We start from the raw sequence: 121,549 nt of genomic DNA, 5'->3' as shown, positions 1-121,549 counted from the left end.
GTTCATAATAATGGACTATTCCACCCTGACAGAGTTCCCATTCATTGTTTCATGAGATATGATTGCAAAAGTGATTTTTATTGAAATTTAACTGCAGAAATTAGGCACTTTCAGAGCAGGGCAGAGAAAAGTCATATTTAATCATATTTAATTTTAAGTTAAATTACCTTAGTTAACACATTTCTTTAGTAAAAAGACAGGTGCTTCTGATAATACTGCCATCGTCATTGAGGAAGAGGACATGTATGTGTAGCCATGTATCTGATGATGTCTGGACAAAAATAGAATGGCAGACTGGCCCCTGCCTTTGGCCTCAATCCCTAACTCCATCCCTGGCCGTCCGGGTGGTTTTATGCATTCTGTCATGTCCTTCTTCAATTAGGGTCCCCTGGGAAACAGAAAATAAAACCATGGTTCCCACCCTATATCTAATCTGTCTACTGTAGGCCTACATGCAATCTTAAAGGCTCAACTGAAGAGGCAGTACAGCATTTACTACGATGCAGCCTCTGCAGGGCTTACATACTTCAGGGCTTTCATGCATCTTGCACCTAGCGAAGCAGAGCAGAGCTATTGTGAAAGAAGTTGTCAAGGAAGTGTGTTTGTGTTTATACAGGACGTACCCCCCCCCCCCCCCCCCCCCCCCCCCCCCCCACACCTACCGTCAACCAATCATGTCAATGCGGAGCTATACGTAGCCCTCCGTATTTTTAGAAAATTTGAGAGGTGCACGCGATGCGGTACAGAGCTGATTTGGGCTCTGGAGGCTCCGCAATTGCGTCACACCATTCATATGAAGCCTCCGACCACATTTTCATATCAAGCATAAATTGGCTTTTACTCGTTCCTTCAAATAGCCTTTATTCACACTACTCATAGCCTTACATATAATGAATTGGCTACCATGATCATCAATGGATATTCATTTTTAGCCATATTGCCTGTCTGACCATATAGTGATGACTATCAGCTTCATCATTAGATGATGTGAATACATCTTAACATCCAACTTGTATCTACTTTAAAACAACCTTGTAAAACAACACATTTTACTGCACCATTTTTACGACTTCCACACTAAAGCACACGGGACGGGTCTAAAGATCAACTTCAGAACAGGGCTAGTAGGCCTAAGCAGGGGAATTGATGCCATTTCATTTCCAGCCAGAAGAAACATTTAAAGACTTAGTTGTCAAGTAAATCTCCACACATAAAACCATAGACTGTTGGCTTATATATGTGTAACAGGGTCAGGATTGCCTTGTTACAAGTAGTAACGTTGAGTATTTATATTCTATGTTGAATGTGCTCTGATTGAGTACACATGTGCCCCTCCCTATAAATGAGGAGCACATGGTGTGCTCTGGGCATAAGCCAAGCCAGGTCAGGTAGTCAGTGCTGCACTCCAAGATGCCATGCCTTTCCCTGTCTAGGAGGATTATTTTTTGTTTTTGTTTGATGATCTTGGTAAGGCATTAAAGTAAACCCTCACTAACTTTTAAAGGTGCACAATTGAGAGCATATTTTTTGCCTTCCCGTGACATCGGGTGTTGTAGGTGTCCTGGAGGGCAGGTAGTTTGCCCCTGGTGATGTGGTGTGCAGACCGCACCACCTTCTGGAGAGCCCTGCGGTTGTGGGCGGTACAGTTACCGTACCAGGCGGTTGTGGGCGGTACAGTTGCCGTACCAGGCGGTGATACAGGCTGTATCACCGCCTGGTACGGCAACTGTACCGCCCACAACCGCAGGGCTCTCCAGAAGGTGGTGCGGTCTGCACACCACATCACCAGGGGCAAACTACCTGCCCTCCAGGACCTACAACACCCGATGTCACGGGAAGGCAAAAAAGATCATCAAAGACAATAACCAACGGAGCCACTGCCTGTTCCCCCCGCTACCATCCCGAAGGCGAGGTCAGCACAGGTGCATCAAAGCTGGGACAGAGAGATTGAAAAACACCTTCTATCTCAAGGCCATCAGATTGTTAAACAGCCACCACTAGCACAGAGAGGCGGCTGCCTACCTACAGACTTGATATCATTGGCCACTTTAATAAATGGAACACTAGTCACTTTAATAATGCCACTCTAAGAATGTTTACATATCTTGCATTACTCATCTCATATGTATATACTGTATACTGTGTCCTTCACTATCTATTCTTTACTATCTATTACATCTTAACTGCTTTGTCACTGCTCATCCATATATTTTATACTTATAAATTCTCATTCCTTTAATAGATTGTGTGTATTAGTTTTTGTTGTGGAATTTTTTTGATATTAGGTTTTGTTGTGGAATTGTTAGATATTACCTGATAGATATTGCTGCACTGTCGGATCTAGAAGCATAAGCATTTCGCTACACTCGCAGTAACATCTGATAACCATGTGTATGTGACCAATAAAATGTGATTTTAAGTATATAGTTTGTTTCTAGGTGTGGCACCGTGTAGCTCATTCAGGTAAAGCACTACTTTCTTGAACATTGTTTTTATTTACATCATTGTGTGTTTTAAAGGGGAAGGACTACATTTTTATAATTAGCCTTGAGCATCAGCCATTTAGTAGTTAACTTGCTCTGTGTGGCTTCATTCACTGTGTGCTGTGCTTTGATGTGCCTCTTCACTAGAACCTAATTTGAGTGCTGGGGATTTACGCGTGCTGTGACATATTCACGTAACTTCTGTGGATGAACTGCTATTACCTGCACTTTAAGAACGCTACTACTTAGTATCTGTTTAGCTCCAGTACTCAAGAATTTGAGAACAAATGCTTTTCATCGTACCCTGAGTTTTACCAACAAACGAATAACATGGTAATAACTAATAAACAACTTATTTGTATTTTTGTCTTGATCCACCACTACCCAGAGAGCTCCGGGACTGGCTGTCCTCTTAAAACTATTTTTGTTAGACAGCTGAGGCAAGTCGAGTTATGAATTAATGGTCGCTTTTGCATGTTAATTACCACTAGTGTGTTAACCATCCTACCGTGTTCCTACCGTGTTTTATTTTTTGTGCTATCTTCCAGCTGAATGTAATTTATATAACATTATATCTTGCCCTGCTGCCCAACTCTAATAAATATTGGCACTTTGGTAAACACTGTTTGTAATTTATTTGACAGACTTCAACCTGTCCCGAGGACCTCCTCTCGTGTGTAAAAAAGCACAGATAGAAAACAATGAGACAGATATTTCACTGGATGTATTGTGAAGCATCGGCTTGGCGTTTCCATTCACTACCAAATATGGTATTGAGAGGAAGCCCAATTGCGGGCAGTGGGAGAAGATGTTGGCCGAAATTCTGCAAATTTTCACATCGATGAAACATTTGACGTCAATACAGTTTTCTGTTCCCAAAACTTACATTTGTTACCAACAGAGTGGACTAAAGTTTGTAGACTTTACCTTTGCAAAAATCGCGTTGTTAAAAGGAGCACAAAGGCAAATTGAGTCACGCGCGCTTCACAGACTAGGGGTTTTCTCACGGAAATATGCAGATATTGCTAGAGCGCGCCAATAGGACCTCGTTAGCTCGTGCTTGGCTCTGCCCCTTGTTGTATGTTCTGCCCAGCATGGCTCATTTGTTCCCATAGGAAACGATGTTGTATATCTTGGTTTACTTATAAAATTATTTTAAAAACTGGCCCAATACAGTTTAAGGGGGGAAGAGGGAAATGACGTTTGTGGGCAGCTTTTTCGGGAAGAGTAGTTTACCGCTACCATTGATTCGCTTTGAAAGCATAGATCATACCAGAAAGGACTACATATTCCAAAAAACCTTTTATCCTTAACCGGTGCAGTGTTTTCAAAATAGCCTGAGTTAGTCCATAGGGGATTTTTATCTGAAAAAATTGTTGGCTAGTTAACTGTTCCAGTGCTTATTAAACGTAAGTAAATTTGAGTTCAAAGCCGTGTGCCATTCAAGTAACTTGAGATGTAACGTTAGCTAACCCCTAATCGATAGAATGACTAATTTCTTACGTTTGACATTAACTAGCTATGAGTTGACATTTGTTGATAGCTAGCTAACCTTCAGTCTGCAGCAACTGCTCGATCTTGACGGCTAGCTAGCTAAGAGTCATTAGCTCAGTGGCAGCCAGCTTGTTCGTAGCTCCTGCTTCAAAACTTGCTGCCATCGCCACCAAAATATCAAGTGCCAGGTTCAACCATACTGCAGTTGTATAACTACCCGGTAACAAACTCTGGAGTCGCTGACATTACAATGTATGAAGATCATAAACTGGTTCGTTGTAAATGATTGACTGTGCTAGCTAAATATGTTGTCAATGTTGTAATTGTGCGGTCTGTCTCGGCAGCACAGTAATCATGAGGATGAGGAACCTCTGGACCAAAGCAGGTGTTCTGGGCTCGGTATCCATGGCGTTTGGATCCATGTTCTGGTCTCAGAAGAAGACGGAAACGACTCAGACGGGTTCGACCACCGCATGCACGGAACCACCTTCTCCTTATGAGCTCAAACTCGTGCAAGTCCTGTTCCGCCACGGAGCCCGAACTCCGCTGAAGTCTATACCGGATGTCATGGAGGTGAGGGACCATTTGTGTCAAATATCTTAAATAAATAATACATTAAGATGTCCCACTCATGCCTTTTTTTATGAGTTCCGGTCTGCTTAACGGGGTGGCTCTCCCATAGGCACCAATGCATTAGCAGCTGGGTGTGAATGATCTACTTAATGTATTCACCTAATTCATTAACCAGAACAAATGAGGAGTGGGATGTCTTGTTTCCTTTTCCATCTCTGCCTGTGTTCTGCCCCTGAACAAGGCAGTTAACCCACTGTTCTTAGGCCGTCATTGAAAATAAGAATTTGTTCTTAACTGACTTGCCTAGTTAAATAAAGGTTTAAAAAATAATAATATATATATTTTTTAAACGTTTAGCCTCATTGACAAGACAATGCATGCTGAAGGTATGGTCACCAGTATCTGAAAAGCTAAAATACTTCCTTGTCCTGTCTCTCAGGCCCAGTGGGTGCCTAACCTCCTGGAACCCCCAGCACACACACATATCAACTATGTGGTGACAGACCTGGAAGGAGGTCCACAGCCCTCCTCACCGGTGGAGGACAGCTACCGGGCCAACATACTGAGTGTGAGTGTGTGTGTGTGTGTGTGTGTGTGTGTGAGCAGAGGAAGTTGTACCTAGAGAGATAGGGTCAGGGCGAGGAGTAGGCGCTTTGATAAGTATGGTTAGGGCTGTTACGGTGACCGTATTACTGCCACACCGGCTGTCACGAGTCATGAAGGCAGTCAAATTCCACGGGACTGTGTAGTCACAGTAATTAGGCTTCTCCAAGCTCTGATGCTGCTGATGGTCAATAGTAGTCTGCCAAACTTGCTAACTGCCTGGTGCTCAGCACGCTATTGTTCTTCTAATCACTCTGACATCAATGCAAATGTAATCGAAAAACTTATCAAACACTTCATGAGAGCCCATGAGCTCATGGAGCAACATTTCTACAGGCTATGCAATTGCGTGAGAATGTGATGGCCTCTATTTAAAAAGAGGCATATCCCATCAGTTTCTATAGGCTAGACCTACTACATTTATTTCTCAACTTTCCTAATATTAAGCACATTTATTTCCTTTACAACAGGAGTATAGCCTAACTGGCTGGCATGAAAATGAACCACAGGAAAAGCGTCCTCCATTCGCTTTTTAAGTGCATAAATGACGTGTATTTTTCCCCCCTGCCCCAGTATCCAGACAGATGCATGATAATGGTCCATTCTAAATCAAAACAAATGTCACACACATATTATTTAGTATATGTAAAGACAATATTAAATCAAGAACAGTCTGATAGTCTAATATTTTCACCTATTACTTGGGAATTACAGTACCAGTCAAAAGTTTGGACACATCTACTTATTCCAGGGTTTTTCTTTATTTTTACTACTTTCTACATTGTAGAAAAATAGTGAAGACATCACAACTATGAAATAGCACATATGGAATCATGTAGTAACCAAAAGTGTTAAACAAATCCAAATATATTTTCTGTTTGAGATTCTTCAAAGTAGCCAACCTTTGCCTTGATGACAGCTTTGCACACTCTTTGCATTCTCTCAACCAGCTTCATGAGGTAGTAACCTGGAATGCATTTTAATTGACAGGTGTGCCTTGTCAAAAGTTATTTTGTGAAATTTCTTTCCTTCTTAATGCGTTTGAGCCAATCAGTTGTGTTGTGACAAGGTAGGGCTGGTATATATAGTGTATTATTGATTGGATGTTTGTTTATTCCATGTGTGTTGTTGTATGTGTCGAACTGCTTTGCTTTATCTTGGCCAGGTCGCAGTTGCAAATGAGAACTTGTTCTCAACTAGCTTACCTGGTTAAATAAAGGTGAAATAAATACAAATAAAAAATACAGAAGCCCTATTTAATAAAAGACCAAGTCCATATTATGGCAAGAACAGCTCAAATAAGCAAAGAGAAACGACAGTCCATCTTTAAAGTTTCTTCAAGTGCAGTCGCAAAAACCATCAAGCGCTATGATGAAACTAGCTCTCATGAGGACCTCCACAGGAAAGGAAGAACTAGAGTCACTGCTGCAGAGGAAAATTTCATTAGAGTTACTAGCATTAGAGTTAATGCTTCACAGAATTTGAGTAACAGACACCTCTCAACATCAACTGTTCAGAGGAGACTGTTTGAATCAGGCCTTCATGGTAGAATTGCTGCAAATAAACCACTACTAAAGGACACCAATAATAAAAAGAGACTTGCTTGGGCCAAGAAACGTGAGCAATGGAGATTAGAATGGTGAAAATCTGTCCTTTGGTCTGTTGAGTCCAGATTTGAGATGTTTGGTTAGACAGACTGGTGAACAGATTATCTCCGCATGTGTGGTTCCCACCGTGAAGCATGGAGGAGGAAGTGTGATGGTGTGGGGGTGCTTTGCTGGTGACACTGTCAGTGAATTATTTAGAATTTAAGGCACACTTAACCAGCATGGCTACCACAGCATTCTGCAGCAATAATCCATACCATCTGGTTTGGGTTTAGTGGGACTATCATTTATTTTTCAACGGGACAATGACTAACACAGCCTGGAGGTTAAGGGCTATTTGACCAAGAAGGAGAGTGATGTAGTGCTGCATCAGATGACCTGGCCTCCACAATCACCCGGCCTCAATCCAATTGAGATGGTTTGGGATGAGTTGGACAGCAGAGTGAAGGAAAAGCAGCCAACAAGTGCGCAGCATATGTGGGAACGCCTTCAAGACTGTTGGAAAAGCATTCCCCATGAAGCTGGTTGAGAGAATGTCAAGAGTGTGCAAAGCTGTCATCAAGGCAAAGGGTGGTTACTTTGAAGAATCTCAAATATAAAATACATTTCTTTAACACTTTTTTTGTTTTCTACATGATTCCATGTGTGTTATTTCATAGCTTATTCTACAATGTAGAAAATAGTAAAAATAAAGAAAACCCCTTGAATGAGTAGGTGTCCAAACTTTTGACTGATACTGTATATATTATCACTTGTGAATGAAGCATATATAAAATAAGTAAATGCCCAGCTTGTGTGCAGTAAGGCAAGAAACGGTGCATGCCTTTTTTTCAAATCATAGTTGATCACCCCATGTAACGTAGCCAATATGTTTTGATACGGTTTGTATCACAACTAACGTGGCCAAATGGCTTCTTAAAATGAAGCACATTAATCCACTTTACAACGGCTGTAAAGTCTAATTGGCATACATAAGCAGCGCGTGAGTTTCAAGTTTTGGGAAGATAATTTTCACCATAAAAATGCACCTTTAAAATAAAATTACATGCATAATCGTATTTGCGGTCACTTTTGAAAATTGTGTTTTCCTTTTAATTGATTGCATTTTGGATCATTCGCGCTTATAGCCTACTGCCATGTGCGCATTGATGTGCTTATAATGTAAAGAAATAGCCTAATAGTTTATCAACATTTGAAGCAAAACGTTCTGATCTGTTGCATCAGTCCTCATTGCTTAAAAATGCCAGTGGTTGTATTCATTTGGGATCTATCGCAACCCACAACTGTCCAAGACTATGTTCAAAATATTTATTTCTCGCACAGAATAGAATAGGTCAACCTTTGTACCATGGGGGGTGGTAGATTGACATAGGCTAGTGCTTTTGCTGTTCGTTAGGCCTACTCATCTTGTTGGCTGCCATAAAGTAAATGTGGACAGTTCTTCCAATATCTTCAATATTATGCTTGGAATTAGATAAGGACGTGCGCAGTTGCATCCCAGATGTGTCTTTCACTTGTAGCATTTGAGAAAGACCCGATCACCTGACGGGCATTGGCTAATAAGAATTGAGCTATTTGAGAGAGCCATGTGAGTGAGAGGTGCTTCAGAGCACCCAGCCGGGAGAAGGGAATTATCATTTGTATATTCAGCCCAATGGCACAATGTACACTGGCTGCAAAAGGCATGGATTTTTTTATGGGGCATTAAGGCCACACAAACGGGATGCTGCCGGGAATTTTGAGGCATTATCATGCTTGTCAAATTGTGAATGAGAGACTGATAAAGTGTGTACAGCCTGTGCAAATAACAAAGCAGAGCTCATAACTTTCATGCAACTGTTTTCAAATCATCATTAGAGTCACATCATCCAGCCTTAGAATGTATTAATAATCCAAACAAATAGCCCAACATTTGTATCGCAACTAAAGTTGCATAAATAACTAAATTAGGCATATAGGATGACCTGTTTATTTCCTAACCGCAATACACAGAATTGTGACATGTGCTCACTCCCTCAAATCGTTTGGAGAAAATATCCTTTCTATTTTATTCAGCTATGTTCAATTGTTTTCTTCATAATATAAGAAAATGCCATGGAATTCTAAGCAAATCTTGTCAGCTATATGAACTAGTGTAGCCCACAGCCATATGGCATAGCCAGATCCGGGCAGAACATAAGGACAACTTATGTTCTTCTGAAATGGACTACATTTTCTTCATATCATGTTTCTTTATATCTGTCTTTAAAAAAAATATTTATTGTGATGGTGTAGGCTATATTAAATGGATTTATTTTATTATTATTTTTAAATGTAAAAATTTTTTTTTTTAATTATTTTATTTTTTGTGGATCAGCTTAATATTGCGGAAAGAATGTTGCTTCCATCAATGTAATTGTCTGCATCATTTCCAATCCCCCATATATTTTTGGGTGTAAATATATACAGTATATCACAAGTGAGTACACCCCTCACATCTTTGTAAATATTTGAATATATCTTTTCATGTGACAACACTGAAGATATTATACTTTGCTACAATGTAAAGTAGTGAGTGTACAGCTTGTATAACAGTGTAAATTTGCTGTCCCCTCAAAATAACTCAACACACAGCCATTAATGTCTAAACCGCTGGCAACAAAAGTGAGTACACCCCTAAGTGAAAATGTCCAAATTAGGCCCAATTAGCCATTATCCCTCCCCGGTGTCATGTGACTCGTTAGTGTTACAAGGTCTCAGGTGTGAATAGGGAGTAGGTGTGTTAAATTTGGTGTCATCACTCTCACACTCCCTCATACTGACTGGTCACTGGAAGTTCAACATGGCACCTCATGGCAAAGAACTCTCTGAGGATCTGAAAAAAAGAATTGTTGCTCTACATAAAGATGGCCTGGGCTATAAGAAGATTGCCAAGACCCTGAAACTGAGCTGCAGCACGGTGGCCAAGACCATACAGCGGTTTAACTGGACAGGTTCCACTCAGAACAGACCTCGCCATAGTCGACCAAAGAAGTTGAGTGCACGTTGTGACGGCCCTGAATTATTCTGAACCGTCTCAGTGCTTCTCCTTCCAATAGGGTGCTTTCCCTTTAATTCCCAATTAAATAGCCAGCATCAGCTGCGCAAAAGTGGGGTTTGTGATGGAGACGTGACTGAGGATGTGTTCCCGAAGCTTCTCTATTCCGGTTGTTTTGTTGCTGTTAAACGTGTGTTTTGTAGCCTGAGAGAGTTTACCCAGGATCGGATCCACTCTTTGCGTCCGTGGACTACACCTCTCCATTCTTCGTGGCCTTTCTCCGCTGGAGATCTATTGGCGGATTGTCTGACTGACCGACTGACTACCACCTTTTTTGTATACGGTATTTCATTTGTTTTGATATGATGTATACGGTGATGATTTATGTAGTTAGATGTAGTTGAGGACTTAGTAAGAGCTGATACGCTTTAAAGTTCTGTGGTAAAATTGTTATATTGATTGTATGATTTAATACTGGGTTTACGCTACACGGAATGAACGGACAAACATTGCGTGACAAAAGTCACTTGAGTTCACTGAACTCCTTTACCGGGCTGGACTCTTTTTAGGCCCGAGGTACAGGACATTTCTGGAGGAACCAGAACTCATTGTGTTATATTATTATGTGTGTGTAATCCATTGATGTTGCTAATACAACCCACGCAAAAGAATACAGTTGTTTTTGAAGTTCTTTTCAATGTTTTAAGGGTTTATGAAAAGTTGATTTCCCTCCTGACGTTTACATAAGTCCTTTGTATTGGTGTAGACTTGACGGACCAGATGGGACTCATTCCCTCCCAAACTAAAAGGAGAAACCAATGTTTTCTCTGGTAGGCACAACCTACCTGGCACCCCTATAAATAATAACCTCAAGTCAAAACCGTTACATAAAAAATGGCATCCCAGATGGGACAGCTCAACATTGAGAACTAACCATAGCAAATCTTTTGTGTGGAATTAAAACAATGGATTCACCCCAAGATAATGTGCTCATCCATTTCATACCTGTCAATGGGAATACACAGGGCCATTCTGACCATCAAGCTGACAACACAAATCATAATGGGAATGGAGATAATGGAGTTGATTTGGGCCAGAGCCCTGGGAATCTGAATGTTCGGTCTGGACCACAGGCCACAGGAGGTCTAACCAGTTACTCACTTATTGACATGGATCTGTGTGGAAGTACTGAGCCAGCCCTCCATCTGACACCCAACCTTCCTCCATTGTCTGGTTTATCTCCAGAGGTTGTAGTTTTACAACTTCAAGGTGACATCCTTGATATTCGTCGGACTCAACAACATCTCCAAACTCTTATCCACCATAAATTCAAATGTCTGAGGGAAGAGCAACAACAGAGTGCCATGGAATTCAGAAACTCACTGAGCACTCTAACCCACATGCTGACAGAGCTCAGTGAGAGTGGAAGACGGGAAATTACTGGTGCCATGGACAGGCAGTTTGACTACCAACGAAACCAACTCACTGCCACTCTCCAATGGCGCCTGCAACATCACCACACTGAGGTCCTCAAGGACGTTAATTCTGTTTTTTCTCCCATGGTTAACACTGTAGACCACTTGCAAACAGAGCTCTCTAATTGTGTTAAAATGTTGGATGACGTGTCTGTGGACATGGCCTCCATTAGGCACAACTCCTTACACAGAGTTTCTCTGGTGTCCACTTCTGTTCAGACCACTGAGGGCCAAGCTGGCACCTCTGAACAGCCAAGACAAGGCCATGCTACAGCCACCCCTTGCAGGATGCAATCCACCATGCATCCTGGTGTTCATTTTCATTGTCCGATAACGCCCTCCCCCTCTACTTCCTCAATCCCTCCTAGCTCGTTTGTTCATGGTGATTTGAGTAGACGTCATGTGGGGGCGATGCCCATTAAATTGCAATTTCCCACCTTTGGGAAAAAAGATGACAGTCCTGATCCGCTAATGTACCTAGAAAGATGTCGTGACTTTCTTGCCCTCAATCCCCTGGCTGACGAAGAACTCCTTGCCACATTGAGGAATGTGTTGCATGGGACAGCTCGAGACTGGTGGGATGTGGCACGTCTCACCACTACCTCCTGGGCTGACTTTGAGGCCAAGTTTTCCTCTGCATTTCTGTCTGAGGACTACACAGATGAGCTGGCAGACAGAGTCAGGAATCGAGTGCAAAGCGAGAAAGAGGGTATCCGTGACTTTGCATATGGTTACCACTCCCTGTGCAGAAGGTGGAAACCTGGCATTGAGGAGGAAGAGGTCATTAAATTGATCTTGAAGAACATCAACCCACTAATAGCCAGTCAACTCCGAGAACGAGTCACCACTGTCGATGGACTGGTTCGCTTGGGACAGCAGTTTGAGAAGGACAGAGAATGCCAACAGCAATATGACCAAAGAAAGAAACAGACACCCAAACAGTTACCCAAGACAGATCATCAACAACAGCTAGAGTCTCCTGCCAAGACCCCTCTCATGTTCTGTTGGAGATGTAGCCAAAAGGGACATTCTTCAGCTACATGTCCAAGACCGTATCAAGAAAACCCTTCCAGAAACCACAAATCACAACAGGCCAACACACCTAACTCTCTTCGCAGGAATGACCATCCTCTGGGTGCTTTAACCAGAGCTGAAATCCCAAGAGTCACTGCCTACGCCTCCCCATCGACATCCCCTTCCTTTCAGTTCATACCGCACCAACTGGTGTTACCCCTGTCCATAGGCCCATGGACAGGAAGAGCCATCCTGGACACCGGGTCATCCTACACACTGCTCAATGAGAAACTGTGGAAGGAGGTTAAAGGTCCGCAATACAACTTGAAGCCGTGGACAGAAGGTCCACTCTATCTGGCTGATGGTGAGGCTAAACGACCACTTGGATGGAGTGAGGTAGAGTTCCGCCTGTGTAACCGCTCCTATATGATTCCTTCGGTTATCCTACAAACCAAGAACCTTGCTTTTCCTGTCGTGTTGGGAATTGATTTCATGTACTTCAGTGGTGTCCAGATTGATATCGCACACAATTGCTACTGGTTTCCATACAATCCGAGCAAGAAGCATTTCTTCCAATCAGAAGCTACGAAGTTACATGATTGGGGTTCAAATGTGGCAGTCTTCTCTGCCGTTGCTCCGTTACCACTAACCCTTGATAATCCTTCTGACAATCTCCTTTTACAGGCTGTAAGAAGAGCCCAGCTGGAACATCCAGAGGAGTTGAGGCTGTTGGAACAGCTGCAGAATAATGCTGATATATGTACTTCAAAGCTAGGACGCACCGGGCTCCTGAAGCACAAAATATTCCTTACACAGGAAATGCCGATCAAGCAAAAGCCATATCGTTTGTCCCCAGCGAAGCTAATCATCCAAAAGGGACTCATTAATGATATGTTAACACAAGATATAATAGAACGTTCCTCCTCTCCTTGGGCTGCTCCTGTTGTCCTCATCCCAAAAAGGACTGGTGGTCTTAGATTTTGTGTGGACTATAGGAAGACCAACAATGTTTCCCAGACTGATGCCTATCCTCTTCCTACCATCCACGAGATCCTGGAGTCATTGTCTGGCGCTGTTGTGTTCACTACCCTTGACCTCAATAGTGGTTATTGGCAAGTTGAGATGGACCAGGAAAGCAAGGACAAGACTGCTTTTGTCTGTGCTGAGGGCTTGTTTTCCTTTAAGGTGATGCCTTTTGGATTAAAGAATGCACCTGCCACTTTCCAAAGACTGATGGAGATTACGTTAGGTGAGCTCAAAGGGAAGATCTGTTTCGTCTACCTGGACGATATAATTATCTACTCCCAGAACAGAGAACAACACTTTCAAGATCTTCAAGCAGTGTTGGACAAGCTAAGAGAAGCTGGTCTGACCGTGAATATGAAGAAGAGCAACTTCTGCCAAACTTCCCTGAAGTTCCTTGGCCATATTGTGTCTTTCGACGGCATTCATGTGGATCCTGAAAAGACCAAGGCGGTACAAGATTTTCCTGTGCCAACCACACTCAAGGCCCTTCAACGGTTCCTTGGAATGGCTGGATGGTACCATCGGTTTGTGTCGAACTTCTCCCAGGTGGCAGAACCCCTCAACGCGTTGAAGCGAAAAGGAGTGAAATTCCTATGGACGGCAGAGTGCCAGACCTCCTTTGAAACCCTGAAACGACACCTCGTCACACCTCCCATTTTAGGTCATCCCAACTTTGATTCCCCTTTTGTTGTTTACACTGATGCAAGTGATGTTGGACTTGGTGCTGTCCTAGTCCAACAGACTGGACTTGGCACTGAAGAAGTGCTAGCGTTCGCCAGTCGGACATTGAATGGAGCAGAACGGAACTACTCCACAACCGAGCAAGAGTGCCTTGCAGTTGTCTGGGCTTTGGAAAAGTGGAGGTACTACCTGGAGGGAAGACACTTCACTGTGGTCACTGACCATTCCTCCCTTGTGTGGGTGTTCAAGACCAACAAACCAAGCACCAGACTCATAAGATGGGCTCTACGGTTGCAAGAGTTCACCTTTGCAGTAGAATACAGGAAAGGAAAATACAACACTGTTCCAGATGCCTTATCCAGGGCTCCTGCTTGTGATAACGGTGGCCCTCATTTTACATGTGCTACTGTCCTGTCAAGCAGTCGAGACTCGCCCAAAACAGACTTTCCCATCTCTGATGAGACCATATGGAAAGCCCAACAGGATGATCCAGAAGTACAGGCTTTGTACCAGACTATCCTGGAAGATGGAGAAAAGATGGTCAATCCTACCACAAAGCTGACCATCATGGAAGACAAAGTCTACCGTGTTGTACAACTACCTCACAGAACCCTCTACCAATTGTACATACCTGAAACTCTACGCCTACAACTGCTTCAACATTTCCATGAAGACCCATTAGCTGGTCATTTGGGCAGGTTCAAAACCTACAAGCGGTTGCAAGCGTTACTGTACTGGCCACATCTGAGCATGGATGTGAAGTCACACATCCGAAACTGTCAGGTTTGTCAAATGTACAAACCAGAAGGTAGAAAGCCTGCTGGCAAGTTGCAGCAAACGGTGGTTACCCGACCTTGGGAAATGCTAGGAGTGGATTTGATGGGTCCATTTCCTAGAAGCTCCAATCAGAATGTGTACATGCTTGTGTTTGTTGATTATTATTCAAAGTGGGTGGAACTCTTTTCCCTGCGTCAGGCCACAGCAAGGACCGTCTCTAACATCCTTACGAAAGAGATCCTGACTCGCTGGGGAGTGCCTGATTACATCCTGTCTGATCGAGGTTCCCAATTTGTCTCTGATCTCTTTGAGGAGACCTGCCAAAGATGGAACCTGAGACAGAAGTTGACCACGGCCTATCACCCACAGACCAATCTCACTGAGAGAGTAAATCGAACCTTGAAGACAATGATTGCTTCCTATGTAGGGACCCAGCACAAACACTGGGACAAGCACCTTCACGAGTTTCGATTTGCCCTGAATTCTGCTGTGCAAGAGTCCACTGGAGTCACACCTGCAGAGCTGAACCTAAGTCGTCCCCTCAGAGGACCCTTGGATATGGTGCTACAGCCCCAGCAGCTTACTCCAGACGCTGCTTGCTATGACCAGGTAGTCCATCTCCATGACTTGAGAGCTCTTGTCTCAAAGAACATGATCCAGGCTCGACTCAAGCAGAAGAGAAATTATGATAAGAACAGACGAGACATGCAGTTCCAGCTTCGTGATCGGGTGTGGCTTCGCTCTCATCCTTACTCGAAAGCTGAACAATTCTTCTCTGCCAAGCTCGCTCCTAAATGGCAAGGACCATATAGGATTGTGGAGCAGATGGGCCCTTTGAACTACCGAGTGGTGAAAGAGGACACAGGTGAAGATATGCGCGTTGTCCATGTCTCACGCCTTAAGGCCTGTTACCCCTCAGCTGAGGAGCGTGAGCTCCAAAAAGTAATGAACATTTTTGTAGAGGAAAGTGATGAGGAGACCTTTCTCGGTTTCCCCGAACAAGATGTGCCTTCCAGGGCAATGGTCGGCTTTTTCCAGGGGAGGGGGTGTGTGACGGCCCTGAATTATTCTGAACCGTCTCAGTGCTTCTCCTTCCAATAGGGTGCTTTCCCTTTAATTCCCAATTAAATAGCCAGCATCAGCTGCGCAAAAGTGGGGTTTGTGATGGAGACGTGACTGAGGATGTGTTCCCGAAGCTTCTCTATTCCGGTTGTTTTGTTGCTGTTAAACGTGTGTTTTGTAGCCTGAGAGAGTTTACCCAGGATCGGATCCACTCTTTGCGTCCGTGGACTACACCTCTCCATTCTTCGTGGCCTTTCTCCGCTGGAGATCTATTGGCGGATTGTCTGACTGACCGACTGACTACCACCTTTTTTGTATACGGTATTTCATTTGTTTTGATATGATGTATACGGTGATGATTTATGTAGTTAGATGTAGTTGAGGACTTAGTAAGAGCTGATACGCTTTAAAGTTCTGTGGTAAAATTGTTATATTGATTGTATGATTTAATACTGGGTTTACGCTACACGGAATGAACGGACAAACATTGCGTGACAAAAGTCACTTGAGTTCACTGAACTCCTTTACCGGGCTGGACTCTTTTTAGGCCCGAGGTACAGGACATTTCTGGAGGAACCAGAACTCATTGTGTTATATTATTATGTGTGTGTAATCCATTGATGTTGCTAATACAACCCACGCAAAAGAATACAGTTGTTTTTGAAGTTCTTTTCAATGTTTTAAGGGTTTATGAAAAGTTGATTTCCCTCCTGACGTTTACATAAGTCCTTTGTATTGGTGTAGACTTGACGGACCAGATGGGACTCATTCCCTCCCAAACTAAAAGGAGAAACCAATGTTTTCTCTGGTAGGCACAACCTACCTGGCACCCCTATAAATAATAACCTCAAGTCAAAACCGTTACAACGTGCTCAGCATCATATTCAGAGGTTGTCTTTGGGAAATAGACGTATGAGTGCTGCCAGCATTGCTGCAGAGGTTGAAGGGGTGGGGGGTTAGCCTGTCATTGCTCAGACCATACGCCGTACACTGCATCAAATTGGTCTGCATGGCTGTCGTCCCAGAAGGAAGCCTCTTCTAAAGATGATGCACAAGAAAGCCCGCAAACAGTTTGCTGAAGACAAGCAGACTAAGGACATGGATTACTGGAACCATGTCCTGTGGTCTGATGAGACCAAGAAACGTATTTGGTTCAGATGGTGTCAAGCGGCAACCAGGTGAGTAGTACAAAGACAAGTGTGTCTTGCTGTTCCTAGGCCGTCATTGAAAATAAGAATTTGTTCTTAACTGACTTGCCTAGTTAAATAAAAAATAAATACAAAAAATGCTCTGCTTCAGTATGTCACAGTACATGTTGGCATTCATGGTTCCCTCAATGAACTACAGCTCCCCAGTGCCGGCAGCACTCATGCAGCCCCAGACCATGACACTCCCACCACTATGCTTGACTGTAGAGTCAAGAGAGGACAACACTATATATAACAACAACAAACAGTATATAACAGCAATATATACAACAAAAATATATATAACAAGAATATATATAACAACAATATCCAGTATATAACAACAATATAGATAACAACAGTATATTTATTTAACTAGGCAAGTCAGTTGAAGAACAAATTCTTATTTTCAATGACGGCCTAGGAACAGTGGGTTAACTGCCTGTTCAGGGGCAGAACGACAGATTTGTACCTTGTCAGCTCGGGGATTTGAACTTGCAACCTTCCGGTTACCGGCCGTCCCTCACCCCCCTCCCTTCGGAGACTGGGCCGCAGGGCAGTATTCCAACATGATGACGACCACTGCCTTGCTAAAGAAGCTGAGGGTAAAGGTGATGGACTGGCCAAGCATGTCTCCAGTCCTAAACCCTATTGAGCATCTGTGGGGCATCCTCAAACGGAAGGTGGAGGAGTGCAAGGTCTCTGTGACATCCACCAGCTCCGTGATGTCGTCATGGAGGAGTGGAAGAGGACTCCAGTGGCAACCTGTGAAGCTCTGGTGAACTCCATGCCCAAGAGGGTTAGGCAGTGCTGGAAAAGGATGGTGGCCACACAAAATATTGACACTTTGGGCCCAATTTGGACATTTTCACTTAGGGGTGTACTCACTTTTGTTGCCAGCGGTTTAGACATTAATGGCTGTGTGTTGAGTTATTTTGAGGGGACAGCAAATGTACACTCACTACTTTACATTGTAGCAAAGTGTCATTTCTTCAGTGTTGTCACATGAAAAGATATACTCAAATATTTACAAAAATGTTAGGGGTGTACTCATTTCTGTGATATACTGTATATCCATACGCATGCATACATATACACATATATACATACACATACCTATATAGACATACAGTGCCTTGCGAAAGTATTCGGCCCCCTTGAACTTTGCGACCTTTTGCCACATTTCAGGCTTCAAACATAAAGATATAAAACTGTATTTTTTTGCGAAGAATCAACAACAAGTGGGACACAATCATGAAGTGGAACGACATTTATTGGATATTTCAAACTTTTTTAACAAATCAAAAACTGAAAAATTGGGCGTGCAAAATTATTCAGCCCCCTTAAGTTAATACTTTGTAGCGCCACCTTTTGCTGCGATTACAGCTGTAAGCCGCTTGGGGTATGTCTCTATCAGTTTTGCACATCGAGAGACTGACATTTTTTCACATTCCTCCTTGCAAAACAGCTCGAGCTCAGTGAGGTTGGATGGAGAGCATTTGTGAACAGCAGTTTTCAGTTCTTTCCACAGATTCTCGATTGGATTCAGGTCTGGACTTTGACTTGGCCATTCTAACACCTGGATATGTTTATTTTTGAACCATTCCATTGTAGATTTTGCTTTATGTTTTGGATCATTGTCTTGTTGGAAGACAAATCTCCGTCCCAGTCTCAGGTCTTTTGCAGACTCCATCAGGTTTTCTTCCAGAATGGTCCTGTATTTGGCTCCATCCATCTTCCCATCAATTTGAACCATCTTCCCTGTCCCTGCTGAAGAAAAGCAGGCCCAAACCATGATGCTGCCACCACCATGTTTGACAGTGGGGATGGTGTGTTCAGCTGTGTTGCTTTTACGCCAAACATAACGTTTTGCATTGTTGCCTTCATCTGACCAGAGCACCTTCTTCCACATGTTTGGTGTGTCTCCCAGGTGGCTTGTGGCAAACTTTAAACAACAATTTTATGGATATCTTTAAGAAATGGCTTTCTTCTTGCCACTCTTCCATAAAGGCCAGATTTGTTCAATATACGACTGATTGTTGTCCTATGGACAGAGTCTCCCACCTCAGCTGTAGATCTCTGCAGTTCATCCAGAGTGATCATGGGCCTCTTGGCTGCATCTCTGATCAGTCTTCTCCTTGTATGAGCTGAAAGTTTAGAGGGACGGCCAGGTCTTGGTAGATTTGCAGTGGTCTGATACTCCTTCCATTTCAATATTATCGCTTGCACACAGCTCCTTGGGATGTTTAAAGCTTTGGGAAATCTTTTTGTATCCAAATACGGCTTTAAACTTCTTCACAACAGTATCTCGGACCTGCCTGGTGTGTTCCTTGTTCTTCATAATGCTCTCTGCGCTTTTAACGGACCTCTGAGACTATCACAGTGCAGGTGCATTTATACGGAGACTTGATTACACACAGGTGGATTGTATTTATCATCATTAGTCATTTAGGTCAACATTGGATCATTCAGAGATCCTCACTGAACTTCTGGAGAGAGTTTGCTGCACTGAAAGTAAAGGGGCTGAATAATTTTGCACGCCCAATTTTTCAGTTTTTGATTTGTTAAAAAAGTTTGAAATATCCAATAAATGTCGTGCCACTTCATGATTGTGTCCCACTTGTTGTTGATTCTTCACAAAAAAATACAGTTTTATATCTTTATGTTTGAAGCCTGAAATGTGGCAAAAGGTCGCAAAGTTCAAGGGGGCCGAATACTTTCGCAAGGCACTGTACATACCCATATAGACATACATACTTTTTTAAAGAATATACCTTTATTATTATCCCTTAATTGGATTAAACTAATAAACACTTCGGCTTTTACCTTTAGTTAGATCTTATACACATTCTACAGACACAGTCTACTTTACAATAGTTCTCTCTTGTTTGTTCTTAGTCCTTCCTCTATTTCTGATGTCCATCCAGTTTGATTTCTATTTGTAACTGTGCTATTTCACAAAAGTTCTGAACCTATATACATTTTACAGATCCCGTATGCTTTACATTGTTTATCTTGTTATTAGTCCCACCCTTCAGCACCATTCAACCCTTCCCATCTATCTCTCAACATCAGCCATTTCGGATTTCTATTTGCCATATATTTTTCAACTGTGCTGTGATGCTTCACAAAATAATTGAACCTTTCTATTCTCATAGCTTCTACAGATTGTAAATAAAAAATAAACGTTTTTGCTAAAATAATTATTATATTATTGATTGACTATGGCTTTTCAAATCACTCATTATTGCTATTTGTAGCGTTAGTTCTAGGCAAATGTTGCAATTCTTCAGCCAGTCCTGGACCTGTGACCATAAACGAGCTACATATGGACAATACCTAAACAAATGATCTAATGACTCTGCCTCCTCACAGCAGAATCTGCAGAGCTGGGAAGATTGTATCCCCCATATATATAACATTCTATTAGTTGCAAGAATTTTGCATAGTAATTTAAATTGAAAAATTATTTTTGCGTATCAATTCATAAACCATGTGCCATGGAATGGGTACATCGAAAATCTCTTCCCAACTATTTTGCAATTTATATGGCACAGCTGTCAGTTTTTTTGTCCTTAAATGAAATTGGTATATGTTTTTATTTATCACACTTTTCTTTAACCATTTATGTTCTTTAATACAGGGCCGACATACAAGTTCCTTACTTTTTTCCCCTTCTACTTACCTCTTCCAGTTTTGTGGTAATGCTGCAATTAATTGGTTGTAATTTTGGGTAGAGCAGACATTTCCATATGTCTGTGTTAGCTGCATGTGTGACATACCAGTCCTATTTATGGTATCATTCACTAAAATACCTTTTTTAAACATTTATTTGAAAAATACAGTTTTATCAATTAGTATATTTGAACTTAACCACAATATTTGTTGTACTATTTGTTCCGTCCTTTCAGGTGGATTAAACTGAAATTGCAACCAACTTTCTAAGGCTTGTTTAAAAAATAAAGATATTTTGGAGATTATTTCCTTTTCAAACAACCAAAAGTGAGCAGGTGTAATCTGAATAAAGGGGAAAGGCCCTTCCTGAATATAGGGTGAGACATTCGTACCAATTGACTAGAGAACCAGTTTGGTTGACTAGAGAACCAGTTTGGACCAAGTATAACTTTTGTATGACTGATGCCTTTAGTGAGAGGTCTAATGCTTTAATATTTAATCATTTCTGCCCTCCGAATTCATATTCGTTATATAAATAGGCCCTTTTTATTTGGCTTGCCGTTCCAAATAAAATGGAATAATTTTTGTTCATATAATTTAAAAAACAGGTCACTAGGTGTAGGCAAAACCATAAGCAAATAGGTCAACTGTGATATGACTAAAGAGTTAATCAGGGTGATTTTTTTTCCACAAATAGACAGGTATTTTCCTTTCCATGGTAGCAAGATCTTGTCTATTTTTGCTAACTTTCTATAAAAAATATTGCCGTGAGATCATGTCTTTCTTTTGGGATTTGTATACCGAGTATGTCCACTGCTCCGTCAGACCAAATGGATTTAAATGGATTTATTAGACTTGTTACAGGTCTGTGAGAGCCAGAAATCTTGCTTGTTTGTAGGTGACCAAATACTTATTTTCCACCATAATTTGCAAATAAATTCATTAAAAATCCTATAAGGTGATTTTCTGGATTTTTTTTCTCTCATTTTATCTGTCATAGTTGAAGTGTACCTATGATGAAAATTACAGGCCTCTCTCATCTTTAAGTGGGAGAACTTGCACAATTGGTGGCTGACTAAATACTTTTTTGCCCCACTGTAATCAAAATGTTTTATTTTATACTGAGTATGTCATGTACAATTATAATTCAAATGCTTTTAACTGATTGAACAAATATATATATATATATTTGTGGTGTGGTTTTCATGTCAGCCCTTTTGGGCTTCCAGCCTCACTTGCACACTGTTTTTTCCAGTTTTTTTTATCTGTACTGTTTTGTCTTTCACTTATTTTCTTTGGTGTGAATAAATAAAACCTAACCTTTGACCCCTGTCCTTTTCCCCTGAAGGGGGGTACATACCCAGGTCAGTTGACCACGGTGGGCATGCAACAGCTGTATGAGCTGGGAGAGAGGCTGAGGAAGAGGTACATCAAGGACACGGCCTTCCTCAACCCCACCTTCAGCCCTACAGAGGTCTAGTAAGTAATGCAGCCTTCCTCAACCCCCACCTTCAGCCCTACAGAGGTCTAGTAAGTACCATAGCCTTTCTCAACCCCCACCTTCAGCCCTACAGAGGTCTAGTAAGTACTGTAGCCTTCCTCAACCCACACCTTCAGCCCTACAGAGGTTTAGTAAGTACTGTAGCCTTCCTCAACCCCACCTTCAGCCCTACAGAGGTCTAGTAAGTACTGCAGCTTTCCTCAACCCACACCTTCAGCCCTACAGAGGTTTAGTGAGTACTGCAGCCTTCCTCAACCCCCACCTTCAGCCCTACAGAGGTCTAGTAAGTACCATAGCCTTTCTCAACCCCCACCTTCAGCCCTACAGAGGTCTGATATGTACCACAGCCACATGTGCTCTTGTCAATAGCCTGGTAGTCACGTTCTGTAGCCAACTCAGATCCGCATCTAGGTAACATGAAGGTAACTTAAGTAACATCAGCCTAGCTAATGTATAGGTCACCTAGGTAACGAGAATGGCTTACTCAGAAAAACTTCCAAACGGACTAATTCGAGGGAAAAAAGGAGTTGGAGCACTCAACAAAAAAAGACAGAGGTTGATTTTGTCATTGTTGTTGAGCACCCCTCCTTTCCTTTTTTGCTGAAGCGTAAAGGCCCACCTGAGCTGTCACCTAGGTAACATCAGGCTAGGTAACATAAAGATTGAAGACATAATACCACAGTACATGTACAAGACATTGATATATTCTTCTAATATATATGCTGTTTCGTCTCTCTCCCAGTGTGCGTTCCACTAACATTGTAAGGACCATAGAGTCTGCCAAGTGCCTGGTGGCAGGGCTGTTCCAGCAAAGCCAGAGTGGTAGGTGTCACTCACTGTATGTTTGTTTATGTGCGTATGAGGCATGTGTGTCAAAGACCAGTATTTCCGATCTCCTAATGTTGCTCCCCCTCTCTTCTTCTGAAGACATGGTTTCCATTCTGACGACTGAGGCAGAGTCAGAGATCCTGTACCCTAACTACCACGGGTGCAGACTGCTCAAACACCTCAGCGGGTTAGTGAGTGACTGGCTGGGTCCCTTTCCTATACATTTTTCATCTCTCACTCTTTAATGTTTGTGACTGGTTGTTTCTATCTTGTTGTGATTGGCTGTGTCTGTGTGTGCTGTAGTCATCGCTGGGCGGAGTCGTCCACTCTGCCAGACATCGCTGCGGACTTGAGGAGCATCCAGAGTGCTCTGGGCATCGCTGCCCACCAACGGGTTGACTTCATCCTCATCAGGGATGACATGGTGGCCAGAGAGGTGACACAATGCAACAAATATATATATTCTTAATTTCAAACCTTTTCTTGACAAAATGTATTATGAGATCCAAAGGTATAAATAGTGATACTGTCATTGTCACGACTTCCGCCGAAGTCGGTTCCTCTCCTTGTTCGGGCGGCGCCCGGTGTCACCGGTCTTCTAGCCATCATCGATCCATTTTTCATTTTCCATTTGTTTTGTCGTGTCTTCTCACACACCTGGTCTCAGTATCCCTCATTACATGTTGTGTATTTTACCCTCTGTTCCCCCCCATGTCTTTGTGCAGAATTGTTTATTGTAAGTGCATGTGCACGTTTTCTCTGGTGCGCGACGGGTTTTGTACCCATTTGTTTATTGTTCTGGTTTCCAGGAGTTTTATGAATATAACCACTCCGTTGAATACCCAGTTTTGCTCTCCTGCGCCTTACTTCCCTTCTGCTAGTTACAGCAAAATGACTTAGTCATGGAGATGTTAACATGACAAAGTGTGTGTGTGTGTTATATCAGACACACGGACTGCCCTGCCCACCAGTCCTGGACTCCTGGAGGAACACAGTGGAGCAGAGAGCTGTGGAGATGATCTGTCACATCTACGAACCCAGCAAGAGGTCAGGGGTCAAAGGGTAGTGGGATGTAAATACAGATGGGCCCGTGTAGAGGGCCGGGTAGTAGAACAGACAATATAGTAGTTCCCTGTTTCATGAGCATAAGCTGCTTCCTTATTCCACATTCAGAAATAAATTCCCCCAAGACAGTTGTTGTTTCCTTCATCTTGTCTGAGGTTTGCTTGTTGTGATCAGGGAGAACCTGCAGCTGTGTGTGGGTCCCCTCTTCCACACCCTGATGGGCAACATTGAAGACCATCTACAGGGCACAACCTCAGAGTCCAACAGGTGAGTTACTCTTACTTTGATTGCATTCATTTTGAATGGGGCTGTGAACCGGAGCTGCCTCCTGGCCGTGAACCGGGTGCCCCGCTCTGGCCAATGACGAAGTGACCTAGATTTTAGCATTTGGATTAATCAACAACAAAAAATAATAATAATCAAATGTATTTATATAGCCCTTCGTACATCAGCTGATATCTCAAAGTGCTGTACAGAAACACAGCCTAAAACCCCAAACAGCAAGCAATGCAGGTGTAGAAGCACGGTGGCTAGGAAAAATCTCCCTAGAAAGGCCAAAACCTAGGAAGAAACCTAGAGAGGAACCAGGCTATGAGGGGTGGCCAGTCCTCTTCTGGCTGTGCCGGGTGGAGATTATAACAGAACATGGCCAAGATGTTCATAAATGACCAGCATGGTCCAATAATAATAATCACAGTAGTTGTCGAGGGTGCAACAAGTCAGCACCTCAGGAGTAAATGTCAGTTGGCTTTTCTTTGCCGATCATTGAGAGTATCTCTACCGCTCCTGCTGTCTCTAGAGAGTTGAAAACAGCAGGTCTGGGACAGGTAGCACGTCCAGTGCTACCTGTCCAAGATGAGTAAGATTCAGTGTTTTCACATGCAAAAGTGATTGCTTTTGATTTATCTGCCTTCGCAATGAAAACAAATTTGAACATATACAGTGGGGCAAAAAAGTATTTAGTCAGCCACCAATTGTGCAAGTTCTCCCACTTAAAAAGATGAGAGAGGCCTGTCATTTTTATCATAGGTACACTTCAACTATGACAGACAAAATGAGGGGAAAAAATCCAGAAAATCACATTGTAGGATTTTTCATTAATTTATTTGCAAATTATGGTGGAAAATAAGTATTTGGTCAATAACAAAATGTTATCTCAATACTTTGTCATTGCCAACAAAGGGTATATAACAGAGGTCAAACATTTTCTGTAAGTCTTCACAAGGTTTTGAAGTGTACCTATGATGAAAATTACAGGCCTCTCATATTTTTAAGTGGGAGAACTTGCACAATTGGTGGCTGACTAAATACTTTTTTGCCCCACTGTATTTTATGGAAAAGAGATGCATGTTTCTGAACGATGCATCATGCTGCCTTGGTGACAACATGAATGAGTGGTGCAGATTACGGTTTGATTTGAGAAGGGAGTGCCTGCAAGGAATTGATGATTCGTTGACATGGGGGGGGGGGTACTAGAGGACTGCAATATAAAACACAGCCAATAAGAGATTTATTGAGCTGCAGATCTCAACCCAACCACTTGATGGTAGCAAATGTGATTTTGTAAATGGCACATTCTTAGTTTTTCGTTCCCTACCCCTACTTGTTACTGAACATCAGACATTTTCTGAGGGCATTTTCACATATGTGTTTTTTCTCTCAGGAAGCTGTTCCTGTACTCTGCCCACGACACCACTCTGATGCCCTGTCTCATGGCTCTGGGGGTTTTTGACATGCAATGGCCACCGTACGCCGCTGACATCACCCTGGAGCTGCATCAACACAGGCAAACCAAAGAGGCCTTTGTCAAAGTGTCCTACATTGGCAAGGTATGGTCTAGGGCAGGGTTTCCGTTAGCTGGCAATTGCCGGATTTTGGCCCAAATTAAATAAATGAAAAGCCGATAAATTAAACTGTTGCCACCCAGAAAAAAATTCCATTGCAAAATAATGCTTTTTATTCATTGATGGAAATACCAGTTGATGGAAATACATTTGACCATCATGCTTATAGGTCTGTAGCACAGGAGGTTGGTGGCATCTTAATTGGGGGGAACGGCTTGTGGTAATGACTGGAGTGGAATCAGTTGAATGGTATCAAACACATGGAAACTATGTGTTTGATTCCATTCACTCCGTTTCAGACATTATTAGGAGCCTTCCTCCACTGGTCTATAGGTTAACTAGCATCATTTTATGGAATTAAATTGGCCTGTGTGTATCGTGTGTTAAAACAGTTTTGGTGTATGATTAAAAGATCGCCTCCCATTCACCATTCAAGTGCAGTCAAAAAGGCTCAGTGTGTCACCCTCCACTTTACAATGTGAGCTGAAGGCAGTATGCATTTTGAAAACATACTTAATTGTTTGAAACCTGAATGTTTTATTTCATATTATGAGGCCTGTTTTACCTTGCTTCAAAGTAGCCTATATGCTAAATCTGACCATGGAAACGTGTAGGCAATTATTTTATTAAGACTTCATAGGTGGCACATGAGTTTCAAGTTTGGGGAAGCTTACAATTTATCCTGCCATGTCTACCGTTATGCATGCCAGTTATGATTTTCATATAATAATTTTGTGGATTAGTTTTATTTTATCAATAACGTTTTTGTTTCTCAAAATCATTGTCATGTGGTTAATCATAATCTGAATTAAAATGATTTAAATCTAAAAGTTAAAAATCAACTAATGCGAGATCACCAGCCTCTGCCGAATTGGCACACCGTGACCCATTGGTGGCTAAAGAAATTAGTGCATAGAGCTCATAGCCTATAACTGCCCTTGTTCTTACACACCAAGGATTGGTGATTATTGAGGATGAGATTGTTGGAAAGATTTTTGAAATATATAGCACTTTGTGACATCAGCTGGTGTAAAAAGGGCTTTATAAATGTATAAATACATTTGATTGATACATTTGATTGAAATAGCTTACCGTAAAGAACTATAGTTTTAATATGTTATCATTTGCATTGGATGTTAAACACTTTACATTTACTACTGGTGACATGTTCTGGGGAATATTTGTTTTATGTAAGGGCAAACAATTCACACACAATGAATGCACAAGAATTGGCAGGAGACAGCTGAGCCGTTCTGGAGAGACACACATCCCCCCCCTTCTTGTCTCAACATTTTAAAATTATGCTCAAGACACATTATCTTCACACACATTTTAGATGTTTTTCACTGACAGCCGCAATTCAATAATCCGCTAAACCTATTGCCAAGCGTGCTTCCCAAATAGACATCAGACTACGACCGTGTGATTTTTGAAACAATCCACATCATATAGCAACCCATCCTAGTTGTTGCCACTTTAGATTCCCCCTCTTTCTAAGTTTCCAACATAGCTATTCCATATGTGAGAGATGGAAATCTATCAGGTGTGCTGTTTAGAATTGTGTTTTCCCAGCTGTGCTGTTTAGAATGGTGTTTTCCCAGGTGCGCTCTTTTGAATGGTGTTTTCCCGCAAATTGTATTTGCCCTAATGGGTTATACATCCAATGCTTATGGGTCCGGTACATTTCTCAAATGGCAGGTAAATTTAAATCTTCCCGGTCACATTGTCCAGTGCCATATTTTCCGAACTGAGAACTTGGTCTAGGGCGCAAGTGTGCTAGGGAAGAGGCAAGGCTCATATTTAAACACTTTCAGGACCCTCTTTCTCTCTGAGAAAGTTAGTGATCTCTTTTTGTGTGTCTCTTTCTTATGTTCTCTGTTTTTTTGTGTCTGTAGGACCAGTTGATTCCAGGCTGTAGTGGAGTCTACTGCCCCCTGCAGGAATTCAAGCAGGCCTTCTCTAACTACTCACTGACCTCTGAACTCTATGAGTCGCTCTGCAACCGCACAGAGGGCATGGCCGACCCCTGAGGCTTCCACACTCTCACTGTTACCAGCCACCCTGTTTACATCCCACCAAACATCCACTCTCCAACCCTAGCCTAGCATTAGCCCGCATATTAGAGTATTTAGTATGTTAGGATACCTCATTGTTTAAGCCAGGGGTGGGCAAACTTTTTGGCTTGAGGGCCATATCGGGATTTAGAAATTCGATGAAGGGCCGTACAGATTTTTGGGGGCTTATTTTATCTATACATTATTTTTAATCAATTTGCGGGCCAGAAAATAGGTTCATTGTAAATAACCCATTGGGCTCCCTAGTGGCACAGCATCTCAGTGCTAGAGATGTCACTACAGACCCTTGTTCGATTCCAGGCTGAATTACAACTGGCTGCGGTTGGGATAGGCCATCAAATCAAATAGGGGTAGGCCATCAAATCAAATAGGTCCATTATAATGTTCTATCTAGTTTTAGACATTCAAGTGTGGCCTGGAGTGTTTATGTTAACCAAAATTATAATTCCCCCCCACATGTATTTGATTATTTTGTACCTCCCGTGGGCTGGATTGAATGGTCATGTGGGCCAGAGTTTGCCTGTCCCTGGTCTAAATGTACAAAGGTAGCGTCACTGTCAAAGTGGATAACTGGCTTTGAAACCACACCCAGGGCAATAGGCATCCTGTGTGGTACTGCTTCAACTGGTTAAGATAGTCAGTCCTGTGTGGCTCAGTTGGTAGAGCATGGTGCTTGTAACACCAGGTTTCTGGGTTCCATTCCCATGGGGGACCAGTACGAAAATGTATGCACACGCTTTGGATAAGAGCATCTGCTAAATGACTAAGATTAAGACATTTTTACTTTACAAAGTAAATCTTAATAATATTGAAATAATCTGGTGATATTATAATGCCTAAAATGTTACCAATTCTAATCATAAATGTACTTTCTGCGACAGTACTATGCACAGAGCGATGTGCTTTTATGTCTGTAGATACACTGCATTTAGCTGGTTATTACTTTATGCACAGCACTGTAAATGACAGGGCTTATAGATACTGTATATTGACTTTCTGAAATGTTTTGGCTTTGTTTTTTTTGAGAGTGAACCAAAATGCTTCACAGCAAACTGCAATCTTCTCCTCAGGGGAAAACCAAGCACTTCATGTACATAGTGCTCATTAACCAAGGGTACCAAAATGTATGGTGTGTATGAGAGTGTGTGTTTACCCACTCAGAATCATTCATTTTAGAACCTTTTTAAAAAGGGATTTATTATGTTTACGGTATGTTGTGAGTGCCTTCTTTTAGGAATGTGTTGATTATATTGAGTGTATAAATTATATGCATGGACATGTGAGCAAATATACACTACACACGGGAGTGTTTATTGGTTCTAGGTGTCATCATGGGGAGTTGACCTGACTTTGGAGTGGTGGTTATAATAAAGAGTTGGTCAAGGCTTTGTCTGTCTCTAATGTGCAACACCAGTGGTCATATGGTCAGTCAGTGGTTGTCGTAAGGATACCTGACGCACAGTTTTCAGTCATGTTTTAGATCATGTATCATGGATGACTGTATGATGTAAGACAAACCGGCTCCAAGACAATGGGCGCATTTGAGCAGATCAGTCGGTGAAAATGGCTGGTCACCACTTATCAAAGGGGATAAGTCTGACTTGAGCCAATATGTTGACTGCATGAACTTTACAAAAACCATGTGATCCAAGGTCATGACGTTTTGACTGCAGTCGACTACACGTATCTGCAGTTGCTCCAGAGACGGAAGAGGAAGCGAGACATCCCACACCCCGGAAGTTCATTCCTGACTCCATCCGCAGTTCTCGTCCCAGTTCTAGAAGGCGTTCTGCACCCTCATTGGGTCGTTGGCCAGCCTGTCCTCCGGGTTCCAGTCCAACGGCCAGTTGGAGTAAGCCAACCAGGACCTCGAGACTACCCTGCGCTGCCTTGTCTCCATCAACCCCACCACCTGGAGCCAGCAGCTTGTGTGGGTCAAATACGTCCGCAACACCCTTCCCTGCTCTGCCACGGGCCTATCTCCCTTTGAGAGTTCCCTGGGGTATCAGCCCCGGCTCTTCCCTGAGCAGGAAGCGGAGGTCGACATACCTTCTGCCTAGATGTTTTTTTCCGCCGCTGTCATCGTACCTGTAGGAGAGCCCGGTCAAGACCACCTCCAGGTATTGATGACAAGCGGATCACCATCGGATCCCGGCCCCCGGTATCGTCTCGGGCAGAAGGTATGGCTGTCCACCCGAGATCTGCCCCTCGGGGTGGAGTCTCTTAAACTGTCCCCCCATGTTTATCGGCCCTTCCCATCTCCAAGATCATTAGCCCCTCTGCTGTCCGCCTTCTGTTGCCCCGTACCCTTCGTATTCATCCTACATTCCATGTGTACTGCTGCTGTGTCTAGACTGCATCTTGTTTGTGCTACGGCATTATCCATCAAAATAGGCAGATAGCCTTCATATACAAAACATTAGGAACACATTCCTAATATTGATTTACGCACCCTTTTGCCTTCAGAACAGCCTCAATTCATCTGGCCATGGAGCTACAAGATGTTGAAAGCATTCGACTGGGAATGCTGACCCATGTTGACTCCAATGCTTCCCATCGTTGTATCAAGTTGGCTGGAAGTCCTTTGGGGAGTGGACCATTGTTTTATTTAAATGTTTTCCCCCCATTTTTCTCCCCAATTTGTCCCTTCGCTGCAACTCCCATATGGACTCGGGAGAGGCGTGTGTCCTCTGAAACACAACCCCACCAAGCCACACTGCTTCTTGACAGAATGCTTGCTTAACCCAGAATCCAGCCGCACCAATGTGTCAGAGGAAACACCGTATATCTGGCGACCGTGTCAGCGTAGATTGCGCCCAGCCCGCCACAGGAGTCGCTGGAGCGCGATGGTACAAGGACAACCCGGCCGGCCCCTCCCACCGTTTGTAAAGCAGGCCATTGCATTGGCTTTATTAGTCCTGATTCCTGTGACTAATCAATTTGGCTATTTAAACTCTGAATATCAGATAACTCCTAATTAAGCTGGGTATCGCAAGCCTATTTGCAATGTGTTTACACAGCAGGAAATGCATAAGTTTTTTCTTTTTCGCTATGATCAAAAATTGAAGGATACAAACTTGAAACCACTGATCATGACAACGGACAGCAGTTGTGATTGTTCATTCCATACTGTCCATTTTAGTTTGACATGTCCTGTTTTTAGGATATGTTGTTTGTTAACATGACAGAATTGTTTTTGTCTAATTGAGCGCCATTTAGAGAAACCTGCATGATGCAAAAAGTGTTCGTGTCATTACATTGTCATACGTTTTATCTCCATCCTGTAGGCTACAGAAAAGGCCACATTCTCTTTCTACCATATCCTATAGCTGCTACATGATTTACATGATTTATAATTTTTTTGACAGAACGTTGGTGGAGCGCTGCAGAGATGCATCTCTCCAACAGCACCCTGGAGAGGCGAGCTGGGAATGGACAAACAAAATATGTTGCGCCCCCTGCTTTTGACAAATTGGGCACTGCTCACCTAAAAATCTCGTATGCCACTGGTTGAGAAAAATTGTCAGGGTTTTATGTGTTGTTGTTGGACGTGCGTCTTGGTCAGATTAGCTCAGAAAATGCAGCCCTCGTCAATCTGCCGCCATAAACGCCTGCCTAATGAGCGGGCTGGCCGTGGTGTCTGTGCCTCGAACTTGGTTGGGTAAAACTAAACATGGTGGTGTTCACTTTCGCAATCTCACTGGAATAAAGACCTCCATTCCTGTCATTATTGAAAGAGATTGCTAGTTCTAGGTCCCAAGAAACAGAGAGATCTGCTGTTTCATCTGACAGTTAATGTTGATGGTTGTACAGTAGTCTCAAATAATATGTGAAGGATCTCTGTTACGATCTACTAGGTGTGGTGGGTGGAATCAGGCGCAGAGAGCAGGGTTCAGTCGTTTCTTCAGATTTATTCCCCAGTGCAACAAAAACAGTCACGCCAACACACAGGGCGTAAATAAGTTGCCAGTCCAAAACAACAACAGGACTAAACAGTCCGGAGAATAAATACAAGAATAAATCACACCATCAAAACACAGAGTAACAAAAACAAGCCCGCACAAATACCCAGCGGGCCTAGTGCCCCTAAATACCCTACAAACAAACCCTAATACAAAACAGGTGCTCCCAATAAACCAATAACCCAAAACAAACGGAAAGGGAATCGATGGCAGCTAATAGGCCTGCAACGACGACCGCCGAGCACCGCCCGAACAGGAAGAGGCACCATCCTCGGCGAGGTTCGTGACAGTACCCCCCCCCCTGACGCGCGGCTCCCGCAGCGCGCCGACCCCGGCCTCGAGGACGACCCGGAGGACGAGGCGCAGGGCGATCCGGGTGAAGGCGATGGAAATCCCTCAAGAGGGAAGGATCTAAAATGTCCCTCCCCGGTACCCAGCACCTCTCCTCCGGACCGTACCCCTCCCAGTCCACGAGGTACTGCAGGCCCCTCACCCGGCGTCTCGAGTCCAGAATAGCTCGTACTGTGTACGCCGGGGACCCCTCGATGTCCAGAGGGGGTGGAGGGACCTCCGGTACCTCACCGTCTTGTAGGGGACCAGCTACCACCGGCCTGAGGAGAGACACATGAAACGAGGGGTTAATACGAGGGAAGTTGCAATCTATAACACACCTCGTTTATCCTCCTCAGGACTTTAAATGGCCCCACACACTGCGGCCCCAGCTTCCGGCAGGGCAGGCGGAGGGGCAGGTTTCGGGTCGAGAGCCAGACCCTGTCCCCTGGTGCGAACACCGGGGCCTCACTGCGGTGGCGGTCAGCGTCTCTCTTCTGCCGTTCACTGGCCTGCCTGAGAGAATCCTGGACTGCCCGCCAGGTCTCTCTAGAGTGCTGTACCCACTCCTCCACCGCAGGAGCCTCGGTCTGACTCTGATGCCACGGAGCCAGGACCGGCTGGTAGCCCAGTACACATTCGAATGGCGACATATTCGTGGACGAATGCCGAAGATAATTCTGGGCTAACTCTGCCCACGGGACGTACCTCGCCCATTCTCCTGGCCGGTCCTGGCAATACGACCTCAGAAACCTGCCCACTTTACTCTCTCCACCTGCCCATTACTGCCCATTACCCCACCTGCCCATTACTTTCGGGGTGATAACCAGAGGTAAGGCTGACCGAGATCCCCAGACGCTCCATAAACGCCTTCCAAACCCGAGATGTGAACTGGGGACCCCGATCGGAGACGATATCCTCTGGGACCCCATAGTGCCGGAAGACGTGGGTAAAAAGAGCCTCTGCAGTCTGTAGGGCCGTAGGGAGACCAGGCAATGGGAGGAGACGGCAGGATTTAGAGAACCGATCCACAACGACCAGAACGGTAGTGTTCCCCTGAGATGGGGGAAGATCAGTAAGGAAATCTACCGAGAGATGGGACCATGGCCGTTGTGGAACCGGGAGGGGCTGTAACTTCCCTCTAGGAAGATGCCTAGGAGCCTTACTCTGGGCGCATACCGAACAGGAAGAGACATAGAGCCTCACATCCCTAGCTAAGGTGGGCCACCAGTATTTCCCTCTAAGACCCCGCACTGTCCTATCGATCCCCGGATGACCCGCAGACGGTAGTGTGTGAGCCCACCGAATCAACTTATCACGGACACCAAGCGGTACGTAACTTCTACCAGTCGGACACTGTGCAGGCGCAGGTTCAACCCTCAACGCCCGCTCGATGTCCGCGTCCACCTCCCATACCACTGGGGCCACCAGCCGAGAAGCTGGAAGGATGGGAGTGGGTTCGATAGACCGGTCCTCGGTGTCATAGAGACGGGACAGCGCGTCGGCCTTAGTGTTGAGGGAACCTGGTCTGTAAGAGATCGTAAATCTAAAACGTGTAAAGAACATGGCCCACCTAGCCTGGCGCGGATTCAGTCTCCTCGCTGCTCGAATATACTCCAGATTACGGTGATCAGTCCAGATGAGAAAAGGGTGTTTAGCCCCCTCTAGCCAGTGTCTCCACACCTTCAGGGCCTTTACCATAGCTAGTAACTCCCGGTCCCCCACATCATAGTTCCGCTCTGCCGGACCCAGCTTCTTAGAAAAGAAAGCGCAGGGACGGAGCTTCGGTGGCGTACCCGAGCGCTGAGACAGCACGGCTCCAACCCCAGCCTCGGACGCATCCACCTCCACTATGAATGCTAACGAAGGGTCCGGATGCGCCAACACGGGAGCCCCAGTGAACAGTGCCTTCAACTGGTTGAAGGCTCCATCAGCCTCTGCTGACCACCGCAAACGCACCGGCCCCCCCTTCAGCAGTGAGGTAATGGGCGCAGCTACTTGGCCAAAACCCCGGATAAACCTCCGGTAGTAATTGGCAAACCCTAAAAACCGCTGCACCTCCTTTACCGTGGTCGGAGTCGGCCAATTACGCACGGCGTTAACGCGGTCACACTCCATCATCATCCCCGAGCTGGAAATGCGATAACCCAAGAAGGAAACGGCTGGTTTGGAGAACACACATTTCTCAGCCTTGACGTATAGGTCATGCTCCAGCAGTCGCCCAAGAACCTTGCGCACCAGGGAAACATGCGCGGCGCGTGTGGCAGAATAAATCAAGATGTCATCAATATAGACTACCACACCCTGCCCGTGCAAGTCCCTGAGAATCTCATCTACAAAGGATTGAAAGACGGCTGGAGCATTTTTCAACCCATACGGCATGACGAGGTACTCATAGTGGCCTGATGTGGTACTAAACGCTGTTTTCCACTCGTCTCCTCCCCGAATACGCACCAGATTATACGCGCTCCTGAGGTCCAGTTTTGTGAAGAAACGCGCTCCGTGGAATGATTCCACCGCCGTAGCGATGAGAGGTAGCGGATAACTAAAACCCACTGTGATCGAATTGAGACCTCGATAATCAATGCACGGACGCAGACCTCCCTCCTTTTTCCTCACAAAAAAAAAACTTGAGGAGACGGGTGACATGGAGGGCCGAATGTACCCCTGTCTCAGAGCTTCCGTGACATATGTCTCCATAGCCAGCGTCTCCTCCTGTGACAGTGGGTACACATGACTCCGGGGAAGTGCAGCGTTCTCCAGGAGGTTTATCACGCAATCCCACCGTCGATGGGGTGGTAATTTGGTCGCCTTCTTCTTACTAAAAGCGATAGCCAAATCGGGATATTCTGGGGGAATGCGCACGGTGGAAACCTGGTCTGGACTCTCCACCGTCGTGGCACCGATGGAAACTCCTATACACCTCTCTGAACACTCGTCTGACCACCCCTTAAGAGCCCCCTGTTTCCAGGAAATAAGGGGATTGTGAATAGCCAGCCAGGGAACCCCCAACACCACCGGAAACCCAGGTGAATCAATAAGGTAGAAACTGATCCTCTCCCTATGATTCCCCTGCGTTACCATGTCCAGCGGAATCGTGGCCTCCCTGACCAGCCCTGACCCTAGCGGTCGGCTATCTAAGGAGTGCACGGGGACAGGTGGGTCTATCTGCACTAACGGAATACCCAATTTACGGGCGAGTCCACGATCCATAAAACTCACAGCTGCGCCTGAATCGACTAGCGCCTTATGCTGAAGAGAGGGGAAAAATGCAGGGAAAAAAATTAACAAAAACATGTGACCAACAGGGAGCTCTGGGTGAGTTTGGTGCTTACTCACCTGGGGTGGCCGAGGAGCGTTCTGCCGACCATCTCGCCTCCCAGAGGGACTCCTCCAACACCGGTCCGAAGTGTGTCCTCTCCGTCCACAATAGGAGCAGGAGGAGCCCCCTCTGATCCCCCTAGATGCAGCTCCTCCCAACTCCATCGGAGTGGGAGTGGGAGAGCTGGAAGGTGGAATTAACAGGACCCCTTCTGAACGCCCGCGGGCAGCTAGCAGGTTGTCCAATCGAATAGACATGTCTATTAGTTCATCCAGGGAGAGAGTTGTGTCCCTGCAAGCCAGCTCCCGGCGGACGTCCTCCCGGAGACTACTCTGGTAATGGTCCATCAGGGCCCTGTCATTCCACCCAGCACCAGCAGCTAGGGTCCTAAACTCCAACGCGAAGTCCTGCGCGCTCCTCGTCTCCTGTCTGAGGTGGAACAGTCGCTCACCCGCCGCTTTACCCTCTGGTGGATGATCGAACACTGCTCGGAAACGGCGGGTGAACTCCAGGTAGTTGTCCCGAGCCGAGTCTGGACTGTTCCAGACTGCGTTAGCCCAGTCCAGGGCCCTGCCCGTTAAACAGGAGACGAGGAGGCTCACACTCTCCTCACCCGAGGGAGCCGGACGCACGGTAGCCAGGTAGAGCTCCAGCTGGAGCAAAAATCCCTGGCACCCAGCAGCCGCTCCATCGTACTCCCTCGGGGGGGGGGGGAGAGACGTAGCGCGCCGGACCCAGAGGACGACGTAGGTGGAGTAGGTGGTGTCGGCAGTGGGGGAGCTGGGGTAGACGTCGGGAGACCACTCCTCTCCCATCGTTCCATCCTCTCCATCATCTGGTCCATCGCGGTACCTATCCGATGGAGGACAGCTGTGTGGTGATGAACGCGCTCCTCCATAGTGGGGAGAGGAGTGGTCGCTGCTCCTGCTGACTCCATTTCAAAGGTGCGGGCTTCTGTTACGATCTACTAGGTGTGGTGGGTGGAATCAGGCGCAGAGAGCAGGGTTCAGTCATTTCTTCAGATTTATTCCCCAGCGCAACAAAAACAGTCACGCCAACACACAGGGCGTAAATGAGTTGCCAGTCCAAAACAACAACAGGACTAAACAGTCCGGAGAATAAATACAAGAATAAATCACACCATCAAAACACAGAGTAACAAAAACAAGCCCGCACAAATACCCAGCGGGCCTAGTGCCCCTAAATACCCTACAAACAAACCCTAATACAAAACAGGTGCTCCCAATAAACCAATAACCCAAAACAAACGGAAAGGGAATCGATGGCAGCTAATAGGCCGGCGACGACGACCGCCGAGCACCGCCCGAACAGGAAGAGGCACCATCCTCGGCGAGGTTCGTGACAATCTCGGCCTTACTCTGGACTCTCTTTTGGCGAACATATCAAGCAAATTTCAAGAGCCGTCTTTTCCATCTTCGTAACATAGCAACAATCTGAAACTCATTGTCCAAAAATGGTGCAGAAAAACTAATGCTTTTGTCACTTCTAGATTAGACAACTGCAATGCTCTACTCTGGCTACCTGGATACATTACTAAATAAAGTTCAGTAAGTGCTAAATATGGCTGCTAGAATCTTGACTATAACCCCAAAATTGTATCATATTACTCCAGTGCTAGCCTCTCTACACTGTCTTCCTATTAAGGCAAGGGCTGATTTCAAGGTTTTACTGCTACCTTACAAAGCATTACATGGGCTTGCTCCTACCTATCTCTCTGATTTGGTCCTGCCGTACATACCTACACATACGCTATGGTCACAAGACGCAGGCCTCCTAATTGTCCTTAAAATTTCTAGCCAAATCTTTGTGGGCTTTACTCAGCCTAGTCTAAGGTTAGTAAATTGGTGGTCTGTTGATATCCCTCTAGTGGTGTGGGGGCTGTGCTTTGGCAAAGTGGGTGGGGTTATATCTTGCCTGCTTGGCCTTGTCCGGGGGTATCGCCATCTCCGCCTGGGTATCGCCATCTCAGCCTCCAGTATCTATGCTGCAATAGTCTATGTGCCGGGGGGCTAGGGTCAGTCTGTCCTATCTGGTAAAATTCTCCTGTCTTATCTGGTGTGAACTTAAATATACTCTCTCTAATTCTCCTCTCTCTCTCCCCTCCAGGAGAACCTGAGCCCTAGGACCATGCATCAGGACTACCTGGCATAATGACTCCTGGCTGTCCCCAGTCCACCTGGTCATGATGCTGATCCAGTTTCTGCTGTTTTGCCTGTGGCTATGGAACACTGACCTGTTCACAGAACGTGCTACATTGTCCCGGACCTGCTGTTTTCGACCCTCCCTCTCTCTCGCTCTCTCACTCTCTACCACACCTGCTGTCTCGACCTCTGAATGCTCAGCCAACTGACATTTACTCCTGAGGTACTGACCTGTTGCCACTCTACAACTACTGTGATTATTATTTGACCCTGTTGGTCATCTATGAACATCTTGAAGAATGATCTGGCCTTAATGGCCGTGTAATCTTATAATCTCCACCCGGCACAGCCACAGGATGACTTGCCACCCCTCAGAGCCTGGTTCCTCTCTAGGTTACTTACTAGGTTCCTGCATTTCTAGGGAGTTTTTCCTAGCCACCATGCTTCCACATCTGCATTGCTTGATGTGTGAGATTTTAGGCTGGGTTTCTGTACAAGCACTTTGTGACATCTGAAGTTAAAAGGGCTTTAAAAATACATCTGATTTGATAGAGTAAAGTGAGAAGCTTGAAATTCCGTGTAAAATAACACATGGGCAGAATGTGATTTGGATCCTAAGTTTGGTTTCCACTAGTTACCACAGCCACAAATTTGGCAATATCAAAAAGATTCATTAAAACTGTATTCGTAGCCTGACCTTTCAGAAAAGGCATGTTCGCTCCTCCCTCAGGAAGACATTTCCCGTTTTCTAAAACCTTACATTGTGCACATTTTCAAGACAACATAAACATAAGCAGGAGGCCTCATAAAGTGTTTAGTGCGTAAAAGAAACACATGAGCAGAACATTGGGAGTTTTAGAAAACAGGAAAAGGCATCGGGCTGGTGGGACAAAATATCTTCCTCATTTAACCCAACCCCTCTGAGTTAAGCTACTGACCTCTCCGTGCTTATCACAATGACTTGTCTGTTCCTGTTTTAGTTTCCTGCAGAAACAAGGTAACATGAATTACGTATTTTATTGAAAATATAACTCCTACTCAACAATAGATACAAAATGAGACCACGGTGCTTTAGGCAATGCTGATTTGATTGAATTGAGCTCGTAGGTACACTTCTTTGAGCTACTCACCTACACAGCCAGACCATACAACAGATGTTAATGCAGAGAACCACTCCTCCAATAGCAGATGGAATTGTGAAGAGCAATAACCTCCGTAGGTTATATTCAGCATGACCTGTGTTAAGACAGAAACAATTGGGATTTTCAGGAGAGTTGACAAGTCTAAAACAAGTGTTATATTCCTTTGCAATATAGTAACAATATAGTAAACAATTGGGAGATAATAACCAAATAATAGCATTATAACATTCAGTTTTGATGGTTTGCAATAATTATCACAATAATTGATATTTTTGTTAAAGTCAAAATTCTGGATATTTATATCTGGCATTACAGAATACAGTTTCTTCTCCACATGTTACAGTATAAACAGAACATTACTTCCATTACCTGTGAGGTTATTAGTGATGGTCAAATTCCACTCCATTGTCCGTACACCACGTTGATCATCTGTTATTTGACAGCTGTAGCTCCCGGTGTCATTTAACTCTACATTAAAGATAGTCAGCTTTGTAGGTGGATCAACACTCATCCTGTCAGAGGTGAATTTTCTTTGAGATTTATTCAGTGTGCCACTATGAGAGAAAATAAGAACTGTGTCCTTCTTCCAGATATATGATACATTCGTCTCTGAGTTATTGCAAACCAAAGTAACAATTTCTCCCAAAGACGCTGACTTGTTTTTCTGATATTTTGTTGAGTCACCTGCTGGCTCTATTGGGAAGAAAACAACAAAGACAATGTTTTAAGTGCTTTACTTTAAAGGACAGTGTGAGAATGTTTTGATTCCCGAAACATCACACATACCCACTCAGCTTTTTATTACTGAGTGATTTACTGTGTGCTCAGAGTTGGATTTCAAGGTGAATTTCATATCCAAAAGCCCCATTCCCAATCGACGATCCCGTCCCCCAAAACTGTCAGACTGGCCAATAGCTTCTTCCCCTAGACCATCAGGCTGCTGAATAGCCACTAAGCAGCTATCTGCTTCCCCTGTCCGCCACCTGCCACCTGAACTTACCCACACACCAGGGTGTCACCAGTGTTTTATGTTCATGTTATTGTGTCCGCCAAAGCCATGGCCCAGTGAGACACGGGTGCCAGCCCAGGCAGTTGGAAACAGAAAAGTCAGAGCCTTTTGGGTAAACACTGGGGTAAATCCTCAGTGGAAATGCACCAAGAGAGAGTGCAGGAGTCTGGCCTAGTGGAAGCGCTGCCCACTTCATACCACACATCCCCTTGGCAACGGGGATTTGAGCCCTGTCTTGGCCACTCTGTCTGAGCCATAGAAATAGATTATATTAAATGATGTATTATCTAAGGCCCTTCTATCTAACCTCTCTGTATTTCTCACAGTCATTTCATAAAATAAAACACATAAAGTATTGCAACTGTAAGAGGTCTGACACCCCAGAACATACTACATTCTGAACTACCTCAGTGTAGAATGTAGTACATGACATTAAGATCAGTTTCACATTGACTCAATCACATGAAATCACTTGGTGTTTTTCAATGCTTTTGACCATTTAGTTGAGTTTACTTGTCTTTACAATTGGGATGAAATGATCAACTTAAGAGTCTGTCTATATGTTCATGTGATCCATGGGTAACTATACGTTTTGCTATTTTGTTAGTTTATGTGTGTACTGTCCCAAATAACTGTTGACAATTTTATGTTAGTCTAACATACAGAGGTGTGAGACAATCATGCATAAGAGTGGCTGGGGTAGTCAAACTGATACAGGATGTGTTTGTGTGGTCTTAGAGAGAGAGGGGGGTAGAGAGAGAGTGTGAGACTGAGAGAGGGAGAGAGAGAATGTTTTTTTTTCTTTTTTTTTCTTCTTTGAAACAGTGTTATGAGGAAATACCACAGTGTAAATAAAGGGTGTGAGGTTACATTTTGGAACATGCACTCATCAATTCCATTCAGGTGCTGCCTTGACTTTGACAGAGAGGCATCTGTGGAGAGCTAATGGGTTCAGGTCAGAGGAAGTAACTGTTTGTCACTTCCTGAAAACCCTGAGGCTTCACCAGTAAGCTGGGCAGCAGGTAATGCATACTTCATGCACATGGAACAAACAGTAAACGTGTGCACTTAAGTACACTGCTCACACAACCACAGAAACACACGCACACACACACTCACACAATTAAATAACGTTGAAGTATACTATATAAGTTGAGTTATGTCAACTTTCTGTGATTCAAATAAAATTCTCCACCTATGCATCATAGTTCTATCATCACATACAGATACTGGTTTTGACTCTTGCATCAACCATTTTTATCTGCTTTAATGTTGGCTAACCACACACGGCCTACATCGATCTGGCCAAGGCTTTCGACTCTGTCAATCACCGTATTCTTATCGGCAGACTCAACAGCCTTGGTTTCTCAACTGACTGCCTCACCTGGTTCACCAACTACTTCTCAGATAGAGTTCAGTGTGTCAAATCGGAGGGCCTGTTGTCCGGACCTCTGGCAGTCTCTATGGGGGTACCACAGGGTTCAATTCTCGGCCGACTCTTTTCTCTGTATATATCAACGATGTCGCTCTTGCTGCTGGTGATTCCCTGATCCACCTCTACTCAGACAATACTATTCTGTATACATCTGGCCCCTCTTTGGACACTGTGTTAACTAACCTCCAATCGAGCTTCAATGGCATACAACACTCCTTCTGTGGCCTCCAACTGCTCTTAAACACTAGTAAAACTAAATGCATGCTTTTCAACCGATTGCTGGCCACACCCGCCCGCCTGACTAGCATCACTACTCTGGATGGTTCTGACTTAGAATATGTGGACTACAAATACCTAGGTGTCTGACTAGACTGTACACTCTCCTTCCGGACTCATATTAAACATCTCCAATCCAAAATTACATCTAGAATCGGCTTCCTATTTGCAAACAAAGCCTCCTTCACTCACGCTGCCAAACATACCCTTGTAAAATTGACTAGCCTACCGATCCTCGACTTCGACGATGTTATTTACAAAATAGCCTCCAACACTCTACTCAGCAAACTGGATGCAGTCTATCACAGTGGCATCCATTTTGTCACCAAAGCCCCATATACTACCCACCACTGCGACCTGTATGCTCTCGTAGGCTGGCCCTCGCTACATATTTGCCGCCAGACACACTGGCTGCAGGTCATCTATAAGTCTTTGCTAGGTAAAGCTCCGCCTTATCTCACTCACTGGTCACGATAACAACACCCCTCCCCCCCGTAGCACACGCTCCAGCAGGTATATCTCACTGGTCATCCCCAAAGCCAACACCCCCTTTGGCCGCCTTTCCTTCCAGTTGTCTGCTGCCAATGATTGGAACGAATTTCAAAAATGGCTGAAGTTGGAGACTTATATCTCCCAGTATTTCTACTTGCACATCATCATCTGCACATCTATCACTCCAGTGTTAATTTGCTAAACTGTAATTACTTCGCTACTATGGCCTATTTATTGCCTTACCTCCTCACGCCATTTGCACACACTGTATATTGACTTTTTGTATTGTGTTATTGACTGTACGTTTGTTAATTACATGTGTAACTCTGTGTTGTTGTTTGTGCACTCACATGGCAATCATAGACAAAAATACTGAATTAGGGTGTGTGGAATTCTGCCTGTCACTTGTTCTCAACAGGCAGCCAGTCTCAGAAGGGGAACTTGAAGAAGAGGGAGACTGCAAAGTCTAGGCACTGCTGCTCTCTCTGTTCTGAATGTTTGCAGTGCTAGTGTTTTTAGTTAATCTGTGCATCTCACATATTATGTGCCCAGTATGATAGAGCAAGAAACTTTTCTCAGCAGATAATGACAACATGACAACAGCAGTAGCTGTAGATGATGTAATGAAAAGTTGGAGGGTGGTTGGTAATGGAGGACATCCGGTGAATCCACGTCTGGGTGTTGGGCAGAACCCCTAACTCCTGGAGAACAGGAGCAGAGTTTAAAAAACTTCTTCTCGACAACATTCCGCTGAAAAGGCAGAGCTCGAAATTCAATTTTATTTTTTGAAATATGTAACTTTCATACATTCACAAGTGCAATACACCAAATTAAAGATACACTTATTGTTAATCTACCCATCGTATCCAATTTCAAAAAGGTTTCACAGCGAAAGCACACCATATGATTATGTTAGGTCAGAGCCTAGTCACAAAAACACACACAGCCATTTTCCAGCCAAAGAGAGGAGTCACAAAAAGCAGAAATAGAGAACATTAATCACTAACCTTTGATGATCTTCATCAGATGGCACTCATAGGACTTCATGTTACACAATAGATGTATGTTTTGTTCAATAAAGTTCATATTTCTATCCAAGAATCTCAGTATACATTGGCGCTATATGGTCAGTAATGTTGTGCCTCGAAAACATCCAGGGAATTTTCAGAGAGCCACATCAATTTAGAGAAATACTCATAATAAACTTTGATAAAAGATACAACTTTATGCACAGAATTATAGATATACTTCTCCTTAATGCAACCGCTGTGTCAGATTTCAAACAAGCTTTACGGAAAAAGCAAACCATGCAATAATCTGAGTACGGCGCTCAGACACAAAAAGAAGCCTTGCAGATACCCACCATGTTGTGGAGTCAGTAAAAGTCAGAAATAGCGTTATAAACATTCACTTACCTTTGATGATCTTCATCAGAATGCACTCCCAGGAATCCCAATTCCACAATAAATGTTTGTTTTGTTCGATAAATTATGGACTTTATGTCCAAATACCTCCTTTTGTTAGCGCGTTTGGTAAACAAATCCAAACTCACGAGGCGCGGGCAAGTCCAGGCGAAAGTTCAGACAAAGTTCAAAAATATATTTTACAGTTAGTAGAAACATGTCAAACGATGTATAGAATCAATCTTTAGGATGTTTTTAACATAAATCTTCAATAATGTTCCAACCGGAGAATTCCTTTGTCTTTAAAATTGCAATGGAACGCAGGTCGCTTTCACGTGTGCGCACGTGATCAGCTCATGGCACTCTGGCAGGTCTCTGGTTGAATCAGCTCTCATTCGCCCCCACTTCACAGTAGAAGCCTCAAACAATGTTCTAAAGACTGTTGACATCTAGTGCAAGCCGTAGAAAGTGCAATTTGACCCCATAGACACTGTATATTCGATAGGCAATAAGTTGAAAAACTCCAAACCTCAGATTTCCCACTACCTGGTTGGATTTTTCTCAGGTTTTCGCCTACCATATGAGTTCTGTTATAATCACAGACATCATTCAAACAGTTTTAGAGACTTCAGAGTGTTTTCTATCCAATACACTAATAATATGCATATATTAGCTTCTGGGCCTGAGTAGCAGGAAGTTTACTCTGGGCACGCTTTTCATCCGAACGTGAAAATGCTGCCCACTATCCCAAACAGTGGTTAACCCGGGAGGCCAACCTATGCTTTTTCTGATGGGGAATTGTCAAGGAGGTGGACAGCTGGGCAAGTGAAATAAATAACATTTTGTCACTTTTTGCTTAAAGGTCTGAACCCTGTGTAGCCTGCCAGAAGTTTTAGATCACTGAAACCCACCTGATGTGGTGAAAGTTGTCGATCCAGATCAGAACGGCTTCGAGTACTACAGCGCCAGCTGTGCCATCAGAGACCCTGGGTTCGCGCCCAGGCTCTGTCGTAACCGGCCGCGACCGGGAGGATCGGGAGGTCCGTTGGGCGACGCTTGGTCGGTAGGGTGGTCCTTGTCTCATCGCACCAGCGACTCCTGTGGCGGGCCGGGCACAGTGCGCGCTAGCCAAGGTTGCCAGGTGCACGGTGTTTCCTCTACATTGGTGCGGCTGGTTTCCGGGTTGGATGCGCGCTGTGTTAAGAAGCAGTGCGGCTAGGTTAGGTTGTGTATCGGAGGACGCATGACTTTCAACCTTCGTCTCTCCCGAGCCTGTACGGGAGTTGTAGCGATGAGACAAGATAGTAGCTACTGCAACAATTGGACACTACGAAATTGGGGAGAAAAAGGGGTAAAATTAACACAAAAAAAAACCAAAAAAGCATAGGTTGATTTTGGCGTTCATGCGCTTCACCCCGAAATGGCCAGCATGCATCTCGGTCAGCACAGCCTCCTTCTCCTTAATACAAATCACCCTCCTGTGTGGCTGGCCATCCTTCCCTGTAGGTAGATATGATTGCCTAACAAGTTGGAAGAGAAGAGTTGTTGAAATACTCAAGTCTGTCTTTCTCTCTCTCTGTCTGTCTTCCACCCTCTTCCCACCTCTCTCGCTTTCATCCTTTCTTTCTCACCCCCCCCCCCACTCTCTCTGTGCCTGTCTAGCGAAGACACTTAGTTTACACCTATCCATTTGATTGATCAGGTTTAACTTATAGCTAGGCACCTGAATATGACAGACATAACTATATCAGTGGAGGCTGCTGAGGGAAGGACGGCTCATAATAATATCTGGAATGGAGTCAATTGAATGGTATCAACCACATGGAAACCACGTGTTTGATACGATTATATTCACTCCATTCCAGACATTATTATGAGCCATCCTCCCCTCAGCATTCTCCACTGAATTATATGTATAGCTAGCAACTAGCTAATGTTAGATGGAAAATGGTGTTTGAAAAATGTTTGTACATAGCTAAATCCATCCAGTTATCTAATTGAAGTTAACTGCTTAACGTTACCCTGAATTGTGAATTTCTCTGAATGTTGCGCCTCTTGTCGAGATCAGGGGTGTCTTCATAGTACTTCACCTGGAAAGAGAAAAGACAATCTCCTCGAGGGATGCCATTGGAGTGCTAACTACATAAAATCTGAGAGCTGTAATAACAATTACAGTAGCTTGCTTGCTAGCTAACTAGGCAGGCTGAGGTAAAAAAGTACAGTAGCTAGCAACGTCAATCTATAAAAACAGCTTAAAGATGTATTCCTATTTAACAATATGTACGTACTTAAGACAAATACATGGTAAAGAAAGTGTTCTCTTTCCAGTCTTTTCGGTGCTCTGAAGCAGCAGGTTGTCACTGTCAAAACACCGTCCTTGGAGAGCAATTCTGAGGTAATAATTTTGCGCGGACTGAGCAAACATTTATGTGGTGAAATAGAACTCGAACTGCCCGCATCCTCCTACGAGGTAAATTAGAGCCAAGCAACCAGCATAGCAACGGACGCTTTGGTTCATTACGTGATCCGGTCAGAATGTTGCAACAGAAGCTAGAACTCATCGAATCCCATTGTGACGTAGAGGGGGACACTATTTGGCAGAAGGACACTATTTGGCATGACAAGCCCCCAACCTGTGACTGAAAGAGAAAAACAATCACAGGAACCAGACGGTGACGCAGTCATTTGTGTCCATACCTCTTGCCATCCACACAAGGGGGGCATGGTCAGTAATTAGGGTGAACTTACTCCCGAGGAGGTAATACTTGAGGGTGTCCAGCGTCCATTTCATGGCGAGGCACTCCTTCTTGACAATCAAGTACTTATTTTCCCTCAGGAGGAGCTTCCTGCTGACATACATGATGGGGTGCTCTTCACCTTCCTGCTCGTGGGACAAGAGGGCCCTTACCCCTGTGTCAGACGCGTCTGTCTAGGCCAGGAGGTTTTTTGAATAGTCCGGGGTGACGAGTACCGGGTGCGAACATAGAGCTTCCTTCAGGGCCTGGAACGCCGCCTCTGTGTCCTCCGTCCATCGCGTCTGTGAGGGGAGAAGCTATTGTGGCCAGTACCCCTTCGTCAGGTCCAGGGTGCTGATGTATCTTGCCTTCCTCAAGCAGTCGATCAGTTCGTCCACCCTGGGCATGAGGTATCGAATTTACTGACCTCATTCAGGCCCCGGCAGTCGTTGCAGAAGCGGACGGTTCAGTCCGGTTTCGGTACCAGCACTATAGGGCTAGACCACTCACTGTGGAACTCCTCCAGTACCCCCATCTCTAGCATTGGCGTCACTTCCCGCTGGACCACCGCCCTCCGGGCTTCTGGTATCCGGTATGGCCATTTACTGACTTTTTCTTCCGGGCGTTAGTGGATATGATGTTCCACGAAATCCGTACGCTCTGGCACCTCTGAGAACACTGCTGTACTCCACTGGACCAACTCTAGGAGCGATTGTCATTGGCTTGGACTGAGGTCTTCCCCCATGGAAACGTTGACAGAGGGTAGATTCTGCTGTGGCCAGGTCCACTTTGCGCACAGTTGCTCTCGCGCGTGCCACTTCTTCAATAGATTCACATGGTAAAGCTGGAGGGGTTTTCTCTGCCCCGGTTGGCAGACGATGCCGAGCGGTTGTGGGGATCATCCCCACTCTGTTGTGGGGATAAGAACCAAGACCTTCTCACCCAGTAGGAACTCTCATGGTAGGCCCCCCCAGTTGTATACATGCTCCTGGGTGTGTTGTGCCTGCACCTTGTGCTCCCTCACCACTGCCTAAATCGCCTTCATCCTCTCCATCATCTCCTCCACATGTTCCACCACACTGCGAAGGGGTGTCGGTTGGTCCTCCCAGACCTCCTTAGCTAGATCCAGCAATCTGCGGGCTGACGGCCATACAGGAGCTCAAAGGGGGAGAACCCAGTAGACGCTTAGGGTACCTCATGCACCAAGAACATCAAGTGGAGCAGCAGCTGGTCCCAGTTCCTCCCATCTCGCTCGATTACCTTCTTCAACATCTGCTTTAGGGTCTAATTGAAGAGTTGGACTAGCCCGTCCGTTTGTGGATGGTACACACGGGTCCTGACCTGTTTGATTCATAAAAGATCGCAGACATCTTTGATTACACGAGACATGAAAGAGTTGTACTCTTAACTAAACTCAGAAAATTCAATCCATGTGTGTGCATCTTTAAAATAAGCATCTCCAACCCGTGAAAAACCTACTAAAACTAAATGAAATAGAACACTCACAATAAATCCGACATAGCATTTTAAAAACACCAACAAATACTAATTACAAGTGTGTTGTTTGTGGGTGCCTGCAAACCATGTGGCAAAACAAACAAAAATGGCCGTATTTAATTTGGTAGTTGACGGCAGAATTTCACTCACTGCTCTCCCAAGACTATAATACTTTTCTTGCCTCACACCCAAGCTAACTGAAGTTGGCTTAGCTTGCTAGCTAATGCTACTTCCAGACACAAACAAGAAACACCTCTTCACTCTCCATTCTACTCACCTAACAGAGCTGGTTAGGCTTTTTACATATTTATTCAAAACATTGGTGACTAACTGTGCTGCTGGCAATAAATCAAATTACGTTACCTCCCTAACATTTACTGACACCGGCCATATTCAACCGCCATTGAGCATTCATGAATTCATCAGCTATTCTACGCTCTGGAACATTCAAACCAGTGCTCTTAAATCCGAACAAAATAGCCTGAGTGAATTTATCAAGTACCCCATTTAACAATGTCCATACTCAAATTACTTCACAAATAGTACCATTAGTGTGATTATGCTGATAGAACGCTATCATCAATACTCTGGTGTATTGAGGTAATGATTCTTTATATCACTGGCCCGGGTATCCTGGACGGATATTGACCTCATCCTCTCAGCCGAGGATGCCTGGTCGTTCTTTAAATGTAACTTTCTCACCATCTTAAATAAGAATGCCCCTTTCAAAAAATGTAGAACTAAGAACAGATATAGCCCTTGGTTCACTCCAGACCTGACTGCCCTCGACCAGCACAAAAACATCCTGTGGCAGACTGCACTAGCATCTAATAGTCCCCACGATATGCAACTTTTCAGGGAAATCAGGAACCAATACACAACGTCAGTCAGGAAAGCAAAGGTTAGCTTTTTCAAACAGATATTTGCATCCTGTAGCTCGAACTCCAAAATGTTTTGGGACACTGTAAAGTCAATCGATAATAAGAGCACCTCCTCCCAGCTGCCCACTGCACTGAAGCCACCACCACTGCGACCTATATGCTCTAGTCGGCAGGCCCTCACTACATTTTTGTCGCCAGACCCACTGGCTCCAGCTCTCTAAGTCTATGCTGGGTAATGCTCCGCCTTATCTCATCTCACTGGTCACGATAACAACACCCATTCGTAGCACGCGCTCCAGCAGGTATATCTCACTGGTCATCCACAAAGCCAACACCTCCTTTGGCCGCCTTTCCTTCCAGTTCTCTGGTGCTAATGACTGGAACGAATTGCAAAAATTGCTGAAGCTGGAGACTTATATTTCCCTCCCTAACTTTAAACATCAGCTATCTGTGCAGCTAACCGATCGCTGCAACTGTACATAGCCCATCTGTAAATAGCCCACGCAATCTACCTACCTCATCCCCATATTGTTTTCATTTACTTTTCTGCTCTTTTGCACACCAGTATTTTAGTTGCACATCATGATCTGCTCATCTATCACTCCAGTGTTAATTTGCTAAATTGTAATTACTTCGCTACTATGGCCTATTTATTGCCTTACCTCCTCACGCCATTTGCACAAGCTGTATATTGACTTTCTTTTTTTTCTATTGTGTTATTGACTGTACGCTTGTTTATTCCATGTGTAACTCTGTGTTGTTGTTAGTGTCACACTGCTTTGCTTTGCTTTATCTTGGCCACGTCGCAGTTGTAAATGAGAACTTGTTCTCAACTAGCTTACCTGATTAAATAAAGGGGAAATTTAAAAAAATATATATAATAATAATTGTGCAAAGTCACAATTACATCCCTGAATTCTTTTAGATTGGAATTTTCCTTTCAGCAGTTAAATTTTTTATATCACCGAGACATCACTTAATCAGTTGCCTGCCAAAGCTCCATAAACACTCCTCTCAGTTATCAAATCAAATCAAACTTTACTTGCCAAATGCGCCGAATACAACAAATGTAGACTTTACTGTGAAATGCTTACTTACATGCCTTTAACCAACAGTGCAGTTCAAGAAGAAGAAAATATTTACCTAAATTTATATATTTAGGCTAAAATAAAAAGTAATACAATAACAATAACGAGGCTATATACAGGGGGCACCGGTACCGAGTCAGTGTGCAGGGGTACAGGCTATTTGAGGTAATATGTACATGTAGGTGGGAGCAAAGTGACTATGCATAAGTAACAAACAAACAGCGAGTAGCAGCAGTGTACGAGAGGGGAGAGGGGGGATGTAAATCAATGGCGATCCGGGGGCGATTTTTATGAATTGTTCAGCAGTATAATGGATTGGAGGTAGAACCTGTTGAGGAGTCTTTTGGTCCAAGCCTTGGCGCTCTGGTACCGCTTGCCGTGCGGTAGCAGAGAAAACAGTCTATTACTTGGGTGACTGGAGTCTCTGACAATTTTATGGGCTTTCCTCTGACGCCGCCTATTATATAGGACCTGGATGGCAGGAAGCTTGGCACGTTCGCACTACCCTCTGTAGCGTCCTCCAGTCAGATGCTGAGCAGTTGCCATACCAGGCGGTGATGCAACTGGTCAGGATGCTCTCGATGGTGCAGCTGTAGAAACTTTTGAGGATCTGGGGACCCATGCCAAATCTTTTCAGTCTCCTGAGGGGGAAAAGGTTTTGTCGTGCCCTCTTCACGACTGTCTTGGTGTGTTTGGACCATGATAGTTTGTTGGTGATGCAGACACCAAGGAACTTGAAACTCTCGACCCGCTCCACTACAGCCCCGTCAATGTTAATAGGGGCCTGTTCGGCCCGCCTTTTCCTGTAGTCCATGATCAGCTCCTTTGTCTTGCTCACATTGAGGAAGCTCACTCTGACCTCCATTGAGGAAGATCACTCTGATGTGATCAGGCCTACCACTGTTGTGTCGTCAGCAAACTTAATGAGTCGTGTTGGAGTCGTGTTTGGCCACACAGTCGTGGGTGAACAGGGACTACAGGAGGGGACTGTACACACCCCTGAGGGGCCCCAGTGTTAAGGATCAGCGTGGCAGATGTATTGTTGCCTACTCTTACCACTTGGGGGAGTTCCATCAGGAAGTCCAGGATCCAGTTGCAGAGGGAGGTGTTTAGTCCCAGAGTTAACTCGGAAAGGAGAGAGAGTGTCCTAAGAACCTTAGTCTGTTAAATAAAACAACCATTTGGTGCATAAATATAACAATCTTGTAATCTTGCTACCAAAAGGTTTACTAGATAGTTTCTTCCATCTTAGCCAAATTTCCTCATCTGTTTTGGTGCTTCCCTTTTGCACTACACTTTTCCGTGTGCTAACTTTTACTATACCACAGGTCAATATAGTCTTCCAGTCTAACTGTCTATCTATGACAATAGCGGTAGGTGGATTGTGTCCATGAAAGATTGCATGAAAGAACAGTGAAGACATGAGACACACAGCTCAAAAATCTCCCCTATTAATAACGTAGACTAGCCTACAACACCACAATGCAATGAATATATGCATTTATTGTTTTCAAGTGAGTACAAAATTCAACTCTAGGCTGCAGTGAAAATGTAATTTCAATAACGGTGCAAAATCCCTGTGATGTGAATGTTTCTTTACATTTGGATAAGTTGTGAGTCTGCTCTGGACAGTATATAGCGTCTAGAAAGGCACAGTAGCAGACCAGTCTGGCTGTATTTATGCTTCTGGTACTGAGATGCGCTGCCTATTGCAGATCATCAAGTCATCCTGAAATAACGTGGCCACATACGCCCCCTGCAGGCAGAGTTATTCAGCAAAGCTTAAAGACGCAATATTTAACTTTTTGGGCGCCTTAACCAAATTCGCATAGAAATGTGAGTTATAGATCTGTCATTCTCATTGAAAGCGAGTCTATGAAGCAGTAGATCTGTTCTATGTGTTCTAAATTTTGTTTTTGCATTTTTTACTTCCGGATTTGTTCACATCAGCATTTGTGTCTAAACTTTCCAAATGTTGGCAAAATACTCAAGACAAAGTGAAATCTTTTTGTGACGGTAAAATTCATTATGTGAGAATTGGCAGTAGAAATGCCTTTATGCACACATTTTGTTATAATTACCATCATATCAAAGTAAAATTGTAGTCACGCGATGACATGTTGTGTAGTCCTGCCACTACGACCCGGGAAAGCATGTGGTTTATTAGGCTACAGATGAAATAAATTATGATGAACTTCGCAGGGTGTTGAAAATGCAGGGTGATGAGCTTGATGCTCTTTTTCAATAAATATTGAGGGTCTTGATGTTTTGATCGATGCTTGGCTGCAGTTTGACAAATACAAATAATATTGCTCTTTTGTCCATAATAATCTCATGTAGTCTATACTCGCACTCTATCTGTGAGCTGTTGGCTAGAGCACAAGTGCCATGACCAGAATGGGTACATTCGCTATACAGTGCATTCAGAAAGTATTCAGACCCCTTGGCTTTTTCCACATTTTGTTACGCTAGAGCCTTAATCTAAAACTGATTAAATAGTTGTTTTCCCTCATCAATCTACACACAATACCCATAATGACAAAACAAAAACAGGTTCTTAGAAATGTTTGCACATTTATGAAAAGGAAAAAAGGAAAATATCACATTTAAATAAGTATTCAGACCCTTTACTCAGTACTTTGTTGAGTCACTTTTGGCAGCAATTACAGACTCAAGTCTTCTTGGGTATGAAGCTACAAGCTTGGCACACCTGTATTTGGGGAGTTTATCCCATTCTTCTCTGCAGATCCTCTCAAGCTCTGTCAGGTTGGATGGGGAGCATCGCTGCACAACTATTTCCAGGTCTCTCCAGAGATGTTAGATCGGGTTCAAGTCTGGGCTCTGGCTGGGCCACTCAAGGACATTCAGAGACTTGTCCCGAAGCCACTCCTGCGTTTTCTTGGCTATGTGCTTAGGGTCGTTGTCCTCTTTGCCTCAATCCTGACTAGTCTCCCAGTCCCTGCCGCCGAAAATCTTCCCCACAGCATGATGCTGCCACCACCATGTCCTTCAGACGTGACGCTTGGCATTCAGGCCAAAGTGCTCAATCTTGGTTTCATCAGAACAGAGAATCTTGTTTCTCATGGTCTGAGTCCTTTAGGTTGCCTTCGACAAACTCCAAGCGGGCTGTCATGTGCCTTTTACTGAGGAGTGGCTTCTGTCTCACCACTGTACCATAAAGGCCTGATTAGTGGAGTGCTGCAGAGATGGTTGTCCTTCTGGAAGGTTCTCCCATCTCCTCAGAGGAACTCTGGAGCTCTGTCAGAGTGACCATCGAGTTCTTGATCACCTCGCTGACCAAGGCTCTCCTCCCCCGATTGCTCAGTTTGGCTTGGCGGCCAGCTCTAGGAAGAGTTTTGGTGGTTCCAAACTTCTTCCATTTATGAATGATGGAGACCACTGTGTTCTTGGGGACCTTCAATGCTGCAGAAATGTTTTTGGGCACCCTTCTCCAGATCTGTGCCTCGACACAATCCCGTTTCGGAGTTCTACGGACAATTCCTTTGACCTCATGGCTTGGTTTTTGTTCTAGCATGCACTGTCAACTGTGGGACCTTACATAGACAGGTGTGTCGTGTGCCTTTTCAAATCATGTCCAATTAATTGAATTTACCCCAGACTCCATCAAGATGTAGAAACCTCTCAAGGATGATGAATGGAAATAGGATGCACCTGAGCTCAATTTTGAGTCTCATAGCAAAGGGTCTGAATATTTATGTAATATGGTATTTATTTTATATTTTTTTAAATACATGCAAACAAATCAAACTAATGCTTCTACACCTGCATTGCTTGCTGTTTGGGGTTTTAGGCTGGGTTTCTGTACAGCACTTTGTGACATCAGCTGATGTAAAAAGGGCTTTATAAATACATTTGATTGATTGATTGATTGATTGATATCTGAAAACCTGTTTTCACTTCGTCATCATGGGGTATTGTGTGTAGAATGATGAGTACATTTCTTTATGTAGAAAATGTCTGTAATTAACAAAATGTGTTAAAAGTCAATGGGTCTGAATACTTTCCGAATGCACTGTATACTGTAACACCATTTTTAGGGGGGGACAAAACAATCAGTAGAGTTGAAAAGGCAATGGAAACCCATTTAAATTGGTGCATGGGAATGTAACAGGGGCATGGGAATGTAACAGGGGCATGGGAATGTAACGGGTGCATGGGAATGTAACGGGGGCATGGGAATGTAACGGGGGCATGGGAATGTAACGGGGGCATGGGAATGTAACGGGGGCATGGGAATGTAACGGGTGCATGGGAATGTAACGGGGGCATGGGAATGTAACAGGTGCATGGGAATGTAACAGGTGCATGGGAATGTAACAGGACAAGTATGTTATGTGTAATACGTCATCACGCACAGCTTTTTATCCAAAACAAGTCAATTTGATGGAAATAGATCTCTGGAGGGAAAATACACATTGTTTTTATACGGATATTAGAATATTTGCATGAAAATCTGTCTGGAAATGGGTAGAAACCTAGCTAATAACGAGGTTTACATCCAGCCTTATATGTAAGTAAAGTACATGTCATTACATTTTTTTATCTGACATCATTGGAAAGCACACCGTTTACTAGGCTACAGATGAAATACAATGCATTCGGACTTTTTCCACATTGTATTATGTTACAGCCTTATTCTAAAATGGATTAAATAAATGTTTTGTCATCATCAATCTACACACAGTAACCCATAATGACAAAGCGAAAACAGGTTTTTAGAACATAAGAATTCAGACCCATGCACTGTCAACATAAAATAAAAAATAAATACCTTATTTACATAAATATTCAGACCCTTTGCTATGAGACTCGAAATTCAGCTCAGGTGCATCCTGTTTCCATTGATCATCCTTGAGATGTTTCTACAAGTTAATTGGAGTCCACATGTGGCAAATTCAATTGATTGGACATATTGGAAAGGCACACACCTGTCTATATAAGGTCCCACAGTTGACAGTGCATGTCAGAGAAAGAGCCAAGCCATGAGGTTGAAGGAATTGTCCGTAGAGCTCCGATACAGGACTGTGTCGAGGCACAGATCTGGGGACGGGTGCCCCAAAATTTCTGCAGCATTGAAGGTCCCTAAGAACACAGTAGCCAGAGACATGAAGACTCTGGCAGTGTGCTAGGCCAGTGTCACTTTGATTATGCCTGCTCGTCATGGTTCACCAGCAGCCACAAACATCTAAAGAATAAGCTACAGACCAGCCAAAACAAGCTTGGAAGAATTGGACTCAAACTCCCCCCTCGTGCTCATCTGGAAGTTAAGCCTTTTTTTGTCTATATATCTGGAATCTGTCTGTATGTATCTATGTAATTGTATATCTATTTATGTCAGAAAATAGGGAGCACAATGGAATTAAGTCCTCAACTTTGTTGTGCTTTTAAAAAAAATGAGTGTATACGTGGATTTTTTTTCTTCTGACAAATAAAACCAATAAACCAATCCAAACTGTACATCTGTATTTTGATGAATGCAAAGAGACATCTGTTACAAAACACCAAAAAGTTTAATTTAATTCTGAGATTGTCAAGCCAAGCCCTCGATACTGGGTAGGGCTACAAGGTAGAGAGGAATGCATTTTCTGTCCCCTACCTTTCTCTTTTCTCTCTCTCCCTCTTGCACACACAAACACACACAAACTCACTCACGCTCTCTCTGTTTCTACATTTCTCAAGGGCATAAAAACAAACAGGCATGTTTGTTTAACATTTCTGGGAGCCCTTTTATTTTTATTGTCTGGATAGTCCATCTGTACATGGTCATACTATCAACAAACTATCTGTTGATAAGTAACTGCTTGCTAAGGTTACTGTTAGGCTTAGGGTTCAGTTTAGGGTTAGGATAAGGGTTAAGATTAGGGCTAAGGTCAGGGCTAGGAGATACAGCAGTTAGTTGAAATGTTACTTATGTAGATAGTCTGTTGCAGTCTGTAGATAGTCTGCATAGTGTATAGATAGTCTGTAGCACATACACAGACGGACCACCCAAATAAAGTTTTACCAATTTCTGTCCATGGCTGATAAGTGTTTGGTTCAGGTACTGTGTAAACAATGATGAAGGGGAATGAGATGACATCTGCCCATTTGTCCTGCTCCTCTACCTCTGGTCCCTCACCCCTTACGGGGTAGGGAGAGGACCACCTTCCCTATGGTGAATATGAATGTAGGATCATTTTTGTGTGTGTAAGGGACTGTGTGTGTGTGTGTGTGTGTGTAAGGGACTGTGTGTGTGTGTGTGTGTGTGTAAGGGACTGTGTGTGTGTGTGTGTGTGTGTGTGTGTGTGTGTGTGTGTGTGTGTGTGTGTGTGTGTGTGTGTGTGTGTGTGTGTGTGTGTGTGTGTGTGTGTGTAAGGGACTGTGCATGCATGCGTGTGTGTGTGTGTGTGTGTATGTGCATGCATGCGTGTGTGTGTATGTGTGTTTGCATGTGTGTGTGTGTGCATCATTACTGCTCTCTCCCCCGCTGTAGCTCGAGCGGGGGCTTCACATTGTGTCAGGCTCAATGGAGTGGAGCAACGATTAATTGCTGAATTGCATTCTGGATCAGTTCTGTTTGCCACCATTTTACAGTTGTTTCTTTTCACACTGTTCATTAAGATGATATCTCACCCTCAGCCCCTGACGAATAAAATGCTTACAGAAAGGCAAGGTCAGTGTTTCTTACTACAAGCCAGTCACTTAGACCTATCCAACAAAACAAGCCTTGTTGTAGGCAAGCTAGCAGTGTACATTGTGGCTTCATTTCAGTTACATGTTCCAATGCTTTGTCACTGTTTGTCTATCCCCGTTGGATACCAAGACCTTCTAAGCCATTATGTGCTGTAGGTCTACAACGGTTTCTGATCTCACATCCATTTGGAGTGAAAAGCCCTCCCTTGTTTTGGTTTCATATCCCTGCATGCCAGTGAAAGGTCACTCTCTGAATACAGGAGATGGGAGGAAAATGAAAAACAAATACAGACTTCCCTTTGGGGGAGAGATTTCCATTAGTAATGGAAACACATGGAAATGTGATTTTGTCTGATCATATGAAGGTGCTTGTTGTCATGAGGATGTGCACAATGGGCTTCTATGCACTTCAACTAGAGCCATGCAACTCAAAGCACATGTGTAGATCCAAGGGGACCTATTTAAACAGGTATATACACTGAGTATACCAAATATTAGGAACAACTTCCTAATGGACTCTACAAGGTGTCTAAAGCGTTCCACAGGGATACTGGCCCATTTTTACTCCAATGCTTCCCACAGTTGATTCAGGTTGGCTAGATGTCGTTTGGGTGGTAGACCATTCTGAATACACACAGGAAACTATTGAGTGTGAAAAACACAGCAGCGTGGCAGTTCTTTGACATAAACCTTAGCGCCTGGCACCTACTACCATACCTTGTTCAAAGGCATTTACATTTCTTGTATTGCCCATTCACCCTCTGAATTGCACACATATAGTCCATGTCTCAATTGTCTCAAGGCTTAAAAATCCTTCTTTAACAAGCAACCCATCTATACAGCCAACTAATATGACCAGACCCAGCTGCTAATGCATTAGTGCCTATTGGAGAGCCACCCCACTATTAAGCAGACCGGAAATGCCCATTTATTTCATTGGTAAACGACCTAAGTGGAACATAATTTATCAACTGTCTTTGGTTGCATTGCAGTAGGCTCTACTGTCAGCCAGTAATTAGGGTGCTTTTGTTTGACCAATGTGAACATGACCAAAGATGTGACTGACACTGTATACAGTTAAAGTCGGGAATTTACACAGGTTGAAGTCATTAAAACTCGTTTATCAACCACTCCACAAATTCCTTGTTAAAAAACTATTGATTTGGCAAGTCGGTTAGGACATCTACTGTGTGCATGACAAGTCATATTTCCAATAATTGTTTACAGACAGATTATTTCACTTATAATTCACTGCATCACAATTCCAGTGGGTCAGAAGTTTACAAACACTAAATTGACTGTGCCTTTAAACAGATTGGAAAATTCCAGAAAACGATGTCATGGCTTTAGAGCAGGGGTGTCAAAGTCAAATGGACGGAGGGCCAAATAAAAAAATCAGCTACAAGACGAGGGCCGGACTGTTCGAATGTTCATTGAAAATTTTTTAAATGACGCATATAGTCTAGTGAACCTAATTGAACCTACTGAAAACCTAACAAATATATTACAATATGATCAGATAAATAAAGCAATATTTTCTTATGGCTCTGTCAGTAATCTTTAATTTTCAACAGACACAAAAGACAAATTTCCTTTATATAAATATCCCCATAACATGAACATTAAATGAAAGAAACCGGTATTCAAGGCACCATCAGTAGACTATATTTTCTATTTTAGCAAAAGTGGGCTAAATTTACTTCAAAGAAAAAACAATAATAGCAATTTTCTATCATCCACTCAACTGAAATATTTTTAAAATATAATTGGATTGAAATACAAAAAAATAAAGTGCAAAAATCTATTAATCAAAAACAACACTTTGTTTAAGGAGAAGTAACATGCAGTGAAAACAAATATTAAATTTTAACTTTTAAACTTGAACTGAGTAAAAACTCTAAATATGTGATTGCACAGTAATGTTCACTTGTTTGAGGTTGAGGGTGATACTTGGTGGTGTCCCATCTTTTCCACAAGTTCATCAATGTTCGGGGTAAGGCTCTGAGCTGAAGAAATCCTCAGAATTGAGTGGAGGTGTTCAGCAGTAAGTCGACTTCTGTGTGATGTTTTGTTCAGGTTCATCAAAGAAAACAGTTGTTCACACAGGTATGTGCTGCCAAACATAGACAACGTTTGAGCAGCCTGGATGCGCAGCTGGGGCATTGTGCCGGGGAGGAAACGGGCGAACTCCGCAGCACCCACTGCCGCATATTTTGCCCTCAGTGCATCATTGCATTGGAGGTCAATCAACTCCATTTGGAGGTTTGGTGGTGAGCTTTCCACGTCAACAGCAAATGGGTTACCGAGCAGTTCCAACCTGCTTTTTTGTGCTTCAAAGTCAGCAAATCGGCGTCGAAAGTCAGCGGCAAGCATACCTATTTTATCAGCCAACTGTGTGCTCGGGAACGCACTGGTAGAGAGCTTCTCTTTCATGGTCTGGCAGCTGGGAAAGTGGCTCAAATTTTCTTTCCGCATCTGCGTCTCCCACAGAGTCAGTTTGGTTTTAAATGCCTTCACTGTACTGTACATATCAGAGATGACACGATCCCGACCCTGCAGCTGCAAGTTTATTGCATTCAGATGACTCGTAATGTCACACAGAAAAGCCATTTCACACAGAAACATTTCGTCTCGGAGTTGTGTTGTGTCTTTCCCTTTGCTGTCCAAGAACAGACAAATCTCCTCACGAAGCTCGAAACATCTTTGAAGCACCTTTCCCTGGCTTAGCCATCGCACCTCTGTGTGATAAGGCAAATCACCATGCTCCGTTTCTAACTCCGTCAGAAATGCCTTGAACTGGCGGTGATTCAAACCTTTGGCTCTGATAAAGTTAACTGTGCGCGTGATGATGCTCATTACATGCTCCATTTTCAAGGCTTTACCGCACAACGCTTCCTGGTGTATGATACAATGATAAGCTGTCAGCTCACCTGTCGCGTTTTCCTCTTGCATCTTTTCCCGTATCTTCGCCACCAGTCCGCTCCTGTGTCCACACATCGCAGGTGCTCCGTCGGTTGTCAAACCCACGAGTTTTTCCCAAGGCAGCTCCATCTCATTTACACATCTTGACACCTCTTCATACAAATCATGCCCCGTAGTTGTGCCATGCATAGGACGTAAAGCCAAAAACTCCTCTGTCACGCTTAGGTTGGAGTCCACTCCGCGGATGAAAATTGACAACTGGGCAATGTCAGAAATGTCGGTGCTCTCATCCACAGCCAAGGAATATGCAATAAAATCTTTTCCCTTTTTCACAAGCTGCTCTTTTAGATTGATGGACAACTGGTCTACTCTCTCGGCAATGGTGTTTCTGCTCAGACTCACATTTAAAAAGAGTTGCCTTTTTTCTGGGCAAACTTCGTCACAAACTTTAATCATGCAGTTTTTGATGAAATCCCCCTCCGTAAATGGCCGGGCTGATTTAGCGATCTCTTCTGCCAAAATAAAACTGGCCTTGACAGCAGCCTGGCCTTGTGATTTGGCTTTTTTGAACAGAGCCTGTCGAGATTTGAGGCCTCGTTTTAATTCCTCTGCCTTTTGTAGCCTTTGTTCCATGTCCATATTCTTGTTTTTGTCCGCGTGTTTCGTTTCATAATGTCGTCTCAGATTATACTCTTTCAGTACCGCCACACTTTCTCCACACAGAAGACACACAGGTTTTCCAGCTACCTTCGTGAACATATACTCCGACTCCCACCTTGTTTGAAACCCCCGGTTCTCAGTATCCACCTTCCGTTTTGCCATTTTTGATGGGTATCTGAAAGTTAATTTTACTGTGATGCTGACGACTGCTGTGCCAATAAATATTGAAATGAAGCAGCCTACTGCTCGGTGCGTCACCTTTGCATTGTGGGAAATGTAGTATTGGTGCGTGTAAAAGATCTGCGGGCTGCCGGCTTGCTGCGGGCCGGTTCTAATAATAAATCAAGATCATCCCAGGGGCCGTAAAAAACCTTCTTGCGGGCCGGATGTGGCCCGCGGGCCTTGACTCTGACATATGTGCTTTAGAGGCTTCTGATAGGCTAATTGACATCATTTGAGTCAATTGGAGGTGTACCTGTGGATGTATTTCAAGGCCTACCTTCAAACTCAGTGCCTCTTTGCTTGTCATCATGGGAAAATCAAAGGAAATCAGCCAAGACCTCAGAAAAACAATTGTAGACCTCCACAAGTCTGGTTCATCCTTGGTATCAATTTACAAACGCCTAAAGGTACCACGTTCATTTGTACAAGCAATAGTACGCAGCCATCATACCGCTCAGGAAGGAGACGCATTCTGTCTAATAGAGATGAACGTACTTTTGTGCGAAAAGTGCAAATCAATCCCAGAACAACAGCAAAGGACCTTGTGAAGATGCTGGAGGAAACAGGTAAAAAAGTATCTATATCCACAGTAAAACGAGTCCTATATCGACATAACCTGAAAGGCCGCTCAGCAATGAAGAAGCCACTGCTCCAAAACCGCCATAAAAAAGTCAGGCTACGGTTTGCAACTGCACATGTGGACAAAGATTGTACTTTTTGGAGAAATGTCCTCTGATCTGATGAAACAAACATAGAACTGTTTGGCCATAATGACCATGGTTATGTTTGGGGGGAAAAGGGGGAGGCTTGCAAGCCGAAAAACACCATCCCAACCGTGAAGCACGGGGGTGCTTTGTTGCAGGAGGAACTGGTGCACTTAACAAAATATATGCATCATGAGGCCCTGACCTCAATCCCATTGAACATTTGTGGGCAGAACTGAAAAAGCATGTGCGAGCAAGGAGGCCTACAAACCTGACTCAGTTACACCAACTCTGTCAGGATTAATGGGCCAAAATTCACCCATTGTGGGAAGCTTGTGGAAGGTTACCTGAAACATTTCACCCAAGTTAAACAATTTAAAGGCAATGCTACCAAATACTAATTGAGTGTATGTAAACTTCTGACCCACTGGGAATGTGATGAAAGAAACAAAATCTGAAATAAATCATTCTCTATTATTCTGACATTTCACATTCTTGAAATAAAGTGGTGATCCTAACTGACCTAAAACAGGGAATTTTTACTTGGATTAAATGCCAGGAATTGTGTAAAACGGAGTTTAAATTTATTTGGCTAAGGTGTATGTAAACTTCCGACTTCAACTGTGTGTGTATATATATACACACACACACACACACACGAATGTGATAGGAGGCTCTGACTTACCAATTTATAGTACAATGTATACACATTTTAGTTTGTAAGTGTCATTTGGTGGTTAGAAGCATGGCCAGGAAGAACTCTGGTTGGCGTCTGGCTTTCTTGATACACTGGCTCGATTCAATATGTATCGCCGAAGATCAGCACTATAGAGTTCTTGAAATTTGAAAGCAATTTCCTATTGAGCCGACATATACCAGAAAAGAGTAGAACCCTAGCTCACCTGTTATGTCTGGTCCCACTCAGTTAATCTTCTATCAGATTAATGCTGTGGGAATGAAATCCCAAAGTCAACAGAAGACCCAACAGCAACAGGAATCAGAAATGGCACACAAACTGTCTGGTAGAAGAGTTGAAATGGGAGAAAGAAGACACTACAGTTTATCAATGTTTGTGCTTTTTTAATAATACCATTATCTCTATGAGGTCATAGTTTGGTTTGTTATACAATGGATTTAAAGGAAATTAAAAGACAAAAATGAAAATATCCCACCAATGGTAAACAGTACTGTTCTTTAGAGTGGCATCCCTCCCCCAATGAAAAGGTGGGTAAGAGAGCTTAGAGGTCACTGATAGAATTCCTATACATACTTACAACACAAAACACACACCGTCGCAGGCTCGTACCCACACACACACACACACACAGACAGAAATAGTCAAAACGATGGAGCTAGAGAAGATATAATTCCATTCATCTTCACAAAATACGATTTTATTTCACAAAGTCTTTTTATTCCATTTTTAAGTTCCTTATCCTTTGCTGGGAAAATCCGTTGTTGATTTTGTTTACTGATTTGAAAAAGTTGATTTACAGCTAGCTAGCGGTACAGTCCTCCAAGGTGGTTTATCTCATTCCTCTTCGACACTCAAACCTTACAGTCAGAGATTTAACACAAAAAAAACACATGAGGAACAGTTTAATTGTGACATTGAAGCACAACAATCCCATACATTCAGACATTTCTGAAGAGACCAAATTAAATGCTTGTGGCAAAAGACAAGTACTGGGCTATGTAGACCCCACAAGCCATTAACGGCATCACTCCTCTCCAATACATGTTTCATGCCAGAGTACCAATCTCTGTCTGTCATTCCTTACTTTCTATGTTTTAATCCATCTCTCTCTTTTCTGCCGTGACACATTCCATCCAATTCAGTATATGAGCTCACAACATTCGAGGTCCATGGTTCTATGAGTTGTGTGTTAGAACATTCCAGGCCCTGGGCTGAACCCCATGTCCATGCCACGTGGCCTCATCTGCCCCCCCATCATCATCATCGTCGTCTGCTGGGGGGGGACGCCCATGCCTTGCAGAGACATCATCATGTTGGGCGACCCCCCAGGCCCAGGGTGGTTGTAGAGTACCCCCCTCTCCTTTCCCTGCATCATGCCCGCTGGACCCCCCTGTGACATCATCCGGTGCTGAGGTCCCATCATACCCTGACCCATGAACCCTGGGGGCCCATGTGCCCTCATAGGATTATGGGAAGGGTTTCCCATGGGCATATCCTGGGGGCCCATATTGCCTCCCGGCCCCCCGGGCATCCCCCCCAGCCCCTGCATGGGCATGCCCATCCTTGGGGGGCCCTCCCCCATCATCCCCTGCATCATTCCCTGCATGTGTGGAGGTTTCCCCCCTGGGCCGGGGCCATCTCCTCCTCCCCTAGGGAAGTAGGACAGCGTCTGGCTGGGCTTTTCTGATGGGATGATCCTGGACAGGTCAAACTCTGGCATACCGGACGCTCCGGTTCGCATCACCTCATGCAGGTCTACATCACTGAACTCTCCGTGCATGTTGAACTGTGGTCCTCCAGGGTTGTTGGGCCTACCTCCATCGCCTCCACCTCCAGGAGGCATGTTCCCCATCCGACCCCCCATAGGACCCCCTTCTCCCTGGAAGCCCATGGGGTGTCCTGGGAAGCCCTGGGGCACAGGGCCATTGTGGGGGGAGTAGGCGCCCTGCTGGGAGGGGGACTGGGGGAGGGGGTAGCCCTGCCCTCGATGGGGGTAGCCCATGCGCCCCTGGGGCATCATCTGGGGGTTACCCATGCCTTGGTCCTGGGGGTTGGGATGCATCATCATGCCATGAGGCATCATGCCCGGGCCAGGGCCCATGTTGGGGGGGTTTGGGGACGGCATCTGCTGTGGCATGCCGTGGGAGAGAGGCTGTGAACCCACGGGGGTCATACCCAGGGGACTGAGGACAGGCATGGGGCCAGAGGAGCCGGGGCCCATCATACGAGGAGGACCTTGGTGGTGGTTCATTCCCATACCTACAGAAGGCCACAGAGAGAGAGAGGGACATTAGTGCACAGACAGCATGTTATAATTTAATTCCACTTCAATCATGTCAGGTAAACCATAAAGTCAAAGCTCTGGGAAAAGTGTTACAGAATATATACATTAAATCTCAAAATACTTATTTATTTGAAAGAGGTATAACATGACATCTAAGCATGTCTCCGACCACTCACCGTTGTTGTTCATGGAGGGCAGGTTCGGGGAGCGCGCAGGGGGCGAGTCGTCATCTGAGCTCGCCACGGTCTTGATGGCATCATGATAGAGGGGGGTGGAGCTGGGCATGGCGAATTTGGACATGCGTGACATCATGATGGAGAGGGGGTTCTGGGATAGCGTAGGTTCGGGGGGTAGGGAGTAAGGGCTGCCGGTCGGGGCACTGCCTGGACCCCCCTGGAGGGGCATGGAGCCAGACTGGGCTCCTGACGAGGGGGGGGCCGAGAGGGGGCCATTACCACCTGTGGAGAGGTGAGAGATATGAAAGTAAACTCTTTACATGAGTCCTATTCATTAAGTAGCAAAAAATACCCTGGTTTACCCTGGTTACTTGAAAGAAGGGACAATGTGTCAAACCCGTTTCAGATTGACATACAATACATGTCAATTGTAAATAATGACTTTAATGAATTTAGATACAGTGAAGTTACATTGCCACAAGGGGGAGCAATTTACCTGAAATGGGAAAATGTTTTTTGATTAGGGAAAATGTGTTTACATGGATGAGAATGATGCTTTCAATTGACTTATTGACTTATAAATGATTTGATTTGAAGCTGATGGAGACAAATTCTAGCCTGTACTCCCAGATATACAACAGAGGTCTGTTTAGACTGCCTGGACAACAGACAGAGTGCTGCAGGAGGAGGGACGTTACAAAACAGCCCTCTATTCAAGACATGATGTCATCTTCACCCAATCATGCATCTCCATCAGGTAGTAAGTATTTTTTTAAACTCTCAAAATGAATAGTATCTCCGTCTTGAACTCAACATTAGTAATGTTGTTTATCACAGCAGGTAAGAGAAAGATGTGAGAGCGAGAAGAGAGCAGTGGAGGGAGAAAGAGAAAGGAGAGCGAGAAGAGAGCAGTGGAGGGAGAAAGGAGAGCGAGAAGAGAGCAGTGGAGGGAGAAAGAGAAAGGAGAGCGAGAAGAGAGCAGTGGAGGGAGAAAGAGAAAGGAGAGCGAGAAGAGAGCAGTGGAGGGAGAAAGAGAAAGGAGAGCGAGAAGAGAGCAGTGGAGGGAGAAAGAGAAAGGAGAGCGAGAAGAGAGCAGTGGAGGGAGAAAGAGAAAGGAGAGCGAGAAGAGAGCAGTGGAGGGAGAAAGAGAAAGGAGAGCGAGAAGAGAGCAGTGGAGGGAGAAAGAGAAAGGAGAGCGAGAAGAGAGCAGTGGAGGGAGAAAGAGAAAGGAGAGCGAGAAGAGAGCAGTGGAGGGAGAAAGAGAAAGGAGAGTGAGAAGAGAGCAGTGGAGGGAGAAAGAGAAAGGAGAGCGAGAAGAGAGCAGTGGAGGGAGAAAGAAGAGAAAGGAGAGTGAGAAGAGAGCAGTGGAGGGAGAAAGGAGAGTGAGAAGAGAGCAGTTTAGGGAGAAAGGAGAGCGAGAAGAGATCAGTGGAGGGAGAAAGAAGAGAAAGGAGAGTGAGAAGAGAGCAGTGGAGGGAGAAAGAAGAGTGAGAAGAGAGCAGTGGAGGGAGAAAGGAGAGCGAGAAGAGATCAGTGGAGGGAGAAAGAAGAGAAAGGAGAGTGAGAAGAGATCAGTGGAGGGAGAAAGAAGAGAAAGGAGAGTGAGAAGAGAGCAGTGGAGGGAGAAAGAAGAGAAAGGAGAGTGAGAAGAGATCAGTGGAGGGAGAAAGAAGAGAAAGGAGAGTGAGAAGAGATCAGTGGAGGGAGAATAAAGGGAAAGGAGAGTGAGAAGAGAGCAGTGGAGGGAGAAAGAGAAAGGAGAGCGAGAAGAGATCAGTGGAGGGAGAAAGAAGAGAAAGGAGAGCGAGAAGAGAGCAGTGGAGGGAGAAAGGAGAGAAAGGAGAGCGAGAAGAGAGCAGTGGAGGGCGAAAGAAGAGAAAGGAGAGTGAGAAGAGAGCAGTGGAGGGAGAAAGAGAAAGGAGAGCGAGAAGAGAGCAGTGGAGGGAGAAAGAAGAGAAAGGAGAGCAAGAAGAGATCAGTGGAGGGAGAAAGAGAAAGGAGAGCGAGAAGAGATCAGTGGAGGGAGAAAGAAGAGAAAGGAGAGCGCAGTGGAGGGAGAAAGAAGAGCGAGAAGAGAGCAGTGGAGGGAGAAAGGAGAGCGAGAAGAGATCAGTGGAGGGAGAAAGAAGAGAAAGAAGAGAAAGGAGAGAGCAGTGGAGGGAGAAAGAAGAGCGAGAAGAGAGCAGTGGAGGGAGAAAGAAGAGCGAGAAGAGAGCAGTGGAGGGAGAAAGGAGAGCGAGAAGAGATCAGTGGAGGGAGAAAGAAGAGCGAGAAGAGAGCAGTGGAGGGAGAAAGAAGAGCGAGAAGAGAGCAGTGGAGGGAGAAAGGAGAGCGAGAAGAGAGCAGTGGAGGGAGAAAGAAGAGAAAGGAGAGTGAGAAGAGAGCAGTGGAGGGAGAAAGAAGAGCGAGAAGAGAGCAGTGGAGGGAGAAAGGAGAGCGAGAAGAGAGCAGTGGAGGGAGAAAGAAGAGCGAGAAGAGAGCAGTGGAGGGAGAAAGAAGAGCGAGAAGAGAGCAGTGGAGGGAGAAAGAAGAGCGAGAAGAGAGCAGTGGAGGGAGAAAGGAGAGCGAGAAGAGAGCAGTGGAGGGAGAAAGAAGAAAGGAGAGTGAGAAGAGAGCAGTGGAGGGAGAAAGAAGAAAGGAGAGTGAGAAGAGATCAGTGGAGGGAGAAAGAAGAAAGGAGAGTGAGAAGAGATCAGTGGAGGGAGAAAGAAGAAAGGAGAGTGAGAAGAGAGCAGTGGAGGGAGAAAGGAGAGTGAGAAGAGAGCAGTGGAGGGAGAAAGGAGAGTGAGAAGAGAGCAGTGGAGGGAGAAAGGAGAACGAGAAGAGAGCAGTGGAGGGAGAAAGAAGAAAGGAGAGTGAGAAGAGATCAGTGGAGGGAGAAAGGAGAGCGAGAAGAGAGCAGTGGAGGGAGAAAGAAGAGAAAGGAGAGCGAGAAGAGAGCAGTGGAGGGAGAAAGGAGAGAAAGGAGAGCGAGAAGAGAGCAGTGGAGGGAGAAAGGAGAGCGAGAAGAGAGCAGTGGAGGGAGAAAGAAGAGAAAGGAGAGCAAGAAGAGAGCAGTGGAGGGAGAAAGGAGAGCGAGAAGAGAGCAGTGGAGGGAGAAAGAAGAGAAATCCAGAAAAGTACTGTACCTTGCTCCATATTTCCCATCATGTTAGGTGAGGTCATACTGAGGGGGGTTTTACCCCCTTGCTGCTGAGGGATTCCTGGGCTGGGCATGGGGGGTTTTGGGGAAGAGGCCCACCCTGGAGAAGGGTTGGGGAGGGACGGGGACCTCATATTTACAGGGGAGGCACCAGCAGACCCCATCATAGAGTGAGGAGACTTCATGGGAGCCGAGTTGGCAGTGTTAGGGGGGCCATTGGGTCCCGGAGGGCCGGAGAGCATACCAGCCAGCTGGGAGGGGGTCTGGGGGGACTTGAGGTTCCCAGAGGGAGAGCCCATCATGGGGGACTGCACCTGCCTCAAAGGAGGGGACTTGAGGGGGTTAATACTGGGTGAGCTGCCCCCTCCTGGCTGGATGATCAGCTCTGCAGGCTTACGTCCCCTCTGGCCCTGGGGTGGTCCGGCGGAGGGCGGGTGGTGGTTGAGGCGGCCATTGCCCCCCGTAGGGGTGGTCCTGTGCTCTGGACCAGCATAGACCTGCTCTCCATGAGGGCCCCTCATACCGCCAGGACCACCAGGGAAGGGCCGTGCGGGTCCCATGGGGAAGTCCCCTGGCTGGGGCTGGTCTGTGAAGTGCATCTGCCTTCCCTGGGGCCCCATGTTGTCCATTGGATGCCCTCTCATTCTCATCATCTCGTCTGGGCTCATGTTCATAAGCCCCTCTCGTAGCTGGGGGTTCCCATGGGGGCCCATGCCAAACTCAGGGCCCATGTCCCGGCTCCCCATCACAACCAGTCTGGAAGAGGGGCTCATGGGGCCCTCGCCGGGCATCCTGGGAAACATCATCCCGCCCCCGTTGCCCGGCTCCATGCCACCTCTTTGGTGTCCCATCATCCTCTGCATCTCCATCATCATCTGTGGAGGAAGGCCCGGTCCCTTGTCGCCCCCCATGCCCTGGTGAAACATGGCCTCCTGGACTGACTGGGGGTTGGGGAAGCGCTCTCCCCGCACCCCTGGACCTCCGAACATACCCCCTGGCCCTCCTGGGAACCCCCGGCCGTCCCCCATCCTCGGGGGCATGTCTTCAGGCCAGCCCATCCCGGGCCTGGGGGGTCCCTCCATGTCAGGGTTCATCATGCCCTGGGGGAACCCAGGCATCCTCTGCATGTGAGGAGGCATCCCTCTGGGGCCCATGGCCATGCGATCGTGATAGTGCTCTGGTGGCCCTCCTGGCCCCCACACCTCTCCGGGTCCCATCTGGTAGGGTGGTGGGGGCCCTCGCATCATGCCGCGCGGCCCGTGAGGGTGCATCATCATGTCGGGAGGAAGTGGGCGGTGATGCATTTCCTGTTTCCTCTTCTTCTCCTCGTAGAACTCCTGCTGCAGCTTCAGCCAGGCCACCTGCTCTGGGGTCATGTGATCTCCATCCCCACACCCTCCAGGACCCATCATGTGGCCCAGCTCATCTGGGAAAGGGGGCATGTCTCTGGGGTGACCATGTGGGGGGCCAAATGGGGTTCCCTGGGGTCGGGACCCTCCCAAACCCCCTGGTGGACCTAGGCTCTGGGATTGGGCCATCATGGCCTGGAGAGGGCCCTGCTCCGGCCTCCTGGGCCCCCCATCGGGCATGCCGTCGTGGGACTGGGGGAGTCCCCCAATAGGACCGGGTGGCGGTGGGGCATCGCGGTCATCCGGGAAGAGCATGCGCTGGATGTCTCGCAGGGTCTGGAGGGAGCGCTGGCGGTGCTCTAGCTGTTCCTGGGACAGGCCCTCTGTGTTAGCCTCCATGTTGAGAAGTTCCTGGGCCAGTTGCTGCTGTTGCTGCCGGGGGGTCAGACCAGGCTGACCCATCCCTATGGGCCCCAGCCCTCCTCCTTCACCAGGCTGAGGGGGGTTCAGAGGAGGCATGCCCTGCTCAGACTGGGGCTGGCACCCAGGGGTCTGGTCACCTGGACCCATGGTATTACCAGGGCTGCTGCCATGGAGGTTCTTGGGGTCCATGTCTGCTGAGGAGGCCCCATCCTGGGTGAGTGAACCAGGCTTTACCCCCTGGGGAGGGGGCTGGGGTGGCACTTGATCAGTCGGGCCAGGTTTAGACCCTGTCTGGTGGTTCTTGTCTGAGGAATGAGATGAGGACTGCTGGGAGGGCTTGGAGTCTCCTCGGAGGGGTCTTGCCTGATCGTTCTAAAACAGAGAAAGGAAAAAGCGATAGAGGCAGCAGGATAAGAAATTAGGTTTGAGTAAATTAGGGTTTGTAAATCAAGTATTTATCAAAGCTGACTGTATGCCAAGTTACATGTCTAGTCATCACATCATGGCAGTGTGTGTGTTATTACCAGGGGTGGGAGGGGGATCTTGTCCTTGCTGTTGGAGATGTTTCTCATGTGGAAGTTGATGATGTTTTCTGAGTGGCCTGTTAGAACAGCATCAGCAGCCCTGAGGAACAGAGACCAGACAGTCACATTTGTGTCTGTGTCTGTGGCAGCAGAATGAGGGCAGTGTTAGCAGAGGGCATGAAGGAAATGCCGAGGTCGACAGACTAAACAAACAGTTTCACACACATCTTCCACTTTCATCTCCTTTTCCGTTCAGAGGACAGTGTAAATCGGAGACAACTGAAACAAGAACACACTTTCAGGCAAGCACGCTGAAAACAAGGCATAACTGCAGGCTTTCACATGTTAGGAGGAGAGACAGATTTCTGGATTTGATAACTCCACTCCTTTCTCAGGTGTGTGTGGTCTATCCAAACCAAGCTCAGAATAACCTGGTGTGTGGAACACTGAGTTTGCTGAGGGAACACGTCACACACTGCAACTACAATTACTACAGCTCAATCACTAACACATCATGGGCAATTAGGACCATTAACATGGTTTCCATGCGATCTCCCTTACTTGTTGGCCATCTCTGTAGTGAAGACATAAACCACTTTAGACCCAGCCTTCTGACCACCCGACTCCGACGCTGCGCCCTGGCCTAGTGCATTGTGGGAGGGTGTGGAGGAGCGGCTGAGTCCGGCGTTGGGGGGAGGATGGGAGTTGGAGTCCTGGGGCTTCACGTCACTGGAGTTACAGTCTGGGGAGGGACAGAGGATCATATTACTGTAGTTTACAGTAGCAGGTGGAAATGGGGATGACGGAAGGACAGACACTCACTGAAGAATCCTTTGTCGTCCTCATCACTCTCTCCTCCAGAACACCAGTCAGCTCCACTGTAGGGCTGCCTCCTCTCAGCCACACACATCCTCTTCACCCTGTTACTGTCTGTACACACACACAGTCAGTGTGTAACCGGGTGCCGCACTTATACAGTTACAGCTGAGCTCTCTATCAATAATACACAAACACACTCCCTCCCCCTCCTTTATCAGAGCCCAGTCCTGTCCACCAGACTCCCAGGAGGAGAGGAGAGAGAGCAGCATATCAAGTCAGTGTGTGACCATAATGACACGCTTTCAGGGGCCTGCTGATGTTTCTACAGCCACAACACCACATGTTCACACAGACAACATGTACACGTAACATGCCCACGAACTTCAGCAGCCATCGTGTCAGAGGCAAGATGTAAGCACTTAGTTTCATGGAGATGGAAGTTTAGAAAGTGTAAGGTAGGTTAGGATTTGTAAAAAAAAAGTACACTACTTAATACCAATTGACATATTTGATCACTATTTAGAGTGCAGTGTACTACTCACCCTTGTCGTCGCTGGTGGGCGTGGCTATGCCTGGCTGCTGCTCGTTGTAGGACTCCACTGAGGTGCTCCTCTCCCTCTTCACCTTGACCTTTGTCCCCTGTCCCCCAGAGTTCAGGCCCTGGCCATTCTTCAGACCCCCCATACCTCCTGGACCCACCCCTGACATGCCGCCCTGCTGGGAGCCCTTACCACCCACTGTCTTGGGGTCGCAAGGCGAGGCCTGCGATTGGCTGCCGGCGCTTCCTGGTTTGCTCTGATTGGGAAGTTTGGAGTCCATCTGGGCGGCGCCACCGGAGGGGGACATGACTGGAGGGGAGCGCACCATTCCCTCTGGCTTGGGTTTAGGACTGAGAGAGGGAAGAAGTGCTTATCAATGGTGTGTGTGTGTGTGTGTGTGTGTACATATTTAACTATACTTGTGGTGACCAGAAGTCCCCAGAAGAATAGTAAACAAAAAATGTACCACCTGGGGACATTTTGTTAGTAACGACAAGGTCAAATGCTATTTCTAGGGGGGTTAAGGTTAGAATTAGGTTTAGGAGCTAGGGTTGGTTTTCAGGTTAAAGTTAGGGTAAGGGGTTAGGGAAAATAGGATTTTGAATGGGACTGAATTGTGTCCCCACAAGGTTAGTTGTACAAGACTGTGTGTGTGTCACAACAGGTGTGGCTCCCCCAGTAGTACACACAGTCTACTTCCCCACCATGACACAAATGCTACCAGGGACACAGAGGGAACAGGCTGAAGTCTGGGGCTGGAGTTAACGTGTGCCCAGTAAACAGACCCCTGACTAGGGGAGGCTCAGCTGTAAGAGGCCAGAGAGTCAGACAGCTGGCTTGGAGTGAACCAGACTGACCTCTTGTCCCATCAACCCCTCCCAATCTCCCCTCACTCCCCTCTTTCCACTGCCGGGAGGGGAGACTGACAAAATAGTTAAAATCTCACACACACACACACACACACAAATGTGCATGCAGACACACACTCACTCAGCAGCTCTGTTTGTATGGAGGTGCCCAAATATGAACCGACTAAAACAGTGGGCCTACTGTGTCCAGGATTTACGCTGTGGGAAATCCCCCAGCCTACCATGATCCATCATTATAGCTACTAACCACTGTGCTGTACAGTTAGAGTATAGGAGCAGACAGAGGGAAGGAAAACACACGTTTCTCACTGGCCAATACTGCAGTAGGAATAATCCCAGCCAGAGTCTTATATTTGGCTCTGATCCCAAGAGGAGAGGCAGAGCAGGGCGTCTGCTTCTGAATGGCCATGAGTAAAGTACAGTTCAGGAGAACAGGAACCGTCCAACTGGCAGAGATCACTATACCACACCCTAAATGACAGACACATTCAGCCAGAGAGGAGAGAGCGAGACAGGAGAGAGAGAGACAGGAGAGAGAGAGAGAGAGAAGACTGGCAGGGGTTTGGCAGGGCAGAAGCGGGTTTCCATTGGCTCCAGAAACATGAGTCAGCAGAAAGCGCATTCAAACACAGTGTACTCCCTAACTCAAGGACACACATTACTACCACCACCACCACCACTATACACACACACACACACACACACACAGTACACTTGCTCTCACTCACCTCTGTGTGTTGGATGGGGAGTTCTTCAGTCTGTTGTGATGAATGGAGGGGGCTCCCAGCACCACAGAGCAGGGTGGGGTGATGAGCTGGTGGGGGCTGCCTGTGTGTGTGTGAGGGGCTTTCCCTCTGCCGTTTCCTCGGCCACCCGAACCCAGAGCACTGTTCCCGATATTCCCAAGATTCCCCCGGCCGTCCTTGGCCTCCTCTCGTTCTTTCTTTCCTCGCTCTTTCTTGCTGAAATGTGTCGCTGCCGTCCCTCCTGCCGCGGCAGGCCTCTCCTCCTGGACCTCCAACATGCTCTGTGTGCGTGTTTGTTTTAATAAGTGTGTGTGTGTGAGAGAGAGAGTGCTTCTGTATGAGGAAGAGAGTGTGTTTGTGCCTGAAGTTTCCCCAAGGGGCTCTCACAGCCCTTGGGCACTCTGTGGAGAGAAAACAGAAGATAATCATTAGACAGAAATGTTAGAGAAATGTGAGAACACCTTTCCAACAACTTATTGATGTCTCATGGTCATTGGTTCTAACATGTTTGTAAAGAATTCCGTTGTGCTCTCTGGTAGAAGTGGTGGGAGTCCCTGAATGTGGTTGACTGGAGAAACCAACAGAATACTAAAACTGAGCACTCAATTATGACTGGATTCCTACTGACGAGTCCATACAAGTTCTTATACTGTGTGTGTGTGTTCTCTATGTTGCAGCAGTATGTGTTTTCTGCCCCTCTGGTAATGACATGAGAATGGGCAGTGAGCAGCACAGTCAGATCATACTGTCATCCTGAAAATATTTAGGAACTCCTCCAAAAACACTCAAATACTGTAACCGGCTCCAGAGGTCTCCTGAAGGGAGGGAGAAAGAGTGAGAGGGAGCGAGCGATGCTGGGACTGGAACAGACCAACACACTGCTAGCTGCTCCTACACGGGTTAACTAGAAACACTACTGTACAGGCTTGCACACACACGAGTCAGTGTGTAACCAGGGTCAAACCAGTCTCTACTAGGTTGAGCCCCACCGCCCCAGTTTGAGTTGCATGTCCCTAAATAATAAAAAGCAAAAAAGTTAGAACTATTGAGTGACAAGTTGGCTTTTGAGTGACAGAGTGACTGCCAGCACAATGGGGAGGGTGCACATGGAAAGCCCCTGGGCGGTTAGGTATGACTCCTTCGGGTTTCCATAAAAGCAGGGAAAAAATTATTCTCATCGCTGTGGTAGGCTAAGTGAAAAACGTCATACGCCGCCGCCTGTCATATTTTATTTTGATTTATAAGGGTGGGGTCAAGTCTACCGTTGAAGCTGCTTGCTCAACTCTGCCTCGCTCGCGCGCCACAACTACAGAGTTTAGTTAGAGTCTTAGCTAGCTGTAAAAAGTGTTGTTATTAGCCTTAGCTAGCTGTAAAAAGTGTTATTGTTATTATCCTTAGCTAGCTGTAAAAAGTGTTAGTGTTATTAGCCTTAGCTAGCTGTAAAAAGTGTTATTGTTATTAGCCTTAGCTAGCTGTAAAAAAGTGTTATTAGCCTTAGCTAGCTGTGAAAAGTGTTATTGTTATTAGCCTTAACTAGCTGTAAAAAGTGTTATTGTTATTAGCCTTAGCTAGCTGTAAAAAGTGTTATTGTTATTAGCCTTAGCTAGCTGTAAAACAGTGTTATTGTTATTAGCCTTAGCTAGCTGTAAAAAGTGTTAGTGTTATTAGCCTTAGCTAGCTGTAAAAAGTGTTAGTGTTATTAGCCTTAGCTAGCTGTAAAAAGTGTTAGTGTTATTAGCTTTAGCTAGATCTAAAAAGTGTTATTAGCCTTAGCTAGCTCGAACCAGTTAATCTGCCACGATGGATATCAGAAATTGGAGAAAGAGAGCATAGAGCAGAAACATCAAACCACAAAGGCCGCCACCAAGCCCAGCAGCGATAATCAGTGGTGTAACGTACTTAAGTAAAAACACTTAAGTACTAGTTAAGTCTTTTTTTTTTGTTATCTGTACTTTATATATAGTTTACTACATTCCTAAAGAAACAAATGTACTGTTGGGTGAAACATTATTAATGCTTAGCAGGACAGGTCCAATTCACGCACTTATCAAGATCCCTGGTCATCCTCACGGAATCTGATCTGGCGGACTCACTAAACACACATGCTTTGTTTGTAAATGATGTCCGAATGTTGGAGTGTGCCCCTGGCTATTTGTACGTTGAAAAAAAACAAGAAAATGGTGCCATCTTATTTGCTTAATATAAGGAATTTGAAATGATTTCCACTAACTTGATACTTAAGAATATTTTTGCAATTACATTTACTTTTGATATTTAAGTATATTTAAAACCAAATACTTTTAGCCTTTTACTCAAGTATTATTTTACTGGTATCCTTTTACTCAAGTATGACGTTTGGGTACTTTTCCCCTACGTGCAATGATGCTCCCGAGCTCAGCTAGCTCCGTGTGCAGAGCCTACCCACCCTTCCACAAGTGCCGCCAGGATAATGGATCAACCTCCAACTGTTCCTGTTGATCTTGGAATAGAGGAGCCGAGCCAGCCCAGGTTAGCCTAAAATCCTACCCTAGCCGCAGGTTCTGTCCAAAAACGTATGTTGTTTGGATTAGTTGGATCTCCATTGGCCTTATTTACTGTGTTTGTTTACTGTTAATGGAATTAGCCTAAATATAGATTGTGTCATGCCTTTAAATCGATCTGATATTTTGTTTACTAGACCTACTACTGTGTATTCTAAGCCAAACTGCTATTCAGTATTTTTGTTTGCATGCATGAATAAATAACTAGGCTACTACTTTCAGCATTTAATTAGCATTTTGTTGGTCAGACAACCGTGTGTACGGCTGAACTCAAAGGGCAATTCACCTATTACAAACAGCCCATCTTGTGGCCAATATATATACAGTTGAAGTCGGAGGTTTACATACACCTTAGCCAAGTACATTTAAACTCAGTTTTTCACAATTCCTGACATTTAATCCTAGTAAAAATCCCCTGTCTTAGGTCAGTTAGGATCATCAATTTATTTCAAGAATGTGAAATGTCAGAATAATAGTAGAGATAATGATTTATTTCAGCTTTTGTCTTTAATCACATTCCCAGTGGGTCAGCAGTTTACATACACTCAATACATTGGGAGAATGTTGGCCCATTCCTCCTGACAGAGCTGGTGTAACTGAGTCAGGTTTGTAGGCCTCCTTGCTCGCACAATAATTTTCAGTTCTGCCCACAAATTTTCTATGGGATTGAGGTCAGGGCTTTGTGATGGCCACTCCAATACCTTGACCCTGTTGTCCTTAAGCCACTTGGAAGACCCATTTGCGACCAAGCTTTAACTTCCCGATTGATGTCTTGAGATTTTACTTCAATATACCCACATAATTGTCCTTCTTCATGATGCCATCTATTTTGTGAAGTGCACCAGTCCCTCCTGCAGCAAAGCACCCTCACAACATGATGCTGCCACCCCCGTGCTTCACGGTTGGGATGGTGTTCTTCGGCTTGCAAGCCTCCCCCTTTTCCTCCAAACATAACGATGGTCATTACGGCCAAACAGTTCTGTTTTTGTTTCATCAGAGGACATTTCTCCAAAAAGTACGATCTTTGTCCCCATGTGCAGTTGCAAACCGTAGTCTGGCTTTATTATGGTGGTTTTGGAGCAGTGGCTTCTTCCTTGCTGAGTGGCCATTCAGATTATGTCGATATAGGACTCATTTTACTGTGGATATAGATACTTTTGTACCCGTTTCCTCCAGCATCTTCACAAGGTCCTTTGCTGTTGTTCTGGGATTGATTTGCACTTTTTGCACCAAAGTACATTCATCTCTAGGAGACAGAACGTCTCCTTCCTGAGCGGTATGATGGCTGCGTGGTCCCATGGTGTTTATACTTGCGTACTATTGTTTGTACAGATGAAGGTGGTACCTTCAGACATTTGGAAATTGCTCCCAAAAATGAACCAGACTTGTGGAGGTCTAACAAAAATAAATCTGAGGTCTTGGCTGATTTCTTTTGATTTTCCCATGTCAAGCAAATAGGCACTGAGTTTGAAGGTAGGCCTTGAAATACATCCACAGGTACACCTCCAATTGACTCAAATGATGTCAATTAGCCGATCAGAAGCCTCTAAAGCCATGACATAATTTTCTGGAATTTTCCAAGCTGTTTAAAAGGCAGTCAGCTTAGTGTATGTAGACTTCTGACCCACTGGAACTGTGATACAGTGAATTATAAGTTAAATAATCTGTCGGTCAACAATTATTGGAAAATGACTTGTGTCATGACGTTGGCCTGGGGGTAGGTTTATGACAGTCATAAATACCTCTTCCCCCCATATTCCTCTCTCTACTCTACTGATGTGCAATTTGAAAACCCCTTGGTTAACATAGAGATTCTGGGAACATCAGAAGGTGGGGGGAAATGAACTATATTCTGGTAATCCCACCAATTGAACATATGCGGTGGTACTTAATGAATATGATGTCAGTTCGGTTGTCATCTGGGAAATTCTCAGCAATGATAGGATGACATAAACTCTACAGTGGAAAGTCTACACATCAGAGTTATCGGATTCACATGGAATTGTTGTTCTATTTAAATGTTTGAATATAAAATTATTGGTGAAGAGATTAAATGTAATTTTAGCTTCCAAATGAGAGATTTGGGTTTTCATAAGGTTAGGGCTCTGCTCAATCAGTGGCCCGCCCCTGTGAAGAGACATGGGTTATAAAACTTTTCAGACACACCCTTCTCGCTCCACTATATAAAGCCTTGACGAAAATGTAACCTCCTGTTCCGAGGATGTGAGGACGATGGTCCGATGTCAGAATGGTTCAGATGTCAACTACAGAACTAAGCCAACCTCAGAGTGAGCTTTGGTTGCGAATGGTTTGAACTTTGAACTCTTATTCACTACAGAAGTGATACCTCCTAGCCGTTGAGTTAGCAACAGCAGCTGCAAACGTGGGCTAGGAAAGAACAGACAGAGTATCTACCACACAACGACGTTACTACAACATATCCAATTTACCACCAGAGACATTCTTCAAAAGACTCGGTTGGGAAACACGGCCTTCCATCTACCACCAGCCTACCGAAGCGCAGCTCAGAGTAAATATTTATTGCAGTTTCCTTTTCCAAATGGTCGGTAATTTAGAATGCATAAGATACTGTATTTACGATAGCACCGCTTCTCCCTTTGTCCCTCAGTCTTCCCGCTCTTTCACTCAAACTCAGCCCTTTTCTTTTGTGTAACAAGCTGTCATATCTGTTCCGCCCGCTAGGGAAATGTTCCTTTATGACGTAATTTGTAATCAAGATATGATTCAGTATGTGTATGTGTAATTCTGTGTGATTAATGAGGTATTTAGTAAATAAATAATTAAATCAAATTTTGTATTGCTGATTCAACTTGTTAGCCAGGGTTCGTGAAGATAACCAAGAATTTACAACTTTCAGATGTGACTGAATTAAGGTGACGATTAATATTGACTGCTATTGATGTAAAATATTACTAGGTCTTTAAGGGTTTATTCGGAAAATAACAGCTCTATAAATATTATTTTGTGGTGCCCCGACTCTCTAGTTAATTACATTTACATGATTAGCTCAATCAGGTAATATCAATTACGGAGAAAGGATTTTATAGAATAGCATGTGATATCACTTAATCCGGCATAGCCAAAGACACGACACATGCACAAAGTAGATGTCCTAACCGACTTGCCAAAACTATAGTTTGTTAACAAGAAATTTGTGGAGTGGTTGAAAAACTAGTTTTAATGACTCCAACCTAAATGTATGTAAACTTCCGACTTCAACTGTACATTACCAACGACCAATCACATTCACCTGAAGAAAGCTGAACACACACCAAACAAGCCAATGGATGCCGAGCCCACTCTTAGAAAACCCACCTTCCTAGCTTTAATACTGGGGCACGCATTCATTTCCTCACTTCAATACCGTGCATCAGCGAGCCCAAACCCTCTGACGGGCCAAAATATGTTATACCTCATACCCTCCTTCAGGGAACAGTAGTAGTTATATTCATACCTGTACGTCCTCCTTCAGTAGGTCACTCAATATAATATTCTATGGGGAAATACAATCACGCCCCAAGCCGGCTCAGAGGGTTCCAAACTAGGAAGCCCATGGCAACCCAAGCAGACATATGTTCCACCAGCTCCAAAAAGGGCTTACAGAAGCCACCTTTTCCCCTAATACTTACCTGAGAAGCCTGAACTGTCAGAGCCCCATATAGGGAACCAGAACCTGCTGCAAATTGGCTATGCGCATTGACACGATGCCACTGCAGCCCAAGTCCATAGACCCCACGGTTCCAAGAACAATACTTACCTTGCGAGCTTGAAATGTCAGAACTCGTACAAGGAACCGCAAGTCCAAAACAACAGAACACCTGTCGCGGCTTGGTAAAGCACACACGCGTTCTGAATAGCATCGAACAGTCGATGAACCATGGCAGTCCGAGGCTCAAACACACAGGGAACTGTGGCAACCCGGAAAATGCGCGTCCTGCATGCTGCATAACATCCACTCTCAGAACCAGCCACAAGAACACTATGAACCACACTGGGAGCAGTTATATCCAAGCGATAAAACCTCAAAAAGATATGTGGGGAACCCAAACTCGCTGCAGTTCAGATATCCCCAATCATCATACCCAGGAACAATGCCCGAGAAGCCACCACACCCCTAGTGGAATGAGCATTCACACCGTTAGGGAACCCTTGTCCTTTACTGTCATACAGTGCCTTCGGAAAGTTTCAGACCCTTTGAGTTTTTCCACTGTGTTATGTTACATCCTTATTCTAAAATGTATCAAATCATTTCCCCCCTCAATCTACACACAATACCCCATAATGACTAAGCAAAAACAGGATTTAAGACAGTTCTGCTCATTTACAAAAAAAAAAATGGAAATATCACATTTACATCAGTACTTTGTTGAAGCACCGTTGGTTGTGATCACAGCATCTCTTGGGTATAACGCTACAAGCTTGGCACACCTATATTTGCAGAATTTCTCCCATTCTTCTCTGCAGATCCTCTAAAGCTCTGTCAGGTTGGATGGGGAGAGTTGCTGCAGAGCCATTTTCAGGACTCTCCAGAGATGTTAGATCGGGTTCAAGTCTGGGCTCTCGTTGGGCCACTCCAGGACATTATTGTCCTGTTGGTAGGTGAACCTTCTCCCCAGTATGAGGTCCTGAGTGCACTGAAGCAGGTTTTCATCAAAGATCTCTCTGTACTTTGCTCCATTCATCTTTCCCTCGATCCTGACAAGTCTCCCAGTCCCTGCCGCTGAAAAACATCCTCACAGCATGATGCTGCCACCAACATGCTTCACAGTTGGGATGGTGCCAGGTTTCCTCCAGACGTGACACTTGGCATTCAGGCCAACAAGTTCAATCTTGGTTTCATCAGACCAGAGAATCTTGTTTCTCATGGTCAGAGTACTTTAGCTGAAATTTGGCAAACTCCAAGCAGGCTGCCATGTGCCTTTTACTGAGGAGTGGCTTCCGTCTGGCCACTCTACCATAAAGGCCTGATTGGTGGAGTGCTGCAGAGATGGGAGAACCTTCCAGAAGGACAACCATCTCCACACAGGAACTCTTGAGCTCCGTCAGAGTCACCATCGGGCTCTTGGTCACCTCCCTGACCAAAGCCCTTCTCCCCCGATTGCTCAATTTGGCCGGGCGGCTGGCTCTAGGAAGAGTCTTGGTGATTCCAAACATTTTCTATTTAAGAATGATGGAGGCCACTGTGTTCTTGAGGACCTTCAATGCTGCAAAAAAAAAATTATATCCTTCCCCAGATCTGTGCATCGACACAATCCTGTCTCAGAGCTCTACTGACAATTCCTTCGACATGGCTTGCTTTTTGCTCTGACATGCACTGTCAACTGTGGGATCTTATATAGACAGGTGTGTGCCTTTCCAAATCATGTCCAATCAATTGAATTTACCACAGGTGGACTCCAATTAATTTGTAGAAACATCTCAAGGATGATCAATGGAAACAGGATGCACCAGAGCTCAACTTCCAGTCTCACAGCAAAGGGTCTGAATACTTATCTAAATAAGGTATTTATGTTTACTTATGTTTACCTTTGCAAAAATGTCTAACAAACCGTTTTTGATTTGTCATTATGAGGTAGTGTGGAGATTGATGAGGATTTGTTTGTTATTTAATCCATTTTAGATTAAGGCTGTAACGTAACAAAACTCGGAAAATGTCAAGAGGTCTGAATACTTTTAGAACCTGCACAATCCAATAAGACACTACGCCGAGCTGGACTAGCGAAACAGACAAAAATCTGGTCACAAACACAGATATACTTGTCCTATCCATATATATGCATAAAGTGCACACACCACACAGACCATGCAACCTACTTTGTTCACTGGAAACAAACAGAGGAGGTGAGAAAGGGAACAACTCGAAAGCCAGGGGACCTGCAAATGCTGCATTAGGACTTTGGAGTTGCCAGTTGTGAACTCCAAAGAGGAAGGGTGTACTGATAGCGGATGGAGATCTCCAACGCTCTTGGATGACACCAAAGACATGAGCAGGGCAGTCTTGTAGGAAAGAACCTTCAGGTCCACAGACTCCAATGATTCAAACAGAGGTTCACACAGAGCATCCATGACCAAAGCCAGGTCCCATATCAGTGCCATAGGCTTGAACACACATCTCAACCAACGCACGCCTTTCAGGAACAGGACCACCAGAGGGTGAGACCCCGGGGTAGAGCCGTCAATCTCCACTTTTACATACCAGAGGGTTGAGACCCCGGGGTAGGGCCGTCAATCTCCTCTTTTACATACCAGAGGGTTGAGACCCCGGGGTAGACCCGTCAATCTCCTCTTTTACATACCAGAGGGTTGAGACCCCGGGGTAGAACCGTCAATCTCCTCTTTTACATACCAGAGGGTTGAGACCCCGGGGTAGGGCCGTCAATCTCCTCTTTTACATACCAGAGGGTTGAGACCCCGGGGTAGGGCCGTCAATCTCCTCTTTTACATACCAGAGGGTTGAGACCCCGGGGTAGAACCGTCAATCTCCTCTTTTACATACCAGAGGGTTGAGACTCTCCATGGGTGAACAGGGAGTACAGGAGGGGGCTGAGCACGCACACTTGTGGGGTGCCGGTGTTGAGGATCAGCGAAGTGGAGGTGTTGTTCCCTACGTTCACCACCTGGGGGTGGCCCGTCAGGAAGTCCAGGACCCAAGTGCACCGGGCGGGGTTGAGACAAAGGGCCTCCAGCTTAATGATGTGCTTGGAGGGTACTATGGTGCTGAATGCTGACCCAATCAGACCCAATAACTGCAGACACAAGAGAAACGGCATGAGTGCCCCAGCTGAAACCATGCCAGACAAAACCAGAATGTGACTGCCCTTCTATTGGGACAAAAACGCATGATTCAGAACAGAGTCCTGAACGAGACCCAGAAACCGTGCCGCGGAAGAATCTGCTTTCACCACGCTCTTCTTCGACCCAGCACGGCGTCTGTACCAAGATATCCACCGCTGCCCAGATGCACCAAGACAGTCAAAAACCAACCTTGAAGGCTCCCTTTGGCAACCCACCTCTGGCCTGGATCCTTTCCATCACGCCTTGGGAACAGCCCCCGCAAAGGATTTTCATGGGAAAAGGACCCGTAGAGCTGCGTCCTGTTTTTGTTTCTCCTCGAAACAAGCCTATAAGGACTCCATAGCCGAGCCAAAGTAACCTTGTTGACAAAACTGGCTCATCCAAATACATACACCTGTCCCTCTCAGGAAACTGGGGCAACGTCAACCAGAGGTGGCGCTGAGCCACCACCGTCGACCCCATACTTTCCCCCACAGTCAGGATCTCTACAGTGAGATAGAGCTGTAGCACAGATTCCGCCAAGAAGCTCTGAAACCGGCTTCAACAACTCCACGGTCCTCTTCAGCTTCTGCAGCAAATCGATATGATACCTCTGCAGCATTGTGACCACATTCAACAATCAGGCCGCCACACTTGTCCAGCTGATCCCTGGAGAACCGGCACTGTTTATTCAGAAGCACCATGCTAGGATTAGCCCCCTTGTTAGCCTCTGGAGGCTAACTCGCACAGCAATGACAGGAGGTAAACACCTTTCCCCAAATCTGGAGGAACTCCACTGCTTTTGGAGAAGGCAAATCCACCCCCAGGTGATCTGCCACCCTACAACACAGCTCCGTCAAATGGAGCATTAGCCACCAATGGTTCACTCTACCCCGACAAATCCAAGGGTGGGGCTTTAGGCTCCTCCGTATGGATGCCATCTTATTCACACTTAGAAAACCCTCCAGGCCCAACCAGGGGTAGTATATCATCCCCAGAAACTGGACTTTGAACACTGCCAGAGAAACCGTAATGAGCCTCACAACATCTAGGGGGGCGAGTACTCTCCTCTCACTAAGACACTTAAGTCGGAGCCGAATCTAATAGTTGTCGTGTGCTTGAAAAGTTTGTAAATTGCGTGACACGTTCTTCCTTCAGGCAAGCTGAAGAGCAAAGACTTTAGGAAATAAAATGCGAGCCCTGGTATTATTGCCAGGAATGAAGGGCTTCTGAAGGCGGGCTCGGCATTCATTGGGCGTGATACCTGTTTTCAGGAAAATACGATTGGTCGCTGACTCCCCGTAGTACGTTATACCGAGTGACTGATTGAAAGGGAAACTAGTGTATTGAGTCCTTTCCAATCGTGCAGTGTTGGCTGAGAACTAGAATAGCTAAACTCACTCTCTTCACTTTCCCTGGTGTAGCTAGTTATACTGACATCAGTCTTTCACTAGAGCTGCACAGTGCGCACACACACACGCCAACACACACACAGCAGGACCTGTCAATCACAGTCTGCCTACAATCACACACTAACGAGACACTAATTGGGCCTCTCGCTGACACTGCTGTCGTCACAGAACGCACATGCAGCAGCCACCACACACACAGCAGAATCCACACACACAGCAGAATCCAAACACACACACCAGAATCCACACACCAGAATCAACACAAACACACAAGAATCCACACACACACCAGAATCCAAACACACACACACCAGAATCCACAAACACACACACCAGAATCCACACACACACACCATAATCCACACACACACCATAATCCACACACACACCAGAATACACACACACACCAGAATCCACACACACACCAGAATCCACACACACACACCAGAATCCACACACACACACCAGAATCCACACACACACACACCAGAATCCACACACACACACACCAGAATCCACACACACACACACCAGGATCCACACACACACACACCAGGATCCACACACACACACATCAGAATCCACACACACAACAGAATCCACACACACACACAGGAATCCAAACACAAGACAGAATAAACACACACCAGAATCCACACACACCAGAATACACACACACCAGAATCCACACACACACACCAGAATCCACACACACACACCAGAATCCACACACACACACCAGAATCCACACACACACACCAGAATCCACACACACACACCAGAATCCACACACACACACACACACACACACACACACACACACACACCAGAATCCACACACACGCACACCAGAATCCACACACACGCACACCAGAATCCACACACACACACACCAGAATCCACACACACACCAGAATCCACACACACACACACACACCAGAATCCACACACACACACAGGAATCCAAACACAAGACAGAATAAACACACACCAGAATCCACACACACCAGAATCCACACACACCAGAATACACACACACCAGAATCCACACACACACACCAGAATCCACACACACACCAGAATCCACACACACACACCAGAATCCACACACACACCAGAATCCACACACACACACCAGAATCCACACACGCACACCAGAATCCACACACGCACACCAGAATCCACACACACACACCAGAATCCACACACACACACCAGAATCCACACACACACACACACACACCAGAATCCACACACACACACACACACACCAGAATCCACACACACACACACACACACACACACAGGAATCCACACACACACACCAGAATCCACACACACACACCAGAATCCACACACACACACCAGAATCCACACACACACACACACACACACACACACACACACAGGAATCCAAACACAAAACAGAATCCACACACACACCAGAATCCACACACACACAGGAATCCAAACACAAAACAGAATCCACACACACAAACTCACCAGAATCCACACACACAAACTCACCAGAATTCACACACACAAACTCACCAGAATCCACACACAAACTCACCAGAATCCACACACACACACACACACCAGAATCCCCACACAGCAGAAACAACACACACACACAACGGAATCCACACATACAGCAGAAATAATACACAGACACACAGCAGAAACTACACACACACAGCAGGAACCACACACACACAGGAGAAACCACACACACACACACACACACACAGGAGAAACCACACGCACACACACACACAGGAGAAACCACATGCACACACACACAGGAGAAACCACAGGCACAGGAAAAACCACACACAAAGGAAAAACCACACACACAGGAAAAACCACACACACACACAGGAGAAACCACACACACACACACAGGAGAAACCACACACACACACACAGAGGAGAAACCACACACAAGCGCACACAGGAGAAACCACAAGCGCACACAGGAGAAACCACACACACACGCGCACACAGGAGAAACCACACACACACGCGCACACAGGAGAAACCACACACACACGCGCACACAGGAGAAACCACACACACATGCGCACACAGGAGAAACCACACACACACACACACAGGAGAAACCACACGCGCACACACAGGAGAAACCACACGCGCACACACAGGAGAAACCACACGCGCACACACACACACGCAGGAGAAACCACACGCACAGGAGAAACCACACACACACACACACACACACACACACACACACAGGAGAAACCACACACACACACACACAGGAGAAACCACAAACACACACACAGGAGAAACCACACACACACACACAGGAGAAACCACACACACACACAGGATAAACCACACACACACACACACACACACACACACACACAGGAGAAACCACACACACACACACACACAGGATAAACCACACACACACACACACACACACACACAGGAGAAACCACACACACACACACACACACAGGAGAAACCACACACACAAACACACACACAGGAGAAACCACACACACAAACACACACACAGGAGAAACCACACACACACACACAGAAATAAACACACACACACACAGGAGAAAACAAACACACACACACACACAGGAGAAAACAAACACACACACACACAGGAGAAAACACACACACACACACAGGAGAAACCACACACGCACACACACAGGAGAAACCACACGCGCACACACAGGAGAAAGCACACACACGCACACAGGAGAAAGCACACACACACACACAGGAGAAAGCACACACACACACACAGGAGAAAGCACACACACGCAGCGGAAACCACACACAGGAGAAAGCACACACACACAGGAGAAAGCACACGCACACGGGAAAAAGCACACACACACAAACAGGAGAAAGCACACACACACACACACAGGAGAAAGCACACACACACACACACACACACACACACACACACACACAGGAGAAAGCACACACACGCACACAGGAGAAAGCGCGCACACACACACAGGAGAAAGCACACGCACACACACAGGAGAAAGCACACGCACGCACACAGGAGAAAGCACACGCACACACACAGGAGAAAACACACACACACACACACACACACACACAGGAGAAAGCACACACACGCACACAGGAGAAAGCGCGCACACACACACAGGAGAAAGCACACGCACACACACAGGAGAAAGCACACGCACACACACAGGAGAAAGCACATGCACACACACAGGAGAAAACACACACACACACAAACACACACAGGAGAAGCCACACACACACACACACACAGGAGAAACCACACGCACACACACAGGAGAAACCACACGCGCACACACACAGGAGAAACCACACGCGCACACACACAGGAGAAACCACACGCGCGCACACACACAAAGGAGAAAGCACACACACACACACACACAGGAGAAACCACACGCACACACACAGGAGAAACCACACGCGCACACACACAGGAGAAACCACACGCGCACACACACAGGAGAAACCACACGCGCGCACACACACACGGGAGAAAGCACACGCACACAGGAGAAAGCACACACACACAGGAGAAAGCACACACACACAGGAGAAAGCACACACACACAGGAGAAAGCACACACACACAGGAGAAAGCACACACACACAGGAGAAAGCGCGCACACACAGGAGAAAGCGCGCACACACAGGAGAAAGCGCGCACACACAGGAGAAAGCGCGCACACACACACACAGGAGAAAGCGCGCACACACACACAGGAGAAAGCGCGCACACACACACAGGAGAAAGCGCGCACACACACACAGGAGAAAGCGCGCACACACACACAGGAGAAACCACACGCACACACACACACAGGAGAAACCACACGCACACACACACACAGGAGAAACCACACGCACACACACACAGGAGAAACCACACGCACACACACACACACACACACAGGAGAAACCACACACACACACAGGAGAAACCACAAGCACAGGAAAAACCACACACACAGGAAAAATCACACACACAGGAAAAACCACACACACACACACACACACATACACACACAGGAGAAACCACACACACACACACACACACAGGAGAAACCACACACACACACACACACACACACACACACACACACACACAGGATAAACCACACACACACACACACACACACACACACACAGGAGAAACCACACACACACACACACACACAGGAGAAACCACACACACACACACACACAGGAGAAACCACACACACACACACACACACAGGAGAAACCACACACACAAGGGCACACAGGAGAAACCACACACACAAGCGCACACAGGAGAAACCACACACACAAGCGCACACAGGAGAAACCACACACACAAGCGCACACAGGAGAAACCACACACACGCGCGCACACAGGAGAAACCACACACACGCGCGCACACAGGAGAAACCACACACACACGCGCACACAGGAGAAACCACACACACACGCGCACACAGGAGAAACCACACACACACGCGCACACAGGAGAAACCACACACACACGCGCACACAGGAGAAACCACACACACACGCGCACACAGGAGAAACCACACACACGCACACACAGGAGAAACCACACACACGCACACACACACACACAGGAGAAACCACACACGCACACACAGGAGAAACCACACGCGCACACACAGGAGAAACCACACGCGCACACACAGGAGAAACCACACGCGCACACACACACACACAGGAGAAACCACACACACACACAGGAGAAACCACACACACACACACACAGGAGAAACCACACACACACACAGGAGAAACCACACACACACACACACACAGGAGAAACCACACACACACACACACACACACAGGAGAAACCACACACACACACACACACAGGAGAAACCACACACACACACAGGAGAAACCACACACACACACACACAGGAGAAACCACACACACACACACAGGAGAAACCACACACACACAGACAGGAGAAACCACACACACACACAGGAGAAAACACACACACACACAGGAGAAAACACACACACACACACACACACAGGAGAAGCCACACACACACACACACACACACAGGAGAAACCACACGCGCACACACACAGGAGAAACCACACGCGCACACACACAGGAGAAACCACACGCGCACACACACACACACACAGGAGAAAGCACACACACACACACAGGAGAAAGCACACACACACACAGGAGAAAGCACACACACACACACAGGAGAAAGCACACACACACACAGGAGAAAGCACACACACACACACACAGGAGAACGCACACGCACACACACAGGAGAAAGCACACGCACACACACAGGAGAAAGCACACACACGCAGCGGAAACCACACACAGGAGAAAGCGCACGCACACGGGAGAAAGCACACGCACACAGGAGAAAGCACACACACACAGGAGAAAGCACACACACACAGGAGAAAGCACACACACACAGGAGAAAGCACACACACACAGGAGAAAGCGCGCACACACACACAGGAGAAAGCGCGCACACACACACAGGAGAAAGCACACACACACACAGGAGAAAGCACACACACACAGGAGAAAGCGCGCACACACACACAGGAGAAAGCGCGCACACACACACAGGAGAAAGCGCGCACACACACACAGGAGAAAGCGCGCACACACACACACAGGAGAAAGCACGCACACACACACACGAGAAAGCGCGCACACACACACAGAGGAGAAAGCGCGCACAAACACGCAGCGGAAACCACACACACGCACAGCAGAAACCACACACACACACAGCAGAAACCACACACACACACAGCAGAAACCACACACACACACAGCAGAAACCACACACACACACACACACACACGACAGAACAAACACACAAACAGAAAAAACCACACACAAACACTACAGAACAAACACAAACAGCAAAAACACACACACACAGCCACAACAGAATCCACACACACACAGCAGAATACACACACAAACACACAGCATAAACCACACACACAGAAAACGCACACACACGGCAGAAACCACACACGCGGCAGAAACCACACACGCGGCAGAAACCACACACGCGGCAGAAACCACACACGCAACATAAACCACACACATGCAACAGAAACCACACACACGCAACAGAAACCACACACACGCAACAGAAACCACACACACGCAACAGAAACCACACACACGCAACAGAAACCACACACACGCACAGCAGAAACCACACACACACACACAGCATAAACACACACACAGCCACAACAGAATCCACACACACACAGCAGAACACACACACACAGCAGAATACACACACAAACACACAGCATAAACAACACACACAGAAAACGCACACACACGGCAGAAACCCCCCCCACACACACAGCAGAAACCCCCCCCACACACACACACACACACACAGCAGAAACCACACACACACACACAGCAGAATAAAAACACACACAGCAGACACACACACAGCAGAACACACACACACACAAACACACACACACACAGCAGAAGAAACCACACACAGCAGAAACCACACAGACAGACACACACACACAGCAGAAACAAAACACACACACACACACAGCAGAACCCCCCCCCCCACACACACACAGCAGAAACCCCAAACACACACACACACACACAGCAGAAACCCCACACACACAGCAGAAACCCCACAAACACAGCAGAACCCACACACACACAAACAGCTGTAACTACACACACACACACTCACACACACACACAGCAGCACACACAGCAGAAACCACACACACAGAGAACCACACACACACAGCAGAAACCACACACGCAGCAGAAACCCCAAACACACACACACACAGCAGAAACCCCACACACGCACACAGCAGAAACCCCACACACGCACACAGCAGAAACCCCACACACGCACACAGCAGAAACCCCACACACGCACACAGCAGAAACCCCACACACGCACACACAGCAGAAACCACACACACGCACACAGCAGAAACCCCCCCAAACACACACACACACAGCAGAAACCACACACACGCACAGCAGAAATCACATACACGCACACACAGCAGAAACCACACACACACACACACAGCAGAAACCACACACACACACACACAGCAGAAACCACACACACGCACAGCAGAAACCACACACACGCACAGCAGAAACCACACACACGCACAGCAGAAACCACACACACACACAGCAGAAACCACACACACACACACACACAGCAGAAACCACACACACACACACACAGCAGAAACCACACACAGAAGAAACCACACACACACACACACACACAGAAAAAACCACACACAGCAAAACACACACACACACAAAAGAAACAACACACGCAGAAGAAACCAGACACACAGCAGAAACAAAACGCACACACACACACACACACAGCAGAATACACACACACAAACACACACACACACAGCAGAACCCACACACACACACACACACACACACACACACACACACAGCAGAAACCCCCCCCCCACACACACACAGCAGAACCCCCCCCCCCCACACACACACACACACAGCAGAAACCCCACACACACACACAGCAGAAACCCCACACACACACACAGCAAAAACCCCACACACACACACAGCAGAAACCCCACACACACACAACAGAACCCCCCCCCCCCACACACACACACACACAGCAGAAACCACACACACGCACAGCAGAAACCACATACACGCACACACAGCAGAAACCACACACACACACACAACACAACCCCCCCCCCCCCCCCCCACACACACACAGCAGAAACCACACACACGCACAGCAGAAACCACATACACGCACACACAGCAGAAACCACACACACGCACACACAGCAGAAACCACACACACGCACACACAGCAGAAACCACACACACACACACACAGCAGAAACCACACACACACACACACACTGCAGAAACCACACACACACAGCAGAAACCACACACACACACACACAGCAGAAACCACACACACACACATACACAGCAGAAACCACACACACACACACACACACAGCAGAAACCACACACACGCACACAGCAGAAACCACTCACACGCACAGCAGAAACCACACACACACACACACAGCAGAAACCACACACACACACACACAGCAGAAACCACACACACACACGCACAGCAGAACCACACAGACAGACACACACACACAGCAGAAACAAAACGCACACACACACACACACACAGCAGAATACACACACACAAACACACACACACACAGCAGAACCCACACACACACACACACACACACACACACAGCAGAAACCCCCCCCCCACACACACACAGCAGAACCCCCCCCCCCCCACACACACACACACAGCAGAAACCCCACACACACACACAGCAGAAACCCCACACACACACACACAGCAAAAACCCCACACACACACACAGCAGAAACCCCACACACACACAACAGAACCCCCCCCCCCCACACACACACACACACAGCAGAAACCACACACACGCACAGCAGAAACCACATACACGCACACACAGCAGAAACCACACACACACACACAACAGAACCCCCCCCCCCCCCCCCCCACACACACACAGCAGAAACCACACACACGCACAGCAGAAACCACATACACGCACACACAGCAGAAACCACACACACGCACACACAGCAGAAACCACACACACACACACACAGCAGAAACCACACACACACACACACACTGCAGAAACCACACACACACAGCAGAAACCACACACACACACACACAGCAGAAACCACACACACACACATACACAGCAGAAACCACACACACACACACACACACAGCAGAAACCACACACACGCACACAGCAGAAACCACACACACGCACAGCAGAAACCACACACACACACACACAGCAGAAACCACACACACACACACACAGCAGAAACCACACACACACACGCACAGCAGAACCACACAGACAGACACACACACACAGCAGAAACAAAACACACACACACACACACACAGCAGAACCCCCCTCCCCCCCACACACACACAGCAGAAACCCCACACACACACACACACAGCAGAAACCCCACACACACAGCAGAAACCCCACACACACAGCAGAAACCCCCCACACACAGCAGAAACCCCACACACACAGCAGAACCCACACACACGCAAACAGCTGTAACTACACACACACACACACACACACACACACACACACACACAGCAGCACACAGCAGCACACACACAGAGAACCAAACACACACACACAGCAGAAGCCACACACGCAGCAGAAACCCCAAACACACACACACAGCAGAAACCCCACACACGCACACAGCAGAAACCCCACACACGCACACAGCAAAAACCCCACACACGCACACAGCAAAAACCCCACACACGCACACAGCAGAAACCCCACACATGCACACAGCAGAAACCCCACACACGCACACAGCAGAAACCCCACACACACACACAGCAGAAACCCCCCACACACACACAGCAGAAACCCCCCCCCACACACACACACACACACACACAGCAGAAACCACACACGCACACACAGCAGAAACCACACACACGCACACACAGCAGAAACCACACACACACACACACACACACAGCAGAAATCACACACACGCACACACAGCAGAAACCACACACACACACACAGCAGAAACCACACACACACACAGCAGAAACCACACACACACACAGCAGAAACCACACACAGAAGAAACCACACACAGCAGAACCCACACACACACACACAGCAGAACCCACACACACACAGCAGAACCCCCCCCCCACACACACACACACACAGCAGAAACCCCCCCCCCCCCACAAACACACACAGCAGAAACCCCCCCCCCCCCACAAACACACAGCAGAACCCCCCCCCCCCCACACACACACACACACAGCAGAAATCCCACACACACAGCAGAAACCCCACACACACAAACAGCTGTAACTACACACACACACACACAGCAGCACACACAGCAGAAACCACACACACAGAGAACCACACACACACACACAGCACAAACCCCACACACACACACAGCAGAAACCCCACACACACACACAGCAGAAACCCCCCACACACACACACACAGACAGCAGAAACCACACACACGCACAGCAGAAACCACATACACGCACACACAGCAGAAACCACACACACGCACACACAGCAGAAACCACACACACGCACACACACACACACAGCAGAAATCACACACACGCACAGCAAAAACCACACACACACACAGCAGAAACCACACACACACACACACACACACACACACACAGCAGAAACCACACACAGAAGAAACCACACACACACACACAGAAAAAACCATACACAGCAAAACACACACAGGTGAAGAAACCACACACAGCAGAAACCACACAGACAGACACACACACACAGCAGAAACAAAACACACACACACACACAGCAGAAACCACACAGACAGACACACACACACAGCAGAAACAAAACACACACACACACAGCAGAAACCACACAGACAGACACACACACACAGCAGAACCCACACACACACACAGCCGAAACCACACACACACACACACAGCAGCAACCACACACAGCGGAAACCACTCACAGCACAAACCACACACACACACACACACACACACACACACACAGCAGAAACCACACACACACACACACACACACACAGCAGAAACCACACACAGCAGAAACCACACACACACACACAGCAGAAACCACACAGACAGACACACACACACAGCAGAAACAAAACACACACACACACAGCAGAAACCACACAGACAGACACACACACACAGCAGAACCCACACACACACACACAGCCGAAACCACACACACACACACACAGCAGCAACCACACACAGCGGAAACCACTCACAGCACAAACCACACACACACACACACACACACAGCAGAAACCACACACACACACACACACACACACAGCAAAAACCCCACACATGCACACAGCAGAAACCCCACACATGCACACAGCAGAAACCCCACACACGCACACAGCAGAAACCCCCCACACACACACACAGCAGAAACCCCCCCCCCCCACACACACACACACACACACACAGCAGAAACCACACACACGCACACACAGCAGAAACCACACACACGCACACACAGCAGAAACCACACACACACACACACAGCAGAAACCACACACACGCACACACAGCAGAAACCACACACACACACACAGCAGAAACCACACACACACACAGCAGAAACCACACACAGAAGAAACCACACACAGCAGAACCCACACACACACACACACAGCAGAACCCACACACACACAGCAGAACCCCCCCCCCACACACACACACACACAGCAGAACCCCCCCCCCCACACACACACACAGCAGAACCCCCCCCCACAAACACACAGCAGAACCCCCCCCCACACACACACACAGCAGAAACCCCACACACACAGCAGAAACCCCACACACACAGCAGAAACCCCACACACACAAACAGCTGTAACTACACACACACACACACAGCAGCACACACAGCAGAAACCACACACACAGAGAACCACACACACACACACACACACACAGCAGAAACCCCACACACACACACACACAGCAGAAACCCCACACACACACACACACAGCAGAAACCCCCCACACACACACACACACAGACAGCAGAAACCACACACACGCACAGCAGAAACCACATACACGCACACACAGAAGAAACCACACACACGCACACACAGCAGAAACCACACACACGCACACACACACACACAGCAGAAATCACACACACGCACAGCAGAAACCACACACACACACAGCAGAAACCACACACACACACAGCAGAAACCACACACACACACACACACACACACACACACACACACACACACACACACACACAGCAGAAACCACACACAGAAGAAACCACACACACACACACAGAAAAAACCATACACAGCAAAACACACACAGGTGAAGAAACCACACACAGCAGAAACCACACAGACAGACACACACACACAGCAGAAACAAAACACACACACACACAGCAGAAACCACACAGACAGACACACACACACAGCAGAAACAAAACACACACACACACAGCAGAAACCACACAGACAGACACACACACACAGCAGAACCCACACACACACACAGCCGAAACCACACACACACACACACAGCAGCAACCACACACAGCGGAAACCACTCACAGCACAAACCACACACAGCAGAAACCACACACACACACACACACAGCAGAAACCACACACACACACACACAGCAGAAACCACACACACAGCAGAAACCACACACACAGCAGAAACCACACACACACACACACACACACAGCAGAACCCCCCTCCCCCACACACACACACACACACAGCAGAAACCCCCCCACACACACACACAGCAGAAACCCCACACACACACACACAGCAGAAACCACACACACACACACACACAGCAGAAACCCCCCCCACACACACACACACACACACACACACACACACACACACACACACACACAGCAGAAACCACACACACACACACACACACAGCCCAAGCCACACACACACACAGCAGAAACCACACACACACACAGCAGAAACCACACACACACAGCAGAAACCACACACACATACACACACACAGCAGAAACCACACACACAGCAGAAACCACACACACATACACACAGCAGAAACCCCACACACACACAGCAGAAACCACACACACACACACACACAGCATAAACCACACACACACACACAGCAGAAACCACACACACACACACACACAGAAGAAACCACACACACACACAGAAAAAACCACACACAGCAAAACACACACACAGCAGAAACAACACACGCAGAAGAAACCAGACACACAGCAGAAACCAAACAAACAAACACACACACAGCAGAATACACACACACAAACACACACAGCAGAAACACACACAGGTAAAACCACACAGACAGACACACACACACAGCAGAAACCCCACACACACACACACAGCAGAAACCACACAGACAGACACACACACACAGCCGAAACCACACACACACACACACAGCAGAAACCACACACAGCAGAAACCACACACAGCAGAAACCACACACACACACACACACACACACACACACACACACACAGCAGAAACCACACACACACACACAGCAGAAACCACACACACACACACACACACAGCAGAAACCACACACACACACACAGCAGAAACCACACACACAGCAGAAACCACACACACAGCAGAAACCACACACACACACACACACACAGCAGAACCCCCCCCCCCACACACACACACACACAGACAGCAGAAACCACACACACGCACAGCAGAAACCACATACACGCACACACAGAAGAAACCACACACACGCACACACAGCAGAAACCACACACACACACACAGCAGAAACCACACACACACACAGCAGAAACCACACACAGAAGAAACCACACACAGCAGAACCCACACACACACACACACAGCAGAACCCACACACACACAGCAGAACCCCCCCCCCCACACACACACACACACACAGCAGAACCCCCCCCCCCACACACACACACAGCAGAACCCCCCCCCACAAACACACAGCAGAACCCCCCCCCACACACACACACAGCAGAAACCCCACACACACAGCAGAAACCCCACACACACAGCAGAAACCCCACACACACAAACAGCTGTAACTACACACACACACACACACAGCAGCACACACAGCAGAAACCACACACACAGAGAACCACACACACACACACACACACACAGAAACCCCACACACACACACACACAGCAGAAACCCCACACACACACACACACAGCAGAAACCCCCCACACACACACACACACAGACAGCAGAAACCACACACACGCACAGCAGAAACCACATACACGCACACACAGAAGAAACCACACACACGCACACACAGCAGAAACCACACACACACACACACACAGCAGAAATCACACACACGCACAGCAGAAACCACACACACACACAGCAGAAACCACACACACACACAGCAGAAACCACACACACACACACACACACACACACACACACACACACACACACACACACACAGCAGAAACCACACACAGAAGAAACCACACACACACACACAGAAAAAACCATACACAGCAAAACACACACAGGTGAAGAAACCACACACAGCAGAAACCACACAGACAGACACACACACACAGCAGAAACAAAACACACACACACACAGCAGAAACCACACAGACAGACACACACACACAGCAGAAACAAAACACACACACACACAGCAGAAACCACACAGACAGACACACACACACAGCAGAACCCACACACACACACAGCCGAAACCACACACACACACACACAGCAGCAACCACACACAGCGGAAACCACTCACAGCACAAACCACACACAGCAGAAACCACACACACACACACACACAGCAGAAACCACACACACACACACACAGCAGAAACCACACACACAGCAGAAACCACACACACAGCAGAAACCACACACACACACACACACACACAGCAGAACCCCCCTCCCCCACACACACACACACACACAGCAGAAACACCCCCACACACACACACAGCAGAAACCCCACACACACACACACAGCAGAAACCACACACACACACACACACAGCAGAAACCCCCCACACACACACACACACACACACACACACACACACACACACACACACACAGCAGAAACCACACACACACACACACACACAGCAGAAGCCACACACACACACAGCAGAAACCACACACACACACAGCAGAAACCACACACACACAGCAGAAACCACACACACATACACACACACAGCAGAAACCACACACACAGCAGAAACCACACACACATACACACAGCAGAAACCCCACACACACACAGCAGAAACCACACACACACACACACACAGCATAAACCACACACACACACACAGCAGAAACCACACACACACACACACACAGAAGAAACCACACACACACACAGAAAAAACCACACACAGCAAAACACACACACAGCAGAAACAACACACGCAGAAGAAACCAGACACACAGCAGAAACCAAACAAACAAACACACACACAGCAGAATACACACACACAAACACACACAGCAGAAACACACACAGGTAAAACCACACAGACAGACACACACACACAGCAGAAACCCCACACACACACACACAGCAGAAACCACACAGACAGACACACACACACAGCCGAAACCACACACACACACACACAGCAGAAACCACACACAGCAGAAACCACACACAGCAGAAACCACACACACACACACACACACACACACACACACACACAGCAGAAACCACACACACACACACAGCAGAAACCACACACACACACACACACACAGCAGAAACCACACACACACACACAGCAGAAACCACACACACAGCAGAAACCACACACACAGCAGAAACCACACACACACACACACACACAGCAGAACCCCCCCCCCCCCACACACACACACACAGACAGCAGAAACCACACACACGCACAGCAGAAACCACATACACGCACACACAGAAGAAACCACACACACGCACACACAGCAGAAACCACACACACACACACACACAGCAGAAATCACACACACGCACAGCAGAAACCACACACACACACAGCAGAAACCACACACACACACAGCAGAAACCACACACACACACACACACACACACACACACAGCAGAAACCACACACAGAAGAAACCACACACACACACACAGAAAAAACCATACACAGCAAAACACACACAGGTGAAGAAACCACACACAGCAGAAACCACACAGACAGACACACACACACAGCAGAAACAAAACACACACACACACACAGCAGAAACCACACAGACAGACACACACACACAGCAGAAACAAAACACACACACATACAGCAGAAACCACACAGACAGACACACACACACAGCAGAACCCACACACACACACAGCCGAAACCACACACACACACACACAGCAGCAACCACACACAGCGGAAACCACTCACAGCACAAACCACACACACACACACACACACACACACACACAGCAGAAACCACACACACACACACACACACACACACACACACAGCAGAAACCACACACAGCAGAAACCACACACACACACACAGCAGAAACCACACAGACAGACACACACACACAGCAGAAACAAAACACACACACACACAGCAGAAACCACACAGACAGACACACACACACAGCAGAACCCACACACACACACAGCCGAAACCACACACACACACACAGCAGCAACCACACACAGCGGAAACCACTCACAGCACAAACCACACACAGCAGAAACCACACACACACACACACACAGCAGAAACCACACACACACACAGCAGAAACCACACACACAGCAGAAACCACACACACACACACAGCAGAACCCCCCCCCCCCACACACACACACACACACAGCAGAAACCCCCCCCCACACACACACAGCAGAAACCCCACACACACACACACAGCAGAAACCACACACACACACACACACAGCAGAAACCCCCCCCACACACACACACACACACACACACACACACACACACACACAGCAGAAACCACACACACACACACACACAGCAGAAGCCACACACACACACAGCAGAAACCACACACACACACAGCAGAAACCACACACACACAGCAGAAACCACACACACATACACACACACACACAGCAGAAACCACACACACAGCAGAAACCACACACACATACACACAGCAGAAACCCCACACACACACAGCAGAAACCACACACACACACACACACACAGCATAAACCACACACACACACAGCAGAAACCACACACACACACACAGAAGAAACCACACACACACACAGAAAAAACCACACACAGCAAAACACACACACAGCAGAAACAACACACGCAGAAGAAACCAGACACACAGCAGAAACCAAACAAACAAACACACACACAGCAGAATACACACACACAAACACACACAGCAGAAACACACACAGGTGAAACCACACAGACAGACACACACACACAGCAGAAACAAAACACACACACACACAGCAGAAACCACACAGACAGACACACACACACAGCCGAAACCACACACACACACACACAGCAGAAACCACACACAGCAGAAACCACACACACACACACACACACACAGCAGAAACCACACACACACACACAGCAGAAACCCCACACACACACACACACAGCAGAAACCACACACACACACACACACACAGCAGAAACCCCACACACACACACACAGCAGAAACCACACACACACACACGCAGCAGAAACCACACACACACAGCAGAAACCACACACACACAGCAGAAACCACACACACACACACAGCAGAAACCACACACACAGCAGAAACCACACACACATACACACACACACACAGCAGAAACCACACACACAGCAGAAACCACACAAACACACACACACAGCAGAAACCACACACACATACACACACACACACACAGCAGAAACCGCACACACACACACACAGCAGAAACCACACACACACACACACAGCAGAAACCACACACACACACACACACACACAGCAGAAACCACACACACACACACAGCAGAAACCACACACACACACAGCAGAAACCACACACACAGCAGAAACCACACACACATACACACACACACAGCAGAAACCACACACACACACACAGCAGAAACCACACACACATACACACACACAGCAGAAACCACACACACACACACAGCAGAAACCACACACACAAACAAGCAACCACACACATACAGAAAGGGATAATCAGAGAGGTTCCTCTCCCTCTATTAAATAAACTAGCTGATCAGTCAATCACCCACACCTCTTAGCCCTGCTGGATGTAAAAGGCCTGCTGACGTTTTTGCCTCATTTATGCAAATCCCATTTCGCAGCTCAGCCACAACAGAGCAGTGAGTAGCTCGCCCCCCCCCCACACACACACACACAGACAGCAGAAACCACACACACGCACAGCAGAAACCACATACACGCACACACAGAAGAAACCACACACACGCACACACAGCAGAAACCACACACACACACACACACAGCAGAAATCACACACACGCACAGCAGAAACCACACACACACACAGCAGAAACCACACACACACACAGCAGAAACCACACACACACACACACACACACACACACACAGCAGAAACCACACACAGAAGAAACCACACACACACACACAGAAAAAACCATACACAGCAAAACACACACAGGTGAAGAAACCACACACAGCAGAAACCACACAGACAGACACACACACACAGCAGAAACAAAACACACACACACACACAGCAGAAACCACACAGACAGACACACACACACAGCAGAAACAAAACACACACACATACAGCAGAAACCACACAGACAGACACACACACACAGCAGAACCCACACACACACACAGCCGAAACCACACACACACACACACAGCAGCAACCACACACAGCGGAAACCACTCACAGCACAAACCACACACACACACACACACACACACACACACAGCAGAAACCACACACACACACACACACACACACACACACACAGCAGAAACCACACACAGCAGAAACCACACACACACACACAGCAGAAACCACACAGACAGACACACACACACAGCAGAAACAAAACACACACACACACAGCAGAAACCACACAGACAGACACACACACACAGCAGAACCCACACACACACACAGCCGAAACCACACACACACACACAGCAGCAACCACACACAGCGGAAACCACTCACAGCACAAACCACACACAGCAGAAACCACACACACACACACACACAGCAGAAACCACACACACACACAGCAGAAACCACACACACAGCAGAAACCACACACACACACACAGCAGAACCCCCCCCCCCCACACACACACACACACACAGCAGAAACCCCCCCCCACACACACACAGCAGAAACCCCACACACACACACACAGCAGAAACCACACACACACACACACACAGCAGAAACCCCCCCCACACACACACACACACACACACACACACACACACACACACAGCAGAAACCACACACACACACACACACAGCAGAAGCCACACACACACACAGCAGAAACCACACACACACACAGCAGAAACCACACACACACAGCAGAAACCACACACACATACACACACACACACAGCAGAAACCACACACACAGCAGAAACCACACACACATACACACAGCAGAAACCCCACACACACACAGCAGAAACCACACACACACACACACACACAGCATAAACCACACACACACACAGCAGAAACCACACACACACACACAGAAGAAACCACACACACACACAGAAAAAACCACACACAGCAAAACACACACACAGCAGAAACAACACACGCAGAAGAAACCAGACACACAGCAGAAACCAAACAAACAAACACACACACAGCAGAATACACACACACAAACACACACAGCAGAAACACACACAGGTGAAACCACACAGACAGACACACACACACAGCAGAAACAAAACACACACACACACAGCAGAAACCACACAGACAGACACACACACACAGCCGAAACCACACACACACACACACAGCAGAAACCACACACAGCAGAAACCACACACACACACACACACACACAGCAGAAAACACACACACACACACAGCAGAAACCCCACACACACACACACACAGCAGAAACCACACACACACACACACACACAGCAGAAACCCCACACACACACACACAGCAGAAACCACACACACACACGCAGCAGAAACCACACACACACAGCAGAAACCACACACACACAGCAGAAACCACACACACACACACAGCAGAAACCACACACACAGCAGAAACCACACACACATACACACACACACACAGCAGAAACCACACACACAGCAGAAACCACACAAACACACACACACAGCAGAAACCACACACACATACACACACACACACACAGCAGAAACCGCACACACACACACACAGCAGAAACCACACACACACACACACAGCAGAAACCACACACACACACACACACACACAGCAGAAACCACACACACACACACAGCAGAAACCACACACACACACAGCAGAAACCACACACACAGCAGAAACCACACACACATACACACACACACAGCAGAAACCACACACACACACACAGCAGAAACCACACACACATACACACACACAGCAGAAACCACACACACACACACAGCAGAAACCACACACACAAACAAGCAACCACACACATACAGAAAGGGATAATCAGAGAGGTTCCTCTCCCTCTATTAAATAAACTAGCTGATCAGTCAATCACCCACACCTCTTAGCCCTGCTGGATGTAAAAGGCCTGCTGACGTTTTTGCCTCATTTATGCAAATCCCATTTCGCAGCTCAGCCACAACAGAGCAGTGAGTAGCTCGCCCCCCCCCCCCCCCCCCCCTTATTTCTCTCTCTCTCCCCTCTGTCCTTCTCCTTCCCACTCTTAATCATTTTTTTCCACTATTTGTTTACACTTAAACTCTCCCTCGCTTCTCTCCTCTCTCTGCAAGACAATGACTCACAGACAGAAACACACACACACCCAGCTAAGCCTGTATAACCACTGGCACAGTAGCATAAACACACCAATCTTGCACAATCACAGTGAAAATATACATGCAAACACACAGGTAGCATGTATCAACCCAGCCTGGATTCCACACAATGTAACACCACCACCCCACACTGCAATGTCAACCAACAGTACCACTAGACTACACCTATGGTTACTTCAGGTCTAAGGGACGGCTATGTTAGCTTAGCTTCACACACACACCTTCTAATCGACAGACAGACCACAGGACTTAGCAGAGAGAGCAGAGAGAACATTCATCTCTATGAAGCTCACTGTTAAATTCACTGAGTGGTGATTCCCACCAACATGTCTGACGTGGGGATACCCTGCTCTTCCTGCTCTGCTCGGCTGACAGCCGACACCTGGGAGTTCACCTGTTCAGGTGGCTTCCTGTACACGGTGCCAGATACACACCACGCCTTGTATATAACACACAACGCTCAGAACGCAGGGTAATGGCTAAATGTACAGCTGTGATGCCACGGGAGGGGTGTGACATACATTCACCATGCTAAGACAAAACACACAAGCATTCATACACACATATTCGTATGCGCACACACAGAGTTATAAGTGAGCTCTTGTTCCTTGTGAATGTCAAATATGTCAAATATTTACCATGAATTTGACTGTTCCACATACTTAACTCAGTCACTATACATACCTGTAGCACACACCTCGGTCGCTCTCCATCTCATTCTCTCTCCCTGTCCATCTTCCTCCTCTCTCCCTGTCCATCTTCCTCCTCTCTCCCTGTCCATCTTCCTCCTCTCTCCCTGTCCATCTTCCTCCTCTCTCCCTGTCCATCTTCCTCCCCTCTCCCTGTCCATCTTCCTCCTCTCTCCCTGTCCATCTTCCTCCTCTCTCCCTGTCCATCTTCCTCCTCTCTCCCTGTCCATCTTCCTCCTCTCTCCCTGTCCATCTTCCTCCTCTCTCCCTGTCCATCTTCCTCCTCTCTCCCTGTCCATCTTCCTCCTCTCTCCCTGTCCATCTTCCTCCTCTCTCCCTGTCCATCTTCCTCCCCTCTCCCTGTCCATCTTCCTCCTCTCTCCCTGTCCATCTTCCTCCTCTCTCCCTGTCCATCTTCCTCCTCTCTCCCTGTCCATCTTCCTTCTCTCTCCCTGTCCATCTTCCTCCTCTCTCCCTGTCCATCTTCCTCCTCTCTCCCTGTCCATCTTCCTTCTCTCTCCCTGTCCATCTTCCTTCTCTCTCCCTGTCCATCTTCCTCCTCTCTCCCTGTCCATCTTCCTCCTCTCTCCCTGTCCATCTTCCTCCTCTCTCCCTGTCCATCTTCCTCCTCTCTCCCTGTCCATCTTCCTCCTCTCTCCCTGTCCATCTTCCTCCTCTCTCCCTGTCCATCTTCCTCCTCTCTCCCTGTCCATCTTCCTCCCCTCTCCCTGTCCATCTTCCTCCTCTCTCCCTGTCCATCTTCCTCCTCTCTCCCTGTCCATCTTCCTCCTCTCTCCCTGTCCATCTTCCTCCTCTCTCCCTGTCCATCTTCCTCCTCTCTCCCTGTCCATCTTCCTCCTCTCTCCCTGTCCATCTTCCTCCTCTCTCCCTGTCCATCTTCCTCCTCTCTCCCTGTCCATCTTCCTCCTCTCTCCCTGTCCATCTTCCTCCCCTCTCCCTGTCCATCTTCCTCCTCTCTCCCTGTCCATCTTCCTCCTCTCTCCCTGTCCATCTTCCTCCTCTCTCCCTGTCCATCTTCCTTCTCTCTCCCTGTCCATCTTCCTCCTCTCTCCCTGTCCATCTTCCTTCTCTCTCCCTGTCCATCTTCCTCCTCTCTCCCTGTCCATCTTCCTTCTCTCTCCCTGTCCATCTTCCTTCTCTCTCCCTGTCCATCTTCCTCCTCTCTCCCTGTCCATCTTCCTCCTCTCTCCCTGTCCATCTTCCTCCTCTCTCCCTGTCCATCTTCCTCCTCTCTCCCTGTCCATCTTCCTCCTCTCTCCCTGTCCATCTTCCTCCTCTCTCCCTGTCCATCTTCCTCCTCTCTCCCTGTCCATCTTCCTCCTCTCTCCCTGTCCATCTTCCTCCTCTCTCCCTGTCTCTAAGTGTATTCAACTGAGCTAGTGGTAGCGTCTTGTAGCCTAAACAAAGTAGTCTCACTCCCCACTGCTATGCTGCATCATATGTTATGTCATGTTGTAATGTCATGCTAAGGCACTCACCATGTCCATCAGGGTCATGATACAAATGTGGCCATCACTGCACCGGGAAGAGAAGCGTGTGTGACCCCAAAACCTGCAGGCAGGAGAGACAGGGAAAGGTTTACAGGAGACACACACAGAGCTGACTCACATCTGCTGTCTGTGCCTGGGCATGCATGGTGTCATGCGTGTCGGCCAGGCGGGTCAGAGCTGGCAGCAGGACTGGCACTCTGCAGCTCTACTGCTGCGCTGATCGTCTCACACACACACACACACACACCTCACCACAGATGATCCTTCTCTCTCTTGCTCCAACTTTCTGGCTCTCACACAGCGAAGTGCATACACCGTAAGATACACACTTTTATATTGCTCAAATACCAGGACAAATATCAGGACAAATATCAGGACAAATACCAGGACAAATACCAGGACAAATACCAGGACAAATATCAGGACAAATACCAGGACAAATACCAGGACAAATACCAGGACAAATACCAGGACAAATACCAGGACAAATATCAGGACAAATACCAGGACAAATATCAGGACAAATACCAGGACAAATATCAGGACAAATATCAGGACAAATATCAGGACAAATATCAGGACAAATACCAGGACAAATACCAGGACAAATACCAGGACAAATATCAGGACAAATACCAGGGCAAATACCAGGACAAATATCAGGACAAATATCAGGACAAATATCAGGACAAATACCAGGACAAATACCAGGACAAATACCAGGACAAATATCAGGACAAATACCAGGACAAATACCAGGACAAATACCAGGACAAATACCAGGACAAATATCAGGACAAATACCAGGACAAATACCAGGACAAATATCAGGGCACAAACAGCACAGAAGTTGCTAACAGATTGAACCTAGATTGTTTATTCACAGAGTATGTAATATAGGTTGATACAACCTGATACCTGATTTCAACACACTAGCTCCTCTCACCTCCTGCCCTCCCTGTCCTCCTACCTCCTGCCCTCCCTGTCCTCCCACCTCCTGCCCTCCCACCTCCTGCCCTCCCTGTCCTCTCACCTCCTATCCTCCCTGCCCCCTCACCTCCCTGTCCTCCCACCTCCTGCCCTGTCCTCCCCTCTCCTGCCCTCTCACCTCTTGCCCTGTCCTCTCACCTCCTGTCCTCCCCTCTCTTGCCCTCCCTGTCCTGTCCCCTCACCTCCTGCCCTCCCTGTCCTCCTGCCCTCCCTGTCCTCTCACCTCCCTGCCCTCGCACCTCCCTGCCCTCGCACCTCCTGTCCCCTCACCTCCTGCCCTCCCTGTCCTCTCACCTCCTGCCCCCTAACATCCTGCCCTCCCTGCCCTCTCACCTCCCTGCCCTCCCTGCCCTCTCACCTCCTGTCCTCTCACCTACTGTCCTCTCACCTACTGTCCTCTCACCTCCCTGCCCTCCGTCCTCTCACCTCCTGCCCTCCCTGTCCTCTCACCTCCCTGCCCTCCCTGTCCTCTCACCTCCCTGCCCTCCCTGTCCTCTCACCTCCCTGCCCTCCCTGTCCTCTCACCTCCCTGCCCTCCCTGTCCTCTCACCTACTGTCCTCTCACCTCCTGCCCTGCCTGTCCTCTCACCTCCTGCCCTGTCCTCTCACCTCCTGCCCTGTCCTCTCACCTCCCTGCCCTCCCTGTCCTCTCACCTCCTGCCCTCTCACCTCCCTGCCCTCCCTGTCCTCTCACCTCCTGCCCTCCCTGTACTCTCACCTCCTGCCCTCCCTGTCCTCTCACCTCCATGTCCTCCCTGCCCTCTCACCTCCCTGTCCTCCCTGCCCTCTCACCTCCCTGCCCTCTCACCTCCCTGTCCTCTCACCTCCCTGTCCTCTCACCTCCCTGCCCTCTCACCTCCCTGCCCTCTCACCTCCCTGCCCTCTCTGCCCTCTCACCTCACCTCCTGCCCTCCATGTCCTCTCACCTCCCTGTCCTCTCACCTCCCTGCCCTCTCACCTCCCTGCCCTCTCACCTCCCTGCCCTCTCTGCCCTCTCACCTCACCTCCATGTCCTCCCCTGTCCCCTCCCGCCCTCCCTGTCCTCTCACCTACTGCCCTCTCACCTACTGCCCTCTCACCTACTGCCCTCCCTGCTCTCTGACCTCCCTGTCCTCCCTGCCCTCTCACCTCCCTGCCCTCTCACCTCACCTCCTGCCCTCCCTGTCCTCTCACCTCCATGTCCTCTCACCTCCATGTCCTCTCACCTCCATGTCCTCTCACCTCCATGTCCTGTCCCCTCACCTCCTGCCCTCCATGCCCTCTCACCTCCTGCCCTGTCCTCCCCTCCCCTGACCTGTCCTCTCACCTCACCTCCTGTCCTCTCACCTCACGTCCTCTCACCTCCTGCCCTGTCCTCTCACCTCCTGTCCTCCCTGCCCTCTCACCTCCTGCCCTGTCCTCTCCCCCCTGCCCTGTCCTCTCACCTCACTGCCCTCCCTGTCCTCTCACCTCCTTCCCTTCCTGCCATCTCTGTCCTCTCACCTCCTGCCCTCCCACCTCCTGCCCTGTCCTCCCCTCTCCTACCCTGTCCCCTCACCTCCTGCCCTCCCGCTCCTCTCACCTCCTTCCCTGTCCTCCCCTCTCCTACCCTGTCCCCTCACCTCCTGTCCTCCCTGTCCTCTCACCCCCTGCCCTCCCTGTCCTCCACCTCCTGCCCTGTCACCTCCTGCCCTCCCAGTCCTCTCCTCTCCTGCCCTCCCAGTCCTCTCCTCTCCTGCCCTGTCCTCTCACCTCCTGTCCTGTCCTCCCTGTCCTCTCAGCTCCTGTCCTGTCCTCCCTGTCCTCTCACCTCCTGCCCTGTCCTCCCCTCTCCTGCCCTCTCACCTCTTGCCCTCCCTGTCCTCTCACCTCCTGCCCTCCCTGTCCTCTGCCCTCCCTGTCCTCTCACCTCCCTGTCCTCCCTGTCTTCCCTGTCCTCTCACCTCCTGCCCCCTAACCTCCTGTCCCCTCACCTCCCTGCCCTCCCTGTCCTCTCACCTCACCTCCTGCCCTCTCACCTACTGTCCTACCTGTCCTCTCACCCTCCCTGCCCTCTCACCTCCTGCCCTCTCACCTCCTGCCCTTTCACCCTCCCGCCCTCTCACCCTCTGTCCTGTCCTCCCTGTCCTCTCACCTCCTGTCCTGCCCTCCCTGTCCTCTCACCTCCTGCCCTCCCTGTCCTCTCACCTCCTGTCCTGTCCTCCCTGTCCTCTCACCTCCTGCCCTGTCCTCCCCTCTCCTGCCCTCTCACCTCCTGCCCTCCCTGTCCTCTCACCTCCTGCCCTCCCTGTCCTCTGCCCTCCCTGTCCTCTCACCTCCCTGTCCTCCCTGTCCTCTCACCTCCTGCCCCCTAACCTCCTGCCCCCTCACCTCCCTGCCCTCCCTGTCCTCTCACCTACTGTCCTACCTGTCCTCTCACCCTCCCTGCCCTCTCACCTCCTGCCCTCTCACCCTCCCGCCCTCTCACCTCCTGCCCTCCCTGTCCTCTCACCTCCTGCCCTCCCTGTCCTCTCACCTCCTGCCCTCCCTGTCCTCTCACCTCCCTGCCCTTCCTGTCCTCTCACCTCCTGCCCTCCCTGTCCTCTCACCTCCTGCCCTCCCTGTCCTCTCACCTCCTGCCCTCCCTGTCCTCTCACCTCCCTGTCCTCCCTGTCCTCTCACCTCCCTGCCCTCCCTGTCCTCTCACCTCCCTGCCCTCCCTGTCCTCTCACCTCCCTGCCCTCCCTGCCCTCCCTGTCCTCTCACCTCCTGCCCTTCCTGTCCTCTCACCTCCTGCCCTTCCTGTCCTCTCACCTCCTGCCCTCCCTGCCCTCTCACCTCTCTGCCCTCCCTGTCCTCTCACCTACTGTCCTACCTGTCCTCTCACCCTCCCTGCCCTCTCACCTCCTGCCCTCTCACCCTCTCACCTCCTGCCCTCCCTGTCCTCTCACCTCCTGCCCTGCCTGTCCTCTCACCTCCTGCCCTCCCTGTCCTCTCACCTCCCTGCCCTTCCTGTCCTCTCACCTCCTGCCCTCCCTGTCCTCTCACCTCCTGCCCTCCCTGTCCTCTCACCTCCTGCCCTCCCTGTCCTCTCACCTCCCTGCCCTCCCTGTCCTCTCACCTCCCTGCCCTCCCTGTCCTCTCACCTCCCTGCCCTCCCTGTCCTCTCACCTCCCTGCCCTCCCTGCCCTCTCACCTCCCTGCCCTCCCTGCCCTCTCACCTCCTGCCCTTCCTGTCCTCTCACCTCCTGCCCTCCCTGCCCTCTCACCTCTCTGCCCTCCCTGTCCTCTCACCTCCTTGCCCTCCCTGTCCTCTCACCTCCTGCCCTCCCTGTCCTCTCACCTCTCCCCACCCTCTGCAGTGTTCTCTCGTCCGTGACTACCTCCCTCCGTCCCTCTGGTCGCTCCCACACTCTGTCCACATTCCTCCTTAGCTCATGCTGTGAGGACATTTCCCTGCGGCTCAAAACATTGTGAGAAATCCCAGCGGTCAGAGGGAGCCTTGTGAGGCCCTTTGCCCCACAGAGACAGAGTGAACACAACACACACTTCCCTTTCCCCTGAAGGATCTGGATGTGCCTGGCTAAAATGTAGGCACCACTGAAATAGCACAATGCAAATATTTCAATTTGATGTGCAACAACAAAATCAATATGTTGGTGTGTAACACACATTGAAACATTCCAGTCTATCATGCAAACATTTCTGATGCTCTGTCATACAACTGGATATTGTGATGTTAAATCTATGTGGTCCATTTCTATACTGTACACTTCCCCTCCCCCCAATCATTTTCTGGTGAGCAGCAGGAGCGTGTGGTAATTTATATATATATTTTTTATATACCCCTTTTTCTCCCCAATTTCGTAGTGTCCAATTGTTTAGTAGCTACTATCTTGTCTCATCGCTACAACTCCCTTACGGGCTCGGGAGAGACGAAGGTTGAAAGTCATGCGTCCTCCGATACACAACCCAACCAAGCCGCACTGCTTCTTAACACAGCGCGGAAATGCTTCTTAATCCAACCCGGAAGCCGGCCGCACCAATGTATCGAAGGAAACACCGTGCACCTGGCAACCTTGGTTAGCGTGTACTGCGCCCGGCCAGCCACAGGAGTCGCTGGTGCGCGATGTGTCAAGGATATCCCTACCAGCCAAGCCCTCCCTAACTCGGACGACGCTGGGCCAATTGTGCGTCGCCCCACGGACCTCCCGGTCGCGGCCGGTTGTGACAGAGCCTGGGCGCGAACCCAGAGTCTCTGGTGGCACAGCCCTTAACCACCGCGCCACCCGGGAGGCCCTCGTGTGGTAATTTTTGATGGCGTGAGACCAAGTCATTGATTAGTGATCCTGAGGAATGGGAGGAGCATGGGGACAGAGAGAGCAGCTTTAGCTGAGCTCAAAGTCTGTCTGTTTTGTGTCTAACATACTGTACACACACCTCAAATAAGGTCCTACTGACCCAAGGCTTACACAATAAAAGCTGCAGAGGGCATATTTGTGGAAGTAATTCTTATCTTTGATGATTACATCACACACACCCACCTCCTCTCCTGTCTTGTAGGCCAACATTAGCCCTGTGGAGAGAACATGAACCATGGTCTGTCCCTGAATTACCACACTTTACCCTGGTGTGGCATTCCCGTGGAATTTTAAACACACTGGCAAAGACCGGCCTAATTAAAGAGCACAGGCAGACACAGACACACACGTATTATAGACATGCAGGCACATTCACAGACACACAAGTTACACACAGGCTGGTAGACACAGAGTTTCACTGAGACTGGGCAGAAGGATCATATGGAACCTTAGTGGGGAACAAAGTAATGAGACATTCTGGAAGTGTTCTGGAACGATAAAGGAGCCCAGGGTTCTGGAACCTTGGAACAGCACCAGACCAGAAGACAAACCTACCAGCTGGAACTGTACAATCACATTCTGGCCATGCAAAAAGAGAGACAGCATGCCATCTACCTAACCTCATCCATTACCCCTTAATTAAGAACAAATACCTCATGATTTTGCTCATTCTGGTTGCATTCATTAGGGCAAACCTCAACAAAACATTTGGGTCAGTTTTCTTCCGATTTGGTGCCGGATGCTCACAACCCTGCTGACAATATTGACTGTTTTAGCGGTGTCATCTGCAGACCAACTGCCAGGCTAGTGGCTACCATGGTTCTGGGTACAAGCAGAGACTGTGGTTCTGTCTCTAACTCCCACCTAGGGCCAGGGGGAACAGCCGGTACACAGGCCAAACGGTCTATCAACACACAGCAACACGGAGGACGAGTGACAGATGGGCAATCCACAGTAACAGTGACACAGACTCAGATGATTTCTCACTTTAAAATGAATGTCAAGCAAAAAACAATGATTGCAGAGTTAAACAAAACATACAACTCTGAACAAGGACTACTTGTAACAATTTCCACTGAATTGTACAAAAATAAATGTACTTTAAGAACAGTGCAGATGCCAGGTTTGGTAACAGAATGACAGTTTGTGCTGTTGGTGCCGTTATTCTGTTAACAAACTTGGCATCTGCACTGTTCTTCAAGTAACTGTGTTTGTCAAATTTTAGAGGAAATTGTTAAAAGTAGTCTTTTGTGCATAGAGCTGCATTTTAAAGTGAGAAATCGGATTCTCAGCATCACTCTGTGGAATAGCCCAACTACGGCCTGACCCAGATGTGAGGATAGCCCAACACACACACGCACAAAACACACCAGCAGCCTGTATTCTGTGGGCTTGTAGGACATGCCAGGTTCAATACTGACCGTTTCTAGACCTCAGCTGTTAAAGCAGCTATACAGCGTGTAGCTACAGAGAGGAGAGGCACATGACAAAAGGGATTGGAGAGTCTAAGAAGTCAGCTGGAGTTTAAAGACAGATTTGGTGGGATGGTTAAACGGAGAGGAATATTATCTGGGACAGACAGGGGCTTTCGCCATGCTGGGGAATGGGTTTCTATAGTGAGTCATAGCCAATGTCTGAAAGACTGGTTCCTCATGTCGTGTCACTGTTCTGTTTCCCTTACTTACCTACCTACAGTGTGTGGGTGTATGTTGGTGTGCCTTGCCTTACTGACGCCCTGCTGTCAATCACGTACATACGTGTGTGTGGCTAAAGCACATCATGCATCTCTCTCTAAACACATAGGGCTGGATTCAATCCGTACTGCTAAAGTACCGTGGAAGATCACCATTCATTTAATGATCGTTTCCGATTGAGCTGGCATATGCAGTAGGGCCGGGACGATACAAGTATCGCGATACTCATTAGTATCGTGGCAAGGAAACAGAACACAAAGCCGATTTCACTTCTTTAGGAAAACTGTTGGAAACAAACATCGTTATGTTGTCATCTAGTCACATGTATTTATTTTCCAAGCTATAGCACACTTTATTTTACAGACAGCAGGTTTTTAAAGGTCCAAAAAGTTTGGTCTGCTTCGTGTTTTCATTTGCCACAGAAAAAATATTGCAATAATGGTATTGTCACAGCCCTAATATGCAGTGTTTACAGTGAATGCATTCTCCGCGACCACGGAAACAATGCTTTTAACTGTCAATCGCGCTATAAAGCAGATCTTCAGCACCACAGATTGAATAGATCCCTAACACACATTTCTCTCCTACTAATCATCCCATATTGATGTGAGGACAGTTTTACCCCGGGATTGTAATTTGAAAAGCCATGAAGTGAACTATACAGGAAACATGAGCCAAATTCACTAAGGAGAAAAATAAATTGTCCTTAATACACCCATATCCATTTCCCTGTCCTCTTCCTTGCAGTGGTTTTTGGTTAACAGTCTATGGATTAGATAACCATCCACACGGTTTATTTATCTGTTTTCTCAGGCAGAACACCCTGAGCCTCCTGTGTCTTCACCATGTATAGATCACAGATAGCACTGCTAGGCCAAAACAATCCAGGGTCATCTCTTCTCCCCTCACAGCCTTGAATGTTCAACAGGCATTGAAACAGGCAAAGGTAGTGTGTGTGTGTGTGTGTGTGAGACAGACTATAGTGATTGATTGATTACCTTAGTAGGTCCCCAGCCCTCTCAGTAGGGCCTCATATGGAGATCCATCCCTTGGGTCCCCAGAGCCACAACCTTTGAACCCTGACTCCTCCCACTCAGACAAAGCCACCTGAACACAGGAGCTGATCCTTGCTCAGTCACTGGCAACACCCTCACAGACACAGGTCACCGCAGCCAAACACACACCTAAGAGAGACAGAGTTTTTTTACTCATCCAATAACCAACCGTCTGTTGCATAAAGACATGTTACACTGTCATGAACGATACAACAGCGCCAATTCTTCAAATGTGAACTAGTTCAGCCCCTCTTTAGTAGAATATATTCTATCTAGGAATTAGTTTCCCCTCTCTAGAACTAGCCTAGCTCAGTGGTTAAATGGTCTCCAACCCTGGTCCTGGAGACCTAAGGGGTGTTCAAGCTTTTCTTCTTGCCCAGAGCTCTTACAACTCAACTTCATAGACTGTTCTCTATGCTACTGCACAGCAAGTCTAGGACCAAAAGGCTCCTTAACAGCATTTACCCCCAAACCATAAGACTGCTGAACAATTAATAAAATGGCCACCCGGACTATTTACATATACACACACACACACACACACACCCGTCCCATTTGTTTTTACAGTGCTGCTACTAGCTGTTTATTATCTATGCAGTCACTATACAAATTACCTCGAATAACCAGTACCCCCCATACATAACCGGTACCCCTGTTATAGCCTTGTTATTGATATGTAATTATCTTGTTACTTTTTTTTTTTCCTTAATTGATTTAGTAAATATTTTCTTAACACTATTTCATTAATTTCATTGTTGGTTAAGGGCTTGTAAAAGTAAGCATTTCACTCTAAGGTCTACACCTGTATTCAGCGCATGTGACAAATAAAATGATTTGATGAGCCGATTCAGGTGTATTAGTGCTGGGCTGGAACAAAAAAAGCACTCAGGGGTGGTGGTGAACACTGGACTAGAAGAGAGAAGACTTCAGTCCAGTCTACTGGTTCCTATTGTTGCCGTCAGACATATTAGGGTTCAGGGTAACCAGGTGTTTGGACTCTAGCCAATCAATAACAATAATTGATCAATTACGTGACTGGGAGAAACGAAAACCAGCAGGACTGTGGCCGTTGACACACACATTCAATACCACTTAATCGTGTAGGCCTATCTGGCCTTGGTTAGTTTACATATCGGCCATTATCAGTGATATCACTTGATTTCAAGTGATCCAATTGCAGAATGGCCAATACAAGAGGTTACAGCCAGATAGGGTACTGTAGCCCTATAACTGTATAGCTAGTCTACTACCACATTACATTGCCAGCCATAAATACACCGTTAAATAACATAACCGTAGGCTAGGTTTGCAAACGAGTGAAACAAACGAAAGACCCCCCCCCCCCCTCCCCGAAATCTCAGCGTCTCACTGGCCAGTATTTGGCGGCCTCAGTACTCCAGGGCGCTCCAAACTCCAGCAACTTTTTTATCCTAAAAAAAAGTTGTTCCTGTTTCACCAGAGTTGGGGGGAAGGGACTATACTGCGCTCTCCTCTCACTCACACACACAGCCCCGGCCAGCGCAAACAAAGTCGGCCCCGAAAGGTGGGGGGGTCTCACGGCTTTTGCCACGGCATAACCCTGCTTGTCCAAATCAGCGCCCACAAAACAGACAACAATTAAAGGGAAACATTTGAAGTTTTGTTTAAGAGAAATATAAAGCCACTCCCACGACAGTCGGTGTTACATTTTGAAGTTCAGTACTGTAACAATGTAACAATGTTGTCGTGAACAAAATTCGCTTGAGCTTTATACCACGTAGGATATAGGTTCTCTGTGTGGATAGCCAAATAGGGTAGGTAGGGGCTACATATGTTAGGCCATTTAGTGAACCTAAAATAGCCTACGCCTTTTTAAAGCAAATATTAATTGTATTGTATAATGCCTGCGCCGAATTGTGTTGAAGAATGTGGCACATGCATGTTGCACCGTATTTTCAGTTTCGCGAAACACGATCGGTCCTCCTCTTGTATAGTGTTAAAAAAAATATTCATCCGCGCGTAATAACACATCCTGTCAACGTTGTGTGAAATAATCCGCTGTTTTCACAAAATATTTTTTTAAATCACCGTTGATGTGAAAAAACGATCACTCCTTGTGTCAAACCAGGTACGGCGGGTTTTATGGCCATCCTTCGGGAACAGGGGTACAGCGGATACCGGACTGAGATGTCCCTGGGAGGAGGACCCGCGTGTAGCCTTGCCAAGAGGCAAGCGGCCACAGCGACACTTTCCCCAAAAACTCACCTGGAATGATTCCTCGGGCCTGCTTCGTGTAGTAGGCTACGTTCTATAGCCTGATTGTAGTAATCAAATAGCAACATTATTCGTCCAACGATATTAAAGAGCAATGTGTCGCCCCCTTCGCCTGAGCTTCCAGCGGTCCGTCCTACTACATTATAGCCAAGATTTCCTACTGTTTCCCCCGCCCGTCCCAGCGTGTTGGTTTAGTCCGAATTCTAAGTAGCAATTCTAGGTCAGGGCAATGTTCAGCTGCCAAACGTTGTCGAACGTTGCAGATATAAATGTCACGAATGGCGCCAATGTGATTCCTTATTCTACGTGTTAGATGCATGTTTGTTCTACGTAGACTATTTCTATCTGAAAGTTCCAAAACGTTGCGTTCTGCTGAACACACCCCTGGATATATTCATTACGACGATTCTGTTGCAAAACGCTTCGGCTGCAGAAACAGTTTACGCCAAACAGAAAACGTTTTGCAACGAAAACGAGAGTTTCTATTGGACAAATTCAAGTAGCTAATTTCCCATTTAGATTGCTTCCGCTTGGTTCTTAAATGGTAAAAGGTTTCCGTTGCAAGACGTAATGAATACACCCCTGGTCTGTGTGCCAATGAGAATGTAACTGTTGGACAGAAAACACGGACAAGTAGGCTTTTAAAAATTAGAATATTATATTCCACTGGTTTGACATGAAAACGACTATTAAAACCCAGTAAACTGTGTGTGCATAGGCTACCTAGGGCTTATAACACTACCTGCACAATATCGAACACACACAGCATAGCATTCACTGCATACTGATTAGGAATCTACTTTAACCAACTCCCTTGTCTCCCCTCTTCCTCCTCCTCTCATGCAATGCATTTTCATTTTGATGCTACACACAGTGAGGTAGACACATTGATTAAATTTTTAAACGTGTCAGGAAGTCTGACACACAGAGAAGGAAGGTGATATTATAAGATAGGCAAAAAAGAGGGAAGAAGGAGATAAGGGTTGTTTCTCCGTAATAAATGTAATAGCTTACACACACACACACACACGCACGCACGCACGCACGCACGCACACACGCACACACGCACACACGCACACACACACACACACACACACACACACACACACACACACACACACACACTCAACCATGTACAAACACACAAACTGATTCAGTCCCCAGTAGTCATAATTACACATTTGGATTACATTTCATATGTATCTTGATTAAATATTAAATAAGAGGACCACTCTGACTTCTTGTGCTTAATGTTTCTCTTCTCCTCTGAGGCCCCTGCTAGCTCCCAGCCCCCTTTTTTTCTCTGTGTGTGTGTCTGTGTGCGTGTGTGTGTGTGTGTGCGTGTGTGTGTGTGTGCGTGCGTGTGTGTATTCAAGACCTCAACCATTCGCCAACCTTCCAAGAGGTGTTATCAGCTATCCATTCACTCAAGAACAACAAGGTTCCTGGTGCTGACAGCATCCTGGCAGAGCTACTTAAGAAGGTTACTTCTGCACCAGAACGCTCCACCAGTACATCACTGAGGTTTGGGACCGGAAGATCATTCCCCAACAGTGGTAGGATGCAAACATTGTCACTATCTATAAGAAAAACAGTGGCAAATCCATCTGCGGCAACAGCCGAGGGATATCTCTTCTGGCTGTTTCCGGCAAGGACCTGGCCAAGGTGATGCTACACAGGCTGGTGAACAACATCACAGAGGAACTGCTGCCAGAGTCACAATGCGGATTCCGAAAGAACAGCAGTACGGTCGACATGATATTCATGGCACGGCAACTCCAGGAGAAGTGCCGTGAACAACATCAGGACCTCTCCAAGGCCTTCGACACTGTGACCAGGGAACTACTATGGGTATTCTAATCAAAATTGGCTATCCAGAGAAATTTGTCAACATCCTTTGCCAGTTCCATGATGGGATGACGGCTCGGGTGGCCATAGGAGGGCAAGAGTCAGAGCTCTTTGGAGTAAGCATCGGTATGATGCAGGGGGGGGGGGCTGGCACCTATCCTCTTTAACATCTTCCTCCTATGTGTCACCCAGCTTCTCCACAAGGAGCTTGAGGACAGCAGCGGTGTTGCGGTGGACTTCAGGCTGGATGGAAACCTATTCAACATCAGGAGGTTCCAAGCAGCCACCAAGGTTTTGACAGAGCGTGTTCTTGAGCTGCAGTATACTGATGACTGTGCTCCTGTGGCCCACAGTCCAGAAGACCTTCAGTCCATCCTTGTAGCAGCTGTGAGGGTCTATAGCAAGATGGGACTGTCTATCAACACCACTAAGACAGAGGTGGTCTGCCAATGGAGATCCAGCCCTCCACCCACCATGTCTGTCTTCACCATTGAACACAAATCCCTGCCAATAGTCCCATCCTTCAAATACCTGGGCAGCATCGTCTCGGAGGACTGCAGTATCAACTTCTAAAATTCAAAGTAGGATCAAGCAAGCATCAGCTACCTTCGGGAAACTCAGACACATGGTCTTCCAAAACAGAGATCTCCACCTCCACACCAAATTCACTGTCTATCAAGCCGTCTGCATCTCCACACTTCTTTACAGCTGTGAAGCCTGGGTCACTTACAGTCACCACAACAAGCAGCTCGAGCGATTCCACATAAGATGCCTGCAGCGCATCCTGGGAATCACCTGGTGCGACCGTGTGCCTCATACAGAAATACTTGCTAAGACCAACTGCAGGAGTATGGAGACTATGGTCACCCAACACCAACTGTGCTGGCTTGGGCATGTTATTAGAATGTCTCAGGAGCGTTTGCCGCGGAAAATCCTGTATGGCCAGCTACATCTTGGCCGGCTGTCTGCAGGGGGAGATGAAGTGCTACAAGGACCAGCTGAAAACATCACTGAAGAAGTGCAACATCAAACCCACAGACCTAGAGGATGCTGCTGCCGACTGTTCCACCTGGCGGCAGCTCTGCCAGAGTGGTGTACAGAGGTGGGAGGAGACAGCTCAGGAGACATATAACCATGCCTGCCCCCGCCAACACAGACTGCATATGCCACACCTGCAATAAAGTTTGTGGATCTCGGATTGGACTCTACAGTCACCAAATAATTCATCATTAACTCAGAAGAGGAAGTCGTCATCGGATACGATACTCTTCTGTCACGTAACGTGTGTGTGTGTGTGTGTGCCTGTTCGTGTGCTTTCTTGTGTGTGCAAGAGTTCACGTGTTTGTGCATGACATAGTGCTTGCCACTTGCAAGACAAACAAATATCACATAATAACATTGAAATAACATTGCATCCACTTAACCTCATCCACCATGTCACCCAACAGTTGTAGTACTGTGAGAGTGACAGTAGGAGAGTTGTCTTAATACCCATCATTCTCTACAAGCAATCAGACCGACAGACAGACAGACAGACAGACAGACAGACAGACAGACAGACAGACAGACAGAAGACAATACCATGCTTTGAGGAAAAGTAAACAAGATCTGAGAGAAAGACCATGGGCCTTCAGAACAACTCCGCAACAGCCCACAGGACACAGGAGATTCAATTATTTAAACAGCCTGTTGTAATTGCTTATTGGAGAATCTACTAAAAATAACAGAGAGAGAGCGTCTCTAGGTACTCTACTTTACTGGAGTGTTCTGTAGGGACGAAAACTGAGAGGATGAGGGAAGAGGGTATTTGTACAGGACAACACAGATTGCAGGACAGGAGTCATGTCTCGTGTCAGGGTTGGGAGTCTTTGTTGTGAAGACAGAGATAATGTCATGTGAGAGGGAGGAGACGAGGAAGGACAAACGGGATTCTGAAAATAATCTAGAGATATTCTGTGTTTAACTGACGTTCTCAGATCTACTCTCTGTCCTTTTACACACAGATAATAACAACATAACATAAGCTCTCCTAAGCTTCTCAGTGCAGCCCTGCATATTTGTGACTTTTGACTAAATGGTTACATTAGACATGTTGGTGTATGTTAGTGCCGATCAGTGACAGAGCATAAAACTGTGTAGAGATCTCTGTCCCTCTCTCTCTGTGTATTTCAGTGTAGACTGTGCATGTTTGTGTGTGTGTGCGTGTGTGTGTGTGCATGTGTGTACGTGCGTACATACACTACCGTTCAAAAGTTTGGGGTCACTTAGAATTTTCCTTGTTTTTTAAAGAAAAGCACTTTTTTTATCCATTAAAATAACATAACATTGATCAGAAATACAGTGTAGACATTGTTAATGTTGTGAATGACTATTGTAGCTGGAAACGGCTGGTTGTTTATGGAATATCTACATAGGTGTACAGAGGCCCATTATCAGCAACCACCACTCCTTTGATCCAATGGCACGTTGTGTTAGCTAATCCAAATGGATCATTTTAAAAGGCTAATTGATCATTAGAAAACCCTTTTGCAATTATGTTAGCACAGCTGAAAACTGTTGTTCTGATTAAAGAAGCAATAAAACTATCCTTCTTTAGACTAGTTGAATATCTAGAGCATCAGCATTTGTGGGTTCGATTACAGGCTCAAAATGGCTAGAAACAAATAACTTTCTTCTGAAACTTGTCAGCCTATTCTTGTTCTGAGAAATGAAGGCTATTCCATGCGAGAAATTGCCAAGAAATTGAAGATCTCGTACAACTCTGTGTACTACTGACAGAACAGAACAGCGCAAACTAGCTCTAACCACAAGTGGGAGACCACGGTGCACAACTGAGCAAGAGGACAAGTACATTAGAGTGTCCAGTTTGAGAAACAGACGCCTCACAAGTCCTCAAAAGAAAAAGCCGTATCTCAGACTGGCCAATAAAAACAAAAGATTTAGACGGGCAAAAGAACACAGGCACTGAACAGAGGAACTCTGCCTAGAAGGCCAGCATCCCGTAGTCGCCTCTTCACTGTTGACGTTGAGACTGGTGTTTTGCTTCTTT

At 46.9% G+C, this 121,549-nt stretch overlaps 2 protein-coding genes across 7 annotated transcripts; one reads left to right on the top strand and one right to left on the bottom strand.

Annotated features, from left to right (window-relative positions):
* Positions 1-3,758: 3,758 nt before the first annotated feature.
* Positions 3,759-29,374, top strand: LOC139403423 (lysophosphatidic acid phosphatase type 6-like). Of its 4 annotated transcripts, none has more exons than XM_071146950.1 (11): positions 3,759-3,892; positions 4,327-4,550; positions 4,990-5,118; positions 22,022-22,152; positions 22,917-22,996; positions 23,102-23,189; positions 23,306-23,438; positions 23,949-24,049; positions 24,242-24,334; positions 25,731-25,896; positions 27,807-29,374. In XM_071146950.1, the coding sequence occupies exons 2-11, from the start codon at positions 4,332-4,334 to the stop codon at positions 27,939-27,941; spliced, it is 1,275 nt and encodes a 424-aa protein (XP_071003051.1). In that variant the 5' UTR covers positions 3,759-3,892; positions 4,327-4,331; the 3' UTR covers positions 27,942-29,374. The 4 variants fall into 4 exon arrangements, with proteins under 4 accessions (XP_071003051.1, XP_071003049.1, XP_071003050.1 ...); XM_071146948.1 differs by having other exon boundaries at positions 23,928-24,049; positions 27,807-29,370; XM_071146949.1 differs by having other exon boundaries at positions 3,767-3,892; positions 4,322-4,550.
* Positions 29,375-61,980: 32,606 nt separating this feature from the next.
* On the bottom strand, positions 61,981-116,810 carry LOC139403387 (B-cell CLL/lymphoma 9 protein-like). 3 transcript variants are annotated; one of them, XM_071146944.1, is made up of 11 exons: positions 116,643-116,810; positions 114,342-114,527; positions 106,329-106,401; positions 72,472-72,890; positions 70,878-71,224; positions 70,339-70,446; positions 70,078-70,258; positions 69,517-69,616; positions 67,207-69,364; positions 64,079-64,360; positions 61,981-63,877 (listed from the first exon to the last, which is right to left on the bottom strand). In XM_071146944.1, exons 4-11 carry the CDS (start codon positions 72,765-72,767, stop codon positions 62,808-62,810), a joined length of 4,542 nt encoding a protein of 1,513 aa, XP_071003045.1. In that variant the 5' UTR covers positions 72,768-72,890; positions 106,329-106,401; positions 114,342-114,527; positions 116,643-116,810; the 3' UTR covers positions 61,981-62,807. The 3 variants fall into 3 exon arrangements, with proteins under 3 accessions (XP_071003045.1, XP_071003046.1, XP_071003047.1); XM_071146945.1 differs by lacking the exon at positions 116,643-116,810 and adding an exon at positions 116,466-116,620; XM_071146946.1 differs by lacking the exon at positions 114,342-114,527.
* Positions 116,811-121,549: the final 4,739 nt, after the last annotated feature.

This window comes from Oncorhynchus clarkii, chromosome 3 (assembly GCF_045791955.1).
Source record: "Oncorhynchus clarkii lewisi isolate Uvic-CL-2024 chromosome 3, UVic_Ocla_1.0, whole genome shotgun sequence".
Lineage (NCBI taxonomy): Eukaryota > Metazoa > Chordata > Actinopteri > Salmoniformes > Salmonidae > Oncorhynchus > Oncorhynchus clarkii.
This window is presented reverse-complemented; position numbering and strand designations above follow the sequence as displayed.

Excerpts from the sequence above, each read along its gene's own strand:
- LOC139403387 (XM_071146944.1), bottom strand. The coding sequence starts at position 72,767 with ATGTTGGAGGTCCAGGAGGAGAGGCCTGCCGCGGCAGGAGGGACGGCA. Across the intron at positions 70,447-70,877 it reads GCCCACCAGCGACGACAAGG|ACAGTAACAGGGTGAAGAGG; the intron begins GTGAGTAGTACA and ends GTGTGTGTACAG. Across the intron at positions 63,878-64,078 it reads GCCCTCCATGAACAACAACG|GTATGGGAATGAACCACCAC; the intron begins GTGAGTGGTCGG and ends GGCCTTCTGTAG.
- LOC139403423 (XM_071146948.1), top strand. The coding sequence starts at position 4,332 with ATGAGGATGAGGAACCTCTGGACCAAAGCAGGTGTTCTGGGCTCGGTA. Across the intron at positions 22,997-23,101 it reads GTTCCAGCAAAGCCAGAGTG|ACATGGTTTCCATTCTGACG; the intron begins GTAGGTGTCACT and ends CTTCTTCTGAAG. Across the intron at positions 25,897-27,806 it reads AAGTGTCCTACATTGGCAAG|GACCAGTTGATTCCAGGCTG; the intron begins GTATGGTCTAGG and ends TTGTGTCTGTAG.